The sequence below is a fragment of the Phodopus roborovskii genome, unplaced genomic scaffold (assembly GCF_943737965.1).
Source record: "Phodopus roborovskii unplaced genomic scaffold, PHOROB, whole genome shotgun sequence".
Classification (NCBI taxonomy): Eukaryota; Metazoa; Chordata; class Mammalia; order Rodentia; family Cricetidae; genus Phodopus; species Phodopus roborovskii.
In genome coordinates, this window is record NW_026126469.1 from 8,765,777 (window position 1) to 8,904,682 (window position 138,906).

The 138,906-nt window shown below is 43.6% G+C and overlaps 3 protein-coding genes across 4 annotated transcripts; 1 reads left to right on the forward strand and 2 right to left on the reverse strand.

Annotated features, from left to right (window-relative positions):
• Positions 1–50,161: 50,161 nt before the first annotated feature.
• Positions 50,162–51,454, reverse strand: Crygs (crystallin gamma S; the record flags this gene model as incomplete). Its single annotated transcript, XM_051191545.1, has 2 exons — positions 50,162–50,510; positions 51,152–51,454. Coding segments are annotated over 2 exons (576 nt in total), but the record flags the coding sequence as incomplete, so codon positions are not given.
• Positions 51,455–57,160: 5,706 nt separating this feature from the next.
• On the reverse strand, positions 57,161–104,279 carry Tbccd1 (TBCC domain containing 1). Of its 2 annotated transcripts, none has more exons than XM_051191212.1 (7): positions 104,162–104,279; positions 86,310–86,688; positions 74,907–75,062; positions 68,745–69,111; positions 67,348–67,534; positions 66,746–67,240; positions 57,161–57,786 (listed from the first exon to the last, which is right to left on the reverse strand). In XM_051191212.1, the coding sequence occupies exons 2-7, from the start codon at positions 86,643–86,645 to the stop codon at positions 57,744–57,746; spliced, it is 1,584 nt and encodes a 527-aa protein (XP_051047169.1). In that variant the 5' UTR covers positions 86,646–86,688; positions 104,162–104,279; the 3' UTR covers positions 57,161–57,743. The 2 variants fall into 2 exon arrangements, with proteins under 2 accessions (XP_051047169.1, XP_051047168.1); XM_051191211.1 differs by lacking the exon at positions 57,161–57,786 and adding an exon at positions 62,863–63,035 and having other exon boundaries at positions 104,162–104,278.
• A 411-nt stretch (positions 104,280–104,690) lies between these two features.
• Dnajb11 (DnaJ heat shock protein family (Hsp40) member B11) lies at positions 104,691–120,436 on the forward strand. Its single transcript, XM_051191213.1, has 10 exons — positions 104,691–104,915; positions 110,116–110,272; positions 112,878–112,975; positions 114,505–114,637; positions 116,837–116,979; positions 117,314–117,396; positions 117,607–117,664; positions 118,828–118,939; positions 119,212–119,371; positions 119,984–120,436. Exons 1-10 carry the CDS (start codon positions 104,848–104,850, stop codon positions 120,046–120,048), a joined length of 1,077 nt encoding a protein of 358 aa, XP_051047170.1. The 5' UTR covers positions 104,691–104,847; the 3' UTR covers positions 120,049–120,436.
• The last annotated feature ends 18,470 nt before the right edge of the window (positions 120,437–138,906 follow it).

A 138,906-nucleotide genomic window follows, 5' to 3' on the forward strand; every position in this document is an offset into this window, starting at 1 on the left:
GCTTGAGAGCACTCTCAGTGGTTAAGAGTGTGTACTGCTCTTGCAGAGGACCCAGTTTGACTTCCCAGCAATTACACTGGGTGGCTTAGAATGGCTTGTAACTCCAGTTCCAAGGGATCTAATGTCCTCTTCTGGCCTCTGCACCTGCAAATACGTGACTCACACCAAACATACACACACATATACACATAACACACATGGACAAACAACGTCGCTCTCACACACATATACATATACAATATACATACAAGCAAACACACATGCATGCACATTAACACACCCAACACATACAAATATACAACACACTCATTTGCTCATACACACAACACATATTAACACACAACACACATTCACACACATATACACACAATAAGCACTCACACATACCACACATAAATACACATGCACACAACACACACACACACACACACACACACACACACACCACTCATTCTGAAATCCTCCAAGGGGCTTAGAGTTACAATACTCAGGACATCTTCTAGATAGCACCCTGCTGTCATTGGAGATTCAAAGCTTTTCTGTTTGAATTGTCACTCCCACGTAGTGAATAAAAATTCTCTTTGTTTGTTCAACTCTCTCATCTGCCCTTTCAATCTTGTGGGTAGGGAGTAGAATAAGATAAGACTATGACAGGAGATTCAGCTTACAGGGTTTGCAGCCTTATAAATGAGTGAGGAGGGGTCACTTCCTGGTCATGAAATAGAATCATTGGAGAACCACAGGAGGAGTAAAATCTTAGGATGATTGCCTAGCCTTTTAAAAATCTAATCTCAGGTGCTAGAGAGAAGCTCAGTCGTTAAGAACACTGGCTGCTCTTGTGGAGGACCCAGGTTCAATGCCCAGCACCCACATGGCAGCTCACGATTGTCCATTCTAGGGAATCTGACACCCTCTTCTGGACACCACAGGCACTAGACACACATGTATTACACAGACATGCAGGCAGGAAAAATTAAAAATTAAAAAAATTCTCTATCAAGATTCCTTAGGAACACTTCCAACAAAGACAACTCTAAAAGCTTTATGTGAGTGGTTATTCTTGCTGCACTTACCTAAATAATCAAAAGAAATCTGATAACACCAGGAACTCGAGGTCGGTCTCTAAGACCCATTCTATCTCACGCCATGTCCTGACACCCTATGGAGCCTGATCCAGAGCTCCAGATGGGGACCCAGAACCAGCCCACCACCTACCTACCAAGATGCCTGTATCCTGTACCATTGACCACAGATAGGAAACTCCCATCTGGCCTTCACCCTACCCATCTCCATCTTAGGACTATATGACATCCCTCCTCTGCACCCCCACAGAGCACTGCTCATTCCCACCATGACCCCAGCTCCTGCTACCCAAGGGCCACTTGTGAAGAGATCTTTCCACAAATTTCTGAAAATTAGCAGCAAGATTGTTTTAAGCCTACAGAAGGTTTACTCTTAGGATCGGGTGTTGCACCTATCTCTAGCTGCAATGAGACCACTTCTGATGCCCTATTCACACCTCAACACAAAGTGCTCCCAAGACCAAACACCAAGCACCATTCACCTGGTCCACAGCTGGACAAACTGGAGTAACAGCAAATGAAGATCTGAAGTCCATTCGACTAAAGTGGGTGAGGCCACATATCAACACCAGGAAAAACTACAAATGACCTACCTCCACACGCATAAGTCTCATCACAAAAAAAAGAAAAAAAAAACACAAACAACATGAATAACTAAGATGGCATTAGCACCCTCTTTGTGATGTTCCCTGAGGAAATCAACTTAGCTAGTACTTAAGACAGTGATTTCAAAGTAACAATTATAAATGTGTTCAGAACACAATGTGGTGGGGGATGGAACAAATAAATGCCTGAATGGGGGCTGCTGAAACACAAACAGTTGAATGAAATAATAAAAACAATTCAAACTTCCAGGAAGAGAATGCATGGAGAATCTGGGACACTATAAAAAGAAGACCAAATCTACAAGTCATAGAAATAGAGCAAGGAGGGGAAACCTGGGTGAAGTGCTGAGTCAGGCAGACCACAGAATGAGAAAAACAAAAACAAACAAACAAACCCACCTTTATCAGCTACAGATCTGACAGAAAGTTGGTGTGGTGTGGTGTGGTGTTTTCAAGAACAATGGCCCCCAAAGTCTCGAGTATTGGAATGTTTGATCACCAGGGAGTGTTATTGGAAAAGAATAGGAGGTCTGGCATTGTTGGAGGGAGTCTGTCACTAGAGGTGGGCATGGCGGTTTTCAAATGTCCAAACCTTCTCTCTCTCTCTCTCTCTCTCTCTCTCTCTCTCTCTCTCTCTCTCTCTCTCTTCCTCTCCCTCTCTCTCCTTCTCCAGGACCATGTCTACCTGTGTGTTGCCATGCTCCCCACCATAATGATGATGGACTGAACCTATGAAACTATAAGCCAGCCCCAATTAAATGCTTTAAGAATTGCCATGGTCGTGATGTCTCTTCACAACAGTAGAACACTGACTAAGACAATCAGTGTCCAGAATATACAAAGAACTCAAAAGCTAAATGTCATGAAAACAAACAACCTGATATAAAAATTGGATGTAGAACTAAACCGAGATTTCTGAAAAGATGAAATATTAATGGCTGAGAAACATTTTTTTAAATGTTCAATGTCACCAAGAAAATTCAAATTAAAACTAAATTGAGATTTCATCTAACTTCAATCAGAATGGCCAAGACTGAAAAAAAAAAAAAACATGACAGTAGATGACAGTGTGGCCATGGGGAAAGGGTGACACTACTGTGGAAATCAGTATGCAGGCTCCTCAAAAACCTGAAAGTAGTCTAACACATGATCCAGTTATGCAGGGGTGTATACAAATTGACCCATAGCCTACTACAGACATGTGTGTCCATCCATGTTCACTGCTATTTTATTTACAATAGCTAGGAAATTAGATTGGCCTGGTTGTTGTTCATCAGCTGATTAATGAATGATGAACACGTGGTTCACATACACCATGGAATTTTTGGTCACCTGAGAAAGAAAGAAAGAAGAAGGAGAAGAAGAAGAAGAAGAAGAAGAAGGTGATGAGTGGAATTATATGATGTTTACAGGTAGATGGAGAGGGTTTATATATTGAGTTAGGTAATCTAGACCCAGAAAGACAAACATTGCATGTTGTATCTTGTGTATGGATCTTAGGTTTGACTCTTTAGATTTGTATGTATAATCTGGAGAACCCATAAAAGTTAGAGAACTAGAAAGGAGCCACTACAGGGAAGAAACAGAAAGCCTTAAAGGAGGGTTACAGTAGAACACGGTTATGTGAAGGTAAGATAGTGGGGGAAAGGGTCAAGCAGGGACATCAGTGGCGAGACTGACACAGGACAAGAAGGGGTGAGAAATGGATAATTAACACTAAGGATTTCTGAAAAAGCTATATGGAGACCTATTATTTATAAATTTATTCAAAACACAATGTTTTTATAACTTTGAATGGAAGACTCGTACGGGGTGGGGGTTGGGGATAATGCTCCTCCCAGAAGCCTTAGATTATTAGAAAAATCCCAGTGCTAGGTGTGGAATTCTTTACCATTAGTGTTTGGTCATAGAGGTCCCAGAGACCCCCAAAGCATCACATGCTATTCTATTTATTCTTGATTTCCCATCAGAATTTGGTGTTAACATCATATTGCTGAAGATATCACATGTTTTGGTCACAGGACATGGAAGCTTTTTCCTGATGGCTAGTGTTCATCGTACCAGAAGGTGCTATGCAAGCTACTAAGGGAGAAATGTCATCAGTTTTAGCCAGCTGTGAACCCTGTGAGCCAGACAAGAAGTTCCCATTATTACAATAGTGACATGAATGTTATGGAGGTAACCAATCATTTTGTGCTTGGATTTAAATCCTACTCCACAAATGGGAATCAATATCAGATACTGTAACCTAGCCAACAACATCTGGCTGGGAAGTCCCAGGCTCTAGGAGAGAAGCTACTGCAGTTGTTTTACTAAGGGGCATGTTATTAAATTTCCTTCTAAATACGTATTCTTAAGTCCACCTCAGCCTTCAGAGAGACTCTTTCTGAAGCTACAAGAGTTGATTTGGAGACTCACAATTGATCAAAGGACAGAGGATAAGTTACTATGGAGTTCTGGGTCCTAAATGGGACATCTATATTACCTACCTCCCCCAAACCCAAGAAACACTGTAGAAGAGAGAGCTTGAAGAGCCATAGGTGAGGCAGAGTGATGTGAAACTCTTTATTGGAAATGACACATCTGATACGCTCTGAATTCACTGTAACTGTCATACAGAGAGAGAGAGAGGGAGGGAGGGAGAGAGGGGGGGGGATTGGAATCTCCTAAGGTTCCAGTATAATTTTAAGTGGTGAGGCAATATTATTTTGTTGTTGTTGTTCTTGTTGTTATTTTGGATTTGGTTTGTTTGTTTTTGAGACAGAATCTTGCTATGCAGCTCAGGCTGGCTTCAACTTGCAATTCCCATGCCTTGGTTTCCTGAACATACATTAGAACACTCACCTGAAGAAGGCAAATTCTCAAAGCTATCAAAGCCATCCAGGCAACAATCATGAAGCACTTAAACTTGCTGTACTAGATAGATACTATATTAGGCTCTAAATATGCCCATAACTTGTCCTGAGGTCCTTTGTAAGGTGACTAGATATTTTCGAAATTTATCTGAAAATGACTAAAATAACTGAACTATTATTTCATAGGCCAAGCAATACCTGGAATCACAATGAGATGACACAGAGACAATTAAGGGGCTGTCATAAAAACAAAATCAACCAACAAAACAAAACAAAAATGATAGTATAGAATAAGAAACACAGAGACCTGAGAGCTTTGAACAAGGAAGCTCTGCTAAGAAGGAGGGGTTTCCTTTGTTTATCATCCAATATGATGTGTTGGAACCCAGGTACACTCTGCATCACACACAGCCAGGAAACCAGTGAGTGTATCTATTCCTGTTAAACACTGATTCACAGTTTGGGGACTGCCAATCAACTGATAGTTCTATGCATGGTGTGCAGGGCTTCCCACAGGAGGACAGTTTCCAAAATAAGAGAGAGAAAATATTCAGAAGGAAAAACGATTAGAGGAAAAAAAACAGTATAGGAAGCATAAGAAATCATATTGCTTCATAACACAGGAGCATGGTATTTTGAGACGAAGCAATAATAAAGAATTAGCAAGAAAAAAATAAATGTGGTTAACCATGTGAAAAATCTAATTGATTAGAATAAGTTAGAGATGATGGGTGGAATGTGAGGAGTAGAGGAAGCCTTGAGTGAGTGAACTTCTGAATAAATCTGTGTTGTTGGCCTGGGCATGGCCATGTCAAGGATCCCAGTGCCTTAGCCCATGACAGTGACAAAGCTTTCTCTTTTACCATTGGAAAGATGGCAAAGCCTTCCTCAGGCCCAAGTATACATATTGATCGTGTGTGAAGACAACATCCACTGTAGCTTTTGTAGGGTATAGGGGCCTTCCAAAGAAATATACCCTGACCCTGAAACCAGAGCCAAAGAAACACACTCTACCCATGACCAACTGAGCATAAAACCAACCAATCCTGAGTACGAAACTAGCTAATCTCTGAGCTTGTCCAAGCTCAGGGATTGAAATCCAACCAATTCCCACCCTGAAAATCTTCTTCCTGGAAAAAGTCCACCCCTAAGAAGCCCTGTGCCTGTTCAGTTGGGAACTGTCTTTCCCACCCTGGCAGAGGCAGCCGTCCTCTAGGATTCCTCCCTCCCAATAAATTCCTTGAATGAGTTTTAGTTGAAGACCTTCTTTCACCACAGTGGAGCAGAGGAGCAATGCACACCTCTTTGGGGAAACTCCCTTAGCAGAGCAGAGACGAGCAGAGCAGTAACAACTTTTGCTGGAGAAGGAATAGATTGCTACATTTCTGCAGGGGTTTCCCCCTCAGTAGGGTGAAGCAAAGAAGAAACAACTCCCACCAGAGCAGGGAGGCAGGCAACCCACATCTTTGCTGGGAAACTTTCTTAGCAAAGTGGAGCAGAGCTGCCCTGTAATACCTCTCTTGGAGGGGAGCAGGATTGCCACATCCTGTAGGGAGATCATCCCCCAGCCAAACACAGCTACAGATATAGCCTGATTTCCCTGCAGTCAGGTTACCTTTCTCTTCACAGCTGTAGGTATAGCCCGACTTCCAACAGTCAGGGTATGTTTCTCTTCAGAGCTGTAACACTCACAGCTTTTTCTACTCAGACATTTACATCCTGAAGACTGCTCCCTCAAAGACTGCTTCTACTGAGGTAACAGTTACCTAAGCCAGTCTCCTGTTCCATTGTATGCAATAGCCCATCCTCCTGTTCAGCTGTATGTGAGAGCCACCTCCTTGTACTAACCCAGCCTCCTGCTCAGCTGTATTTAATAAACATGCTGAGCTTCTGGGATGACTAGTCAGTCTTCTCCGCCTAAGAGCCCAGACTACCCAGCCCCAGATTTTCCATGCTTGTCTTTTTTTTTTTTTATTCCCTCACCATCCCAGTCAAGCCAGTTCCTGGAGCCATGCAAAGATGAGGCAATGAAGCATTTGGGAAATAAAGTAGCAGAAAATATAAAAAGAAAAAAAATATAAACTCTTATAAAATCTAATGCTTATACACACATTGATACATAAGCTTAATTGAATGGTGAAAATGAAATACAAAATGAAATTCAGAGTGTTTATTTAGCCACATGTTGTGATATAACTCTGAGAGATGGAAGGAAAGAGGGAAGGGACTTTGATGTAGGAGTGTTAAACCCTCATCTACCACAGAGGAAATAAATAATGACTGAAAATAGCAGGTTGTCAAAAATTAGAAGAGCTGGGTAAAGACTGAAGGTCATTATCTCTAAGGAACAAGAGTAAACAAAGTCAGTAGAAGATGGATGTTTTCAACATGGGCATTTTAGGGCCATTTGGCTTTCAAGTTTGCATGTGTCATCTTGATTTTTCAAAAATTAATAATTTACAAAACTAATATCTTTGATAACTTTAATTGTCAACCTGACATACTGAGAAGGGAATTTCAAAGAATTTTCTGAAGCAGATTTCCTTATGGGCATGCCTTGGTGTTTAATTGATGTAGAAGGACCCAGCCCACCATGGGCAGCAACATTCCTGGGCAGATGGTCCTGGAGTGTAAAAGAAAGCCAGCTAAGCATGATCTCAGAGGGATTCAACAAGCATGCCTCCATGGTTTCTGTTCCAACTTCTTTTTGGAGTTCCTGCCCTAATTTCTCTTAACAATGGTTTAGAACCCAGAAGTGTAAGCCAAATAAATCCATTCCTCACCTAAACTGCTTTTTATCAAAGCACTTTATCACAGTACCAGAAAGAAAACTACCACAAATACTATGAGACTGACTTGCTGGAAACCCATGACAAAAAAAAAAAAACAAAAAACAAAAAACATAGGCTTCTTACAGCATACAAGCAACCATCCAAAACATGTCTGAATGTAGTTTTACTGTTCTAGTAAGCAGAGAATCCAGCAGACTTTGCAAGATTGCTGCCTGCCCAGAGTTGGCCTCTGTCTACAACTGGCCAGGATTTCTCATGTGTCAGCTACAATATTTAGATTTGGCTTGAAAGTGGGACACTCCAGGTTGGCTGAAGTGAATAAGGGCTATGTAGTGACCCTTTGGCTGTCAACTGCTGCAGCTTTTAAATGAAACCCTATTACATGTCTCACTCACAAGCCCCTCTCCCTGGAATATGTGTGATGGACACAAGAGCCAGGAGAATTTATTGGTTGATATATATGCAATAATATTCATGGCAATTCGTTGGCCAAACACACAATAATATCTGAAAATGGACTGGACAGATGGTTTGGTGGTTAAGAGCACTGGCTGCTATTGAAGACAACCTGGGTTTAATTCCTAAGACCCATGTGGTGGCTCTCAATCATCTGTAACTCCAGCTCCAGGGAATCTGATGCTATCTTCTGGACTCCACAGGCATCAGTGCACATATGTGTATAGAGGCAAAAATGCTCATACATATAAAATAAAAAACAAAACTAAAATCTTCTTTAAAAATCTGGGGAAATGGACATCAAATAAGCACAATGTAACAAATCATCAGGGGTTAAATTAATAAAAGAAATTAGATTTGTAGCAAAAGACTGAAGATATTTCTAGAATATGCTTTTTAAATTATTGTCTTTTCCTGCTTCCCTTCTTTCTAGGCAAGGTGGTGGAGACACGGTGGTTATCAGGGATTGCAGAGAACCAGGAGAGTGGAAACAGAGAGCTAAGATAGCAAGCACTGCCTTTAAAAATTAGCCCTGCAGTAGTGGCTCATGCCTTTAATCCAATCACTCAGGAGGCTAAAGCAGGACAGTCTCTGTGTTTGAGGCCAGCCTGATCTACAGAGTGAGTTCTACAGCCAGGGCTACACAAAGAAACCCTGTCTCCCTATATCCCCATCCTCCATGCCCATCAAGAGCAGCCCTCAAAGCTGAGTCTGGTGATTTAGGGCCTGTCATCCTAGCTACTCAGGAGGCTGAGACAGGAGGATCACAAGCTAAAGGCCTATGTAGTCCAGCCTGGCAACTTTATGAGACCCTGTCTTAAGATAAAAAAGCAAGATGTGGTGGGACCGGAAGTCTCTAGCATGGTGGTAGAACTACACTCTGAGCCCTCCATCCTTCATTTCTAGATCTGAACTCATTTCCCAGATCTGGTTATTGTCTGCCTGCCATTTGTGCTGTCCCCTCCATCAGGAACTGAGAAGTGCTGAAGCTCTAGCCCTCCTCACATGATTGACAGACCTCTCAGCCCAGCCCAGGGACTGTGTAGATAAATGGGAACCAACAGGGCCCTTCCTCTTTCCAGCCTATTTGCATCTTGGTAGGGCCAGCTTTGTCACAAGGGGCCCTGGGTGAGGAGAACACTGTTACTCCCTCCTGGGAGCCCAGGGAAAGCTTTCTAGAGCAATGATGCTCACTGCTTCCCAGTCCTGTCATCACCTAGCCTGCCTGCACCTTCTGTGAAACTACTTCGTCAGATGCTCCAGGCCAGACCAATTCCCACAGCGGAAAAGTAAGCCCAAGTCTTGGCACAGATGTTCTAGAGGCCATCGGGGCAGCAGAGCGGTGACCCTGTTCTCCAGGGTGCATCCTGCCCCACACTGGGCTCATGGGATAACAAAATTAGACTTGGAACCAAGTCTTTTCTTAAATTTAGTTTTTAACTTGGCCCATAATAACTGTACATACTCATGGGGCAAGGCTGATATTTTGATTCATGTAACCATGTGTGGTGATTTAGTCAAAGAGGGCAGAGTTATCAAATATGTATCATTCCCTTATATTGGTAACATCCAAAAACCCCCTCTTCCAGCTGCTTTGGAATGCACACTAAATTTTTTTAAATCTTTACACTTATTCATTGTGTTTGTGAGCACTGAGTGGGAGTGGGGGTTGTTACATGTGTGCTTCAGCATGTGTGTGGAGGTCAGAGGACACAAGTCAGAGCTCTTTTTCCACCAAGTAGGTTCCAGGGATTGAACTCGGGCCCTCAAGCTTGGCAGCAAGCGCCTTTACCCACTGAGCCATCTTGTCCAGCCCCCTACAATAAATTCTTTCTACCTACAGACAAGTTCTTAGCAGAACACTAGGCTTTATTTAACATCACTGTTTGACTTAACTTCACATCTAGGTCACTGCTGCTATCCCCATTCCAGTCTCTTTCCTGTTGCTGTGACAAATCCTTTGACACAAAAGTAACTCAGGTGAGAAAGGATATGGCTGACTTATAATTCCATGCTAGAGCCACTGTTATGAAGCAGCACATCCATGGTCAAGAGAGAGACTAGATGCGCGGATGTTTGCTTGCTCCTCTTCTACACTGTTCTGGATCCTCTGCCTGAAATGAGGCAACTCATGATTGGCTAGGCCAAATAACCACCAAGACCACCCCCACAGACATGTCCACAGATCACCATGACCTGGATAGTTCTCAGTCAAAGTCCTCTTCCCAGGTGAATCTAAGTTATGACATTTAAAGTGAGCCATTACACTCAGTGTCTTCCTGTGTCGTCGACGCTCTTGTGACTACCATTCTACTTTGGAGCAGGGACCAGGGAGCCTTACAGTCTCCATGTTGATTGCTACTTCAGAGAATGTCGCTGAGGCTCTGTCTTCCCACTTGAGGAATGGCACTTTCTCCTGCAGCAATGATGTACCCCTGCCAACCTGTTGATGTGTGTGAAGCCAGCTGTTCTGTGGCTTTACTTCCAAACTTCAAAGGATGCAAGGGTGTGTCTCTTTTTGAGCATTACTTTCCCTACGGATCCTGGAAGTTTCTAGCAGTTTTTGGACTCTCTGAAAGCTTCATCATTTTCTAAGGAAGTTTTGAAGGATCAAGAGAAGGAGGAAGAGGAAGAAAGCAAGGAGGAGAAAGAGAACCTTGGAACTATGGACGCCTTTGCACTGGTCTGAAGGACCAGTCTCACAGACAGTCTCTGAGAGAAACAAGAGAAAACGGGACATTCTATCTTTCACAACTATGGACTATTATGGTTGGTATTTTTGCCTCCTCACATTTTTTGGCTCTTATATCTAAAACAAATAAATAAAAACAGCCTGTTCTGTGAACTCTATAGAATGTGAGCTAATTTGGTCCTGTCCTTTCTCCATCCATTTGTAGGCTCTGTCCGCAGCCCACGAACATTAGAAAATAACTTATCACCCACTCAACTCCATGTCTTATTCTTAAAAGAAAATATTTATATTATGCCACTGAAAGGGTTTCCATAGCAGTGGTGACTACAACACTATCGCCTTAGCAACCAGCTGAATCTCTCTTGAATGAGTTGAAATCCCCTTCACAGACAAATAAGGAAAATCTGTCAAAAGTGCTGTGGTGTCGGGGAAGCCTTGAAAGATGTTTCTTCACCAACTGCTGGGTCCCCTCCAGCTCCTCCTCCTCTGGCACAGTCCCTCCTGCTCTTCCAAATCCCTCTTCATGGCCCTTTTTATAGGTTCCAAGATTCAAATCCTCAGGGGAGAAAGCAAAGGGTTAAGGATTGGCATTCAAAATCATGCCAAAGATAGCAGGAGGCAGGAGAAAGACACACTGTCCCTTCTACAGAGGCCTGCAACTCAGCCCGAGACCAATGCATGCTTTTTCATTCTCAGATCAAAACAATTTTTGAGCAATAAGTTTTACCAGACCAGTGTGCCCTGAGGTGGCAGATTGCCACGGCATGTTGGCAAGTCTTCTCTTGTGGGCCTTGGTTTCCTCATCTATGGAGGAATTTTTTCTATGAACAAGATATATCACTATCTTTCCCAAAGCCACCAGGGAGTTCCCTTCGCTTCCCTACAGGACCTGCACAAAGAGCACTGGCAGAGGAGCCAATGTTTCTTGAGCATCTTTTCAGTTGTAAGCTACACACACATCCTCGTCAAGGTTGCAATCGGTGTAGTGAGCACCAGACTTCAGGGAGTATCTTCTGCTAAAGGGGACCCAGTGGGCTGGTTACAAAACCAAACAAACAAACAAATAAATAAGCACAGATTCCGTGTGATGGGACCGGTGGAAACATCACGGTTTAGTTCAGAGACATCTCTGAAAGTTTCCTTCCCCCGTCATTCACAGAAATGCAGCTTGGAAAGCTAGAAGAACCAGCTCATTTTCTTTCATATTTCTCCCATGTCTGACACAAAGGAAGCATTTTCTTCAGGGAGGGAGAATGCAGTTTCAATTGTTATACTAGTAGGCTAGGGAAACACTTGGTAAATGTTAGGAAAATCCATTTGGTGTGGAGACTAGGAGAAATACAGCAAATTATAGAGCGGGAGGATAAAAAAAAAAATTGGTGTCTCCCTTTCCAGGCTAACTGGGCTTACAGAAGTCAAGATGCATGTCATATCCATGGAGTAATATATATCAGCCGAGTTCCAAAACACAGCCCCAATTCCTGCACCATCCTGCCATGTAGGTCAAAGGACAGTTCAAAACATGCTAGTATTGCTTCTGTTGTGATGGTTATTACTGGTCACTATTATGCAGATCTATGAAAAATAGCAAGCTGAGAAATGAAAAACACAAAATGTACAGTTTGAGAGGAAAAGGAGCTGATAGAGTATATTAGACCTAAGCCCAGTGCTGAACAAGATAAAAAGTTTAAAGAAAAGCCTGATGCCAAAGGAAATAAAGGGAGTGATGACCTCAGGGAAAGACCCCACCCAGCTAAGCTTCCAACTTGCGAAAAGAGATGAAAGAAAAGCTCAGGTACTGAAGGAAACAACCAACAATGGAAAGTGATGAAAATGTAATTCGATGAGGAGGCCATGTTCCTGACCTAGAAAGAAGCAGAACATGGCAGCTTTGGCCACATGGTTTGGGCTTTAGAATCAAGGAAGGGGTTGTGTAATCTCCCTCCATGGCTAAGAAAAGCTGCTGAGGCCACACTCTTGTTAGGGGTGTCCTTGAATGGAAACCCAGGAAGGTCATTGTGTGAATCTGTGAAGGTGACGCCTGGATTGTGAGACCCTAAGATGTTGGAGATGCTAGAGCTGTGGGACACCTACCCAAGAGAGCTGAAGACTGGGTGTGATCTAATCTTTTCATTATAGACCTGCATAAGAGGGGCCACTAATAACTATGCAACACAGTCAATACTAGCCCAAAAGACAGAACTGTGTCACAGTCATCAAAGCTGAAAGGAGTTGGAGATCTGAAGAGCATTTTGACATCAAACACTGAGATGCAGAATTTGGAGTTTCCCTTGCTGGTTTTCTGTCTTGCTTCGGCTCAGTATTTCCTCACTATACTCCCTCTCCTCCCTTTGGAATGGTAAATTCTGTGCCATTATATGTTAGAAGTATTTATCATTTTGATTTCACTGGGGGTTACAGTTAAGAGTATGAGTCTCAGAACAGATTTTGAACTTCGGAGTTTACAGTGTTGAGACTGTGATAGACTAAATGCATTTTTGTATTATTACATGGCTAAAAGCCTATGTGGACCAGAGAATGGAATGTGGTGGTTTGAGTAAGAACGGCCCTCATAGGCTAATATATTGGGACGCTTAGTCATCAGAGAGTTAGTTGCATTACTTGAGAAGGATTAGTTGGTGTGTCTTTATTAGAGTGATTGTGGCCTTGCTAGAGGAAATGTGTCGCTGCGGGTGGGCTTGGAAGTTTCAAAAGTCCAGGCAGGCCCAGTTTCTCTCTTTCCCAGCTACTTCTCCAGCACCATGTCTGCCTGTGCTGCCATGTCCACATCATAATGACAATGGACTAAACCTCTGAAGCTTTAAGAAAGCTCCAATTAAATGCTTTATTTTATGAGTTGCAGTGCCATGTTGTCTTTTTACAGCAAGAGAAACAGTGACTGAGACAGCACTGATGACAGGAGACCCAAACGGGTTACTGGGTAAAACAGTCCTGAAGCTTTTTATGGAGTTGTGCCCAAAGACTGAGATCATGATATTGTTTGGCCAAATAGAAGACCTCATTGTAAGGATTCAGGCATTACACTGGTCTGCCCCTGTCACCTGGCAGAATGCACTCAGGCAGTACTCTAGTCAGCCCAGTGATCATGAGTACTAGTCTGCAGGCAGGTGTAAATGACCCCTTTAAAAAGTCAGACCCCTCCCACTTACGCTCTCTTTTGCTCTCTCTCTCTCTCTCTCTCTCTCTCTCTCTCTCCTCTTCTGTTCCTGGTGCTTCTATGTCTCTTCCCTTCCCCCTCACTCCCCTTTCTAAATAAACCCCTCATTTAAGCCCTATCTGCCTGGTGGTTATTCCCTCCGCCTCAGTCACCGTATCCTGCTATAGAACCTGTTATGCTCTCCCACGTGGTCCCTTATCTCGGGATCCACACGTGGGACCACACCACCACCCCTTTCTCCAGCTCTATTCCTATAACTTTAACAAAAGAACACCACTCATATCGCTTGCTCTCTTATTCTGGTACTAGGGTTTGGAGGTGAGAAGTCATTGTCTAGGGGATTTGCCAAGTTCATTTTATGTGATATGAACTAAGGATTGGACAGCAGAAGACCAAAACACAAGAGGAGCAACAACCATGGACACCAAGAAAGCAAAAAGGGCAGAAGAGCTTAAGAGGCCACAGATCTTAGGACCACCAAAACACTGCCCTCAGAAAGTGAAAGTGATAGGTGAAGACCCAGAAAAGAGAGTAGGGAAGCAGCAGCCACATCCACAGAAAAGGAACAAACCCAACAAGCGCTATTAGAACAAACAGCACCCATCAGGCCAATGAGAGGGGTCCAAGTGGTGGGAGCCACCTTGGAGTCTGGGGTCCCAGGCCCCTCCCCACTCCTTCTCTATGACCGACCCTTGCCAGGGCAGCTCCCTTGAGTAGGGTCTTTTCTTCCTACTAGCTGTTAGCAATGTATAATGCCACGGGAGACAATTTTAGCAGTGTATAACACCACCAGAGAGGGCTGTGCTCTGTTCATATGTTACCCATCTGGTCAGCAAGGATGGATAGAGCCCCATTTCATCCATCTCTGACTTCAGCATTGTCAAGTTGCTGACAAGGACCAGTGTGCTAGTGCCATGAGTCACTACTTCCTGTTGCTACCTCTGCCCCTTAAGCTCTCAGTTCTCACAGTTAGCAAGAAGAAACTGCAATATTCTGTGGGGTGGTCTGTCATCTCTTTCCTGAAATGAGGCAAGCTTGTTAGAAGAGATGGGACAGCCTTACTTACAACTCAGTCTGTTATAATTATGTACACTAAAACCAAAAATGTGTAAAAAGCCATATACCTAACATATATTTCCCAGGGATGGAGTAGCTTATAGAAACTTCCCAAGCTAGCCCGCCAACACTGATCTTACTTCTCAGAGACATTCTGTCTGCAAGCACCTTTGCCTCTCACACTTAGTGAACTGGCTTCACTCTTTAACCCTGTTACCTCCCATTGGAATACAATGCATTCCCATTGGAATACAAACTGTATTTTTCATCATGGTTCTGTTTCTCCTGCCTTCTGTTGTGATCTAGCTCATGCCTCAGCACCAGGCTGGCCTCCAGGAATTCAGTATTCAGGACTGCCCATGAAAATACAGACTCCAGGACCCTCCTAGCAAGATACTAACTCCTGTAGATTTAGGTTCAAGGTCCAGCCCAGAACGGAGGCAAGCCTGTGCATATCCAAGCTTCAGGTTATCTTCTCACCTACCTGATGCCAAGTTCTGCCTCGGGAATACAGAGCAAATCTACCAAGAGCTCATGGAAGACATCCTGCCCAAAATCCCAGCATGGGCAGACTGGCTGTTTTAGTTTCTTTCTCTGTTGCTAATGATAAAATACCCTGAAAGAAAACTGTAACTTTCTAGGGGAGGCCTGACCCTCTCTAAGGAGCAGATGGGAAGTGTCAGGGCTGGGGAGGTGCAGGGGAGGGGGAGGAGGAGAGGAGGGAACTAGGATTGGAGTGTAAAAAATAAATTTTAAAAACACACAAAAAATAGAAACAACTCAAGAGAGAAAGGGTTTATTGCAGTTCATAGTTCAAGGGCATAGAATCTCACTGAGACAGCAGAGCCTAAGCAGACAATTATATCACATTCACCATCAGAAGCAGAAGATGTCTGCACTCAGCTAACTTTCTCCTTTTTATATGGTCCAGGATCAAGTCCAGGAAATAGTGCTACCTGATTTTAGTGTGAGCTTTTCCACCTCAAACTAACCAACATAATCCTCTTAGGCATTCCCAGAAGTTAACCTCTCCCAGATACAGGCTTATTTCCTGTGTGATTCCAGCAGTCATGCTGCTGAAATTTTCTCAGGGGAAGTCAATCTGTAAAGACTGGATTAAGTCCTTACTGCAAGTTGGTGCAGTCAGCAAATGACAGCTACAAAAGTCAAAAACAATTACCAGAATATCATCACCAAAAGAAGCCCCAGTGACCTAAAGAAGTAGAGATGTGTGAACTGCCTGACAAAGAATTTCTCAAGAAATAATCACTTTAAAGAGGCTTATCAAACTGCAAGAAAATATAGACAACTCAAAGAAATCATGAAAACAATAAGTGATCAAAACATCATTTAACAGAAGGATTAAATTATACCTGCTGGTGCAACCGAGATGTGTATAACACTGACCCACAGTCTGGGCCTGGAGATGAGACACACTTTGAAAATGAGGAAAGCCTCAGGATCCTCAGATTTAAAATCAGTATCTGAGGTAAAAGCCGTGGTTACCTGAGAAAGTAGTAAAACAGGATTGTTTTCCATGATTAGATACACATAATCATCCTCACCAGGTACCTCGTTGTACTTCTGTCATTTGAAAATTAATTTTAATGATTCATAGTTTTGTAATCCAAAATAATGTTACTTCCAAGGCAGATAGGAGAAAGCCCCCCCCAATTTTTTTTAAGTAAACAGTAATGCAGCTGTGTAAATGTAAAACTGTTGTAGGCTATTACTTTAACTATGTAAAGATGAGTTACATTTGTTTATGCTATATTTAATTATGGAAAGATGTGTTGCCTGCCTAAGGTAACTAATTCATCTAATAAAAAGATGAATGGCCAATAGCTAGGCAGGAGAGGGATAGGCAGGGCTGGCAGGCAGAGAGAATAAGGAGAAGAAATCTAGGCTCAAGAAGAGAGAATGATAAGAAGAGAAAGAAGGACAAAGAGAAGGTGACACTTGGGGCCAGCCAGCCAGGTAGCCGCCAGACAGACAGACACAGAGTAGGACATATGGAATGAAAGAAAGGTAAAAAACCAGGAGGCAAAACATAGATGAAGAGAAACATGTTAATTTAAGTTATACGAGCTAATGGGTCATGCATAAGATAAGGCTGAACACTCATAATAATATGTCTGTGTCATGATATGGGAACTGGTTGGTGGCCTAAAAGAAAGTCTGCTACATAGAACACCATGTAGCACTGGGCTCTTTGTGGGCACTTCTCAAATCAGACTGGGAGCTACAGATTTAGATACATAAGGAGCTCAGCCTTAGGTAAAAGTGCATGTGAGTCTTTCCCCTGTAATGTCACCTGTATACATCACTGGCTCCCATTAACCTGTGGACACCCACTAACATTGTTCATGCCACCCTCTCCTAAGCTCTGTGGTCACAGCCCCCATTCCTTATGATGGTGACAACCTTGTCTTAGAAAACCAAAGAACTAGCTCATCATGCAGGAAGGTACGGTACTGCCTTAAAGCAAGCATGTTCTTTCTGGAAGCCATCATTACATCCTGGAAAAGGAAGCTTTGATTAATTTCTTCCATGTTGTTTTTATATAATAAACTCCCAAATTCAAGGACTTTTCAAATCAGAATGCCTCCATTGTGTGTCTAAATTCAGCCCAATTCTGAGGCAGGTTCATTTCCTGCCTACCAGGCCACTTGTGTCTCTTCCCACATTCTCCTGGAGTGGTCTCAGGACTTCCCACTGTCTTTTCCCTCTACACAGCCTGAGCATTTCTAAACCAGGGTTCTGATTTGGCCTCTGTTCACATAAGAAAGGGTGAGGAGACCGAGTTAGCCTCATTTCTGTTGCTGTGATAAAACACTCTGACTAAAGAAACTTAGGGTAGGGTTTATTTTGACCCACAATTCCACCGGGAGCACAGTCCATCTTAGATTGGAAGATGTGGCAGTAGAGAGGAAATGGGAAGTGGGGTCATGCTCTCCCCAGTGACATATTTCTTCCATCAAGGTTCCACCACCCAAACGTTCCATAGCCTTCCTAAAGCCACCAGCTAAGAGCCAAGCATTTAAACACACAAGCCTATGCATTTGACATTTGTCATTCAAACCACTACAGACACACTACTTTAAATAAGCCACTCATGAGTAATAGCCCTCACAAGTGAACAATGACAAGTTACAGATTCTCTAGCTATCACATGTCTCACCCATACCCACCTGTCCAGGTCTCTGGACAGTGGATCATCAAAGCCTGGGATTTACAGCCCATCACTCCCCATCCCAACTATAGGGTGTCTTTTATCACCCTACCTGGTGTCTGCTTCTGTGATTTTGGCAGGCATACACCTTAGGCTGGGTCACATTGTATGGAAGTTCAGGACCCCATTATAATGTATGACAGTGATGGGGTAATTCTCCTATAAGTGTTTTCTGAAGGATGATTCATCTCAGCTCCCTTTCTATAAACCTGTAGCATCTTTTATGTCTCTCTCTCTCTCTCTCTCACACACACACACACACACACACACACACTTTTTCTCTCTCTTTCCTATATGCCCTGAGTCTATTTTGCTTATACCTCCATATCAATTTTTTCTGAGTCAATCTCTACTAAACAGCTGTCATGAACCTTGTTCTGTATGGAAGATGCTATCAGCTGATTAACTCAGTGTCCATTGTGCAAGAGTAATGGGTCCAGAATGAGTGGGCCAGGAAGGGTGAAGAACCATAAAGTCTGTTCTTTCATTATTGCTCCAGGGTTCCACTGTTAGTCAGACCAAGACCTGGGGCCCAGCTCTTCTGTGCTTATGGTGTTCCATCATGAAGAGGACTTAGGTTTTAGAGATAAGCTTCAGGTCTTCAGGCAGGTGACGTAGAACAACACAGTTCTGCGTTGAGTGTTGAGTCTCAACATAAAGACAGAGAATGTGGATAAAGTCAAGCATCTTCTCTCTGTGTAGTTACACTCTTGAGGATTGTCCAGTGTTATTTACATGACTTAACCAGTAGGCTCAACCTCAGTGGGAATAAGAATTGTCTGGGAAACTGGGTGATGGTGGCATATACTTTTAATCCTAGCACTCGGGAGTCAAGAGGGAGGTGGATCTCTGTAAGTTTGAGGCCAGCCTTGTCTACAGAGTGAATTTCAGAAAAGCCATGGCTGATACATAAAGAAACCCTGTCTCAAAAGACGACAACAAAACAAATTGTCTGGGAAATAAAACAAATAGGGATTTGTGGGTCTGCTCTGAAAGGAAGCCTGACATAACTAACTTGCCATCTAGAAAGGAAAGATAGGGAAGAGTTGAGCACCAGGCTGGTTCCTAATACTTGATACGTGAGATTTGGAACTGGCTAGGTGAGCCCACTATGACACGTGGCTAGAACTTTATTTCCCCGTGTAACCTAAGGGAGTGGTATGAGATAATGCCAGTGGACCCTCCAGTTCTGACATCCCAGAGACTGTGTCACTTGACAATTGCCATACATTCAAATCTTTTGAATTCTTGGGTGAGCAGAAGAATATAGAGGTGGTTCTCTGGGCAATACTCTTCTAAAAATCCTTGGCCCAGGCAGAGCACATCATGCAGTTCCTGCTTCCCGTCAGCTGCAAATGTTGATAACTGAACCCCACCAGTCTACTTGGGCGGGTTGTGTATTCCCATCACAACTATTTGGATTATTCTTCTTCCCATTGACATGTCTGGTCTCTGAACATGTTCCTTTACATACTAGGAGAAAGATCACATCACAGCCATAAAACACATGACCATTCAAGGGCTGAGAGAAGAAGGGGGAACCAGCTGGAGAGATGAAGCAGAGTGGCCTTCCCTCTTGGAGACGGAGGACAACCCAGAAGAGGCAGTCGTTGGGACTGGACTTGAGGCCTAGATTCAGCTCTGCCACTTACTAGCCTGGGAAGTCCAGACTTAACTTCTTGGAGCCTCTTTGGAGTTTCTTAGTCTGAAAAGACAAAGAAGAATAATGATGCTTACCTATAGGGCTACTACTGCCTTAGTTAGGGTTTCCACTATTGTGAAAAGACACCATGAACATAGCATCCCTTACAAAAGAAAACATTTAATTGGGGGCTCACCTATGGTTCAGAAGTTTAGTCCATTATCATCATGGTGGACACCAGCAGCTTGCAGGTAGACATGATGCTAGAGCTGAAAGTCCTTACATCTTGATCCAAAGGTAACAGGAAGTGGTCTGTCTCTCGGAGCATGATTTGAGTGTTTATGAAACCTCAAGGCCCGCCTCCACAGTGACACACTTCCTCCAACAAGACCACACCTACTCGAATGATGCCACACCTCCTAATAGTTCACTCCCTTTGGGGGTCATTTTATTTCAAACCACCACAGCTACCATGAGAATTAAAACAGATTACATGCATGAAAGGTTAGGCACTTAGAAAGGGGTTGGAATCCTTGCCCTTCCCTTCACCTCCATCCCTTTGCTGTTTTGGGGAACGTGTAGCTACAGTCTCTCCAGCCTTAGGAAACATCCAACTAGAAGAAGCGAATTGCTCTTTTAAGTGTTATTGAAAATTACATAAAAGAAACATTTATATCAAAAGTAACTCTGAGGAAACAAAGGGAAGTAACCAAAGAAAAATAAATCAATCCTTAAAATGAATTGCAAATTACAACTCCTGCATGAACCTTTGACAAACATCTCACAGTTTTCAGGGACAATGGTGCCAATTAGAGCTTGGGAGCTGTCCTCAGTGGAAGATGGAAGCCCTGTCCCTCCTGCAGGCTTCTGGCCTGTTCTCTCAGCCTGAGGATTGTGGGAGCTCACCAGCTGAAGACACAAAGCACTCTAACTCAATGATCAGCTTTGTAACTCCCCTAGGGCTCTCATCTAGTGCCCACTTACCCCTTTCTTCCTACATGCCCAGCCATGAATGGGTCCCTGCAAAAAAAAAAAAAAAAAAAAAAAAAAAAAAGCACAGTACTGAAACCTTTCCCATGAGGGCTGTACAAGCTGTTATGTGACTCAGGGCCTATAAGAGACTGACCACTAAGGTGGGTACTGAACAAACAGAGGAGGCTAACTACATCTGAGCCTGATACTACTGTGAGGGTAGGGAGTGGGTGATGGGGGGGGAGCTCTTGAAAGGGCAGAGAACAAAAACAGTGGGAATCCTGGAACTTTACAGATCACCACCACTACCCATACTCAGCCCTGCAGGGTTGGGACCTTTTAAGACAGGCCTTGTATAGCAGCCACCTTGAGGATAGAGCTGGGTAAAACAGGTCTTGCTCTAATTTCAAACAAGCTATAGAGAGCTTTTTAAAGCCACAGCACTCTAGGACTAAAGAAAGTGCAATGTTCTCAACTGTCAAAAGCTTTCAGGTGAGCCAGACAATGGTAAAATCAAACTACAGACTGCCTTTGCCAGCACAGCTTTGAGGCTGATGAGGAAGGCCAAGATCTGTTCAGAGAGCTAGAAACCCTGTCAGAGAGGTGAGTTAAAGTAGGGTTCCAAGCTGTCTTTGAACTTGTAAACTCTTCTGAATTCTGGTGCTATGGGTGTGCAGCATGCCTCCTAACCCCAGTGGTGATTTAAGAAGCTGAAGGTATTTAGCAGGGGTAAAGAGGCATTGGAAACACCTGGATTGTACTTGTGTAGGCCCATTTGCAGGTTAGCAATTTGTCCTAATTCAGGAAAAACTAGAGCCAGAATGCAGAAAGTGCAAGTAGGCAGGAGTTTATGTCCCTTCCAAAAAAAAAAAAAAATTATCAAGAAGAGTTGTCATGAGCCAGACTCAAAGGAAACAACATGGGAAGTTCATAGATAAGACAAACGAGCCTTGGGACAGCATGTAGATTAGTAGAAATGGGTTAATTTGAGTTGTAAGAGCTGGATGGAGATAAGCCTAAGCTATCAGCCCAGCATTTATAAATAATATTAAATCTCTGTGTGGCTATTTGGAAGTGACTGCCAAGACACAGAAAAACTCTGCCCACAAATAGGACTCCATGTTAGATGCCATATATAGGCAGAAGTTTCTGTCCCATCCACCAGTTCTCAAATAACCAATATGGAGACTAATATTAATTATAAATGCTCATCCAACAACTCAGACTTGTTGTTAGCCAACTCTTACACTTTAAATTAACCCATATTTCTTATCTATGCTTTCCATTGTGGCTTGGTACTTTCTCTAAGTATGAAGTATGGGATACTCATCTTGCTTTTCTATCTGCTGACTACTCTTCTGATTCTACTATTCTTCTCCTCCTCCTCCTTCTTCTCCTTCTTCTCCTACTCCTACTCCTTCTCCTTCTTCTCCCCACCATTCTCAGTTTGGCTTTCCTGCCTAACTTCATCCTGTTTACCTATTGGCCAATCAGCTTCTTTATTAAACTAGTCACAATGACATATATTCACACAGTGTAAAGGAATATTCTTCAGCACATAGAAAATTTCTGTTGCTCAAAATGGCTAGCTCAGAGCAAGCATTGTGTTGAAGATTTGGAGGAATGACTGCTTGTCATTTCACAAAGCAGTGTCCCAAGTATGATATGTTAATGAACATCACACCAGTCAGGGAGTGATAAATGGTCTCATGAGTTGCTTCCAAAGGTGAGGTGGCAGCAGGTAGACTTCCATCCAGAAGGAACATGACCAGTCCTGAACTTTCACTCTTTGTTCTGAGTGGGTCGACCTGCCTCTCAGCTTCTAACTTCCTGCTTACAGTTAATAGCTGGTCAGGTGCTCTCCATGGACTCTCTGTGGATAGGGACTGCTGGTGGGTAACACTGAGTGCAGCCGTGTCTGAATGATAGACAGGCTTATTCATTTTTGTATTAGGTCCTGGCCCAGTGAGGCCTGCCACTCACCTCACCCACACTCGTCTTGCCTGGATATGCATTATGTATGGGATCACTGCTAGAAAAACCTAACTGTATATAATGAGTCCTATGAGGGGACCACTCTAAATGGCTACTGCTACAGACTCTCTGGGGGACATCCTTGCTTTTCCTTGGTTCTTAATGGAGACTCTCCATCTTACACCCTAGAAAACTGGCTCCAAGCACAACCCTCCTGTGCTGCCATAACTGTCCATTATCACCGACAAGAATATCTCCTGCATTTTAGAGCAGACATGGGGAAACCATTCAGTTTCTAAGTTGGAAACACAACAACTAATAAGGACAACCAAATATTACTTGTGCTGAGCATACCATATCTTTCTGTCCTCACCAAAGTGCTATTATGGGCTTTATGGCCGTGGCAATTGGGATCATGGCAATTTGGATCAAGCAGCTGGAACAGAATGTAAACCTTGAATTTGTTTTGCTAAGACAGCTCAGTTTGTTTGGGCCCTTTCTTGACTATGCTGGAGGGTATCATCAAGTTTTCCCCAAGATAAGAATCAAACATCTGCCTGGAGATCAGATGGTTTTATTCTCTGAATATCAACTCTTCCTTCAATGAATGGTCTCCCTTTCTTTCTTCCTTCCTTCTTTCCTTCCTCCTTCCCTCCCTTTCTTTTTTCTTTCTTTCTTTTTCTTCCTTTCTTCCTCTCCTCCCCTTCCTCTGCTCTTCCTTTAGACAAGATCTTGCTTGTAGCTCAAGCTGGCCTTGAACTCACAATCCTTCTCCAGTCTTCCAGGTGATGGGATTACAAGCATGCACCATGCATGACTTTTTTACTACTTATTTGAGCTCCAGCATTATTTTCCTGCCTAAAAACATCACTTGGGGTGAATCTGTCAGTCTTCCATTGTAACTGAATTGGTGTGTCTTGACCCTAAATATAGAAACTGAACAGTTTCTGGAGAGTCCCTTCACCAGATTCTTATTCTGTCACCCAATTATAGCCAGAAAGATGGGCAGGTGACCTATGCCAAACAATAAGAATCTCTTGTGGGATTTCATATTTTGAGTATAGTAACACAGAGCTGTCTAAATGGTAAAAGCAATCTCCTGTCAGTACTTCCTGTCTGGCTTCTGGCCTACATCCAAGATCTCATCTACACTTCTATCACTTCCATAAACTTCCTAAATTCTCAATTCTCTCTCTCTCTCTCTCTCTCTCTCTCTCTCTCTCTCTCTCTCTCTCTCTCTCTTTATTTCTGCTTAGATCATCTTTGAAGACTTATTCAAAACCCAAAGATGAGTTCCTTCCCTGGAATTATTTTTGATTTCCCAAAAAGAAACTAGGAGATAGAAAACTAGAAGATAAGCTATCAGGAAATCAAATAACTTTTCCATCTCCTTCATCTTCCCCCAAGACGTTGCTGCTTAGTGATTGGCTAAGAGAAGATCTGTTCCAATGGGCCACAGCGACATAAGAGCCAAGAAGACAGATCATATAGTTTGTACTCCATCCTCATCATTCCAGTGAGTGGCACCTTCATACCAGTTGCAGTGCGTTCAGCCTTGAGTTGATGGGGAGCTTCATTGTATTTGCCTGTGAACCACAGCTCTTGCCCAGGTTGTGTCTGTTCTCATTCAACCTCCTCCATGAGAAAACTCTTAGATGAAAACCAAAACAACTGGAGGAGCAGAAAGGATGGTGTCGAAGCCCATGCTCTGACTCACTGAGCCAACTTAAGAAGGGGAGTTGAGACACTGGGCATGCACCCCTTGCTTACAGCTGAATGCACAAATGCAGATTGGGTACCTCAGACTTGCCATGACCAGTTAGAGATGACCTGAGAGTGTAAGTGACTTAAGAACTATCAATGTCATGTGATTTCCAATGAGTTCACTCAAGCTAGAGATTCAGTCTAACATTGTCTAGACTATTGGAGATTGCTCTGCCCACCCACCCCCCACCCTGAGGCATATCACCATCAAAAGACAGAGGAAAATTGACATCTTAGAAAGAAGATTATTGTGGGGCAAAAGATGGGGGTGAGGGACAATTGGTGGGGACTGGAACTTTCCTGCCTCGGGAACACAACTAAAATCAATGCCTAGAAGCTCTAGCATAGCAGCTTTGGCTCACAATGAGAAAGATCATCTAATAAAAGAAATGCAGCAGAACATGAGCTGCTTACAAGAGGCTGACAGGATAAGGGACAAGAGCCTGGCCTTCGAAGGGTCGGTTGTCACAATGTGGCATGTCACAGAGCCTCTGTCTTCATTTGAAAGGAAAGAAAATGGTAGTTCCAACCTCCAGGGATTCCTAGGGACTAATGAGTTCATACTTTAACAGACATTAAGCAGTGTCCAGTGGGCACTGGATGTGTAGATGTTGGATGTTAGCTGGGGCTCTCTTTTTGAGTCAGTAGAGTCCCTAATGCTGGAAGAGACGGAAACTGGGTATGTGACAGGTGTCAGAGAAAGTACAAGCAATTCCTGTACTGTTTGTAAAATGGAACCAGACATCACTCTGGTGCACATGGCTCTGATTTTACATCACAGAGCTACCACAATGACCTTGAGCAAGGCATAACATCCCCAAGTCTCCAGATGAGTCTGCTTCATAAGAACTCCATAATTACATGCACAGATGCTGACTATATTATCTATCTGTGTTTCTGTGTTTTTGAAATCTCAAAAGGTAAGATCTAGCATCTGTGTACTGACTACCTACACATGATTCTTGGCTCATTAGGGGCCAGAGTGGGTGTATTCCTCCCCGTTCTCCTCCCTCGGTACCCTGCAACTCCCTGGATACCAGAGCTGAGCCTTGCAGCTTTCTGGCTGGTCTTTCTGTCCTTTCTTGATGAGTGCCAGCTCCTTTCTGGATGCTTTGTGTGACTCACCCTTCTTTGCAATTAACTGTGATGTTCTGCTGGAGGCTTCCATTATAAATGATGAGAATAGCCACTTTGGCCCAAGCAGGGTCTGGCAGGCTGGATTGTTTGACCTTGAGAGCTACTACCAAAGAGACAGAAAATGAGCCCCATGCACAGACCATGCCTGGCTGTCTTCCTCTCTGTGCCCAGCTTTGTCCCTGATTCTGCAAGGCATATTCTGTCCCACAGGGCTAGGCCTGTGCATTCACACCCACTCTCTGGCATCTGGGTGACTGACAGGAGCCAGGAAGCTAGGCTGGTGAGAGAGGCTGGCAAGAAAACATGCTGTTTCTTTTCTTGGAGTCCATCCTCCTTTTAATTCAGAATGCTTTAATTGTACACCTACTCTGTGCCAGGCACACTGGGGGATCAACTGAATTTGAAACAGCTCTTGTTCCTCAAGGGTGTAGAATTCAACAGCAAGTGCTGGGAGATCCCTGAACAGTCCCTGACTCCACTGTAGCCCTGAATGACAGTCATGGCAACATGAAGAAGAAGCAGTCCAACTAGACAGGGCCCAGGACAGGACAGCTTTTGCAGATGCCCTTAACTCAATCAGAGCTCCACAAGGTGTTCAATCATCATCCCTGCTTCAACGGATGAGGAAAGTGGGGATAATAATAATAAATAATAAAATAATAAATGAATAAGAAATGTATATTCATAATAATAATTCAACCTAAGTTCTGTTGACAGGAAGAGAGAGAGAATCCAAAACCAAGGTGTTTATGGGTCTTTCTCCCCAAGAAAGCCAGGCTCCCTGTTTCTTGGAGGAGGCTGAATTTAATTGGGATTGAATAAGGCAGTTCTGAGATGGAGGGCTTTGCTCCTTGCTTCTGAACAGCTACAAATTGCCTACTTCACAATGAAGCTAATGTCCTTCCCACTGTCTCCCTTGGAGCTGATGACATCTGACAGTAAGCTGGAAAGGGCCATCCATGTAGTTTGCTCTCCCACCTACAGCTCTGCTCCAACCCTAAAAAAAAGATAGCTCTGCTTTCAATCCAAATCATATTGCCTGTGCTTTGGAACAAACAACCCACATTCACTTAGCATTTGCTAGGGGACATTACTCAGTGATGCACCATTAAGAACCCATTCAGCTCTAATGAGCTGAGCGCAAGCTCAGCCCCATGTTTCATCAAGGCAAGTTTGCTCCCAGGCTGTAGGGCTTTGGATTATCAGTCCTGAAAGATGACCAAGTGCTGTGAGGTAACCAAGTTCAAGTACCTGTTCTCATAGACCTCACATACAGGTCAGAGAAGAGAAGGGCGTGACATTGGGAGTGTGGAGAAAAGACATTAGATGAGATTTTGTGTCCTCCATGCTTCCACAACTACCGGGAAGGCCAGACCAGATCTGCTGAGCATGACTCCTGTATTCATCTAGGTGTAGTGTCTTCTCACTCCTTCATCACTACTCCGACAAGGTGGTCCAGTGCCTCGTGTTCCATGAAGAACCTGGATAAAGTGAGGAGTCAGGGAAGGTGGCCAAGGTCCCAGAAGAAGCAAGATAAGAACCTGTAGCTCCCCATCTCTAAAATCCCACTCCAAAGCAGGAAGAAGCTGGTAGTTTCCTCTCACCCTCTCTATGGCTTACAAAATCCCCTTTGCTATGGACCGTGGACATCTAAGACTTGTGAGCTCACAGGGACTCAGTGTGGAACATTTCCAGAGGGATGTCCTGAAGCAGTGGGCAACTGCAGATAAGCACAGAGTGACACACAGAAAGCCAGGGAGAGGGCACTGGCAACCCTGGATTCACTTCTGGGTGACTCCTGCAATCCACAGAATAAAATTCATCTCTTTCAACCTCCAGAAAACCATATATTTCATATATATATAGATAGATAGATAGATAGATATATATATATATATATATATATATATATAGTCATCCTGCAGAAGTTTCTGGCTTATTCTGGTGACACAGGGCCATCCTGTGGCCATTTCTCTGGACAGTTCATAAAGCTGTCATTGGATCCCCAAGAATGAGAAGGCTCCTCAACGCTACAGAGTCCACTAAGACTTGTCCTCTAGTCCTACAAGTGATCCTTTATCTTCTTGTCTGCTCTAGACTAGCATTCCTTGTGTGATCATGAACCCTGGAAGCCACATCAACACAGCTCCGCATCCTTCAAGTAGCCAAGCTACACATCTCTCATGCTTCAGTTCTTCAGATCTGTGAGCATCCCTCACCTACTCTACATCCCAAACAACTATGTCCCCTCCTTGCTTTGTGGCCTCACTGTCTCCATGTGTATGCTATTTCCAATACAAGCACCAGTCAACATTTATCGTCATGTATATATCACTGAGCATGCGCCAAGCACCATTCTAAAACACACATGTGTGTATGTACACACGTGTACACACTTATCTGGTCCTCACTGTCCTCTGAAATGGAGTTGGTTTCATCTCTACAGGGGTGAGATAAGACATACGTGGTAGTGGAGTCACTTACCTAACATCACCTGACTTGTTAGTAGCACAACCAGAAGCTGAGTTTCCTAGTCAGTCATTCCACCCACCAGTCATGCCTCGTTTTCTCTGTCAGTCTCTCAGGCTTTTTCTCTGGTTCATAGGCTGCTTGAGCTTATGTCTTAGCTCTCTGGTATCTGTGCTTGGCCCAGAAGCCCATCCTTTGTAGGGTTTGGGAACAAACTGCTGAATGGGCATCCTCATGTCTGATATCACAGTGTGCCACACCATTCCCATAGCCCCCATGCATTGTCATGACATGTCCTAAGTCCTGTGACCCCACTTGGATTGTCTGCTTGGAACTTAGTGCTTCATCCTGTGAGACTCAAGGGGTACAATAAGTACAGACAAGCATGCACTCCACTTCTGAAGCAATTTTCCAGTGTCATTCAAAGGTGCTTGGGTATATGTGTATATGACACAAATGTTTGGGTGGCTATAGCAGATTAGGCACTGTCCCAGGGGCTGAAAGCAACAATAAATACAAGAGCAACTCTTCAACATCATGGCAAGTGTATTAGTTACTGTTTTGTGGCTGTGATAAAAACAGCATGACCAAGGCAGCTCATAGAAGCTCAGAGAAGATTAACTTATGATTCCAGAGGGATGAGTCCATGGGAGGCATGGAGACAGGACCAACAAGGTGAGAACATCCATCCCTAGCTGCAAGTACAAAGCAGAGACAGTAAGTTGGAAGCCTTTAACCCTCAAAGCCTGACCCTGGTGACATTATTTTTTCCAGCAAGGCTGGACTTCCCCATAAACTCTCCAAATAGCACTGTCAACTGGGAACCAAGTGTTCAAATGCATGGGTCTATGGAAGACATTGCTCTTTCAAACCACTACAGAAGTCATATTTAGGCATTGTGTGATCCTTTCCCTGGGGAGATGCTAACAAACATCTGTTCAGCCCAGATAAGCCCTCGATGCCAGACCAAAGTAGATGCCACTACAGTCCAACTCTATGAACCAATGAATTTTATTGGTGTGGCTTCCTAGAGTGTGAGTGAGGGGCTATAGAGAAATATAAATGACTCAGAGACAATTGTATCAGCAAACCCCACCCTGGCATGGGTGACAACTCATGAAAGCTAGAAGCCCAGAGCACGCATTGCACAACTGTCCTAGTTAGGGTTAATTGCTGTGGTGAACACCATGACCAAAGCAACTTGGGCAGGAAAGGGTTCATCTCAGCTTATACTTCCAAATATTAATTCATCACTGAGGGCAGTCAGGACAGGAACTCAAACAGGGCACGTAGCTGGAGGCAGGAGCTGATGCAGAGGCCATGGAGGAATGCTGCTTCCTGGCTTACTCCACATGGCTTGCTCAGTCTGCTTTCTTATAGAACCCAGGACCACCAACCCCAGGATGGCACCATCCACAAGGGGCTGGGCCCTCCCCCATCAGTCACTCACTCATTAAGAAAATGCCTACAGCCCAATCTTATGGAGATTTTCTTAAGTGAGGTTCCCTCCTTAGAGATGACTCCAGCTTATGCCAAGTTGACAACAACCTTTTAGGAAGCTCAAGCAGTCAGAATCTCTTGAAGGCAACTGGCTGGTCTGAGAGTATCTATCCAACAGTCTTTACTGCTTACATACACTTGGAAGAGAGAACCCTAATGCAACTGGTCAGTTTCAAGGACTTCCAGAAACTTCTGAGTGTTTTCTTCCTGTGTCTTAATGCACTTCCCAGCAGCATGGAATGTTTCCCTCTCTTTAGCATATCCTGAGCCTTAAGGCACTGCCCTATAGGGTGAAATGTTTCAGTGCAGAGGAAATTGCTGTGTACTGCCAGGCTAGGGAACAGGAGTTAGTAAATAAATAGTAGCTGAGTAGACACAATGGAGCCACTGGGATGGTCAGTTCAGGAAGAGGAAGATGGAGGACAGGAAGTGTGAGCTTACTATGGAAGGCTTTGTGGAGAATATGATATGTAGGCAGAGGCCTGATGAGGAGAAGGAGAGAGATGGGCTGCTGCCAGGAAAGAGGGCCCCAGGCAGAGCAATCAGCCATACTGAGGCTCTGCAGTGCACTCCTATAGAGGATGAAGAACAAGGATCCAGAAGGTAAGCAGGAGGGTAAGCTAGGGCAACACTAAAAACATGAATCAGATCCTCATGATCCATGGTGAGCATCTGGGGACTTATTCTAGGTGTGCTGAGAATGCTGCAGAGGGATTGTTCCTAAAATTGGCACAATGTGACCCATGTTTGAAAGCTTGAAAGCGTGCATTTGAGTGTGAAGTTTCCCTCACGTTCCAAGCTCAATAGCAGTGTTTTCAGTAAGTCCCTCCTGTCACTTCTGCCATGTCTCAAAATCTCCCCGTTTGCCAAAGCTCCTGTGGTGGTTTGAGTGGGTATGGCTCCTTCGATATTTGAATACTTGGTTCCCAGTTTGTGGAACTGTTGGGAAAGATTAGAAGGTGTAGCCATGTTGAAGGAGGCATGTCATTCAGGAGACGGCTCTGAGGTTTCAAAAGACTGGCATCATTCACAGCCCCATCACAACTCATTTTTGTTGGATGAATTATAAGGTATTCCTGCCACCATGCTCTTGCTCTGCCATCATGAACTGTATCTCCCTGGAACAGTGAGCTCGAATTAAATGCTTTCCCTAATAAGTTGCCTTGGCTGTGGTGTCTTATCACAACAAAAGTAGTTAAGACAGCCCTCACTGTATCCCTCATGATTTCAACTGGCTTCCACTAGAAGTTATAATCTAATTTGAGACAATTAAATGAACAGTTAAAGTGCTGATGGCATGAACTTTTGGTGCGGCAGCATAGAGATCCTGTGAGCCTCAAAAAAGGGCTGCTCACACAGGTATGGAAAGTTGGGCAGCTCTGAGGGGACATGGCACTGAACTCAAGACTTGACTGAGGGGCTGGAGATAGGGCTCAGCGGTTAAGAGCACTGGCTGCTCTTCCAGAGGTCTGAGTTCAATTCCCAACAACCATATGGTGGCTCACAATCATCTGTAATGAGATCTGGTGCCCTTTTCTGGCCTGCAGGCAGACGTGCAGGTAGAATACTGTATACATAATAAATAAAACTCTTTTTTAAAAAGATTTGAATGATAATGAGGGGTTGTCTAGGGACAGAGAAGCCATGCTCATGGCAAAGGAATTAGTCCAGTAGCCATCATGATTTCCTTACCCACCTGTCCTTCAGTACCTACCAGGCTAACTCCATTGCCAGCCAGACGAAGCAAAACAAAACCTATTTTTCCTGCTGAATACTGGTGCAAAACTCTGCCATCCTTGGCTCCAAAACAAAGCCACATTTTAATCTCAGCTGGGCCTTTAACCACACAGTACTTCCTCTTTCCTTGATAATTAACACCACATTCCCCAAAGCACATTCTGCAGACTTCTGTGTTCTTTCTGAAACCTGACCTCATAATATAATGGGACTCCTAACTCCTTGTGTATCTCAAAGATTGCTTATTTCTGCAGCCATCTCCTCCACTGGTCTCGGGGGGGAGGGGGGAAGTACAATCCTTCTTGAATAAAATAACTCCTGGAGAGAGATTAGGCATCCATCCGGCCTTGTCTGGGTTGTACTGCTGAGTAACTTAATAGACTGGGCTGATAAAAGTTCTTTTTTATAGAAGGATTCTAGCTACAAATGTGAGTGGAATGCAGAATTAGAAAATCACTTCTGTTTTGTGCACTCTTTTTTGGTTTGAGTGAAAATCATGAGCAGATGAGACAGGGAGCTCACAGATTCACAGGGAGGTTCTCATAGAGAGTCCAGGGCGCTGTCACCAGAAAACACTACTTAGCCTCATCACAATCGCTAAGAATGGAGTGCAGTGGTAGGGACCTCCTAATGAGCTAAAATACACAGTAATTTTGCCTTCACCCTGGGGTCACTAGGAAACTTTACCAACTCCTGACATCTGGGATCCATCACACATTTTATTTTTAAGAGTCTGGGGCACAGTTTGGGCATAGAGCTAGTATAAAATATCCCTAAAGTGGAGGCCACTGCCACAAGGGATGCAAATCACCACATAAACTCATGCTAATCAAGCCTCTCAAGTTCATCTCCAGCTGAAAAAATTTCCATGGCTTGAACATTGCTTTACTCACCCTACAATTCTTCTGATGGACCAACATTCTTGGCTGTCTGAAAGAGTGGGCAAATCCAGACCTGCCCTGTGCTCTTTCTCCTTTTGGCCACAAGTTACCTTGTGAAACATGCGTTTGCTGATTGGACAAGAGGGACACCAAACAAGAGAGTCTTTAGTAAACTCAGACTTGGCCATATTCCATTAGTTCAATTGAGACTATCGATTTCCTGTCTAACAATGTGGTTAAGTATGTTGTGACAGCCCTTCCAACTGCAACAGAGAAAAGGCCATGCTAGCAAGGAGGCAGTCAGTTCCTCCTCCATGATTTCAGTAGCATAAATGCATTTTTAAAGCATAAAATGAAAGCAAGAAATGGTCACAGTATGTTATTATGTGATGTTCTGTTACAAAACTCTGTTAATCACACTTTTTACTTTTTTAATGGCAAAATAAAGCCCAATTACTTGAATGAATAGGAAAGGCTGACTTTAACATGGTCTCTGTCCCTCGGCTTCACATCGGGAGCTTGCAGAGGCTCTGAAAGTTGTGCCCAGGGGTGTGACAGTAGCACAGCTGTTAGGGGAGTGGCTGTTAATCCTGAAACTCACCAGAGAAAGGTGGAGTTTGGTCAGGACCATCACCTGGAAACTCAAGGTGACCTTGAGACACAAGCTGATGGGGCTTATATAGACAAAACCCATAGGCCACTGTACTTTCCCATGAGGCTTTGTTGTTATTTTTTAAGAACTACAATTCCCAGAATCCCAGGAAGTTATCGGGTCTTTGGGCAGGTCAGGCTAACATAACCAACCACTTTCTGTTTGGGTTTGAGCCCACTTCACAGAAGAAATTCATACCTGGTGCTGTAAACCTGGTCAAATGCCCTTGGCTAGGGAGGTTCCTAACAGGAAACCTACTATGATTGGTTTGGTAAAGGGAAATTATGCCAAACTGCTTCCTAAACATTTACAGATATGCCCGTAGATCAGTGCTGCTCTCAGCCGAGTTAGAGAAGCTCCTCTCTGCAATGGGCAATGGTTAATGAGAGAGGGGAAGATGGGCAAAGTGCTGAGGATAAGTGACTATAGAGTGCTTAGCCCTTCACAGCACATCTGTCTCTCCCCACCCCACCCCAAGGTTAAAAGTATACTTCTAGAAACAACAGAAACAGAATGTGAGCAGGAGGATGGGCCAGAGAGCTATGAAACTGTCCTCTGGGGAGACTTGGCTGCCATTCCCATGAACGCACAGCTGTGGTACTCCCATCATAGATGGGGAGGGGCTCATAAAGTCTCCTAACTAGATGGGGTACAGGCAGTTAACAATTGCTTGGGAAGTAGAGTCAAATTCCTTATCGGTTCAGTCACTGGAAGGTTGCTGGCACTCAAACTAAATACCCCCTCACCCAGACCAAATTCCTATAACCAATCATCATTAAATGCAATAGAAAACAAAACAAACCCCAAAGATTCAGGGATGAAAGACACAATACACAAACAACAGCAACAATAATATGTGAAAATAGGAGACTTACTCAGGAGGAATTCAGTGTAGGGGACGGCTAATGGGGGTGTCATCAAAATACATTGTATGTGTGTGTGTGTTGGTATGTGTGCATGTATGTGGTGTGTGTGTGTGTGTCTTGTGTGTGCATGCTTTAAAATTTTTATCCAAGTAGCTGGAACTCAGAATCCTAACTTGTGTAAGCTTCAGACATTGACACACACATACTCACACACACACACACACACACACACACACACACCCTTGTCCCCATTCCTAGAAATACCAGGTTCGAACCAAGGGCCTCACACTTGTTCGGAAAGCAATCTACCCCTGAGCTTTCCCCAGACCCAGCTCTACGCTGGCCCCCTGTGCTGATACCCAGGACTGTGTCACTCAGCACTCAGATCTTGCCAGGGTAGAGTTGTTCCAGGAGCAAGGAGGTCTGCCTTTGCTACAGCATGGCCCCGGGCCAGTAATGCTGTGTCCTGTTCCCCAAGCCAAGTGCTCGGGCGCTCAGTCCTGCGGAAGGAGGACCTGCGGACAGTCTGCCTGTTGCTGGCGCTGGCTCGTGGGCGGTGGGCGGAGGCTCTTGTTGGAAGGCTCCAGGGAACAGATGGGGTTTGATGGTGGCAGCTTGATGTGTAGTAACTGACAAACTATTCATCGCGAGGGGTGGTCCGGAAGGAGGCTTGCAGTTGAGTGGGCGATGGGGATCACACAGAGGGAAGTTGGCAAGCTGGAAGCCTCCATGTGGGTGGAGTGGGAGCTGCGGGGCAGCCTGCTCCTGAGTGAGGGGCCAGGCACCTCCGGCTAAGCACCATTTGCTCCAGTCTCTCAGAAACTTCCCAGAGTCTCTCAGAAGCTTCCCAAGAGCCCAGAGTCGGTGTTATGCTGTGAGAGGCACTTTCTCTTCTTTTTAAAAATGAAATAAAAGGCAGGAGAAAAATCTCAGACAGTGGAAAGCAACAGGTAACAAACTATTAAATGAAAAAGCATGGTTGGGGGGGGGGGGACACACGTGAGAGGGGGAAGGAGGCAGGCACACACCAAAAAAGTTTCCCACAAAGTGGAAAAGAGATTCTGAAACAGACATCATATCCCCCTGGGAGGGCCTGGGTCTTTTAAGTGATTTGTAGTGGTACAGGGTGGCCCCCTGCCCCAGTTTAGTTAACTTTAATAAAAGTGGCACTGATAGGGTCATAACTTCATATAAGCTGAAACATGTTTAACACATGCCTTGAACACGTCTGACCGTCCTGTACCAACCAGCCCAAAGGGAGACCCTGCTGGTGAGAGAAAAAACCCAAAGGCCTTTGTCTCAGGTCAGGGAGTGAGGAAGAAGCTGATGTTTTCAGACTTCATTATTTTTCTGCCAATCAGGGATCAACATCCACTGGAAGTGTTCCTAATTTTGTGGAGAATATACAGACCTGCTGAGTCCAGATTTATGTTGTTACCTTTGATAGGGATAGGAAGAGAGGGAGTCAGTGTCCTGGTCACAAACCAGCTACCTGGCTTCCTCCTAGGAAAGGCCCCAGAGGGACACTGTTCCATTGTATCCCCTTCTAGGCAGTGACTAGGGATCCAGAGGCAAGAGAAGTTGATCTATTTGTCACTCAGCATGGCTGGGCCCACAGTTTGAGGCCACATGGGGCACAGGGCTGTGACTACACAGCTCACTCCTGCGAGCTGTGGAGGACCACAGCTAGAATGCCACAGTATATGATGTGACAGAAAGGACAAGGGTTGAGAGCCTGGCTATGGGGACAGGCAGCCATCCCCTTTAGCCAGAACCCTGCAGGGTTAATCTGCTCTGGCCCAGGTATAAGAATGGCAACCCTGGAGGGTTTGCTTTATGGAAATAAACATTGCACAGCCCATTTGCTTTGATCACTGGAGCAACAGGGTTTTCCTGTGACAGCTCTCCACATTCTGTCAACCATGTGGGAAGTCATTCCTGCCTGCCCATTGTACTCGTGTTTATACTGTTGCTAACACCCTTGGAAATGATGGGCAGCCTTGAAAAAGAAAGGCTTTTTACACTTAATCTGAACCTATCCCTGTTATGAAAACATTATTTCCAATGTCCAATTTCAAAGCTCCCTTCAAAAGTAGGGGTGGGGTGGGGCGGGACAAATAGCTAGGGGTGAAACTCGGTGCTCTAGCACCTGCTTACTGCACGATGCAAGGGCCTGGGCTCCACACCCAGTGCTGGAGGCTGAGCTACAGAATCTGGAGCTGAGGCCAACTCACACTGATGGAGAGACCATCAGGAAGGTGAGAAGAGAATCTGGTGCTCAGCTAAGCAAGATGAGAGGCAGGGATACCACCAGATTTGTCTTTATAGAGCAGTGGCCCTCAACCTGTGGGTCACAACCCCTTTGGGGTAAGCACCCTTTTCACAGGAGTTGTTTAAGACCATCAGAAAATACAGATATTTACATTTCGATTCATAACAGTAGCAAAATTACAGACATGAGGCATCAACAAAAATAATTTTATGCTTTGGGGGTCATCACAACATGCGGAACTGTATTAAAGGGCTGCAGCATTAGGAAGGTTGAGAACCACTGGCCTAGAGACTTTACAGCCCTTTCCACCTCACTTTCTTACATTTGCACATTTGCATTGAACAAAATTTCCACACGTGGTCTCATTTAATCCTCAGAGCCTTGGTATCCATGAATTCCTCTAAGTTGCCATCTTACAGAGTCACCATGGTTTAGGAGGATACACTTGTCTGCCAGTGGAGAGTCCTGTCTGCCCTCCATGGCCAGGCTTGCATCCTCTCCTCTCAGGTTTCCTTAGCTGCAAGTGTAGCTGACCAGATGGATTCCCATGCCCAGCAGTTCAATCACCATCCAATCCCAGCAAGCCTACTGGAGGCCAGGAGGCTAGTTGCAGGGGATGGTAACTCAGCAGGGCCTGCTGGGACATCTGTTCATGTGCTGTGGTTCACACCTCTGTCTCTACAGTTACATAGTTGCAGTTTCTTAATCATACTGATAAGACTTCCAGAGTTCCATTAACACTCCCATAGGACAGAACATGCCAAATTGCTAATAGCACCCTGGGGAGTTACACCTCATGCTGTCATCTGCTGTTCGTGAGATTTTTTTTAACTTATTAAAATGTTGACTATTGGTTTAAAACCAGGAAACTCTAGACCAGTACCCACGCAAAGTGGAAAAGGTGTCTGTGCACCATTTGCTACTGTGAAGGGAACAGCCTAGGGACTGGGAGCTGCCCAGTTAGTTGCCTTTGGTAAGCTTCCATTTCCTGGTACAATGGGGAGTTAAAGCATCAGCTGGGGGCAGATGTGAGCTAATCCAGGCTCTCCCTCCCCTCAGCCCGCCCAACATTTGTTTCATCACCCTTAAGAGGAATGTCTTCGATTTAATTTACATCCAAAGACAAGGATTTGAGTATAAGGAAAATATTTAGGAAATGATCCCAGGAAGCCCTGGTAAGACAGTAGGGAAAAGGGAAGACAGTAGGGGAAATCTATCACTAAGCAGGTCACCACACCATGCTGTGGGAACCCAGTCCTGTTGCTGTGAAAATGGGTACAATGTCCACTAACTTGCATTGTCATTGGTGGGGCTCTTCCTGGGGGCAATAATGACTTAGCATTGCTGAACACTGTCGTGCACAAGCTGAGAATTTGCTAGGGGACCTGAATGGGTGTCGGGATTTTAAGAAAATAATTTGTTTTCCTATTACCCTTTCAAGGACCAGAAAGAGTAACTTGCTTAGGTTATACAGCTGGTAAGTGGTAAAACCAGGCTTGTATCTGAGTTGTCTGGGCATGAGTAACAATTATACAAGAATAGTTTCCTGAAAAAAATAAAAAGAAGAGGAAAAAGAAAAAGGAAGAAGGGGGAGGAAAAGGAAGAAGAGGGGGAAGGAAGAAGAGAGGAGGAGGAAGCAGTAGCAGCTGTCATCTGTGGCTGATTTCCTGAAGCCTGTCTTTCAGTGTTGTGGTCATAGTCTCAGGGAGCTCAAATAAGCAAGTCTTCCTAGAAACATGGACTCTGGAGGCACAAATCAGAGGGCTCATCCAGGAGTTCAAACCCAGCTGCAGGAGGTAGCAGCAGGCTAATGAATCTGGAGATAGGAGCTAACACTTCCCTTTCTCCAGCCAGCATTTAGTCAAATTCCCACACCCACTCAAATTTGTGCCTGGAACCCACCTTTCCCAGACCCCATGGCTAAGCAAGCTGCTCTTGTTTGTTAATGTCCTTTCTACAGGAGTGTTCTGCTCTCAGTGAGGATGCAGAGAAACTGGGAGGACAAAGGCTCTTTCTTTCTCCCTAGGATGACCTGGGACTCTACTCCAAACCTTGACAAGGAGCTCAGGTCAACAGGAAGCTTAATGCATCAAGACTGGCAGCTTGCAGAGATAGCATGTAATAGGTTCAAGATGAATGTCCATGTCACAAGTCTACCCTGTAATGGAAATGACTCAGTCCTTGACTTCCACAAGCTCATGTTCTGAGGAAAAACGAGAAATGTAGATGGATAGTTGTGACTCTGGGCAAAAAAGACAGATGTGAAAGTGAAGAATAGTGTGTAACAGGGGTTCCTGTGGGGACATTCGAGTGGTTGCGAACCAGAAGAGTCACGAGCAAAAAGGTAGGGAGGGTATCCACCACAGGAAACAGCGTGACTCTGTTGTGAATACGGGAAATGGCAAAAGCTTTCTCACTTCAGATGTGTGTGACCCAGGGCCTTAGGATGCCTAATGCTTAATGGTCATCAAAAATCAGACTGAAACCATGTATGCTGGCCACTTTTATGTCAGCTTGACACAAGCTAGTCATTTTTCACAGACAGACCTCAATTGAGAAAAATGTTCCTACAAGATTGGCCTGTAGGCAAACTTGTGATGCATTTTCTTGATTGGTGATTAATGTGGGACTGCCAAGCTCACTGTGGGAGGTGCTGCCCCTGGGCTGGTAATCCTGGGTACTATAAGAAAGCTGGCTGAGCAAACCATGGGGAGCAAGGCAGTAAGCAATATTTCTCCATGCTCTCTGCTTAGGTTCCTGTTTCTAGGTTTCTGCTTGAGTTCCTGCCCTGTCTCCACTGAGTGATGGAGTGTGACCTGAGAGTTGTAAGCTGAAATAAACCCTTTCCCACCCAAGTTACTTTGAGTCATGATATTTTATCATAGCAATAGAAACCCCAGATAAGACATTATCTCATTGCAGTGATGATTAAAGATGTGAACACATTGGGGTAAGCAAACTAAAGTAGGCTTTATGGAAAAAATGAAGGAACAAGACAGTAGGTGGGCTCCTGCGAGGGTTGCCATGGTGGGAAGGGGCCTTGTATAGTGTTTTAAAAACTTTTAAAACTATGTATTTATGAATGCATGCATGGAGGTCAGGAGATAACCTATAGGAATTATCTTTTTCCACTGTGTGAGCTCTGAATCAGACTCAAGTCATCAGGCTTGGTGACAACTGCCTTTTCTTGCTAAGACATCTTGCTAGCCCCGTGGAGAATTTTTACACGAATTTTGGTGGGGATTGAACAAAAACTGAGGAAATTTCTATGAGATTTGTCGGTTTTCTGAACATATCGTTGGTAAAAGCCACTCAAACTGTACCCAAGTCTGCATGTTCTTCTGTCCCAACCAGAGAGATGTCACATGTTGTTCACCGGTAAGGGTGGTTGAAATGTGCCTCTGTCCTTCTCTGATTTCTGCTTTGATGCTTCTGACTTTGGTCCTCTCCTGGCCACTAACTGGCTAATGGCTGACTCTGGGTATCGCTATCTTTGACCTTGGTTATTGCTTTACTGCCTATTAAACTGATTTCCTCGTTCTTCATGTTTGCATGGCTAGCTTTGCCCTTACTACCTGTGGAAGGCTAGTCCCTACCACAACTCTCTTGAAAAATCACCAACAGTTCCCTGAGTGTAGGACATTGGAGGTAGCGGTGAGGGTGCTGTATGAGATGAGTCCCTGGACCAATTAGAGTGAAGGTGTGCCCGTGGGAGCTGAGCTTTCTGAAGCCCCTGGTAGTGCTCTCTTTGGTTGAATTAATCTGTGTTCATGCTGTGATCTGTGGCACTCATACAGTGTCTTACACTGTGATGGTTAAAGAAACTTCATTTTGTGCAAGACATCCATCTTGGTACCTATTAGCCATTTGTTTCTGACTCAAGTTCCTGGAAGATAAGTCCCAGCAACCCTGATTCCTTGACCCTTACCCAGAGATGTGCAGCCATAACCATCTATCTGCTCGTTATCTTATGACTGACTGCTGATTTTTGGCTTATTTGCTTATACAGACCCTCAAGGACTGTTTTGAGTTCGCCTTGACCATCTAATCTTGGCAGAGCAGAACAGCTCTTGCTACCTTTGGTTGCACATCTCTGATTTGGGTTAGAGACTGGGTCCCTGCTAGCTGCTTTAATAATTTGCTCAATTATAATCTGAACTGAATCTGGGGATCTTTTCCTGGTGGTCTCTAATTCTGTAACAACATCGCGAAGGACATACATGATGGCTCTGAGCGTTTCAGTTCTTTCCTGCACATATATGAGCCCAAAAAGTCAGAAGGCTTTACCAAGGAGATGACACAGAGCATGCTTTCGGAGGATCACTTGAGTCTGACAGATTAGTGACACATGAAAGAGCAGCCTGAGACACTACATCCAGGTCTGCAGCAGATGCCCCAGTCAGGGAAGTGGGGGACAAAGAAAAGAAAAGATTGATTTGAGACATCCTTGCAGGATGACAATGTGATGGCTGCATGCTAATGCCAGGAGGAGAGAGGGGAAGGGGAGAGGGAAAGAGGAGGAGGATGGAGGAGGGAGAGACCAGCCCTGTCACCTATACCCCTGGGGGAGTGCTCAGATCATCCAGGACTGGATGGGGAGGAGAAGAAGGGAGAGGGGAAAGAGAGGAGGGGAGGGAAAGGAAGAGAGAGGACAGGAAAGTGGGGGAGACTGGGAGAGTTTGGCGTAATAGAGGTTAGCCCAGGGAGAACGGACTATGAAAAGGACCCAGAATAAAATGCCAGTGAACTCTGATGCCTTTGAGACAGGCATGGGGAGGAAGCTGTGCTAACAAATACTGCCCTCTGTCTTTTCTGTTAAATATGAGGTGTCTGTAGAGACCAGGTCCTGTTATGGAGGAAACCAGGTCCTGAGGAGGAAACAGTTGCTTTCGGGAGGAGTTGACTGGGGACACAGAGAAGGACTGCCAAGCACATATTGTCTTCTCCTGCACTGACAGCTGTCGTCAGTCAGGGGACCAGATGGAGAGATGAGGTAAGACTTCCCCAGCACAGAAGCGACACCCCATTAGTGAAGCAGGTACCTCTAGGTACAGAATTATCCTCCTGAACCAGCAGAGGGCCATTGGTGCTGATGGAGTGATTTGTTCATGTGTGCACGAAAAGAAACTTGGATGCCTTCCCCAGAGACATCCAAGACAAGCCTCTTTATAATTGTGGACCTGGGGAAAGAGTAAAAATGGAGGTCCATATATCAGATGTCTGAATATTTGCACACTATAAATTAAGATGCTTTCACTGCCAGCCTGTATTTCCACCTGTGTAGTGAGATAGTCACCTTGTCCACACCTGTGGCATAGACCATACCCATTGGGGGTGGAGACAGGGCCAGACATGTCCAGATGTGACCTGGGGGAACTAAGTCTGAGGAGGGAGCTCCGAGAGCTCTCTTGCTTGCAGCACGGGGACAGGAGTACATCCGGGGGGCATCCTTGGGACCAGGGGCCTGCTGGTGTTCATCTGTCTCTGATGGAAGTTATTTCTCCCTGAATAAACATCTATTCGGCCTATTTGTTTCTCCTGATCCTTATTAAACATCAATACACCTGGTTCCTACTGTCCACAGGATCCTACCATTCCACAGGATCACCTCACAACCTAGGGCTCAAGGAGCTAATCTGTCTATCTCCCTTTCTCTCTCTCTCTCTCTCCCTCCCTCCCTTCCTCACCCTCCCTCTCTTTCCTTCCTCCACTCCCTGCCATTCTCTCTCCCTCACTTTCTCCTCTCCCTCCCTCTATCCCCCCTCCTTTCTTCCCCCCTCCCTCCCTTCTCTCCTTCCTCTCCTTCTTCTCCCTCCCCAGCCTGTGCCCCTAGGAGTGTTCAGATCTGCTGGAACAAGATAGGGAGAGAGGCTAGATCTAGGCTAGCAGAGATACAGGTAGCAAGCTCTTTATGAAACAAGGCAGGAGGATATGGGTGTGTCAATTTACCAACTCAAGATCTCTGGACATGTCTGAGCACAACAGCCTGAAAGAGAGAAGGGAAAAGCAGAGTTATTTTGTAGAAATTAGATTGGCTAGACACATGGTTCTGGAGACTTTCAAGACACTATAAAGAAAGCAGTGTCTGGAAACAAGCCCATTTCCTTTGCTCCTGAATTATTAAAAATAAGAAGAGCACATCTATAAAATAGATTGTCCCTAATAGAAAAGAACTACTGACGCATGCTACAACACAGATGCATCCCCAAGCATCATCTGTGTGGAAGAAGCTGGCACAAACTACCACACTGCTCAGTCCTACCCAGGACATTGGGAGAAGGTGGACAAGGGAGAGACAGGGGCTCCAAGCTCAGAGGGGTGCACTGGGATAGGCTTCAAGAAGAGACACCTAAGACACAGAGGAATTTGACTGGGGATGACAGTGCTTAGTCCTGATTTTGTTGGTGTTTACCCAACTGTTTGTTTGAAAAAAAGCCATCATACCAAACACTTTAAATGTGGGTTTTATGATGATTGAAGATGTCTCAATGGGCTTACCCCCCAAAGCAATTAGTCAGAACTTCCTCAGTCAGGACTTTCTCCCTGACCCCATCTTCCCACATTAACTTCTCCGGGGGTTTTCCTGCACCAGCTGCCGTATGGGAGACCAAGTGGTCTCGCATACCGAACCAATATATGTTTTTAGAAGGCCTGGTACCAACAAAGAAAGGAACGGTTTTTTAATAACTGACCAGGTGTTCCTGATACCTCTCCCCCCCCAAGAGAAACTTGGAATAGAAGGTGAAATAGTGGGTCTGACACTCAAGCAGACAGATTGCAGAGTCCCTGTTGCCTGGGGGACCTCATGTGGCTGAGGCAACACTTACCAGGCACACCCTTCCTAACTTCTGGACTCCATCTCTTTAAGTCCTATATGTCAACTACTTCCCACTTTGAGCCAAGTAATCCTGTGGCTTAGGCATGGTTTGAAGTGTGCATCCTTTTCCTATTACCTGTCTCCAGTAAACTTACTTCATAGACTAAAATTATCAAATCTTCAGAGGGAAAGGGTAAGTTTAAATTATGATAAATCCTCTCTACTTCCTCTTCAGTCAGTTGATCACTGCATGGGGTGAGGGTGCTTTCCTGCTGTGACTCATGCTGACACAGGACACCTTAGAAGCAAAGGGCTCTTCTTCCCAGGACCTGAGCATGAGAAGGTCACAGCAGCGATCTGATTTGAGCCCACTCTCTCACACGCTGGGACTGTTCTCTCACCACTACAGCTCCTTGATTAGGAGAGTTTCAGGAATGTTGTATTCCTGTTGCCTTCTAAGAGCTCCATAATCATTTCAAAGCGAATATTTTCTCCTACTCTTCTCATTTTCCAATTTTGAAATATGTTTGCATAGATTAGATTTTTCTGAGAAGTGGATACACCCCAAAGCCTCCTTCTTTGTTGGGCAGATCTACTGTGTCTCTTTTCATTGTGGAAGAACAGGACTAGAAGCCAAAGAGGAGGGCAGAGGGCAGGAGGAGATATAATACAGCTAGCAATGCCTTACCTTGTCTGTTCAGCGCATGCTCATTCTCCAAATTCCCTCTAAGACCAGCATGCCAATTCCCACTTATATTCACTTACATCTTAAGGATCATCAACACTGAACCCGTAGTTATGATTATAAGAAACATGAGGATAACAGTCTAAAATTCTCATACACAGGGAAATAGTTGGCATGAGACACTGGTCTCATCAAAGGGCTCCTCTTGATTCTGGGGCCTAGGAAGTCTGTTTCTGTGACTCGAGCTATTCACACGGCAAGCGTAGCTGTGTCCTGTCCTCACATGATCATGGGTGAGAGCCAAAGTCCCACATGTCAGGAGCATCAATGTGACAGTGTAAACGTGACAGTTGCCAAGGAGCTGTGGGACACTGAGTATTGGGGAACATTGTGATGCTCACAACCGCAGGGGCACCTGGCCTTGGAGGAGTCTTCAGTGATTCTGGTTCATAATCCCCTCACAGGCATCACCCCTCCTGCCTTCTTTTTGTCCACCCCTGCTCATGGGAACATGAAGATCTACCTTTCTGTACTTAGCACCGGGCCCTGTAGTGCCAGGATCACCAGGCATACTATGAACTTGGGCAAACCGGCCAGTGTATATTAGAAAACCATCCTGGTCAGCATTACCGTCGGGACCCACCATTGTTCTGGCCCCATGGTTCAGTGCGCAGACTGATGTGGCTGTCCGCTGAACAATGGGGACAAATCCCTGCCTGATGTGCACTTTGCTCCCAAGAGGCAAATGCTGGCAGGATTCCCCCAGAAAGCTAATCACTCCACAGTCACACAACTGTATTATGGCTGATGACCCACAAAGGGGATCACAGGTACTGGGAAGATGGAACTAAAGCAGAAGGAACTAAGATGAGGTCAAGGGAGTGCTTCCCTTGGAGCCTGTCAGGAAAAACATGAGGGAGATTAACTTCCCCTTTCTGAGCCTCAAGCCACCCCCATCATGTGCCCAGAATATTCCAAACTCCCCTCTATTGCCCTGGCTCCTCCTTCCCACCAAGCTCCTCCCTTTTCCCTTCTTGTCTCCTCCCCTCCACCTACACTCCTCAGGCTGGTATTACAGAACTCCTCCTGTGACTGCCCTTTAGGGCCCTCATATTTGGGAGGTTTGGGGTTTAGGGTAGCTGACTTTATTCGGCATGTGCCCCTTTGAATTACAGACAGCCAGGCTCTTCTCCTTACTGTCTCATCTAATATCAGCACAACTGCTTGTGTGGCGTTGACTATGAGGGGGGAAGTACAGGTTTGGAATCCTCTGACCTGCGTGAGCTCTAGACAACCTTGTTGGCTTTGCAAGCTTCAGGGAGCCAAAACCAGGGAAGAGATGAATGAGATGGCCAAGAGAAGGCCAGGCTCCTGTGTCAGCGAGGTGTGGCTTTTTTCAAGGTCATGGAAAGGGTTAGATGATGCTGTCATATTTCACCCCGGTTATGAAGCATCTGCCAAAATCACAGACATTGATTGTGGAGATGGCTGGGTGGGTAAAGTGATGCTGTGCAGGCATGGGGACCAGAGTTTGGGTTCCAGAACCCATGTAGTCAGGTGTTTGGGGCAGCGTACCTATGATCTCAGCACTCAAGGGGCAGAGATGGGTTCTATGGGGGAAGGTGACTAGCTAGATAAATGGTGAACAAAAGGCCCTGTTTCAATATCTATAAGGTGGAGAGGGAATCGAGAATGATACTTGACATCAACCTAGAGCCTCCATAAGCATGAACATAAATGTATAGTGCAACTTCATATATGAACACACATGTACCCATACCACATATAAGCCACATGAACATTACTGAGAAAATAAATATGGGTATAAAGCTGGATAACCATGTATAAGACTGTGAAAGAAATCCAGACAACCTGGCAATACATGTATAGTCTAGAAAATAATGGAAACAGTATTCACTGCAGTCCAGTGGAACCTCACTATGTCAGAGTCTGCACTGGCAAATGCTAACTCCCAGTTGCTTTGTCATCATCTGCCATTAATCACTGTGGTTTTGAGGCTACTCATGGATGTGAGCAAAGAGGAGCCAAGTTGGGGGACCCAATGCATGTGATCCCAGCTGGAGTGGAGCGGACTCTTTGACTTTTTGTCTCTGCTCTCACACATTGATCCAGGCCCACCTAATGTCCTGTTCTTGGTAATCTTGTTTTTTTGTTGATTATTTCACTGTTTTCAACATGTCATGTAGTGGCTAAAGCACGAGAAGGTTTCGACAGACCTTCACAAAGCAAGTGTGTGCTAGATAATCATCCATCCAGTGTGAGTTCCAGTGCCCCTGGCTGTGAGTTCCATATGTTGCTGAATCAACAATATGCTTAAAGTGTCTGGAAACAGAAGCACCCAAGAGAAGAGGTTTCCCACTGCTCGGTGACAAAGATACTTGTGACAGAGGCTCAGAGGAACCTGATCTTACATATCCCCTCAGAGCAATAATTTAGCTCTTGCTATTCAGTGTTTGTGGTATCTCTATAACTACTGGAGATGATGATAACCAGGTGTGCATGTTTTTATATATTTTTGCCCTATGGGTAAGAGTTAAAGTTATTCCTGTTAGATTATGTGACTCAGAACTGGTGGGTGTCAGTTGTCATGATTTGAGTCCACTCCCAGAGAGGCGCAGGACTCTGTAGCTTTTGTTCCAGAAAACACAGATGACTCCATAGCAGAACTAGTAGACGATTAGGAAACATCATTAAGTCTTATGGATGGAGACCTAGGTGGATCTGAGGCTAAGACAGCAGACTAGAAGCTAGAGGGGCAGATGCTGCTTTATGTGAGAGAGACTGTGGTATTCAGATCTGTCTGACAGGAGAGGCAGGCTTAGTGTGATGGTTGGAAGGATAACTGTCCCTCATAGGCTCAGGTATTTGAACACTTGGTCTCCAGTTGGTGGCACTGTTTGGGTAGACTTGGGAGGTGTGGAGACTTGCTGGAGGAGGCATGTGACTGGCAGCAGACTTCAAGAGTTTAAAGAGTCTGACATTTCTGGTTTTTTCTCTCTGCTTTGTGATTGTGGTTTAAGGGCTGATTTTTTAGCTTCCCTCCCCACTCCCCATGCCTTTACCATCATGGACTCTAACCCTCTGGAGCCAGAAGCCCAAATAAACCCTTCCTTTTATAAATTTTCTTAATCGTGGTGTTTTGTCACAGCAACAGAAAAATAACTAAGACACTTAATCAAAAAAAAACATATACAACCCCTCCCACCACACACACCAAACTCAAACCCAAAGTCAGAGGAAGCAAACAAAAACAAAACAGTGATCCAGAAGTGGTTTGCACAGGTCAGGCCACAGAGAAGACACGAGGAAGAGACAAATTGCATTTGGCACACAACAAGAGAATAGTGGGTGGGGGGGGGGAAGGAGCTGAAGAATGTGGAGACAATAGTGTGAATGGAAAAACAGAGGCACCTTTAAGTCTTGTGGATGGAGACCCAGATGGATCTGAGCCCAGACTGCAGATTGGAAACTAGAGGGGTACATGCTAGGTCTGTACACGCTAGGTTTGTAAAGGGAGATTTTGTGGTATTCAGAGCTCTCTGACAGCCAAGACTGGAAGCTAGTGGTCCATGGGTTCATCCTTTGGATACACACATTTACTATGCTTTCTTAAAACAACGCATCTAAATGTCCTTTTTGGGGCCTGCACCCGTGTTTCCGAAGCCTGCAGCAACCCTTGTGATTTAAGCCCCACATGATTTGTTATGACTTGCCTTACTCTTGGAATAGAGTATAGCATATACCCTATTAATATTAATACACCCTATCAATATGCCCTACTAGTCTTGTGATAGGACATAGCAAATGCCGATAAGGATGAAGTCACAATTTCAGACAAATGATAAGTTCTAGCATGTCCCATACAGAACTTAGGTCATGTTTATGTTTATATCCCAGCATTGGTGTTTACCAATACTGTTCTGCATTTCACCTGACAGACTCACCCCAGAGGCTTTATGTGGAGCCCTAGACATTGCCTGTGGAGGAAATGGGCTCCGTATCTGGGAATCCTCAGTTTTGTCTCAGAGGAATATTTGCGATAGAAAGGGGCTAACATGGTTCTAGCACACCTTGGCCTTTGCTTTCCTGAGATGCTGTTGCAGAGAAAACAATGAAGAATAGAGGTAGTAAACTCAGGATAATAACCTTGCTGCTTGGAGTATAGCTAATAGATGGGATACCAGCCCTTGGCTCTAACAGCAGAGAGGTCTTTTCATTCCCACAAGTCTGGGGTTTGTAAGTAGAGGGCAGGATAGTGTCTGACCTTCAGTATCCGATGCTTCTGAAACTCTTTCTAAGCAGTAAAGGGATGCTCCTGTAGCTTGGGGAGTGGCGATGGCCTTTCTGAACCAGGGCCGGCCTGTTGTTTCACAGGCATTGTCTGCTTCTCTCAGACAATGCGTAGCCATCCTGACACTGCTCACCTGTGTTGCTGCCAGAGTTGCCTTTCTGGTGGCTTTGAACACATTGCAATGAATGCCTAAGGAACAAAGCAGCAGTTGCTATGAGAGGAGAGGCTGTCACTAACTCACTGTGAACACAGCCTCAGTGTGCCCAGTGGGACGTGACTGGTAAGATCTCTGAGGTCGTGTCAAGAAAGTGCACTTTTAAAAGCCACATCAGTCATCTTGGTTATTGGTTACTTTTTCAGCATCCTTTCTGGCCCCTGGAGGATTCTAATGTGATAGATGGAGAGAGAGCACTTGGTTTGGGGCTCTTATATTGGAGATGAGGCAAGTTAGCTTCTTGGCAGGGTGGCAAGGCCCAGAACTAACAGTGAAATCAACTCATGGGCCAGGGCCCTCTGCAGCTCGGTGTGCAGCATCCCATCCTTTGTCCTCAGGGTGTGCCTGCCTGACTTTCTACCACTTCTCTCAAAGTCCTCACTGACAAACTGGGAGAAAAGGAAAATAGAAACATTGATTATAGGTGTGTAGTATGCATTGGAATTTAGTGTTCCCATGTGTCATCTTGGGGAAAGACCCTAGGAGACATGAACTTTGCCACTAAATGGATTACCTTTCTTGTTTATTAATTATAAAACTTGAGTACAAATAAAAGATAAGAACCTGAGACAGTTACCATGGCAGTGATGCACCCACCACACCACCTTCTGCTCCCCAAAAGAACCAGACAACTTTCTAGCCCTGCCTATTCGACTTGGCCACTCATTCCCTTGTCCTCTCGTCCTGTGTCCTTCAAGGACTTGTTGATCCACTCTGACCAGCTGAATATGACTCTGCCCCTTGAACCAAATGCCCTATTCAATCGGATAATGAACCAAGACAATAACAGGATTCCTGTAACATTCCATCTCCTTTTTTTTTTTTTTTTTTTTTTTTTTTTTTTTGGACATTCATTTTTCCTTTAATAGTTTTGCCACACACATACAAAAAAAAATACCAATTCTGGGGGGGGGGATTTTTGTATGGTAATATTTTTATTTAAATTTGAAATAAGTTTGTTTTACATGTCAATCCCAATTTCTTCACCCTCCTCTCCTGTTCCCCCAACCCCATCCATCCCCTTTCTGCTCCCCATAGAGTTTGAGGCCTTCCATGGGGAATCTTCAAAGTCTGTCATAGCATTTGAAGCCTAGGCCCTCCCTCGTGTGTCTAGGCTGAGGGAGTATCCTTATGTGGAATGGGCTCCCAAAGCCCATTCTTATACTAGGGATAAATACTGATCCCCTACCAGAGACCCCATAGACTGCCCAGTCTTCCTAAATAACACCCACGTTCAGGGGTTCTGGTTCAGTCCTATGCTGGTTTCCCAGTTATCAGACTGGGGTCCATGAGCTCCCCCTTGTTCAGGTCAGCAGTTTCTGTGGATTTCCCCAGCATGGTTTTGAACCCTTTGCTCATCACTCCTCCCTCTCTGCAATTGGATTCCAGGAGTTCGGCTCAGTGTTTAGGTGTGGGTGTCTTCACCCATCAGCTACTGGATGAAGGCTCTAGGATGGCATTTAAGGTAGTCCTCAATCTCATTATTGGGGAACACATGCCATCTCTTTTAAAGACAGGTGCTTTCAGCATTTCCCCAAAGTCTCAGTGATGCTGTATCTTCATCAGGATGACCTAAGTGAAGCCTTAGGAGCTACTCAGAGCATCAGACTCTTCAACTCCCTTTCAAATACCTTCATAGAGTAGGAAGAAACTGCAACATGTCCTTTTTATTGCAAAACTAGACATCTGGATCTTAAGTGAGGGACATTAGGCTATGGGTAGCTTGGCTATTTGCAAGTAATCGTCCTGGATTCATTCTTGTTCTCAACAGGTATCCTGTCTCCTGAGAGAACTTGCAATGGAATGTTACTTCTTCCACTTGTTGCAACTTTCAGGGTCCTGTACTCACACTGCACAGATCTCTGGCTATCATCAGTTGAATGGATGAGCTGGAAATTAAACAATGGCTTCAGAAGCATAAATGTCCTCAAAAAATTCTACTTCTATTTGTCACCTGGTGAACGTGGTCCATTTAAAATTTTTTCTTATATGTAAGTTTTCTTACTTGTAAAGTGTAGACAGGCCACTACTCTTATAGAGTGGCTGGGAAGAAACAGATTATTAGTATATGAACTCTGTAAGTGGCAGCTCTAATTATTATTTTGTTGAATTAATCCAAAACACAAGCAGAAAGAGCAGAAGTGTGATTCCCCAAACTTCAATGCACTCTTACCCAGTTTTACACAAAGGTCTAGACTAGATATCACGTAGATGAACTGCTTTGTGTATCTGCCCACTGTAGCAGGTTTTAGATTGCTGGTCCCTAAAAGCAATTAAGAGGCACTATAGTCAGCAGTGGGATGCATTCCAATTCTTTTATTTACGATGCCTATTTGGACAACAAGCCAGCCATCATTCAGCCCTGGGGGAGAATTCTATGGCCCCATTCATGCCATCACTCTACAATGCGGCGGAGTGACTGGACAGCAGGGGATGTTGCACCCCAATCGATGGGCTTCCGGTACTCCTTCTTGTCCAGAAGATACTGTCTGCCACGGTAGTTGGGTAGCTCATGGAAAATCCAGGCACCTTCTAGTACCTTACAGGAGTGGATCTCTCGCATGTGAAATTGTTCCATGGTGGAAGGGCAGTCTTCTGTGGTTTCATACATCTGGCCACTAAAATCACCCTTTTCAAAGATCTGAATCTTATATTGGCCTCCACTGGACTGAAAAAAAAAAAGCAACAAAAATGAATGGGCAGCCATTATTACAGAAATATTAGCAGTTCAGAAACTCAGAGCATGGTTTGCAGCCTATCATCGTGAAAGGGGTCATCAGAACTGCCTCTACATGAAAGGCTGACTTTTATTGAGGAAAGTATAATTTCCATAAATGTCTACGTGATAGAAAGGAAGTCCTAGAACAATTAGTATTTAGTCTGCCTAAAGGCTTGGAAGTAATGTCAATTAATCTAGTGAGAAGAAACTAAAATTTTATTTCAGAAAACAAATCCTAGCTACCGGTGAAGAGGTAGAAAGACGTAGGAAAAGGTGTGTGGGGAGAGGGGCTGGAGAGATGGCTCAGCTGTTAAGAGTGCTTGCTGCTCTAGCAAAGGGCCCGTGGTCAGTTCCCCAAACCTACATCAGGCCTCTTATAGCCACCTGTAACTCCAGCTCTCAGGAATCCAACACCCTCTTCTGGCCTCTGAGGGCACCTGTATGCAAATGCGTGTGTGGGCACGCACACACGCACGCACGCGCACACACACACACACACACACACACACACACACACACACACACACACAAATAAAACCTTAAAAAGAGAAAAGATGTGGTGTGGCCACACAGCAAGCTCCCACACTCACCAGATGAACAGCTCTGCAAGAGCCCAGGCGGTCATTGAGGCCCATCCAACGTTGGTACTCGGGGTACTCGCCCTGAGGTAGGATGTACATGTGCCCAGCGAAGTTGGGCCTCTCATACACGGCCCAGGTGCCTCCTTCTACTCGGATGGAGTTGCAGCGACTTAGGTAGGAGTAGAAGTCAGCACAGTCACAGTCGCAGTCATAGCGGCGGCCTTGGAAGTTTTTGTCTTCATAGAAACTAATCTGAAGCACAGAGCAGTTAGAGGAACAGGGCGGTCTTGCACACAGATGGAGGTGAAAAGATGGCCGTCACATTAGAACGGCTTTCCCCTCCACAGTGGAAAAAAAAACACACTTCTACTTTCCCTCACATTTGGCTTCGAGCAATTTTGTCAACAAATGGGTTCGGGACTTTCTTAAAATGGAGCACAATAAAAGGATGTTCTGATAGAAGCCAACACACACACACACACACACACACACACACACACACACACACACACACACACACACACACACACACACGAGGTCGGGAAACTGAGAGTCATGGTTGGAGAGGTTAATTCCTTGGCATTGTGCCGCCACCTTGTGGCTGATTAGATTTATTAATGTAACAGAAAAGCTCTGCATAAGGGAGTAGAGTGTGCAGTTTTCTAGAAGCACAGGAAAAGCGACAAGGCTGTCTAAATGAATAAACTCCGTGGAGAACACAGCCCGTATTGTAAACCGAGCGGAAGTCCCTTCCCTTGGAGACAATGCGGGGAGCTGCGATAGGAACGCACTCTAAAAGTCGGGGCTTGGTGACTCATAACGTGGACAGAATGGAGGAACACGAAGGATCCTTTCCCTTTTATCCCGTGTGATTCTTCCCCAGGTGACCCATCCTGTTACACCCCAGGTGACATTCCTCCTTCATCTTTTCTTTTCCTCTCCTGCCCCAATTTTCTATTCCCTGCTCCCTATTTTTTTTCCTTTCGCACTTAAAAAACAACAACAACAAAAAAAAAATCATGTATTTCATTTCTTCCTCTTCAAATTCGTTTTTCTGCCCCCTCTCTCGTTTTTAGCATAGCAGACTTGGAGGCATATGGTACCTGTTTGCAGATGAGAGGAAAGAAATCCAGCACAGTTTGCTAGAAACTATGTGACTTTGAGTGGAGAATTGAGCTTCTATCAGAGGTCAAGGTCAAAGTGTGTCTTACAGAGGGATGATATGACGGTGAAATGGAAATAATGGCAATCAAGCACAAAGTTTAATACTTGACTCAAAATTGCCAATGAAGGAGAAAGGGCTCGTGGGCCCTACCCCTGCCTGAGAGGCTATTACAATTAAAGATTGCTGGGAGAGCGTCACGTCCCTAGGTGGTGTGGACAGTGGAAGCCAGTCACTCTCAACCTTCCTAATGCTGCAACCCTTTAATACAGTTCATGCTGTGGTGACCCCAACCATAAAATTAGTTTGCTGCTACTTCATAACTGTAATTTTATTACTTTTATGAATCATAATGTAAATATCTCATATGCAACACACAATGGAGTTACAGACCTACAGGCCGAGAACCGTTGCTCTAAGCTGTCCTGCTCAAATAGCCCACACCCATGATCAGGCAAGCAACCCTAATTAAATACAGTGGAACAGACACACCACACCACAACACCTCACAGGGAACCAGCAAGGGAAGGGGTCTTGTGGGAGTGGAAGGAGAATGTGAGAATGGGGGATGGGTATGATCAAAGTACATTATACACATGTGCCAAACTGTATTGCACATTTTAAAACTGGCTCAGTCTGTATGATACTCGTGTTCAGAGCTGACCATCTGATACAGAGTAGCCAATTGATGTGCTCATCCCTGGGGAAGACTATTGCTCCCGGTCTTCAGCATTCTTTAGCTGCCTGTAGTTCTCTGTGTAAGGCTGAACTCTCATGAGCTCTCACCTTTACATGTCCGTTATTGTCATCCTTGTGCAGATTAGGCAACCAAAGATAAATGTTTAAAAAGACAGGAAGCTGTTTTTGTTGTTATGGACAAAGATGACCTCCAAAGATCACTAGCTATTCCAGAATAGCTAAAGCCCATGGGCTGCAGTGCGGACCTCTTGCTTTTCCTGTGGGCCATTTTCTTTCCCTTCCATCTTCCTACCCCACATGGCAGCATTTACACTCTAAACACTCAGCAAGATAGACCCTGCACCCCAGAGCCTTTTCTATTGCGACCTATGATGAAATCTTCAGGAAAACCGAGTAACAGGTTCTACACACTTTCATTCATATGCTGAATTTACTTTTGAGTTCTAACTTACGAAAAATGATTTGTGGGGGTTATGCTATGGGAAATACAGCTATAGTAATATTTTATTCACTGGTTCTCACACTTACTATCCTCTGCACATTTGCCTTATAGCAGTATCTGAGAAGTACATATATACATAGGGTGATAGGGTCACCATGCTGTCCACCCTGAGGCCAGCCAGTCATCCTGCCCACCAAAGCAAGTGCGCATCAGTGTTTTACAGACCTCCAGCCCAAGCTCTCTGTGAAGGTTGTCCACTCTGTTACTAATAGAGAGACTGTGGCCTTTGGACATAAAACTTGTAGAACAGTGCTGATGTGCCTAGAAATTTGTACAAAATTCCTGTCACATTTGAGTTTATTTTTTTACAAAATAGCCTATGCCTACCAATCCAAGCAGATAAAAGGTTTCTGGATTATCCCTGAGGTTAATGAAAACACACTTAATAAAATCTGTTGCTCTTGCTGAGCCAATACACCTGAGTCTGAAGATGGTGAGACAAGGACAATAGAAAGAATAGGCATTTCTTCACACGATGTTCATGTAATAGCTTCCCTCAAGGCTCTTCAGATTTTTCAGTGGAATCTAGGTGATGTATTTTACACTAGACAGTCTTTCCCCTGCAGCATCCGGATGGTTGTTAGTTCTACTTGTCAAAGAGGGAAAAGTCCGCCAGGCCCTAACCAATCACAGAACAAGTTAACAACTATCTCCAGATAACATGCACGGGTAAGCATACAATATTGTCTGCTTAACTTCTTGCTAGTCTCAGTCTAAAGATGAGGAAACTGTGATATGAATCTAGATGGAGTTTCTCCAATATACTTGGCCTGAGCTTTGAAACTATCTCAATTAAAAAAAACAAACAAAAAAAACAAAAACAAAAACTGAAGGGGCTGCTCTATAGGCAGAGAGAGAGAGAGAGAGAGAGAGAGAGAGAGAGAGAGAGAGAGAGAGAGAGAGAGAGAACTATTGTATCGTGTGACATTAGCATGCCCTATAGTGTGTCTGGGGTCAACTGGAGAAATTCAGTATGGTCTGAATGTTGGGTATTAGATTTAGGATACTTCTTGGGGGTATGTTTATTCAAGGTAAAAGAAAAACTGTGTTTAGGGACTACATATCCAAATACCCCAGTCAACAATGCAATGGAGTTAGGTACTCTTCAAATGGCATAATAAAGAGCAAATCTAGTCACATTAACCCCTGGAGTACCAGTGAAACACAAGTATTCTCTGCACATGTATTATCCTTTCAAGATTAGTAAGTCTGAAAGTTTCAAAGCAGAGTTGGAAGGAGGAGGGATCAGGCACCACACACTGACTCTGCCCTTTAGTCCCACTGATTACTACAAATGCTAACCAGAAATCCCTTCCTTCCCAAAGCCTTGCCTGAGCATTCACCTCCACACATGCAGTGGAGTCAAACATTGGTGAAAGCCCTGCCTGGAAACAAGAACTGCTTGAATGAAGAATCGTCAGTTAGTTCACTGGACTGGCCTGTCCACTGCTCTTTTGGAACAGTAACGGCTGAGGCTAAATTACACATAACAGAATGTTGAATACTTTTCTATTTACAGTCATGTCCTGTGCCCGTTAGATTTAAATCATCTGTTGCTGGAAGGCAGCCATCATGTTGGTTTTAGTATTGTTTACTCATATAGTACTTAGCACAGCACTATCATTAAAGGTAAATCTTTAACATTGATAGGTGATTCTGTTAGACTAGAAAACAAGCCCTTCTCCATCTTCTCTCCCCATCTTTGTCCTTCAAGCACTAGCTTATTCATCTCTAGGCAAAGAAGCAAGTCTTTTCTGCACTCTGCTTTCAAGAGATCATTAGACCAAAAGCAGATGAGCTATGAAGTCTACGTGGTGTTTACTTACCTTGGCTCCAGTTTTAGACATTGTAAGTGCAGAGGCTGAGTCCACACTACTGAAAGAAATCCAGAGTAGCTCCAGAGCTACAGGCTCAGGGACATTTATACCAGGCTGATTTCACATTAAACATTTGCTTAGTCATGAGAATTGGATCCAAAATTTGACTCAGTCATTTACAGTCTATTGATGTTTGCTAGAAAAGCAATTGGGATTATGAAAGAAAGGAAGTCTCCATTGCCTGTCTAATGCTCACCCACCCGGCTGCATTGTAGACTTTGCTGAATCAAGGCACCAAAACCCAGCCAAAGTTTTAAAAATTCAAAACAAGTTTTTCTCTGTGCAGTTTTTTTCCCCCCAGCCAATGACCTGTTGGACATTCCCAATGTCCATTTAGTCTCTAACAGAGAGCATACAGGAGAATCCAAAGATGACTCTACTTCAGGGAAAGTGAGATTTGGAGGGCAAACAATCTTGCACCTACAAGTCATGAATGCTCTCGACTTTGGGGGGCTGGGAGTCACTACAAAAAAAAATTGACAATCTAAAAGCTTTTAATATGGACCATATGTTAAGCATATCAATGTTTGGCTCTTGAATTTGATTACTGCCCTATAACTAGGTAGAAGAATGTCTTTGATTTTGTGTAAATGTATGCTAATGTGTTAGGGGTAAAATGGTGTCTGCAATCTACTTACAAGCTTTATAATTAATGAGAATAGACTAGTCAATGTGGCAAAATGTTAACATTTGGATAGTCTAGTAAGAGTACATAGGATCCAGTGATCTGTTTTGTTTTGAAGAGTCTTATTACTTTATGTAAATCTCTGGCTGGCCTAGAAATCACTGGGTAGTGAAGGTTGGCTTTAAGGTCATGGCAATCCTCCTATTTCCCCAAGTTCAGGAATTACAGGCTTGCCACACCAAGGTCAGATCACCTAGTCTTGCAAATGTCTTTCAAGTTTATTTTTTCTCCCCCCAGACACAAATTAGAAAGAACTGTGACTCACAAGGGGGTGTTAAGTACATAGGGACAAAAAGCTGCCTTGAATCTCCAGAACTTTCCTAACTAGATACTCTGCCCTTTACACTGAGATCGGTCTCTAACTTTAGGAATGGTATTAATACTTTATACAAACTCAGACAAGCAATAAGCCAACCCTTCTCCTTTTGATTTTCCCAGCTGAGCCCAATTTCACATTTCTACCTTTCTACTAATAAATGTTCAACAAACACCTTTATAAATCGGCCACACACAAGAGCATTCAATTTAAAAGGGCAAATGTGGGGTGGAGAACTCACAACTGCAGCTCTAGGGGACCGGACTCATCTGGCCTCTTCCCACTCACATATACACAAACACATTGATAATAGTAACAATAAAGCTTTGAAACCATGCAAATGTGGCTCGACATGCGTGTTACCAAGAAGCAAATAACAAACCACAGAATGTATTTGCTTCCTCAATTTTATATATTTTAAAGGATTGGACTAACTCACAGAATCCAGCAATGTCACAATGATCCTTCATTTGGTCATTTTTTTACTTACTTGAATTCCATGTCAAGTACAAACTATCAAGGCTTTGAAGACTTAGGAAACATTAAGAGAGCTAATTTTACTAGAGAACTCTAAGAGTGGCTCTCTGTGGTGGTAGCTATTAATTAAATAACCTGTTAGTGATTAGAATCGTTTCATTCACATGTCTTAAAGAACAGGGCTTCCCAGCCACAAACAGACTCAACTTTGTAACAGAATAACAACAAAAACTTTTTATTAAAAGTAAAACTTACATTTTTAACAAAAGAAAATTACTTTTAGAGTTTGTTTATTGAAATTTGAAGTAGGAAATAATAATAAAAAATTTACACAATTTCATGTGTTTTATACTTTAAGGCTTAAAATACCATTTTATAAAACTATCTCTGCTATATTTACACACCAACTGACCATAATGTCATTCTTTTTCAAAAGAAAGTAGCAATTTCCTTTTAAATAGTCACAAAGAACCATACAACTCTTGTTTTTTCAGACACAGGGTCCTCTCAATGTAGACCAGGCTGGCCTGGAACTCACAGAGATCTGTCTGACTCTGCCTCCTGAGGGCCGAGTTCAGGCATGTGCCACCACACCTGGCTAACCTTTCCAGCTAGGACAATCCCTTTCACTATACAAACAAGCTTGTGAGCCTACACTTGGTCACTTAGGCACTAATGTACATAGAAATCTGCCTGGGCCAGTGTTCCATTTCAGCATGACACATGTGCGTCTTATAGCCTCCCATAGGTTAAGAAGTTCCTATGAAAGTCAGAAGCTAAATTTAACCTAAGTGAGTGCAGAACAGGAACCAACAAAAGGAGTTTGACAGACAGAAAAGCCTGAGGTCTCGAAGGCAACAAGGATGCCTTTCCAATGCAGTCTTCAGTGGGCACCTTCCTCTACTACTCCTCGTGTTTCCAGAGCCCTGCAGAGGAGCAAAGAGAATTTAATGTATATAAATTAATTTTCGTGCTCCATGCAAACATGAAAACCACTTTCATTTATAAACTCACATAAAATAGGGAGATCAGGACAATTTAGGGTATTAACATAAGCTTTATATTCCTTTATGGCATTAGTTACTATATAACAGAAAGAAATTACTATGAACTCAAAATTTGTAGGCTGGAGGTAAACAAACTTCAAATCCCATGACTTACAGTTCTGACTGGAGAGTAACAGAACTTTAATACCTACTCCTTACAGATATTTTTCTTTGTACAATCTCCACATTTCCAATCCCAACCCAGCATTGACTACATATTGTGAAATTATAGTTGTTTTAAAAAGACTTATTTTTTAGCACTTGGCTATGTTTTCTGTACGTATATATGTGAACCCACATGCACACAGTTGCCTTTGGAGGCCAGAAGAGTGTCAGATCCTAAGAGTGTCAGATCCTTTGGATCTGGAGTTACAATTATGAGCTGCCCTGTAGGTGCTGGGAACTGAACCTGGGTCCTCTAAAAGAGAAGCAGGTGCTCTTAACCACTGAGCCATCTCTCCAGCCCCCAAAATCATGTTTCTTAAAAAGAATATTGTAGGTGAATATGGCAGCACATACCTACTATCCCAGCACCTGGGATGCCAAGGCAGGAGAAATGCTGTATGTTCAAAGCTAAGTCTGGACTACTTAGGAAGACAGTGTCAGGAACAAACAAAACCAAGGAATACACACTTTAGAAAGGCAATCATTTTTGTTAGCAGCTTTGCTTTGGAAAACTGTAGTCCACTAAATAGGTAAGCATATGTCAGTGCAGCCCACTCCTAGGTATGCGTGAGAGGAAAGAAAGTGCATGGTGTGCAGAATCCTGTTATAAACATGAAGCAGTGCAAAGTGGAAGGAATCCAAAAGTCCACCGATGATCACAGATGAGTGAGTAGTCCTCTCAACGGACTGCAACCCTACTGAAGAAGGAACACTCTTCCTGTAGCAGGGATGAACCTTGACAAGCTGAGTGCTCAAAGAAACCTGTCTGCTTCCATTTATAAGAACGTCCCAGAATAAACAAGGTAAGTGCTGGGGCCTGGAGCTAAGAGAAGCAGAGGGGGCTAAAGGCATAGGAAATGACTACTAATGGGGGGAGGGTACTTTAACTAGGTGCTATGATGTTTTTTTTAAGGGTGGCAGTTGCATAAATTTGTGAATATAGTAAAGTACAATGAATTCTTCACCTCAGAAAGGTGAGTTGCTGGGCTTGATGGTAGACACCTATATTCAGCTCCTGGGGAAGGTAAGGGAAGAGAATTGCAAACTCAAGGTCTGCTTAAATTATAGGGCAAGTTCAAGGCCAACCTAAGCAATTTAGCAAGATCTGGTCTCACAAACAGCAAGTACAAAGAGGGCTGTAGATACAGCTCAATGGTGGAATGATTACTACTGTATAAGGCCCTGGGTTCCAAAAGAAGGAGAAAAAAAAGAGAAAATAAGGCCCTAAACAAACAGAAGAAGAATTTCATCATTTTGTCTCTAAAACTAAGCTTTCTCTTACCTTGGATCCCTAGTTTCACCTCTGAAAGACAATGCTGTTTATATTTTTATACTCTTTCAGAAATTCTTCAAGTATATAATCAGTGTGAATACAAAAATCTCACTGTGCTGCTTGGGTTCCCAATGGGAATGACTATTTAAAATGGCAGCCAATGCCAATTTTACCCACTTATTTTCCAGTCACTGCACTATGCAGGAGAGGTCTTGTTCTGCAGCAGGGAAGGTTACTAACTGGCACAAAGGCAGCTAACCAAGAGCTGGGCCACTGAAGAAAATGTCACCCTCCCCCAGCAATCGTTAACTGCCCACAGACCAGCAGGAAGGGAGAGGCAAGGCATCTTTGTTATTATCATCCATGGGTTCACAATGTGTGTTTGAGTGCACTCACACCCACGCCACACAGAGGACAACTCTGCGGAGCTACTTCTACCCTTTCATCTTTACGTGGGTCCTAGGGATCAAACTCAGGTCACCAGGATAGTGAGCCCTTTCCCCTCTGAATCAGTTCACCACCCATGTTTCTTTATTTTTAAGTATTTCCATTTCTATATTTTTACCATGAACATATCTTATGTCTATTTTTCTACTTTTAGTCTTTAAAAACTTGAAGGTAGCAAGTTAATTTCTATTTTAAAATAGTTTGTGGGCTGGAGAGAAGTTTAGCAGTTAAGAGCACATGTTGCTCTTGTAGAGGGTCAAGGTTCGAGTCCCATCACCCACATGGTAGATCAAAACAGTCTGTTACTTCAGTCCAGGAGATCTGATGCCCTCTTCTGCTCTCTGGGCTCACATGTGGTCCATAGATGTATATGAAAGTAAAACACTCATACACATAATAAATTTTTTAAAAAGTCTAAAAGGAGCCCTGGCCCACGAAGCCTCCAGAAACAGTTGCATCCCATGCCATGTGGCTGGGGTAGGTGGAACCCAATCACACACAGCCTGGGCTTCTAGCTCTGGCTCACAAGAAGACTCCAGCAAGAGCTCTGCACTAACCAGGGACTGTTACGATCTCTTTGTGATGAAGTATGGTCCTGCCAGAGCCATGATGAACTGAGCAGGACAAGGAGACCCACTTACAGGCCTGGGCAGTCTACTCTGGGCTCCAAGGAGAATACACAGTATGGTGAGCAGATGTATGGTGTGGTATGGGAGAGACAGACAGAATGGTTCGTGTCCTACGGACAGAGGCATATCTAAAGAGGTGAAAGACATGAGGAGTGGCTGAGATGGGTAGCTTCATTGCCACCCAGGGCCATGGTGATGTCTGGGCTTGGCCTGCTCCTGGGGACCATGTCTGGGTGCACGGCTCTCATGTAGCCATGGTCTCTTTGATGACCATGGCTCCTGATACCACTGTAGGCCAAGAGGATGGGTCTGTACAGAGTGGGCCCCATCCTCTCTGTCCAAAATACTAGGTCCTGCCCCTCACCAGCTGAAGCTTGCAGGACAGAGGGTCCCACATTTCATCCGGCAGCACAACAGAGCTGACACCATTCCCAGGGACATGGCTGGGCTGGCCCTGAGAGCATGAGAATGGGAGGGCAGGTTGTGCCCTTCTCATATGCCATGTGGTCACATGGGTGAGGGAAAGGAGCCTTCCTCCCCTCTCTCCAAGCCCTGCAGCAGGTGGGGAACCTGGCCCAACACCCTCCCCCTACCCAGCAGGCCCTAGGCCTCATTTGGGCAGCATAGTAGAGATGACCCTGTAGATGGGCTTGGGTGAGCCAGTCTTGAGGGTGTATGAGAGGCATAGCTGCTTGGCCTTCCTGGGATGTGGTGGTGGGAGCAAGGGAAAGAAAGATACCTGCCCCTTTGCCCCTTCCACCTCCAGCTGGAAAGGGAGCTGACTCTCTCCTTTACCGGCTACAACATGGAAAGTGAGTCCTGCACCTCTCCTGGGCAGCACAGCAGAGCTGATCCTGTTTACTGGGTTGTGGATGAGCTGCCCCAAGAATGGGAGCATGACAGATCTGGCTCTGCCCCTCATCCGCCATATGGCAGCATGGACAGGGAAGAGATGTCTTCCCCCCAACCAGCCTTCTATGCCTGGGTAGGAAAACGGTCTCTGCCCCTCACCGGCTGCAGCACTCAGGAGTGGCCTCTGTACCTCACCTGGGCAACAGAGTAGAGCTGGCCCTGTTGGTCCAGGTGTGAGAAAGCCAACCCTGAAGACATGAAAGCAGAAGGGCCACGCCCCTTGCTCATTGCTGCAAGGGGTGAACTAGCCAGACCAATGCCGGAGATCTCATACTGGTGGGGAGGATGGGGGTGGGTAGAGCTGGCAGGCTGACAGACCCTACAACTCTCCAGGTCCAGAGCCAGCGCTATGAGTTGGTTCGCCCCAACAACCACCCCCTAAGATCTGCTGAAGCACATGAAGGGACTGGTCCTGCAGACCCAAAGCTGCAGGATCTCCATGCACAAGGCAGCAACAGATACTCAAGAGGAGTTGCAGGGAGGGCCCAGCATCAATAGTGTAGCAGAATCCAGACGCCTGAAACCAGACCAATGACTCTGCAATGAACACTTGCAAGATACATGGACAAAAGGGTTTACTGCGTGACTCACTGTGTCACTCTACAGATTCCATGACAAGATTTTTTCTTCCTTCTTTCTTTCTTTTTTTCTTTGTTTCCTCTTTAATTTTATTTTGGGGGGAGACTGCAAGGGCAGAGGGCAGATACAAAGGGACGGTGAAAGGAATGTTATCAAGGTGCATGATGTAAAAGACACAAAGAATAAATTTTAAAACAAAGCTTTTAAAATGCTGAAAAAACAGCATTTGGAAAACTAAATCTTATTTCTACCTATATTCTTATCTACATACTTAATTCATAACTCTACTGTTCAGTAATAAAATATTTATTTGGATTCATTCTAACTAACCTATTAATAATGCCTTGTGTGTGATTATTAAAGACCAGTTTTATTAAATAGTTTGGGGGATAGAGAAAAGATATGTTAGAGAGGAGGAATAAAACTTAATGCCTGGGTTGTGAGAGACAGCTCAGCTTGTAAAACCAACCTCAGTCAGCTCACAACCACCTGTGACCATGCCTCCATGGGATCTGACACCTTTGACCTTCTCTGGGCATCCTCACTCACCCACACACAGACATACACACATACCCATACTTAAGAATAAAACAAACATTTAAAAAAGGCAAAACAGAAAAAATAATGCTATTAATGGAAAAAAATAGTATTTTTGGTGCTACAAAAATTGCAAAATAAATAAATATATATATACACACACACACACATATATATATATGTACTTACGTACGTACGTACATACATACATACATATATATATATAACTTGGCTATATTTGCCCAAATTTCTCTAGGCACCACTTGAATGTTTCTGTTTTCTCATCAAAAAGTATGTGGGTATGTGTCTACACATGGCTGGGGTAGAAGAGAATACTGGCAAGGAAAACGTAATCTAAAGCCCTTGCTTTTCTGCTTTGCACTTGATAGAGGATTTCCCAAGAGTTCCTTAAATGTTCTGTGTTCTATATCCCTACCACATGGTTCCACATGGGGTCCTATTCAGGCCCTTGTTTGGAGGCTGCTGTGTGTAGAACGAGGCTGTCCAGCTGTTGCCGATGTCCTGTATTAATCAACCATTCATAGAACTTGTTCTCCACAAGGACCTGGAACTGCTTCCTCTGCTCCCTGAAGATGTGATTGAGAGCAAAAGCATTTAAGAAGACAAACTCAACAGGTGTACTCCCATGATTATCTAGGAGCTCAACACTACTGAATTACTGTCTCTCGTTATCCTTCAGTTCTCACCGTTCTGAGCACAGCAAGAGATCATGTCTAAAGGTTTGTTTGTTGTCAGATTGCTGTGAACAAAATGAGTGAAGCAGTAGTCTAACTGATGGAATAAATTTAAAAAAAAAAAAAAAAAAGAGCCTGGGCTGGGTGGTGATGGCGCACACCTTTAGCCCCAGCACTGGGGAGGCAGAGGCAGAAGCAGGTGGATCTCTATGAGTTCAAGAACAGCCTGGTCTACAAGAACTAGTTCCAGGACAGCCTCCAAAGCCACAGAGAAACCCTGTCTCAAAAAACCAAAATAATAACAACAACAACAACTATAAATAAATAAATACATACATACATAAATAAGTAAAACAAAAAAAGAGACTGCTGTCCAGCCTGGCACACTGTGATCTCTGTGTATGTGTCCTTGTCAACTGTATAATCTTGTAGGAACTACGGGAAAAAAAGCAAGATAAATATGTAGCATGAAATTAAGTACTTATAAGAAAACTACTTTTGGAGAGCAGGTGACAATGCAGAGTGCTATTGTAGAAAGAGGGTGGACAGAAGATGTTTCTCTAATATGATATTGGAACAGAAGTCTACATGATGACAGAAGCCAAATGGCTATGTGGAATGGACTACCAGGCAGAAGAAACAGGTGATAAAGGCCCTAATGTGACAGCCTGATGAAGGTTAAGAAAGAGAAGAGCATCCCCACAGCTGCGGACAGCTCTCATAGCAGCTTGGCTGTGCTGGGTTTCTGCAGGACACAATTCCACAGGATCCACAGGATGCCAACAGCAGACAGGGCAGGGCACTCTGGAATGACTACTGCCCAAAGCAAGAACAAGATACTCCACCACCCAAATTCCACAACCCCACTCAAGTCCAAAGGGAAAATAAATGTGTTGAGACCATAAAAATGACCCCTCCTCTCTTGGACGAGTGGCTGCTGCCATTTTATCATTTCAAATACATTTCATCCCAACTGTCTTACAGATAAAATCACTAGGCTGCAACCACTTCCCCTTGCAGATGGAGTTCAACACAGCTCTCCACAAATCACACAATGTGAGCCAGGACTGAGCTGGCAGTGTGTCTTCAATCTGCTATCTGCCTTTCTGCTCAGAAGGTTCTTAACTCAAGACTTACCCTAATGATTTAACTTTATGACAGGATAATAGCAATGTATTTACTCAACAGGAACTCTACTTCAAATGTACTTTCTCAGGCTGGTAATGTGCAATATGACACCGTTGGGCAGTGGCCATGAAGTGCAGCCCTGCAAACCAACAGAGGTTGGAGAGTGGATGCTCTACACTGTGCATCAGTTCAGTAGCTTAGGAACAGTAAGTGAGCTCTTGGCTTACAAGTTCTGCTCTGGATATAAACCTCAGCTAAGCCACGGTGCACCTTCATCCCCAAAGTTACACTGGCTACTTTGTCACTGTTTTTAGCCCCACTAGGAATTGTACTATAGGTGCTCACCACATTCCAGATTCCACAAATCTCCATAAGCTTTTCACAGGTATAAGAGAGTCCTGGCATTTAAATGGTAGCCACATTTAAAGATTCTAAAGGGATTTTTTTCAATGAAGATGTTTTTATACACTATAGTTTTATTATTGTACTATGACATAATAATAATTGAAAGAATAATAAAGACACTAGAAGCATAAAACAAGGCCAACAGTATGGCCCCTGAATCCTTTGTGCCTGAGTAAGGTACTTAACCTTAGTTCTCCATTTCTCCATCTACACTTGGGTATGGCTATTTAAAAAAAAACAAAACAAAACAAAACAAAAAACAGCGAGTTAGCATACAATTGTTCTGATTGGTGCTTGGAACATCCCGAGAACATCACCACCATCCCTGATATACTAAAATAAGGACTCTACTCAGAAGGTTCTCAGTACAATGGGATGACCACTCTGGTAACATGATCCATGAGGTAAGAGCCAAGCCAAGTAACTGTAGTATTATAACACAAATTCCCAATTAAACCATAAGCTGTGATTACTATTGATCATACATACATATATATATATATGTGTGTGTGTATATATATATATGTGTGTGTGTGTGTGTGTGTGTGTATGTATATATACACACACAAACAGACAAGGCATAGATTGAGACTTATAGAAAGATTTTGGACCCTGTGCTCAAATGGAGAGATAAAGAAGCTATCCCCACCATGTTTTGGTACTATAGTATTTCCTTTCATTCCCCCCTCCCCTGCATCTCTAACAAGTAAAATTTGTCTACCAACATACTTGTAAAAATGATTACTTACTCTGAGCACTTGGTAATTTTTAGTCATATACAGTAAATAGTCTGCTGAGAAGAAAATTGATTAATAAAACTTGACTAAGTTGAGGCTCAATTTTTAGAATCATTTTTTAGTTTCTTGTCTTCACAAAAAGACTCACTGAGTCCTGCCTCATGCCTGAATATGTCTGTCCTCCAACCTCATTCTTTCCAATCATGCCACTAAATACCTCTCTGGACTCTATTCCACGGCCGACATACAGCATATACCAAAAGACTTCTACTTCGTAATTCTAGTGGAATGTCCGTGGCCTGATTGTCAGACGTGGCCTAATCTGCCTTAGCTCACTTATCAAGTTTAAACACCACTGTATCAAACCCAGAATCCAGCCTTAGCTTCTGCTCCTCAGACATCTGTTCCTCCAGTACTTCAGAGAGACTCAGACTAGCCCTCACCTAATTCTTTGTCCTCGATAAGCCTCCCTTATTAACTGGTCACACTGGTATTATATGACTCTCTGTAAACTGCATGTCATAGCCTTGGCTTCTGCAATTCAAAGGCCAATATCCCTTAAGTAAAATCTGGACATAACATAATATTTTATATTATCTACTATCCTATACATGTAATTTAAAAATAAGCTATTTCAGTGTCTCCTAAGTAGAATGAAATACAGTATTTTATACTGCAAATCTAGCTTTAAAAAAACAAAAACCACTTTAGTTATTTCTCTCACTTTTGCATGGATTAAGATAAACTGACAAGAACTAGCAACAGTCCATGGGATGGGTCATCCTTGGAAAGAAGCCCTTCAAGAATGTGACTTGTTAAGTCTTCGGTGTGGTGGGAACCATGAAAATCTGTATTTTTAATAAGGTACTTGGAGGATTCTGATGCTAAGTCATTTAAGACTGAATCATGTACTATCTTCTTGACCAGAATGCTTCAATTCATGTAAATCTTAACCCCTGCCAAATAAATGTAAGCTTATTTTTATTTTGAGGCAAAGTCTTATCATGCAGATCCCACTGACCCTGAATTTGTGATCCTCCTGCCTCAAGCCTTGAGGTGCTGGGATTACAGGCTTGCGCCACAGAGTAATTTTCAACTTCTTCAAGGGAGGGAGCCTAATACCTCCAGGTATACAATGCCTAAAATACTAACCTGCCCGTTCCCACCCTCCAGTAACACAGTAGCTAGAATACTAAACTGGGATACAAGCTCTGAGAAAAGACACACGTGTCATTTATTTAGTGTGGCTGAATACTATAAAGTATCTAGATTAATTTGTCTTCCCATCAAGTTTCACATGAACAGAAAACACTGTCTCTAGAAAACACTTACTTTGTCAGCTGAGCCTCCTTGACAGTTTTCTGCCAGATCTGTATCTTCCGCTCTCTTTGAGCCAGTACTTTCTGGTAAGCAGAGGGGAGACCCCCAGGTATCTCTGTTGTGTCCCCTTCCATCTCAAAGGGAATAATAAATACGTAGAACTCACAAGGCGGCAAGAGCCGGAAGACTCCTGTATCACTTTCCCTGCACACAACCATTGGATTATCCCAGTAGTTAGGTACTGTAGCAAGACCAGTCCTGGCCATGTGGTCCTCAAGCATTGGATAATGGGTATGAAACGGGGCAAAAGTTACATTCTGGTTCCCAGAGAGAATGAGTGGGCGTGAAGGTGTCATAACGTGAAAGGTGCAGCCTGTTGTAGAAGAGATGGACAGTCGGTGGCAAACAGCAATGACTTTTAGATCCTCACAGTCTTGGAGGTGAAGGGCCGTCTCCACAGGACCCAACACAAAGGTGCTATTCCTGCATTTTTCAATTGTCACAGATCTGAAAGTTTTTAAATGAGTTAAATTCTTCTGAATGAATTACCCAGAATAAAATTCTGACTTAAAAAAAAAAACAATTCTGTCCAAAGAAAATATCAACATGCTTACCGCAAGGGAGAGAGCAGATATATGAAAGACTCATTGCAGCGATGAACCCTGATGTGTGCTCCCACTAGAGTGTCTGAGCTCTTGGCCAGCGTCTGCTTGTAAACCTGGCTCATCACCACCATTTGGTGCACCTGAGGGGCCAAGTGAGCATTGCAAGCAATCTTAGCTCTTCTGGTTGCACCTTCAACTATTTAAGGAAACGCATGAATAATAAGACAGTTGTAAATCAAAGAAAAACATGTGACCATAAGATTATACATGTCTACATGTACCCATGCCTAAACTCAAGTACATGTGAAGAAAATGACAGAGTAGTGTTTACTGTTCTTTTCTATATATCTGTAATTTTTCAAATATTAAAAATGTAAACCTATCAAACATTCAAGATTTCTGATAGAGCTGTGTTTTCTTGTTTACCTTTTCAATTATGTGCCCAAGGTCCTAAACTAGTGATATATCCTCCAAGATGCTTCGCCATGTCCTCCCAATCATAATGGAATAATAATTATCATTATCATAACATAATCAAACTGCCATAATATCAATTCTGCAGCCCTCTCAATGTACTAACAGCATCAGTCTACAAATTCTTCTTGAGTTCATGTCTTCACCCCAAGACCATCATCACTCAGGAGCACATCTTCCCATCACAGGGTCCCTTCCTACACCTCAGTATGAGATTTGCTTGCACTTTCCACAAGCTATGAAGTCAACCTATACTGGGCCAATGTGGAAGATACACAAATACGCTAAAATTCTTTTAAAAGGCTTAGTTTTTAATTTTACATATACCATATACATGACACATGGTTATGTAGAAAAATAGTAAAAAAAAAGTTTTTAAAATAATTTGTTATCCTACTATCTCTGTTATCATTTTAATATACTCTTTGTTATTACTGTTGTTTTGTTTTTTGTGTAGCTCTGGTTGTCTTTTTTTTTTTTTTTTTTTTCCTCTCAACAACTTGGCCTGGCACCTAGCTTCATGGTACAAGATATCTGCAGACTTATTTTCCTGATTTTTCTCAAGAGTCCACAACATGAGGACCTATCTGTTAGCCAGGGATAGACAGACATACATTGACAGAGCAAGTGCTGAACTCTTGCTATTGTTCACACAATTTCTATTTCAGAAATATATTCCTAGCCTATGTCTATGCAACTAAAAGCCCCTCGTCTCTCTATCAACTCAGAGGTGATAACTCTGAGGTGCTGCTAAATAGAAAATAAAAAAGCCTTGAACTTGTGACTCTTCTGCTCTATCTTCTAAATGCTAGATTATAGGTATGTGCTACTGCACCAGGCTAGCAGACATCTAGCCATTAATATACCAGAAAACAGTAGGTTTCCTTGTTGTCAAGTTAACATCAGGTAAAAATATATTTAAAAAAAAATACCTTGTTGAGCCCAAGCCAATTTCTTTCCAGACTTGAGGCAAGCAGATGGGCCAAATGGATTTGCAGTCAAACAGGCTCGCAACCAGGCTTCCAGCTTGTAGAAAGAGAACGTCTTAGAGATCTTTGAGAAGCCACTGTCTGCATGCAGCGGTTGCCACAGTGCAAGTTCATGAAGGGGATAGACCTTCCTGGTTCTGCTTACAGTGCCTTCGATGAGGAAACTGAGCGCCAGGATGGCTTCTCGAGAGAGTACACTACTGTGGGTTGAGTGGAAGGACACATTAAGTTGTCCTGGGTCTAGAAGCAGCTCGAGGAGATCTGACAGATGGTCACAGACAAAAGCCTGGTGACAGTAGTCATTCCAATTCTAAAACAAACAAAGAAAAACTGCTCAATCGAACATGGGTATTCTGTAAGATAAAAAATTTGCATTTAATTATATTGTGTTTATATGCCGTTTCATTCTCTCAAAAGAATGTGGGTAGCTAGGTAAAAGTGACCTTTGTGTATGTGGTATTTGTAAACTAACTCGAAAGCACAGCAGACTCAACACCTCTTATCAAATGTGTTGAGACCAGAACTGTTTCAGACTTTTTCAGACATTTTAACCTGAGGAGCTTTCTTGAGGCTGAGACCAAATCATCACACTTTACACATACAGCCCAAAGGTAGTTTTACACAACATTTTAGTATACGTGTCTGGCTGCAATCTAATTATGTATGAAAGTAAGCATGGCAGGCACCCCCCACACAAAGCACTGGGTTTCTCAATTTACAGTTACAGTTTTGGGGCACCTAGACTTAACAGAAATTACTACCTTGGGAATAAGGTTTGAGTTGGCGAGTGTCCCTGTTATTCACCTCATCTATGTGAATTATATTCGTCTAGCCTGGGTTGTGCTAGATGATGAATACGCAAACTGAGTAAAACAGTTCTGTCCTTCAGGAACTCAGGAGTCCATGGTGAGAAGACAATAGAGACATGGGAGGCATCGCGTAAGAGCTGGTACAGAATCTATCTGTAGGGGCATTCTACAAGCATGAGAAAAGCCCCTCATCTGAAGAAAAAACATCATGACAGAGTGTTATTTGACTAAATTCTTGACTGACATTGGTAGTGAAATGAACAACTATGAAAAAAGACATTCAAGTTACAGAGAACAACAAAGACTATAGCTCTGTCAAGAAAACTAAGTTCTGGGTGGGGTATGAGAAGCATACTGGGAATAGAAACTAAAATAGCAGGCAGGACTAGTCACAGCAGGCCTTGGTCAGCTAGGAAGTTCTTCAATCTAAAGGACTGATAGCTATAGGTCTTCACTTCAAACCATACCAAGAAAGCCAGGCCTGGATGTCCACACTATCGTTTCAATTTCTTGGGACACTCAGGCTGGAGAATCACATATACCCAGGAGTTTGGAATCAGCTTTGTTAATATAATGAGATTCTGTTTCAACAAGGCAATGGTAAAACATTGAATAAGGCACTCTACTCAAGAGTTCATTTCTTGATGTTCCTTGAGCCTTAGGTGTAGGACTGTGTTGTAGATGTACCATTTGGGGCTGGGTCCTCCACAAACACTTATGAATCTCTGCAATGGCCTGCACAAAGAATTTGCTGCACAAAGAAGCTGCCTTGATGAGAGGCAAGAGATATACTAATCTGTGACTATAAATATTAGTGCTTGAAACACAGTTAAACTATACTGATTTAGGATAATGGTAGTAGTAGGTTCTCCCCCAAGATCTATGGCTTCTCCAGCCATAGGAAGTCAGTTGCTAGGTTTATAGTACCAAGCATGAATTCTTTCCCTTAAATCCAATCAGACAGCTGTTGATTACCTCCAAGATTTAAGTGCCACTATTGCATCACTGGAGATATGCTGCCAGGCCAATCACTGTTGTGGTTTGTATACAAAATGGGCGCAATGCTCAAAATGAGAGGACCAGGATGCCTGCTGCAAGATATTACCTTCTAGACATAACAGAGAAGCTGAATCTATCAAATCTTGACAACATGGTTGCATTAAAAATAGACCTGCAGTAGGGTAGTGGTGGTACACACCTTTAATTCAGCACTCAGGAGGCAGAGGCAGGAGGATCTCTGTGAGTTGAATAGAAATTTTTTCAAATCATATGGCAATGACATACTATCATACATACGTGACAACATCTGGAATCAACTAAAACCTAAGCTGTTGGGCTGATCTCTAAGGGGTTTTCTTAATCTGTTTATTTCTGGTAGGAAGACCACCCTAAATCTGGGCCACTCCTTCTGGTGGCAGTGGACCTGGAGGAAGGAAGCTTTGCTCTGTGCCTGCTTGCCCTCACCCCTGATGGCAAGTTCATTTACCCTGGCTGAGGCTGGCATAACTTCTTCAGGATTGCAGCACTGACTGAAGACCAGCAGCTCTCCAGGAATCCTCCAGGGTACAGCACCAGATTGGGACTGCAGAGATAAGCAGCCTCATGGACTCCACAGCTCCCAGACCCTTGGCCTTTCTACCAGGAGAGAGCTATTGCTGGCTACTCAAAACACATCCAGTAAGCAGTCTAATAAACCTCTTTATTATTGATACTGTTCCTTGAGAACCCTAATACACACACTTTATGTTATAGGGGGAACCCAGTAACAACAGACGTCCTTGTACTGAATGGTCCTACCAGTGAGCTGCTCAACCTGGTACAAATTCAGAAATGGGTTTGTTCCCGTAAAGTGAAGTATTTTGGCCTTATGCACTGGAGGATGTAACCTACACTAAAAATGGGGAAAGTTACAGGTTTAAAATAGAGAATGATCTCTAGAGCTGGGCAGTGGTGGTGCATGCCTTTAATCCCAGCCTTCAGGAGGCAGAGGCAAGTGGATTTCTGTGAGTTCTAGGCCAGCCTGGTCTACAGTGTGAGTTCCAGGACAGCCAGAGATGTGACACAGAGAAACCCTGTCTCAGGAGAGAGAGAGAAAAAAAAAAAAAAAAAAAAGAGTGACCTTCAGAAAATATGTGAGGCGGAACCACCCTTCAATTAAGCCTAAGAATTCTAGGTATCCTGGATTGAACACATGCTGTAGGATAGCAGGGCCCCAAAAGTTGTGAGTGCCCAGAACCTTGGCAGGTCTATTTGGTGCAGTATGGCCTTGCCTACTGGTACTGCCCAGCTGGACTTCACAGAGAATACAAAGATGCTGTGATGCACTACTACGTTCACACGTGTTGATGATGCATACAATGGTGTGGCCCCTTGAGATGTGTTATGTGCTCACATGGCTGCTACATCTTCCTTAGAAGGATAACTTTAAAAATTCCAACTACATTAAGAAATCCCAAATTTAGATACAAAGAAAACATTACAGGTTTTATGGAGAAATGTTTTTTTGGGGGGGTGGGGAGGTGGGGTGCTTAAGCAAGATGGAATTGCTGAGTAAATAGAAACTGTAAAATTAATACTGAAAAAGATATCTTCATCAAAATTTAAGCAAGACTAAAAGTCATAGGAAGCAAGGGTGATGGCATTGGACTTTGTGATGTGGGAATGGAGGGTTGAAAGCAAAATCAGTACCAAGAAAGCAAAAGAAGAAAGCAGTGTCTAGTGCTGGAGATACAGCATGTTCCAACACAGAGGAAGCCACAGACAGACAGACAGACAGACAGACAGACTGACAATTGAATTCCACCTGGTATTTCTATAGTATTAAGAAAAAAGAACGAGGAAGTTCAGAAGGCAAATGCTAGGAACTGACTTCCTTCCTATTCATGACAATTTCCTTCTTTTCTATTGTTTTCAAGAGTTTCGTGGAACGAGAAGAGTAACAATAGCTTTGCGTGTGAAAAACTAAACTACTACACAATACTTTGTAGAGCCTACCAAAGGCTACCTGTAGTCTTCAGATCTCTGGGGTGTATACTGTGCCAGCCTAGCCCTTCTTCATTTGCCATGACATGGAAGGAAGTGACTAGTGGACACAGCTCTCTTCACTTCACATTTTCCTTCTTATCTTTTTTGTTTTTCGAGACAGGGTTTCTCTGTGTAGCTTTGTAGACCAGGCTGGCCTCCAACTCACAAAGACCCACCTGTTTCTGCCTCCCAAGTGCTGGGACAAAAGGGGGTACCACCACCGCCGAGCTTCACTTCACATTCTCAAGAGTAGAAGAAATATTTGACAAGGTCCTCACTTTTAAGGCACTGTCAAACTCAAAAATTAAGTTTGGCTTATGCAAACATACAACTTTTTGTGGAAAAAAAATGGGTTGACTTACACTGATAAAAAACTAAATTTTAAAACAATCTTTCAGAATAAATGTAATTTTACTATTTATTAAAGATTAAATTAAAGTTGCATACTATTCCCACAGCACAGGAAATAAGACCAACAATCAACAAACAGGACCCCAGGAAACTAAAAAGAGTCTGTCTAGCAAAGGAAAGTGTCAGGAAAACAAAGAGCTCCTGCTTTCAGAATGGGAGGAAGTCTTTGCCAGATACTTATCTGACAAAGGCTAAAGGTTGATGATATACTAAGAAATCAAAAAGGTAAATATTAAGAAAATAAAGAACCAAATTAAGAATGGGCAATGGGATTCAACAAAAACATTCCAAGGATATATGAGCATGGCCAGGATACAGTTTATAAAGTGCTCAACATACTCAGTCAAAAGGGAAGTGCAGATGAAAAACACACTATGATCCCATCTCACCTCAGTCAGAAGGGCACAAATGAGAACAAATGGTGGTGTAAGTGTGGCAACAGGAAGGTTCTTCCTTACACACTGTTGGTGCGAGTATGGACTTGCAAACTACTGGAGGTTTCTCAAAAAAACTAGAAAGAGGGCCAGCATGGCAGTGCACACCTTTAATCCCAGCACTTGAGAAGGAGAGCCAGGCAGATCCTGCTGAGTTGGAGGCAAGTCTGGTCTACATAGCAAATTCGAGGCCAGCCAGGACTACAAAGTAAAACCCTTCCTCAAAACAAACAAACTAAGATGCACCTTAGAAACAGATCTACAGTATGACCCAGGTACACTGCTCCTGGGCATATACCCAAAGGACTTCATATCCTATTACAGAGACATTTGCACATCCAGGTTCTTGGCTATCCTACTCACAATAGCCAGAAAAACGGATCAACCTAGATGCCCATCAACAGATGAATAGATAAGGAAAATGTAGTACACATATACAATGGAATTTTAGTCAGCTGTAAAAAAAAATGGAATAATGAAATCTGCAGATAAATGGATGGAACTGGAAAAATTATCCTGAGTGAGATAACCTAGGTCCAGAAAGACAAACACCGAAGGTCCTCTCTCAGTTGGATTCTAGCTTCAAATCTTTTGTTTTGGCACTTCAGTGGGAGCCAGCAAACTAGAGTTATAAGTCAGGGAGGCCTCAGAAGCCCTGCAAGCAACATAAGCTATTGCTGTTGCCCTTGGTTACTGACCATTAACTACATGGAAAGACCTTATTACTGAAAACACTAGACTTTGGCTAAGTGACTATAGAAATCCATCTCAAACTGACAGGGAAAAATGCCTGAAGGTGCTGAGCAGGCTGCTGGGAAAGAAAAGACTTCTGTGAACACAACCCTCAACACTGAAATACTAATTAGCCAGGCAAGATGTCCCTGGGGCCAGAAAGATGGCTCCACAGATAAAGGTGCTTACTGCCAAACTTCCTGACCCAAGTTCAGCCCCTGAGACCCACATGGTGAAAAGGGGGAACCATCCTTTGTAGGAGCCCTCTGACCTCCACATGCATGCTGTGGCATATCCACAAGTGTACACATCCACACTAAATAAGAATCTCTATGTGGTAATTTTTCAACACACCTCATATACAAAAAGGCAGATGAAAACACTTGTTTTTCTTTAGAAAAGAAAAAACAGTGAAGACCTTTCATAAGATTCATTATGTGTGACAATTATGTGAGATAGGTTGTTAAAACACGTAAAATTACTTAAATAGTTGAAGGGGTGAAAGGGGAGATTTTCTTTTCTGTTTTTTTGAGCTAGAGTCTCACTGAATGGGCCAAGCTGGCCTTGAACTCATAACCCTCCTGGCCCCGCCTCCCAGGAACTAGAGTTTTAGGCACACTCTACAATGCCTGGCTTGATTCCAGCACACTGTTTAGTGAAGGGGAAGCATTTCCTTTACAAGATCTGAGTGATACCTTGTTGTGACAACTGGGCCTTTCTGTGAGGCTAGGGGACTGAGGTCTGCTTCTGGGACTGGGCCACTCTTCCCCAATCAAGGATGTCCGCAGGGAGATCTTGTTTAACTGCTGGATGTACAAGAAGAGTAGAAACTGCAGGGTGTCCACTGAAAGCTGTGCAGGAAATAAAGGATGAACACACCTTAAAACCACCCATCACTAGTTTACAACTGAGTATACAGTAAACTAGGGTTACATTGTGTCTTGATCTTAAAAACATCATATCTAGAAATGGCTATCATTTGATGGCCAGAGGCATTTCTAGGTTGCGTAACTGGAGTCACTTCATAGAAAGCTACAGGAAGTCTTTCTGAAAACCAATGTCCTTTCCAAAAGTATTATAGGTGAAAAAGCAGCCTCAGTAATTCAGATAGTTAGTGAACAGGTGCGAGGAAGAAAAAAGAAGGAAGTCAACCAAAGCTGAAAGATTTGAGCTAGACTCACAGGTGGACCAGGACAATCTAGGACATCAGTCTGACAACTGAAGCTTCAGTGTAGCGATGGGAACTGCGCAGTTTCTTACACAAGTGCATTTCCAAGGGAATGGGCCTCAGGCTCATGCAAAATTCTTAAAATGCTGACTTAAAGAAAATGCTGGTCTGGTAACACATCTATAATCTCAGCACTCAGCAAGCTAAGGAGGAAAGATCATGAGTCTGAGTCCATCCTGGGCTGCACAGTGAGACCCTGCTTAAAACAAAACCACACACAACCAAAACCAAAATCCACTATTGTTCTGCTGCCACCATCTTATCTGAGGATGGGTGTGGTTTGAAGCTCATGATTTTCATATTCCCATCCCGTGATGGGATGGGAATATGAAACAATGAAACAGTAACTTGATGTATCTGAGTCTACGTTACTTCTTGTCAATTTGGCACTAGCTAGAGTACCCTGAGAACAGGGACCCTGAACTGAGGAACTGCCTCTGTCAGAGTGACCTATGGCCATGTCTATGAGACATCTTCTTGACTGATGATTGATATAAGAGAGCCCAGCTCACCCTGGGTGGTGCCAGCCCTCGGAAGGTGGTTCTGGGTTGTATAAGAAAGCACACTTTGAGCAAGCTAGAGCAAACACTCCTCTCAGTCTCTACTTCAGTTCCTGCCTCTAGGAACGCTACTTGAGTTCCTGCCCTGATTTCCCTAGATGGACTGTAACCTCTAAGCAAATAAACCCTTCCCTTTCTGAGTTGGTTTTGGCCAGAGTTTTAGCACAGCAACAGAAAGCAAACCATACCCAAGAAGCTGAGACACACAGATTCCCAGGATCACCCAAATCCAGTCAACCAAGTGTCAGCTGTGAATTCATACATTTTAAAACATTGGACAGGGTTTTAATGTAGCCCAGAGTGACCTCTAATTTGCTATGTAGCGAAGGACGACCTTGAACCTGTCCCCACCTCCTTGGAGCTGGGGTTACAGGCATGGACTACCATGTCCAGTGTATTCAGTATCAGGGAAGGAACCCAGGGATTTGGCAGTGTGAGCAAGCACTCTGCCCACTAAACTACGCCTTTCTTTACTTTCTTAAACTTTTTGCAGAGATGTAAGAAATAATGTAGGTCCTGCATATTCTTCCCCAGCTTCCTACCTTTAAAACTAGAACAGTACCACAGCTAGGGTTCCTACCTGAAACAGACCAGAAAGAGAACATTCCCATCAATAAGAGGACATTTCCTACCACTTTACCCTCCCTGGCTCTTGGCATTCACTTACCAATTCTTCATCGCAGTGTTCAAAGAACGTTACACACAAGGAACAAAGAACATTACACACAAGGAACCACACTGAGGCAAGCAAGCACAGGAGCTGGTATAGCCTAGGACCTCCATTATGTGATGCACACCCCCATTACGTAACAGTATACTCAGCAGCCTAGTTCCTTTACCTATACATATTCTGCATACAAAAGCTTCTCCAACGTACCTAGCAACCTCAGGACTCAACTCCCCACCTGTGCCAGGTTACTCACACTCCCATTATTTGAACAATACTGTATGTTTCCCTGCCCCTGGTAACAATGAAACGTATAGTCTCTATGCAAGCATGTCCCCAATGTATATAGGTATAAAGAAGAGAAGGCCCAATTCAGCCTGAACTGGGTTTGGATGCATGCAGAATAAGGAAAATTATGTTGTCTAGAAACCTTTTAGGAAAAATCCTCTATTTACCATCTTATGTCTATGCATAATTGGGGATGCACATGATTAAAATCAGATACACTGTGGGGAGGTGCATATGCAGTAGAAAAACATGATTACATGATCCAAGCTTTCAATCAAAATAGAGAACCACCTTATTTCCCTTAATAACCAGCTCTTCCTTCTATCATACTCCATAAAAAGACTCTAGACTCCAGTCCAGGGCCCCTCAGTGTCTTCACTCATGTGGCCTGCTGTCAGTTTTGACAGTGTAACCCTCCTAATCTGTACTACCGCTTTACTCCAAATAAAATTACCTTGCTTCTATTGTAAACTTGTGTGAGTCTACATTTTCAATTCTTGGATAAAGTAACACTTGAGCTGGGCCCTGATCACCAGTAACAATATGATAACTGACAATTATAGATTTTATACATCTAGTTTAACAATCGTTGCTGCTTCAAGCAGTCTTCCCATAAGATAGGAAAGAGTCTTTCTTTTTCTATTTTAATAGCAACTACCTATTTAATAGTAACTAGCTAAAACTATGGTACATAATAAACATTCAAAAAACATGAACATTTTATTCATCTTCATGTCTAGGCACCTAGCATCTAATACTGGAAGAAACATGTGACTAATGACTAACTCCAGTACCCTCCACCTAGTGGTTGTGGGACAAAGTTCCAACGCCTTCTTTAGCTATTAGCCCTATGCTGCAGACACTGCATAGGTGCTGAATCCTTCTCTTCTTTCAGGGTATACATCCAGGTGGCTTTCATTTCCCAGTCTCAGCTGCAGTTAATATTGAGCTACTATGAGTTACAGTCAATGGAATGTAGATGAATTCATATTTATCACTTTCAAGACTGGCCCACAAAAACTGAACAAACAGAAACCAAAGACTCAGGTCCCATTGTCAGAGCTGGGGAAACAGTACTTTCTGTATCTGTTTTGATTCTCATCTTTCCAGACACCTATATAGCCCTACCCACAGACTGAAAGAAAACACACACAAAGTAAGTCAGACACAGAAAGGTAACTATGGCTTCCTTTATATGTTGTATTCATCTACCTTTTGTTACAGTATAATAGACTATGCATGGCAGGCTACTTTGTAAAAAGAAATTATTTTGGCTCACAGTTCTGGAGATGCAAGGCATCCATCCATTTGGTAGTGGCCTTCTTCAGCTAAAGTCACAAGATGGCCTGGGGGTATCAGATGCCAAGAATGGGAGTGACATATTACCTGTTCTCTCTCCTACAAATCCATCAATGTTAAGTCTACTCTAATGACCTTATCTAGTCCTGATCACTAAACACTGTAGTTAGATTAGGTTCTGGAGTGTGATTTTAAATTTAATTAGCTTTGTTAGGACATTATCCTACACATAAACCATGCATATTAGTTATAGATTATATACTTCCATTCTTTTACAGTTGAAGAAGCTTACATTAGGCATATATACATTTTCTTTATTCGCTTATCTGTTGATGGACAACTAGACTGATTCTGTATTTGGGTACAGTGTAGTGTAGCAGTAAACATGGACGTCAACTATCTCCTTGGTATGCTCACTGAAGACTCTTGGGCGTACCTTCATGCTGATTTCCATGGTAGCTGCACTGGCTGACATTCCCATCAGCAGTATGTGAGGGTTCCACTTTCCCCACATCCTCATCAGTATTCCTTGTCATTTGTCTTCTACAACAGCCATTGTGCCTGTGTGAGCTGGATTCTCAAAGCACTCTCAACTTGCATTTCCTTAATGGCTAAAGACACTTAACATTTTTCTCATATATTTATTGCCACTTAGATTTTTTTTGAGACTTGTTATCCAAATCATTTACCCATTTATTGGCTGTATTTTTCAGTTTGCTTAATTTCCTTAGTTCTTTATAGTCTAGTTATCAACCCATTAGATGTACAGTGTGCATTTTCTCTCATTCTGTGACGGTCTCCTCACTCTTCTGAATGTTTCCTTTGCCGTGAAGCTTTAAATCACACGCAATCCCCAGTATCACTTCTTGAGTTGGTGTCCTGTGCTCTCAGAGTTCTTCTCAGCAAGCCCTGCCTATGTCTGCACTGTATGCTGCTCTCCTCTAGAGCCTCAGGTATTTGATGCATTTTTCATTGGTTTTATTCAGAAAAGAGGGTCTAATTTCATTTTCCTACACATGGATATCCGGTTTTCCCAGTACCACTTACTGAAGACAACATCACTTCTCCCTGTGTTTGTTTTTCATGTCTCTGTTGAAAATCAGGCTGTAGCTGTGCTCGTTTTTCTCTGAGTCCTCTATTATTCTACATGTTTGTTTTTGTTACTGTGGTTCCTTATTTGAGATCAGGTATAATGACATCTCCAGCCCTGCTCTTTCACCATAGAACTGTTTCAGCTATTCAGGGTTTTTGTGCTTCTACATGAATTCTAAGATTGCTTTTCCTAGTATTGTAAAGAATGTCATCAAAATTTTGAGTTGTAAAGAACCTGTAGATCACGTTTGGCAATACTGCCCCCCCAATATCATTCCTGTTAATCTATGATCATTGCTGTCCTTTCTATTTTCTGGGTCATCTTAAATTTCCTTCTCTGGTGTTAAAAGTGTTCCCTGTGGGTCTTTAACCTCCTCTAATAAGTTTATTCCAAGGTTGTTTGTTTGTCGTTCCTCCCCCCCCCCATTTCTTCCTCAGCAAGTTCATCCTTACTATATAGAAAATGTACTGATTTTTATACATTGGTCTTACATTTTGCTGCTTTTCTGAAAATGTTTGTCTGGTGGAGTCATTAGGATCTTTTTATACATAGTATGTATGTATTCTATTTATTTTTTATTTTGAGACTAAGTTGCCCAGGCGAGACTTAAACTCACTCTGCAGCTCAGGCTGCCCTGAACCTGTGATTCTCCTGTCTGTTTAACAGCTGGGATAAGAGGCCTGTGCCATCAGATCTTGTTCAGACTAAGCCTGTACCCTCTTACTCTCTCATGAGGAGCATTAAAATTCAACATGGGACACCACAGAAGACACTCCAACCATACTCAAACCACAGTACATCCAAATTCTAAGAGTTACATCCACAGTACAGTAGAACAGTGACTGTCGAATGCTGGAAGAAGAGGGAAATAGGCAGGTGTCAAAAGCTAACAAAGCCTCAATTACACAAAATAATTTAGTTCTTCAGGTCTGTGATACAGTACCATGCCTCTAGCTAACAATACTGCCATATATATATATATATATATATATATATATATATATGTATGTATGTATATATATATATGATGTATGTATATGTATATGTATAAAGAAAGTTTTCTTAAATGTTACGAACTTATGTGTGCCTAACACATGAACTAGTAAAATAATAGTAATGGACGTGGAAGAAATTTAGGAAGGTGACAGATAGTCTGGGCCTTCACAGTAAAGACCTATCCTCTGGCTCATCGTGAGGACTAAGGCATCCATTTCCTCCTACTCTGTTGCTCTTCCCATCTGTGTAAAAACAGGCATGTTCTACAAGGAATCAATTCCTTCTCTCTGCTAACCACAACCTAGAAGAGAGCCACAGCTCATGTGGCCTCTGTGAAAATAAGCAGAAAATCAGCTGTTGCATTTCATTCTTATTTCATCCCCTTTACCCTCCTACCCCCTGTAGAGCCATTAACACTAAGTAGCTCCAAAATACAGAAACATGGCTTCTTGAGTCACTACTTGGACAAAAGCCCAGAGATTGATCCCATCAAGTGCAGCTGTTTAGGATTGTTGGACAAATGAGAAATAAGATGTTACTGGCCCAAGCTGATGCTGCTATAATTAAACTACTGTATATAATTAATATACTCTGTGAAGTCATTCTGACTAGAAGAATGAATCACTCTCAAGTCTGTTTCTGAACTTCAATGTGTGACCTTTTCACTTGCTTATGGAGTCCCTGGTAGCAGAGATGCTGTCTGCTATGGTTTGGATGTAGTTTGTCCTCAAGTGATCATGCATTGAAGCTGGACCCCCGGGGTGGGAATATGGGGAGATGGTAGGACCTGTACAAGGTAAGATCTAGTAGGAGATCTCTAGGTCTTGCTAAGAACACTGTCCTCAGAGGAGATAACACTCTCCCAGGACTCTTGAGCTAGCTCTTGCAAGAGAGCTTTGCCCTCATCCACCTAGAGACTTATGGAAGGCAGAATTTACAGTGATGAACTAGAGTGCCAGGCAGAAGAAAAACTCAAACAACAAAGCAGTCAAGCTGTTCCCAGGTTACCTTTTAACTTCATGAAGAAGAGTGTAGAGAAAAAAGAAAACAGAAGTAGAAGCACCATCTAAGAACAGAATGCTTAATTTAAAAGGAAACAAAGCAAAAGGATTTGAAAGATTTGCAGGTCATCTAGCAAAGAAGCAAAGAATAATCATGTAGAGGTGCATCCAGTAACCTTGCCAAAGAAATCAGCATGGGTGAAATGAGGCCACAAGTATCAGGACAGCAGGAAAGAGACCTGGAGGGCACCTCAGAAGTCTGTGTTTCAGAGTGCCCAGAATGCTCTCCATAAGTCTTCACCTTCTCCTTCCTGCTTTCCAGAAGCACACTCTGCACTCTCTGACCACTAAGGAGCAATTGTCAGCTTTTAGTGTAGCATATACTGTAGGTACGCACAATGCAAGAGCTACAGAAGTATGGCAGCTTCCACCCCAATTTCAAAGCAAAACTTGAGGCCACACAGATTTAGGTAGGGGTCCTGCTAGAGAGGGTCAATGCCTAATGAAATCATAAGAATGGGACTACAACCAGGACTCTGCAACTGGGAACTGCCAGTCTACAATGCCAACCTGGGAAAGCCACAGTCATACGATTCTGAACTGAAAGCTGAAGTATGGGTTGAGCCTAGCAAAGACATAGAGGAAGAACTACATAAAGCTTTAGGGGTACAACCCGAACCCAAGACAAGAGAATTTGGAGGCTCAACCACTTGTGTCTGCTCTGATGGCATCTGGATGTGCTCTGGGTACTACTTTCTTTTCTTTTCCTTTTGTGCTTTTTGAAACAGGGTTTCTCTGTGCAGCCCTGGCTGTCCTGGAACTAGCTTTGTAGACCAGGCTGGCCTCAGACTCACAGAGATCCACCTGCCTCCCAAGTGCTAGGATTAAAGGTGTGTGCCACTATATATTCTGAGTAGATAACTTTTGTTTACAGTCTAACAACTGAAGAGCTTGCCTTGAATCTCAAGTGAGACACTAGAGTTTGTAACTGAGGCTGAAATAAGTTAAGACTTTGGGATTATTTACAGATTCTATCTGTGAGCATGAGCTGTGTGGAGCAAGAGACAGAAGCAGAATGCTATGGCTTTGATATGATTTATCCATTTTGAAAATTCATGTTTGATGGGAGATGCCATTATGTATATATGTTTCTCATACTGGTTAATAATAAAGCACTGTCGGCCAATAGGAAAGGAAGATAGGAGGGACTAGGAGACAAGGAGGAAATAGGAAGTAGGAAGGAGGAGCCAAGATGGAGAGTCTGGAGCAAGCAGTATGCCGCCGGCTCCCTGGTAAGAGAAATACATAGATCAGCAGAAATGGGCTAATAATTAAGGCAGAGCTAGCCGATAAGAAACTAGTAACTGGCCAACAGTATAATATCTAATACAGATTCTCTGTGTATTATTTGGGGCTGTCGGGGCAGCCGGACAAGACTGGTGGCGGGTGGAAAAACCGTACTCGTTACAAATGGCGCCCACGTGGCTATTAAGAACTTCCACTTAAAATTTAAGAAAAGTTAAAAAAGGGTTTTAGAAACAAAAGAACAGAGACAAGCAAGGTTTCTTGGTAGCAGCATTTTTCTCAGTTGAACTCTGCTTTGCTAGAGACAAGCAGATATTTGCGCAGCTCCTTTAAGGGAAGATTCCTGACTCAGCATAAAAGGCAAAAAACCGCACAGCTTTTAAATAACTCTGCTAACAATTTATTGGTGTGTATCAGAGCTGGCAATGGCAGTGCTCACATCTCCAAGCCGGCAGCATGCAGACCAAGGCAGTGAGCACAGCTTTCACTGCTGGCGGTAAAATAGTCGCCGCCATCTTTGGCAAACCTTGACAGAAACAACTATGACTTTCATTTCAGCAATGTTGTTGTTTACCAGATAAAAGACTCGTGGACAGAAAAAGATAAAGATTTACAGTAAGACAGATTCATATTAAGAAAAAACCTCTAAAGGTTTACAGTGTGTTTTAAAATATACGTAGACATGAAAAATAAAATGGTTTTAAATAGACAAAGAGGAACTGGGTGTGGTGGCACACACCTTTAATCCCAGCAATTGGGAGACAGAGGCAAGCAGATCTCTGTGATTTGCAAAGTAAACCTGGTATGCAGAGTAAATTCCAGGACAGATAAGAGTTACACAGTGAAACCCTATGTCAAAAAATAAAAAAATAAAAGTAAAATAAACAGAGTAATAATAAAGACACGTAAAGATGAAAAGCTCAGAGAGAATCTGGTTACTGTATGCTATTGTGTTGTCTCTACATTGTTTGACTGCTGAGAAAATAACAACAACTGATAAAGGAAATGCTGCTGGATTAATTCAATTTATGTATTTTAAAAATGCTTTGACTCAAAAATTTAAGTTCAAGGACAAGTTACTGGGGAAAAGGATTTCTATTTTTGTTTCCACAGAAATTGAAAAGCTGTGGATTCTTTCCAGACTAATGTGGTTTGAGCAAGCCAGACCGCCTGAAACAGTACCAGGTGATCCTACATTCAAAACAGCTGAACAAAGCAGCCTTGCAGACTACAGCCATCTTCTTAGGATCCCCACGACAGCGCCCCCTATCAGCAGGAAGTAGTTTGGAAAGAACGACGCCCAAATTCCCAAATATTGTTTATAAATGTTTGTTTTCATTTAAATGGACTTGGTTATAAATGGGTAATGATCACAGCCAATTATTTTTAAAGGTAAAAAGGGAATTATGGTATTGATATAATTACTTTGTTTTGGAATGGATTTTCATTTATTGATACAATTTAATGTCAATTTTGTGAGATGTGTATTTCTCCTCTTGTTTAGGTATTGTGTTTATATAGAAATATAATGTAGTACAGATTATAGATAATTACCTATGATAGTCAAAGCTTAGAGTTAAGTTAGTTAGGTTTTCAAGATACACAGAGATGTATTTGAGATAGATAGAAATTCTTCAAACCTTTCAAAGACCTACAGAATATGGCATTTAAAATGGTTTAGGGTTTTTCTTGACAAAGAGGCACCAATGCTCCTGGCAACACCACCTGCGTCAGAAAGGAAGATAGACATTAAAAAAACACGTTATGGAGTTTACTTCCAATATGGCAAGACTAGCCATTTGGACAAGATACTGCTCTTGTCTGGACTGTTTGACTTTATGCTGTATATACTGGACATGCAGGACCCACAAAAAAGTGACTGCTAATTCAAGATGGACATTGCTACAGAGTTCCTGCTTCATGGAAGAGTCTGCGAGACAGTCTGCAGGACACAGAGAAAAGTGACTGACAAACTGCCAATACAAGAAGACAGTTTAAAGTTTCCTGCTTTGCTGAAGAGTCTGCCAGACACACTATGGCCTATGGGCTGAAGATGGAAGATTACAATAGAACTTCAGGTGACTGACAAAGCAAGATGTCTCTGTCATATCTAGAGTTTATATACTATCCTTCTGTGGTCTTTGAAGGAGTTGAAGACAGATAGTTATGGTTATAGTTTTCCTTAGTCAGGATTAAAGATAAGTTACATATAGAACTTTAGACTCACAAAGATAAAATAGATGATGGAATAGTTTCTTAAATCTTGATAAATGTTAATGGACTAAATAGTGTTAACTGTGATTCTTATTTGATAACTGTTATGTGATATATTTTGCTATGTTAAGGTTAAAACCCTTCTTTTTATTTAAACAGAAAAGAGGAGATGATGGGAGATGCCATTATGTATATATGTTTCTCATACTGGTTAATAATAAAGCACTGTCGGCCAATAGGAAAGGAAGATAGGAGGGACTAGGAGACAAGGAGGAAATAGGAAGTAGGAAGGAGGAGCCAAGATGGAGAGTCTGGAGCAAGCAGTATGCCGCCGGCTCCCTGGTAAGAGAAATACATAGATCAGCAGAAATGGGCTAATAATTAAGGCAGAGCTAGCCGATAAGAAACTAGTAACTGGCCAACAGTATAATATCTAATACAGATTCTCTGTGTATTATTTGGGGCTGTCGGGGCAGCCGGACAAGACTGGTGGCGGGTGGAAAAACCGTACTCGTTACACATGTTGAAATTTACTCCTCATGGTGAGGGACTAAGAGGGTAGAAACAATATGACTATAGTGTTGGGTGGGACTTAGGAAGTGATGAAGATCAAACAAAGACATCAGATCAGAGCCCTGAGATTCAATACTGGTAGCTTTGTAAAGAGAAGAGAAACTATTGTACAAACACAGGAGAACAGTATCTCACCACGTGATGCCCTCCTGTACTCCTTCAGATCTCTACCAGCAAGAGTGCTATAGCCCAATGGTTCTCAACCTTCCTAATGTGACCCTTTAATGCAGTTCCTCATGTTGTGGGGACTCCCGAACATTATTTTTGTCGTTACTTCATAACTGTAATTTTGCTACTGTCTGTGTTTCCCAATGGTCTTAGGTGACTACTGTGAAAGGGTTATCTGACTCCAAAGGGGTTGAGATCCCCAGGCTGAGAACCACTGCTACAGCTATATATGTGGCCTCTGATCGTATGAGCCATAATAAAACTCTTTAAAAATAGCCCTTAGCAACAGAATAGTGACGAATTAATACACAGTCATGGTAATTATTTAATTCTATTATACAGTAGATGTTATTTTTAAACAGTCAAGATAGAATGAGATGGTTGAGAAGGTGCAGGCAATAGACTTCTATAGAATCAGGCACCTCTGCCTATAACATCAGCAGTTCACTTGCTCCAAAATATTTTAAAAGTCAATGGAAGAGTTGTCAATTCATGGTTCCTTCAGGAGTGGAGAAATATGGGCTAGTAAGTAAAAAGACTAATTAACTGATCACATGTATCAAAACACTTCCAAGCTCAAATACTAACATTCAAATGGTACCTTAAAAATCACAAGGGCCAATAACATAAAACCTCAAACTATACTGTTAGTACACAAGTTAAGAATTAATTATTTCTCAAAATAGCTATATACATCAGCCAATACCTGATTTCTTTGCTTTTCAACTTCATCTTCGGTCATGCAGTTGGACAAAATTTCAGACCATTCCAGGCGCTCCTCTGGTGTCCTCAAAGAAAGATTATCAAATATTTCAAAGTAAAGCCATGCTAGGTCCTTGGCCAGCTGCAGCTTTCCACACGCAATGTGTCTCCATGTAGACCAATAGAGGCGCGGGAAGGCACCTTCTGTGGCCCGTGTCCGCACATAGTTGGCTATCTTCCTGAGGTAGTGAAGACTGAATTTGGGTGGAGGTGGCACTTGCAAGGCACCCACTATAAAAGGTTCTGCCTTTACCCAGAGGAGAACTCTGGACTGATCCATAGTATCTCTGAAGTCATCAGGACAAAGAGGTTTCTTTGCATACCTAGGAAACAAAGTTTATTTTCAGACATGAAACAAATTTCACCTACACCTTTTCTTTGAAAGTGATCCCCCCCCCCCCTTAACTATTTTTAAATGTATCATGCCCTCAGTAACAGCAGCTCTGGCCCTCACCAAAAGCAAAATGGACTTTTGGCCAAATTCCATTGCAATCTATTTGGAAAAAAAAAAAAAAAAACAAAAGAAGCAATTATGGGTTCATCATCTTATTTAAATTGTTTGGAATGGTTGTTTTAGAAACGTATGTAAATGCATAAGGTCTAGGTTATACTCCTGCCTAGAGAAGGAAGAAAAGGAATAGTGTGTATGTGGGGAGTACCATCCTGTTATGGGATACTATGCTGTATCCTGCTGGGAAATACTGGTAGAAATAAGTGGAATATTTTTACAGCAATATCAATTACACCTAGGAGACAGTTGGTTAATAATGATTTGGATATACAGGGCCAGCAAGACAGCTCAGGGATAAAGGCTCTTGCCACCAAGCCTGATGACCTGAGTTCAGCCTCCAGGACTAACATGCTGAAAAGGAACACCCAATTCTGAAGTCTATCTTCTAACCCTCACAGCTCCCCACATCCCCAACTAAATAAATAAAAGTAATTAAAATTAAAAATCATTCTTAGAGATCTGAATGTGAAAACTGACCATAAGGCTCAACACTAAGCATTAATACCACGTGGCAGGCAAGAATGCAAGCATGGATGGAAGAAAAAGAAAGTATAAATGAACAAATTCTCTGTAGCAGTGAAAGGGCTCTGATATACTGATGTGCTCAGTCTAGGTACAGCGCTTCCAGAGTTGCTAGACACAGTAGTAATACAACACGAGTGGGGGCCACTCATAGTCCCCTGAAGTGTTTCCACAGTTGCTAAACACAGTAATACAAAACCAGTGGGGGTCACTCATATCTCCCCCAACACACTAAAAGGAATTTAGCTATTGTCTTATGACACTTCCTTGCCTTTTTTCTAGATTGGAGGCTACTTTGATTCTGAATGTTGGTAGTTCTGGTACATATATACAATTATGTATTATTTTTGAGGTATCTCAGCATTCCAAATGTACTCCAGCTTAATCTTCAACACTTAACAACGGTTCCCATTTTTCATAAAAGCAAGATTGGCAAAATACTGATGACTGTTGATAGTGACAGACAGAAAGGCCTACCTCTCATTCTCCTTTATCTTTAAAATTTCCATTTTAAGCCCAACATTTTGGGAGGCAGGGGTAGGTGGATCTATGTGAGTTTGAGGCCAACCTGATCTATAGAGTGAGTGCCAGGACAGGCTCCAAAGCTACACAGAGAAACTCTGTCTCGGGAAAAAACAAAACAAAACAAACAAACCCTCCCATTTTATAAAGTTTAAACATTTCAACTATTACATATGTTTTGATTATCATCTTTCTGCATTTATGCACTATGAATTGCTTCCCAAAGATTTTTAGATGTGCATTAAAAATAATGGAATTTCTGGGACTCCTTACTTATAGCCCTTCTCAAAGCAACTACCATATAGCATCATCGTCTAACCAAACATCCACTCACTGAGCACTCATCATCAACATCATTTGAAAAGGACATTCGGTAGGAGCAATTAAAAATGGTGTGTTATTGCTTTTTGAAAATAAACAATTGGGCGGCAGAGATGGCTCAGTGGTTGAGAGCACTGACTCCTCCAAAAGGACCTGGGTTCAGTTCCCAGCACCCACATGGTGGCTCACAACCATCTGTAACTCCAGTCCTAGAGGATCCAACACCCTCCACTGTGGGCACTGCATTCACATGGTGCAGTCATACAGGCAGACATCCATACACATAAAAACAAATACAGTTTATAATTGACAGAGAGTGTATCCCTCACTTCAGACAAGAAGCTCTGAGAAGTTCTGGGACTTGTCTGCAATGTTTAGTTAGCACACTGTGGTTTACGGTTCTGGTCTGCTTTGAGAATGTCATGGCTACAACTTTGGGAAGTCGTGCAAGGAGAAATTCTAAAAATGAGTGGGTCTAGAAGAGAATGACAACCCTTAGACTCGAGGCCTTTAAACACCAGATGGGAGGCCACAGAGGTAAACATCTCTGGCCGTCCAGTCCAATCCAGGAAAGACTGAGTAGCTGAGGGAACCCTTGGTTTTCTCTAAAATGGAAACAGGGCAACTGGCACCCCCTGTGCTGTGACTGGGCTCCACAGAGCCAGTTAGTTGGAAGGCACAAACCCGGGGATGGGGGGGCTGCTACCTGGGTGGAGTTGGCTCGGGCGGGCTGGGCACGGGCCGGGACACTCCCTGGGGTCTGCTGTCCGCGCCCAAGGGCAGCGGAAGTCCCTCCCTCCTCGGAGCCGCTGAACAGCTCCAGTGCAGCACTCAACACCACCCCTCTCCGCAACTCCAGCCAGAGCGCGGCCCTCGCCCGCCGCCGCCGCTCAGTACGCAGGCGCCAGGCCTCCCACCACAGAGCCCCGGCGGACCGCGGCTAGAGAGGCCGGCGACTTTCCAGCCCGTAGCAAACTGCTTCCCGGGACTGGGAACTTTCTGGCGCTGTGCCCTTCGGAGTGGGACGTTTCCTATGGCCACAGAGACCTGTGGTCCTCCCACGCAGCTGGCGAAGTCAGCACGTCGTGATGGCTAATTACAGCGCTGGCGGCAGTGAAGAGCTACTGGGGGGGAGGGGGCGAGCACGTTTCTTCTCAGGTGCTAAACCAAACTCGGCAGTCCTAAGGTCTTACTTACACAGCAAGAAGCTGAAGTTCCAGCCAAGCTATAGCCTTCAAGGAGCTTTTTAGATTCCACCCAGAAGATGGGCAGGGAAGAAAAGTTATTCTTGTTTTCAATATTCCTAGTTTTTTGTTGTTGTTTGGTTGGTTGGGTTTTATTTTTCGTGACAGGGAAGTCATGGATTTCTTTTCCCCATGAGTTTCAGAGAGCACCTGAGTCCAAGCGCGATCTCTCTCTCTCTGTGTGTGTGTGTGTGTGTGTGTGAGAGAGAGAGAGAGAGAGAGAGACAGAGACAGAGAGAGAGACCTGGGTTGTGATGGAGTACTCCAAGATGTTTGAGATACCACCATGGTGGGATTTCTGCCAAGGACTGCATACTGAGTGGAGCCAGTCCAAGAGAAATGCATGTTGCAGGCAGCAAAGCTAGGATGGCAGGGTTGAGCCTTGGAAACTGAAGTTCTGGGTATTAGAAATGGTTCTAAAGGATTTGCTATTTGCTCTGATGGATTTCAGTAATGTTTTGGCCTGGTCATTCATCACTGTCTCCCATTTCTCCCTTATGGAGTAGGAACGTTTACTCAACCCCATTGTACATTGGGAAGTATGTAATCTGTCTTTTGTTGTTCAGTGTGTTACAAAGTTCAAAGATTGTCTTGAGTCTCAGAAGAGACTCTGGACTTAACAGCAATGTTGACATTCATAAAAAGACTATGGGAACTCTGAAAGTTGAACTAAGTGCTTTTCTCATAATGAGATGACCACGAGCCTAAGGGGATCAAGGGTGCAATGCTATGATTGGAATATGAATGGCTACATGAGCTCATAGGTTTAAACATCTGGTTATCAGCTGGCAGAGCGGTCTAGGAAAGTTATGGACCCTTCAGGATATGGAGCCTTGCTGGAGGAAAAACATCACTAGGGGCAGACCTTTGGGTTATAGGCCAGCCCCATTGCTGTTTCTCCCACTTTCTGAGCACAGATGCCTGTTTTGTTCTCCTGATACCAAGCTTTCTCTGCCTGTTGCCACATCTTCCTTACCACAATGGGCTCTATCCTTCTGGGACTTGTGTTCAAAATAAACCTTTTCCCCCTTAAGTTGCTTCTTGTCAGAGTATTTTATCACAATGCCCAGTTCACAGAACTAGGCAGAACTGTGTTCACAATGGAGTTAAGGCTGACTCAGCTGGACCACACAATAAGACATGCTCTGTACAATGGAAGAGAGCCACCAACAGATCTGAATTATTTAGACTAATGTATAAATTAAGTTTGTAAAAAGCTAAAACAATCAAAAAGGGACAAAAGAAAGTAGACAATAGATCCTGTCTGGCTGTACTGGTTGGTCTTACTCAGCATAGCACAAACCTACACATAGCTGGGAAAAAAGACTTTCAATCAAGGAACTGCCTCCATCAGGCTGGCCTGTAGGCAAGTCTATGGGTGCATTGTCTGGATTGATGATTGATGTGTGAAGATCCAGCTCTCTGTGGACTATGCCACTTCAGGCAGGTAGTGCTGAGTTGCATAAGAAAGCAGGCTGAGCAAGCCAATAAGCAGTATTCCTCCATGGTCTCTGATTCAGTTCCTGCCTGAGTTATCCCTTGGCTTCCCTCCAGAATGGAATGTTACCTGTAGGTCAAAAAAGCCCTTTGCTCCTCAGGTTGCTTTTAGTCATGGTGTTCATTATAGCAACAGAAAACAAACTAAGACACTAGACAATTCAAAAGAAAATCTGTGTTTGTGTTGACCTAGAGTGTCAAGGACAAAATTGCCAAATCCAGTGTTTGTTGAGCCTCTGGAAGGCTTTAAACATTCCCAGAACAAAATTTTGTTTTGTTTTTTCAAGACAGGGTTTCTCTGTATTGCTTTGGAGCCTGTCCTGGAACTAGCTCTGTACACCAGGCTGGCCTTGAACTCAAAGAGAACCACCTCCCTCTGCTTCCTGAGTGCTGGGATTAAAGGTGTGCACCACCAATACCCAGCTCCCAGAACAAAATTTTAACAAAGCGTGTAAATGCTAGAACAGTACAGATGAAAAGGTTAACCTTGTCCCAGGATGTCAGTCCCTACCTCATCCCCATCCCCATCACCTGTAATCAGTATATATTTCTCTACTATAGCAAGTATCCTAAGGACAGAAGTTGTTCATCTAGCCCAAGTTCCTTTCACCAACCATTACATAGCCAACAGAAAAGAAGCAGTAAGCCATACCTAGAGCCCAGAGAAATTAGGGTTCTCTAAAGAAATGGAACTTGGGGGTGGGGGGGTTATCAGGGTGGCTGACAGACTGTGGTCCAGCTAGTTCAACAATGGCTATCTCCTGGCTGAAAGTCTAAGAATCCAAAAGTTATTCATCCAGTGATGTCTCAGCTGGTCTTCAGTATTTGTCAGAATCTCAAAAAAAAAAAAAAAAAAAAAAAAAAAAAAAGGCTCCAATGCAATGGTCCTCAACCTTCCTAATGCTGCGACCCTTTAATACAGTTCCTCATGCTGTGGTGACCCCCCCCCCAACCATAAAATTATTTTGTTGTTACTTCATAAACTATAATTTTGCTGCTGTCTTGAATCATAATGCAAATATCTGCTAAGCAGAACATCTGACCAAAGATCCCCAGGGGTTGAGCCCCCATGTTGAAAACCACTGCTTTAAGGCCATGAAGGAATGCCTCAGCAGGTCATAGGAACTTGCCAGTGAGAATGGGGCAAGCAGGCAAAAGGCAACAGCTTCTTTCCATATCTTTTCTATAGGCCAATTTCAGACTGGGTTACATACCTCAAATGATCTAGTCAAAAAGAAAAATCTCTCACTAGTGCCCAGCTGCTTGGGTATGAAGTTAATTCCAGACATAGTCAAGTTGACAACAAAGAATTGTCATCATACCAAGAGGGACACAGCAGATGAGATTATAGCCATTTCCTCCTTGGCCTTTGAGCCAGTCTGAGCCCCTCTGTGCCTGCCGGAGGTAGGCAGATGCATGGTGGCCCTAAGACAGTGCCCCAGGATGAGGAGGGCGGGCTCACGGAGTATGAATGAGAATTGTGGAAGATAAACTAAAGTAGTATTTCCCATCCATACTACTACTGTACCCAATATTTTGAGGAAAGAATTAATATAAACACTGAACTATTTTCATATTGTATTGGACCTTGCTTACATTTTTTCTCTAGTGTTCCCCTTAGCTACTGACACCCAAAATCAACAGGCATTTTCTTAGATCATGGGTGGTGGTAGGCCTTCAGTGGTCCTGGCTACATTATGTTATGGGTAACATAATAGTAGCCTGTGAGTGTTTTACCAACCTAGAAAAGAACCTGAAAGAAATGACCCACTAAGAAGATGGGGGTAGGAAATGAGTTCACGTAGGATGCCAGGCTAGACATACAGGAACTTTACAACTGGATAAAGTTACAGATGACACACAAGTGAATGAGCAAACTCTCCAACAAGCCTATACTTTGTTAAAGCAATAGTCTGAATAAAGTGCCCTGTATTGACAGGAAAAGATACCACCAGATGCCATAAGGACATTAATGAAACTCTAAAACCAGGGACAGACCACCTCCCTAAGAGAAGTTGACCAAGAAAGCCCCGAGGCCCCCCAAACAATATAAGATATCACCACTGCTATTGTTCACCTACAGACCCTATTGTTAGAGACATTACACACTTTGGTTGCTGATGTTTTGGGTTTGGGGTTGGTTTGTTTGTTTGTTTTAACTTAGAGAAAACAAGCTGGGATTAGGCTGGAAGCATCCTCCTTGCTGGCTAGTTTTCAGTGTTGAAAAGCACTGTGTTAAGCTGAAAATTGTCAGCAATAGTCTTACCTATCACCATGCCTTCTGGTACAGTAGTAAGTAGTATGACTGCTGTAGGTAAAACCAACCATTTTTTAATTGGACTTAAGGCCCGCTCACAGAAAGAAATGGAAGAAATTCATGTCTGGTGCTATAAATCCAGTACTCAATTAAACTCAGTAAAAAGCTTGTGGCCAAGAGATGATGGACCCTAGCAGGGGAACCATTGGGTTTGGTTTACTAAATGAACATGATGTGCTAGTCAAACTGTCTTTCACACATTTTTGTTTAGGCCCAGATTATTGTTGTTGTCAATCTTTAAATCACAAAGCTTCTTTTTGCCATGGGCAAAAGTTCTGTAGAAACTTAAAAATGGCCAAAGTAGAAAAGTGTGCCTGTTGAACGCTGAGCCCTAAATGGACCATCTCTAGCGCCTATATCTATATCCTCTATTCTGGGATCATCTATATCACCTACTCATTCACCTAAGGCTCCGAGAATGCAGAAGAGGAAGAAGACTGGAAGAAAGGGCCATTATGTTCTGGAATGCTGTCTTCTGAGCATGGCATGGCCATTAAGTTCTGAACAACTATGATTACACACCTTGTGATAATCTGTCACAGACTTGCCCATTATCCTTCAGCTATGGAGCAGGGACTCAGGAGGCTGCCCCTCTGAGGGTGTGCAGGCAGTGGAGGGGCTCACAAGGCTGTGGGCCTCCCAGAGGACCTTTAGGCAATTAATAGCTGCTTCAAGAAACTTTACTTTAGTGGTGCAGTTGCTAAATTGTGCCTGTAAGTAATTCTAATTAAAAGCTAAACTTGGATAGAATTGATTCTTTGGTGGGGTGAAAAGCCCCCCAGGTAAAATTAATACAAACTTAATCTTACTCTGCTTTTTTTCCTTTCCATTCATACTCACAGAAAATACACCTTAGTGAACAGTGTTCCTTGGCACCCAGAATGACTGGGTTTTGTTTTTTACTATTACTGTATTTTCATAGTGGACCTACACTTTAATAATGACTGTTTTTACAGACACCACTCTATTCTCAGAGGAGTTTGGGTATTGTACCTAGTATCCCAAACACATGGGCCAAGGGTCTAACTTCCGATGTAGAACACCAGTATGGCAGAGAAAAGTAACACCTTAACCCTACTACAACCTTGTCCCTCTGGAACAGTGCAAATGCTTCTACTGACTGAGCAGGGGAGGGAGTGCAAGCTATGAACCTAACTCCAATACCAAGTCCCAATGCAAAAACACAAGAAAACAGTGAACATAATTCCTCCAAAAATAATTCATCTAATAATAGGGTCTCCAATAAGAGTGAGTTGAATGAAACACCAGATATTCAAAGTATGTTCAAAGAAATCAAAGAGAAAACAAAACTCCTGAATTACAAGAGGACACAAATAGCTGTGCAATATGACAGAAGGATACGAAAGTAAAATTCAATGAGGAGAAATACTGAAGAAATGAAAACCTCAGTAAAGCAAATAAAATGCCCCATAACTATCAGGACTCTAAGACAGGGTAGAAGAAATGGAATATTCAGGCAACTGACATGGATGAGTTAATAAGGTACAACAGCACTGGCAATCTAAAGGGCACTATGAAAAGATGAATCTATAGATTATGAACACTAAAGAAGAAGAATTTCATGCTAAAGACACAGAAAATCTATTCTAATCTGGGGAAAGAATTGTCTATCCAGGTGGCATTTAGAAAAAAAAAAAAACACAAAAGCATATCCATGGCTGGAGAAGTCATAGACCTTCAATGAGAACCTACTACTACTAATTTCTAAACCAATATAATTTCTAACTGTGTTCTAAATATTTATATTTATATGTTTATTTAGACTGTGTTCTAAATATTTATATTTCGATCTACAGATTAAGTGTAGCACTCAGCCTTTAATCAAAGAAACTTTGCAACAGATAGAGACTATGTACAGAGATCTACAACTAGTCAAAGCACAGAGAAGACAGAACGGGATGCCCAACCCTAACTGATGTATCTACAACAAAACCTTTACACCTAGGGCTCAGGGAAAACAGCAGAAAAGTGATTGGAATGACTGTAGGAGCCAGAGGCCCGGGACATCTGTTGCTAGACAGTGTCCCTAGGCAGGAAAGGGAAAATGCACCCGTGAAATCAATATGATTAACTGAACAAGAGCACCATAATAACACCAGCTGACAAGCCAATGTAGATGAAGTTCCACAAGGTCCCACCCCTAGAAAAAAGAGCTACTGGTGGTCAATGGTCACTGAGAGGAGAGTCAGTTTCCTTAGGAATGAGTGCCTGCATAGGATATCCACTCCCAATGGTTAGTCCTGAACAAAACTATGTATGACCAACTCTAAACGGACTCAGTGGGATGTACTTTACATGCACACACAGTATGTTAACAATAAAAGATCTTAATGGGAGGGAGGGGTTGGGACATAGTCAAGGAATGGAGTTGTGTGAGAATTCTGAGTATTTGTGAGAACACTCCAAGAAAACAAGACAAGAATTTTGTGACCACAATTTTTCAGAACACAGAATTGTTCCCAGAATGTGTTTTCATGCTCCCTCGAGGTGTAGAGGATAGGAGGTTACTTCAGATTATCCATTACAACTAGCTATAGTTACTTGTTTATATTCCTCTATGGAAAAACATGGTTTTGGCACATATGGCTTGTCCTTGTGATTGGACACTTTACTCATGTGATTCTTCTTAACCCTCAGAGTATAAACTGTCTGATGCACTGAATAAAGCTGGTTATTGCATGAGACTTTAGCCTGCCTCGTTTTTAGGTTCCATTCTCCCAGGTCCCACAACTTCTAGAGTGGTAAATGGAGGTCAAGGAAGGAGTCTTGGGGGGGGGGGGGAGTAGAAGTGATACAGATATAATGTTCATGAATGAAGTTCTCCCAAAATTTTAATTATAAACAAAGACTAGAAAAGAACTCAAGATTGTTGGGAGCTGTGCAGTCTAGTTTCCGACCAGTATAAGTGCTTATCCAATGCATCTCCAGATGAGACAAAACCCACAGGAACAATTTCACTTGGCAAGAACCAGTAGACTTCGGGACAGCCAGAATACTGCTGGGACCTGCAAACTCTCTTATAGTATTGATGATTTTCTTGGCAGTCTTAGTATCATTTTGTCAATCATGAATGGGACAGATGTGATTACTCGTGAAAACCCCATTTTTTCTCAAGTACTTTCCCCTAAAATTCTTTGGGAACTGATGCTTCTCAGGTTTCTTGTCTGGGGATGCCAGCTGTCACTCCAGATCCCAGGAGCTGTTTTTATTCAGTGCAGACCATTCTATAAATATGCTTTGAATGAGATTGTTGTTCTTGAAAATATGTGCCTATGTTTAACACCTTCTAGTTTTGTAAAGACAGGATGTACCTGGCTCGATATTTGGCCAAGCTAGCTAGCAAAATGGTAAGTGTTGTTTTTGGCTTAAAGATATTTTGATGTAACCCCCCTTACATATTTGACATACTTGTTTTTGCCAGAAGTTAACGTTGGAGGGTAAGAAAAACATGTTTGTTAGTATGGGAAAACATGCTTGTTTTTGAAGAATAAATAAAGATGGCTCGAGGGCCACTTGTGTGAAACTCATCAGGTGATTGAACACTACTTCATTTATTTGTGCCAGCACCCTTTCCCCAACTCAGGACTTGAACCTGACCTGCAGCCATGGCACATGATATTACAGTTAAAGCACTAAATATACAAAACAAAGAAAGTACATTGGAAGTCGCAAAGAGAACAAGTTGCATGTAAAGGCAGGCCATCTAAATAAAAACAAATTCCTGAACATACGCTTCAAAGGCCAAGAAGGCTTAGAACCATATTAAGCTCTGAAAGATAACAACTTCCGGCCAACATTATCATAGCCAAGCTATTGATCATAACTGAAGGAGAAAAGAAGGAAGAAAAAGACTAATGGCATCTCTGACCAATAGTCTAGTTCTGCAGAAGATATTCGAAAGATAAACATAACCAAAAGGCCAAAGGAAAGAATAACCACAAAGGAACAGAAACTACATAAGCAAAAACAAGAAAGTGCCTAACACTACAAAACAACAAACTGATGGGAACTACTTTTTAATCATAATTGAATCTTCATAGACCAGGCTGGTCTCCAACACAGGGATCCACCTGCCTCTGCCTCCTGAGTGCTGGGATTAAAGGTGTGTGCCACCATGCCCTGCTCCAGATCAAATCTTAATTACCTTGATTCCACAATCAAAAGACACAGACTAGCAAAAGGAAAAAAAAAAAAGGATCTACCTTTTTTTATTGCCTCCAAGAAGGCAACATCAAGGCACCATCAAGGGCAGATACTAACTACCTTGGGGTGAAAGAATGGAAAAGGGCATGGGTTTGCCAAGAAAATGAGCATAAGAAACAAATATTGCTGTTCTAGTATCTGACAAACTATACTTCAAACTAAATCTGTTCAGAAAAGACAAGGTCATTTCACATTAAGGGACATTTATATTCCAAATCAATATATTCCCCAAACACAAGTGCACCAAATTATATATAACAGATACCACTAGAAATAGACACAGACACAGGTTAGCTCTACACAATAATGGGTAACTTCCATACCTACTCTCAGCAATACACAGGCTATCCTCACAACAAATAAACACCTGAATTAAACAGCATCCTAGATCAAATAGTCCTAACAGATATCTACAAAGCATCTCATCCAAACACAGTCTTTTCAACATCCCATAGCACTTTCTCCAAAATACATACATAAGAGGACACAAAGCAAGTCTTAACAAATACGGGGAAACTGAAATAATCCCATGTGTGTATGTTATCTGTCATCAAAGGAATAAAACTACAGAACATACACTAACTCAAGGAGGCTGACAACATGGGGAGGAGGCAGTCCTGGAGCTGTGGCTCAGCTGATAAAAGCACTTACTGCACTTTCAGAGCACCGAGCTTGCTTCTTAGCACCCATGTGGGGTTGCTTACAACACCCCAGCTCTGGGAGATCCAACAGCCTCTTCTGAACTCTGAGGGTCCTTGTACCCACATATTCACATGGCCATACAAAGTCACATACATACACACATAACTTAAAAATAATAAACCTAAACCAACTTTATAATTACTAGGCTAGAATATAAATACAACATATCACAACCTATGACACACAATGAAAGCATACTGTCAAGGTAGGGCTGGGTGCAGAATAACCTTCAGGAATCCGTATTGTCTTTCCACCTTGCTGAGGTAGGGTCTCTCTTACTGTTTCAATGTTTTGAATTAACATTATTTAGTGTGTGTGTTGTGTATGCACAGGCCACATGCACGTTGAAGCCAGAGGACGTGAGGGAGTCAGTTCGCTCTTTCCACCGTTTGGGTGCCAAAGATTGAATATGGATAATTAAGCTTACTTACTGGGTCGCCTCACCAATCCTCTCCTATTGCCTGTGTCAGTTTTGTGCTACACGCTACCTGGTCTTCAAGCTTTTGCCTGATTCCCTCTCTCTGCCTCCCATCTTCAAGTAGGAATGCTAAGGTTACAGATGTGAGCTACCACATCTAGCTTTTTACACGGGTTTCAAGAATTGAACTCAGGTCATTAGGTTTGCATGATAAGTGCTTTACCCCACTGAGTCAACTCCATATAACTATGATCAGTTTTAAGAGGTAACTGCCTACCTATGTTTTAAAAAAATCAAAGACATCACACATCATTTTAAAATTCACCTTAGGGTCTTGGGAAAACAAGAATAAGACAAACCTGAAATCAGTGGGTAGAAAGCAAGTGACTGAACAAGGGCATTGACCAAAAGATGGCTACAATGGTTAGTTTTTAATTGCCAACTTGCCAAAACCCAGAATCCTCTGAGAAGAAAGTTTCAATTGAGGAATTAACTAGATCAGGTTGGCCTGTGGGCATGATGGAGAGGATTGTCTTGATTATTAACTGACCCATTCCCTGGACTGGGCACTGACCTATATATAAGTAAAGAGGTTAGAAGATCTATGAGCAAGCAGACAATGTGAGTCAGCCAAAGAAACACACCCTGGCCCTGAAACCAGAGCCAAAAAGTTACAAAGGGCCAGTGAAGGAAACATACTGTGGCCCTGAAACCAGAACTAAAGAAACACCCTCTGTCCCTGGCCAACTCAGCACGAAAACCAACCAATCACTAAGCACAAAAACCAACCAATTCCTGAGCATGGAATCTAGCCAATGTCTGAGCTTGTCCTAGCTCAGGGATTGAAATCTGACCAATTCCCACCCTGAAAATCCTCGCCCTACAAAAACTTCACTCCTAAGAAACCCTATGTAAGCCCTGTGCCTGTTTAGTTGTGAGCTGCCTTTTTCTATCCTGGCAGAGGCAGCCACCTCCTGGATTCCTCCCTCTGAACAAATCTCTTGAATGGGGTGTGGGTGAAGACCTTCTTTCCCAGAGTGGAGCAGCGCTCAGAAAAGTAACAACTTTCACTGGAACAGGAACAAACTGCTACACTCTGCTGGGGTTTCCCCTTTGCAGAGTGAAGCAAAGAAGAAACTTGATGGAGCAGAGTAGAGAAGCAATGGACACAGAGCTCTGCAGGGAAACTCTCTTAGCAGAGTGGAGGAGGGGAGCTATTACTGCTCCGAAAGGAGCAGGATTGCTACATTCCCGTGGGGAAGCCATCCCACCAGAACAGAGCTACAGATACAGCCTGGCTTCTGATAGCCAGGATACCTTTCCCTTCAGAACTGTAAACATTTGTTTTCTGCTAACTGTGGATGTGGTGTGACCAGCTATTGCAAATTCCTGCCCTGAGACTTCTCTGCAATTATAGGACCTTTTATGTAACCTGGAATTGTAAGGCAAAGAAACATTTTACTCCCCCATGTCACCTTTTTTCAGGTTATTTTTATCACAGCAACAGAAATGAAATTAGGACACAGCTCAGCAGGTAAAGGCACTTGCCACCAAGTTTGACCACATAAAACCAAGACTTAGGGCTGGCATGGGTGTAGAACAGACTCCAGCAAGTTTGTCCTGTGACCTCCATGTGCACACACACAAAATAGATAAAATATGAAATGGAAGGGTCACAGAAATGAACAAAATTGACATGAAAAAATATGTAGAATCCATGAAATGACAGGAGCAGCAAATCCTTACCCAAGCTAACCAACACTGAGAGAAGCCCTAAATCAACAGAATCAGAGATAAAACGGGAACCACTGCAAGATACCAATGAAATCCCCATCCCCAGGACAACCTAAAAGAAATGGACAAGGATACAACCTGCCAGTTACATAAGGAAGACAAATTATTTAAACAACCATATAACAAGCATCAATACAAAGAGATAAAAACAACAAAAAAATTAAAACAACATAAAAATCTTCCAACTAAAGAGTTCTGTGGTGACTTTTTTTTTTTCTTTTTTTTTAATAAAGATGCCTTCCACAGGCTCATATATTTGAATGCTTAGTCACCAGGGAATGGCACTCTTTGAAAGGATTAGAAGGGTTAAGTGTGATCTTGTTGGAGGAAGAGTGTCACTAGGGAGTGGACTTTGAGGTTTCAAAAGCCCATGCCTGTTGGGAACTGAGGCTGGGTCTGTGATCAGTTATGGAACGAACCTTGGCTGAACTCTGGCTGTTTCTCTTGGCTGTACATTTAGAGCCTTCAGTTATACCATAAAGGTTTGATGATTCAGTAACTAACCCTGTTTAGTAAGATCAGCCACTAGCCCCATTACCCTATATAGTAACCTTTCTTGTTCTCATAACTGATCTTTCCATCATGCCAACATCCATTCTTTGTGATTTTCTATATTCTGCTTGCAAGAACACCTGCTCCCCAACTATTCTTCTTACCTCCCCTGCCCTCTCCCCTATATCCTGCTCTGCCAGCCTATATAATCTCCAGGTAGAAAAATAAAATTTGCCACTTGATCAGAATCCTGTCTGTGGTCAATCTCTGAGTCTCTTGTTCCCATCTCCCTCCCTTGGGTCTTTGGGTTATAGGTTGAAGTCTCAAGGGTCCAGCAGGCACATGCCAGGCCTAGGCACTCTCTCTCTCCTCTCTGTCTGTCTGTCTCTCTCTCTGCTTGTGGATCTTAGCTACTGCTCCCACATCTGCCTGCATGTCACCACACTCTCTGCCATTATGGTAATGACCTAAGCCTCTGAAACTGTAAGCAAGCCCCAATTAAGTGCTTTATTTTGTAAGAGTTACCTTGGTCATGCTGTCTCTTCACAGCAATAGAACAGTGACTAAGACAAACCCAAACCTTTAGGAAAAACAGTATTTCTCAAAGGTATTATATAAAACAACTTAAACAATAAAGCCAGTTTGCCCTACCACTAGCATCAGATAAAGATACTACAAAGAGGCCTTGTCCACCGCTGCTGCCTCCTACTGCCGCTGCTGGTGCTGCTGTGTGCTCCTTCAAGGCGGACCTGGTGCCTCTTTTGTAAAGCGGCAGCTGAGGAGACTCCGGCGCTCACCATGGCCAACGAGAAACCCAAGGAAGGAGTCAAAACCAAGAACAACGATCATATTAATTTGAAGGTGGCGGGGCAGGATGGTTCTGACATGCAGTTTAAGATTAAGAGGCATACACCACTTAGTAAACTAATGAAAGCCTATTGTGAACGACAGGGATTGTCAGTGAGACAGATCACAGATTCCTGTTTGATGGACAACCAATCAATAAAACAGACACACCTGCACAGTTGGAAATGGAGGATGAAGATACGATTGATGTGTTCCAGCAGCAGACAGGTGTCTACTAAAAAGGAAACCTGCTACTTTACTCCAAGAATATATTCACAGTTAAAAAGCCGCAATTTGGTTCTGCCACATCCTGACTACTATAACATAGCTTTCTCTGTTCTTTCATTTTCCTGTCCCCATTTCTTTATTGTACATAAAGTAACTGGTGTATGTGCACAAGCACATTGTGCTTTTTTTTTCTTAAACTGAATGGCCACTGTTGTGTTTTGACTGACATCAGATGGAGATGGTGGGGGGAGGGGTACTAGTTCTGTGAGAATATCCCCCTTTCTCCATCAGTGGCAAGCTCATTCAGCTCTTTATATTCCAGTAAGTTATCTTGCTCACAATGTTTTAACAAAAGAACCCAACAACAAAATCCTTGCATACCTTGTTCGATTGGAGAATTTTAATGTTTTTCATTTATCATTGTAAAACCAAGGACAATTTTATAACTTTTTGTACGTAGCTGTTACATGTAGGGCAATCTGTCTTTACGTAGGGGTAAATTACTCTTGAACAAAATGATCCTAGATAGTTTTCCCTTCAAGTCAAGCGTATTGTTGTTAAAATAAACTTCTTGTAAAAGAATATATATATGTGTGTGTGTGTGTGTGTGTGTGTGTGTGTGTGTATTACAAAGAAAGGAAAATTATAGCTCTATCTCTCTAATGAACACAGATTTAAAAATTCTCAATGCAACACTTGCAAGCCAGGCTGGAGAGATGGCTCAGAGGTTAAGAAATTTACTGTTCTTCTAGAGGACCTGCATTTGATTTCTAGCACCAAAATGGCTGTTCACATCCATCTGCAACTCCAGTTCCAGGGGACCCTCCAACCTCTTTTGGCATCCTTGAGCAACAGGCATGCACTGGCTTACATACAGGCAAAGCACCCATGCACATAAAAATAAGCCTTTTATTATTAATGCAGAAAAGGGTTTTGATAAAACATCAACATTTGTTCCAGAATTATTCACAATAGCTAAGTTACAGAACTAACCTAGTTTAGTTTATGTACACAATGATTTTTTTCCTAACCATAAAGAATGCAGTTATGCTGTCTACAGGAAATTGAATACAGATGGAGATACTCACCTTAAGGGAAATAAGTCAGTCTCAGAGAGACAAATACAAGTTTTCCCTCGTTTATGGTTCCTAGATTTTATATAGGCACTTAAAATTACACACATATATATGGCATGGAAGTAGAGGCAGAACTGTCTAGAGAAACAAAGGGAATAACAGGACACAGAGAAAAAGAAAGGTGTGAGGGCATATGGTAAGAGGGAGAATATGTTCCATGTACATTGTGTACTTGTATAATTATTTGCTGATATAAGAAAGTACCATATACAATGAATATTGTCCTGAAGCATTTTAAGATATTTAATAGGTGAGGATACTGATCTTTAAACTAGACAGCTTTGTAAAGTTGGCGTTTTCCTTTTAGGGCAACGAAAAGCCATTCGAGGCTTTTAAGCAGGAGAGTGGCTTGTTTTGACATACTTTTTTTAAAAAATGACGAGGGCGCTGGGAAAATAGTTCAATCCGTAAAGCTTGCCACTTACTTGCTGTATAAACAGGAGGCCTTGAATTCCACCCATGGTAGCAACTGAAGCAACAACTGCCTGAAATCCCAGGGCTGGGGAGACAGAAATGAGACCTCGGACTCCCAGGTCCGCCAGCCTAGTCTAATCTGTGGTCTCCAGGTCCCTAGTGCGCTCACGCATGCACACAATCATGGTGTGGAGAGCTGAAGTACTTTAAAATACTGTATGGGGTGGAGATAGAAGATCGGTTAAGAAACCTTTGCAAGCAAGAGATAACTGTGACTTGGGCAAGAGATGGAACTGTAGTGGACATAATCAAGATACTGTTAACTGGTAAAGAGCTGGATAGCTTATGCAGGAAGCAAAGTTAAGCGGAGAGGCTTTGCTAAACAACTAGTTTTCTGTGGTAAACAAAACTGGAGAAAAGAACATCCAACGAACAAGCTCTACTCCGAACTATAATAATGGCTTTTATTGATTGAATGCTTACTATGTGCAACTCTGCTGGGAAACTTACAAAAAATATTTTTTTTCAATTAAAAATTCCCAACACTACCAAAATTAGTTTTGTCGAAAACAGGTTCGGAAATGGGGTGGGGGGTGGGGTTGTCTCACCGCTGCGAAGTGCTGGAAGCCGAATCTGAACTTAAGTCGGTCTCTGCGGCGGCTTCTCTATAAGGTACCAGGCCTCTTTCCTACGAGATCGAGATTATTTGAAATAAGTTTGTTCTCTGAGTTCGTACCCCTAGGCAAGGCGCCCTCACGTACTTGGGCACCAAGTAATCGCCCACCCTCCTGGGGTTGCACCTCAGCGAAGGAGCACGTCCCGAGCACACACGGCGTTGTTTCCAGACTGGCAGCCGAGTTAAGACCTCTTGCAAACAATTGGTCAGAGCTGGGAAGGAGTCTCCCGATTGGTGGACACTCGGGTTTCCTCGCAGAGCGCTCCCCTCCGTCTGAGATTTTTCTCCTATTCGCAGGCACTTCCGGGCGTCGCGGACCTCTGACGTTTCCTCTTCCCATTGGCCGGCAGCCGCGGCAGCAGGTCCGTTGTCTGACTGGCTGCCCGCGCCGCCTCGGAGGTGAAGTGTACCGCGCTGATTGGCTGCAGAGTGGCGGCCGCGTGTGATGTCCTCGGCGGCGATTGGCCCACGCCTGGCTGCTCGCCGGCTCTGGGGCTCCCGGAAAGTGGCAGCTGAGGAGGGGGCGCGCTAGCTGTCTGGGCGGCCCGGCAGGAGACCCGGGCGTGAGACGGCCTCTCAGCGGCACGGGAGGCTGAGAGTGCGGGACCAGGCGACACCATGGCCCCGCAGAACCTGAGCACCTTCTGCCTGTTGCTGCTGTACCTCATCGGGGCTGTGATGGCCGGGTGAGGAAGGGGCTCCGCGCGGCACAGGGCCCGAGGGGCGGCCTTTGCTGAGAAGGATGCGGGTGGCATCGAGGAGGGGGCAGTGAGGGAGCGGCACTGGCGACCCGAGGGACGGAGGGGCAGTGAGGGCCAGGCTGACCCTGCGGAGTTGGTTGCAGTGCCAAATACTACGTTTGTGCATTGGAAGGAGTTAAGTGGCTGTGAACAGGAGTAGAGTCACGGAACTCCGAGGAAGGGAAGGCTCCCGATGGAAATGAAGGTAGTGAATGCCAGGCTGGGGTTGAAGTTGTGGACACGTCTTTGCTGAACTGGAGGGAGGGTGGGGCGGTGGGATACCTGGCTTGCAACAAGCCTCCGAGGGGCTGACACTAAAGTGGGTGGGCCATGATGCTCTAAGTCAGATGCAGGTAAGAAAGCCAAGCTCAGACTGGAGGGAACTGGCTTGCTTGAGGAAGCAACAAGATCCCTTAGAGAATCTTCGTACTTCCCACCTTCTTGAGCTAGCAAGCCTGAACTGTCTGTCATCTTACCTCGCTGTCTGTCTCCATGGTTCCTTGAGCTGGATGGTATGAATAGGAAGAGCACTTTACTAACGGGTGATAAAAACTAGGATTCTAGCCATTTGCGAATCATACAAGTTTGAAGGAATTTTACCGATGTTCTGAAACCAAGGGGAAACATTGTGCCTTCAGGGAGAAAGAGCAGACTTTGAGATTCTCCCGGCATTTAAAATGCACGACCCTATAGTTCCCATGGCTCAGGATACTGTGTAGCAGACTTGTGTTCTTGAGTGCTGTCAACCTTCATCCCAGCTTTTGGCGGGTGAAAACAGGTGGATCCGAATTCAAGGTGATCTTCAGCTCCAGAGGGAGTTTTGGACTTGCCAGGCCTATATCATCCCCTATCTCAAATAAATAAGTGACCACAAAAATAAAAACATACCAAAAACTAGTGGATGTCAGAGTAGATGACAATCTGTAGGTTGCTACATTCCCTCGAATAGCTTTTAAAGTTGTTTCCTTTATACTTTTTGCTCTTTGCCTGTGTGCTTAAATTTTGTCATTTTTTTTCCTTACAAAATACTTTAAATTTCTAAAAGTTCACATTTCTTACATATGTTTTATTGTCTCCCCCTTAGTTTGATTAAGCATGAGTACCCAAAGTATTTAACAAAACATGAACATAAAATTTTGGAGTTGGAAGTTGAGGTATTCTTGGTCTCCAACTCAGGATGTAGCTGGGGCAACCTTGAGCTCATTCATGCTCCTTTAGTCACCAATTCCCACAAGCTAGGATTGCGGGCATGAGGGACCACTCCCACAAATACTAATAGTTTTTAATGCTATTGCTTTAAACTTCAGTCACTCATAAAGTAGACACTGAGCTATAACAGCCATTTTTCAGAGCTGTCATTTAAACTTTTTCCCCTTTAAAAACAATATTTTGCTTATTCTCTGACAATTTCATATACATACAATATAACCATACTTACACACACACACTCCCCCTGAGGAGCACACACATGCTCCTTCTCACTTCTTATAACTCACTCAGTCCAGTCAGTTGGTGTGATTGCTGGAGTGCTGACTGATGGCTTGCTCTTTGTGAAGGTCTTGTTCAGGTAGCCAAGACTTGAGTGAATTTGTGAGTCCATTTCCAGAAGACAGAATCTGACAACACTCCTCCCCTTCCCCTGCTTTTACAGTCTTTCTGCCCAACCTCCCAGAGTGTTCCCTGAACCTTGGGGACTTGGAGAGAGGCGGGGAAGGTTGAAATAGATGTTCTGTTTAAGGCTGAGCACGCAACAGTTACCTATTCTCCACACTTTGGCCAATTATGTTGATGCATTTACTACCACCTGTAGAAAGAAGTCTCTATGACCAAGGCTGAGTGTGTGTGAATCTGTAGATATAACCTAAATATTACACCACAAAACAATAGTAATAGGTCTCCCAGTCCCCAGGGCCTGTGACCTCCCGAGCCATGGGTTTTCAGATCTACAGTGCCAGATAGGGATTCCCTTCTGTGGAGCAGGCCTCAAGGCCAGTCAAAAAGCAGTGGGTTAACCCCACATTCTTCGCTATTGTACTGGATGTGGGTACATGTTGCTTTTTTTGGTCAATAGTAGTAATTTTTTTCCTCATACAACCTACATAAACTTCTGGTGCTGTGAAAGCTGGCCAGGAGGCAGGCAGTTTGAATGTCACCTCCAGCTTGATTTCTGTATGTCCAGTAATCAGAGTGTGTGTCATCATCAGTGGGGTCTTCCGTCTACTTATGATGGGCAATGGTGGAGCCTCTTGTTTGGGGGCCTCCCTGACTCCTAACTCATAGGGAGTTTTCCCATACCTGGCACTGAGATTTTCACTTCATAATCTAGTTCTAAGGGAAACATTGTCCACTCAGGCAGGGTACCTATGTTCAGAATCTCCCATCTTTCTGTGTTTGTGTATCTGTCTCTCTCTCTAAGATTTTATTTTTAAGTACATGTACATGTGTGTCTGTGTGTAGGTGTGAAAATGTAAGTGTGGGTGCCCATGGAAGGAAGAAAAGAGTGTTGAATTCCCTGGAGCTAGAGTTAAAGATAGGTGTATATCACCCATCATGGGTGCTGAAAACAAAATGCAGCTCCTCTGTCAGAGTAATACAACTGTAAGATATGGTTGGGGCCACTTTATATATTTTTTGAGTTAGTTACCAAAGTAGTGACTTTGCATGGGTTTTGTTGTTTGTTTGTTTTAATTTTTAGTTTTGTTTAATCAACCCCTCTCCAAAAGCATTACTTAAGTAAGTCTCATTACATAATTGGCCTATTCATTATTAAACAGCTGGTTCCTTTCTCATGAGATGTTAAGACTTTACAGATTAGATAGGAACTTCCTGTGGGTGATAAGTTTTAAAAATGGTATAGTTCAGCTGGGCCTGGTTGCACACACCTTTATCCCAGCACTTGGGAGGCAGAGTCAGGCAGGTGTCTGTGAGTTTGAGGCCACCCTGCTCTACAGAGTGAGTTCCAGGACAGCCAAAGCTACAGGGAAACCTTTTCTCAAAAACCAAAATTATATAGTTGAGCAGGACATGGTTCATAAACCTATAAATTCAGCATTTACGAGGTAGAGGCAAAAGGTCAGGAGTTCAAAGCAACATAAAACCCTGTCTATAAAAACCAACCCAAAACCCTGACAAAATGATTAAAATAACTAAATTACTTTTCAAACAGTGTGACTGGGCTATAGGTGTGTGCCATCATGAATTCAAGGCTTCATGAGTTAGAGGCAAGCACTTTACTGACTGAGCCACATGCCAGGCCATAAAATACATTTTTTTAGTATTCTCTAATGTCTTGGTTCCCCAGTTCATTTTCCCCATACATTTTAAGATTACCATCCATACTATGTTAGTGTCTATTATGTGACTTTTCTAGCCCCAATATTGAGATAATGTTTCCAGAATAAATTCCAGTAGCTAAAATTCTGACAACAAGAGTAGATGCTGTGAGCATTCGTGTGTGTTCAGCTTATTCAGGAGAATTTACTGGTCTCTTCAATGAGCTGGAGGTGGCCTTTCTCTGGAATGTCTTTTATAGTCTTATTTTAGCTTTCCATTAACACTTCCTGCAGAGAACCCTTTTATGACTGATCCCAGCGTAGTCCCTGCCCTTGTTCTCTATTTTATGTCCCAGTTTATATCATATGCATATTATCAACCACCAGACTATAGAGGCTCCTGTATGTGAACTTTAGAGCCTGCCTATCTATCATAAAGACTCAATTTTGGCAAGTTAGTGTAGTTACTGGCGGTGAGTATATGAAATGTACTTTTTTCCATCCAAATACACTATAATCCTTACATACAGATGAATGTTGTTCTTCCTTTAGAGTTATTATGTAGACTTTGCTTAACCTTTATTTTAACTCCTTAAGTCAGTCCATATTTAATGTTCCCAAAGTGCTACTGTTAGGACATTTATGTGAAATAATCTTTGTGAATAAAGATAACTCTTGAAATTATTTGACCTTTGGAGAAGTCACTGGGGTGGGGCTGGAGAGATGGCTGGCCAGTTAAGGGCACTTGCTGCTCCTGCAGAGGTCCCACGTGGTGGCTCACACCCACCTGAAATGTCAGGTCCAGGGGATCCAGCTTTTCTCAACTCCCAGGGTACCTGCACTCAACCCACACATCAACACACATATGTGCTCATAATTAAAAATAAAATTATTTTTAAAAAGCATTTGGAGCCAGCATAGGGAGTAAAGAGAGAATTAATTAGATTTTTGGTTTTTAGCTGGAAGTAACATAGAGCCTTAAAGCACAAAAATAGTCTCTCTGCTGAAGGTAACTCCAAAAGGAGAATGCCGCCAGTGCTTTTGCCTGTTTTCGAGTTGCCTCCAGACCACAGGCTCTCATTATGACTACTTCAGTGTCTGAGACTATAAACTCTAGCGTACTCCTTTTTACTCATTCTTTTTATATATGTGCACATATCACATATACCTTCACCTTTATATTTACCTGCTTCTATAAGTAGACCTAACTGTAAAGGGAGAAAAAAATACTTTCCAATTTTAAAACTGTTACACATCCTGGGGCTAGAAAGATAATTCAGTGATTAAGAGCACTTGCTGTCCTTACAGAGGGTCAGGGTGCAGTTCCCAGCACCCACATCAGGCAACTCACAACTGGGAAGGTTCTGCATTCTACAGGCAACTGCATGTGGTACACATACAGATAGACTGGTACACATATACACATAAGTTTTATTGTAGTATATAGCTAGAGAGATAGCTCAGACAAACACATAAATTTAAAAACAAAAAATGTTATTCACCCATTCCTCCCCAAGGAAAGAGCTATTGACCATCAATAGTTGCTGGATGAGGGGGCAGTCATTTTTACATGGGGATGCAGGCGCTGCTAAGTTGCCCAGGCTCCAGTAAATACCTCCCTGCCCACACTTACGTAAGTCTCCCTGACAAAACTCAGTGGGACACAAACAAAACAATAAAATATATGAAAGTAGAAAAGGTGGACTTACTAGGAAGAAGGAAGGTTTCGGTGTGAGGGGTGTGAGAGAAGGTAAGGATTGGGTGAGAATGTCAGAGAACATTATGTGCATGCATAACATGGTCAAAGAATAAAGAAGTAAACTTAAAATGTAATGCCAAACTCTCTGATGAAGTCTTACCTACCATCCTCTCAGGCGAGATTTCTATAAGATCTTGGGAGTGCCTCGGAGTGCCTCTGTAAAGGACATCAAAAAGGCCTACAGGAAACTGGCCCTGCAGCTTCATCCTGACCGGAACCCTGACGATCCCCAAGCCCAGGAGAAATTCCAGGATCTGGGTGCTGCTTATGAGGTGAATCATGGAAACAAACGTAGGAACAACAGAATCTGTGGATGGGGGAAAGCCCAGAATGCATAGAAACCTCCCTCAGATAGAACATAAAGGTGAAAATAGTCTGTGTTCCCAGATTGTACCGTCATTAACCATAGATTGAATTTCCTGCCTTTTAAAGATTGGTTTTTATTTATGTGTATATAGCAGATATGTGTGAGTGTCCACAGAGACTAGAAGATGTATCAGATCTCTTGAACCTGGAGTTACAGGTGATTGTGAGCTGCCTAACATGGGTGCTGGGAACCAAATCAAACTCAGATCCCCTGCAAGAACTGCAAGGGTTCTTAATGGCTGAACCATCTTGCCAGCCCCTTTGACAGAAATTCATAGCCTGGGCCCATGTCTAAGTCTGAGAGGGTTGCTGGCCCCTAAAATGACATGTAACATTTTGTTTCTTGTGAGATATAGATTTTATATTTTGTACTGTCTTCCAGGAATAGTGTCATTATTTGCTAGGAACCCAATACTCAACAATGCTTCCTAGGAAAGAATGATTTACACCATTTGTTGTTGTTGTTCAGTGCTTTATAATGCTCATGTGTTTCCCCCACCCCACCCCTCAAGCTCTCACTACTAACTCTGGCTATCCTGGAACTAACTATGTAGACCAGGCTGGCCTCACCATGCCTGGCTTCGCGTGCTGCTCTTGATAATGACTCCACAGTGCTCTATCCATGACCTGAGCAGGCTATACATATCTCACTTGTGAAATTAAGGTGTATTTGGCCCTAACCACCTTTGTGGCATTATTGCAGATTTCCTTTTTTCTTTGTGTCATTCATAGCTGTTTGCTTCTCTCCCAGGTAAATTAGCGTGCACAAATCTGAACATTCATACAATTCAAAGACTCTTTAGCAAACAAAAGGAGTTTTTCCCTGTGCTGAGCTAAGATTGATTAGTGTTAACATGTTGTGAGATTAGTAAGAGTCTGCATGTTAGTTGACTAATCATCTACTCCTGGCAGGCCCACCCCTTCTCACCCCTTGAAGTAGGCAGTGTATAGTTGAGCTCCTGTGACTCTAGCTACTGAGAAACTGAACTCAATGTATCACTTGAACTCAGAGTTAAACCCAGCCTGAGCAACAAAATGACGAGTTGACACATATCCAAAGGAAGATTGAAAGCTCTTTCATTTTCACAAGTATGTGTGCATATGCTTCAGGTTTCTAAAATAAAAGAACTTTTTGTATTCTATTTTCAACCTTTATTTTTATTGTTTGTACATGTGTATGTTCCTGTGAGTACAGGAGGTACCCCCAGGGGCCAGAGGCTTCAGATGTGCCTGTGGCTGTGGTTACAGGTGGTTGTGAGCCACCCAGCATGGCTGCTAGCAATCAAACTCTGAAAAAGCAGCATGTGCTCTTAACCACAGAGCCCTCTCTATTCTGTACCCCCTCTTTTTTCTTTTCTAAATTAATATGCTTTTTTTTTTTTTTTAATTAAGCAGGTGAATGTATTGCCTGCTTGTCTGTAGGTACACTTTGTGTATGCCTGTTTTCCATGGAAATCAGAAGAGGGCATTAAATCCCCTGGAACTGGAGTTATGGATGGTTGTAAGCCACCATGTGGGTGCTAGGGACCAAATCCAGGTCCTCTACAAGAGCAACAGATGCTATTAACTGCTGAGCCATCTTTCCAGCCCTTTTTAACAACTAATTTTTAACCAAAAAAAAAAAAAAAAAAAAAAAGAATTAAAGCTAGGGAGTGGTGGTACATGCCTTTAATCCCGGCACTAGGAAAGCAGAGGCAGGCGGGTTTCTGTGAGTTCGAGGCCAGCCTGGTCTACAAGAGCTAGTTCCAGGACAACTAGGGCTACACAGAGAAACCCTGTCTCAAAAAAACAAAACAAAAAAAGTACGAAAATGTAGCTGTGGATTTTACTTCGGAGCCCGTGACCCTGTTTTCTTGGCATGCCGGTCTTCTAATGTATAGTGTGTGCTGCAGGAGTGGGTAGTGTTTTTAAGACTACTAATTTAGTGATAATCTTTCATACATAATTATATTCTAGTTTACAGTTTAATGACATAATATAGCACAGAGCTTCCGGTATTAAATTTGGAATTAAATTGCCTAGAAAATTAACCTGAGCAGTCCATCTCCCTTTCTTCCTGGTCCCTTCTCAACCTTCACAGTCACTTTTCTTACATATACTTTTTAAGGTACTAAATCAGATTTAATAATGTGAAGTTAAAAGCATGCACTTAGCAATGTGGACTAGACCATGCTCTGAACTCTTCAGTCTGTTGAAGCAGCTTGCCAGTTGTGGTGTTCCATGTCTACAGTCCTGGTCAGGAATCTAGGGCAGGACAAGCATGAGTTTGAGACCAGCCTGGGCTGCATTTGGAAGTCTAGGCCAGCCTGAGCCATGTAGCAAGACCTTATCTCAAAACTCCAAAACAAACAAAAGATAACAACTTTAAATATGCCCAATACCATACGTAATGAAAATCACACTCTGGTAAGATTTAGAATCTCAGGGTCAGAATAGAAAAGAGCTATAAACATGAATGTACCTTAACTGACTTACAAAGTATGACCCTTTCCCCACTGGCCTTGATCCCAGGTTCTGTCAGACAGTGAGAAACGGAAACAATATGATACTTACGGTGAAGAAGGTTTGAAAGATGGTCATCAGAGCTCCCATGGGGACATTTTTTCACAGTAAGTTATTTGCCCATTTGCTAAGTATTACATCCTAAAACTAGACCACTTAGACACTAAATGAATTATTCTCAGAAGAAAAGGGCGGAGTTAGTTGCCTCTGTTTCATTCTGTGAACAACAAAGGGATGGCTATGATAGTCACTGTCAGGGAAGGAATTCATAGAGTCTTTTGACCTCCTATTGCACTTGGCTTTCTGGGAATTCAGGGTAGCTAGAATGCTAACAAATACTTCTCACTTTGAACCTCTCCTTGTTGACATTTGACTCTCCATACATCATGATGTTTTATGCTGAAAGATCTAATCCAGAGTTCAGCTCTGTAATTATAAAAAGAAAAATGTTTGAGTCTGCACTTGTATTGAGTGAACATTCATTTCTTTAGATTCTCAAAGGCTTCTATGAACCTGCCCCTCAAGTAAGAATAGGTACATTTGGTAGCGTTGTCTGTTGAGCCTGTCAGGAAAGTACCTCTTCCCCCTGGCCACTGAAGTGATGCTGAAGATATCAGAAAGAGAAACTTCCTCTCCAAACTGTCCTTCCTCTTAGCTGAAGGTTTAAGTCTGTGTATTGTAATTCAAAAAAGCAGCTGGAGAGAGGAGGGCTGCATGGGACAGATCTTGGATGAAGGGGAAAGGGAAGACCAGCCTCTGGGGACAGGAGTAGCAGAAGAGAAGAAAGAGGTTGGGGTGGGGGAACAGAGGCAGGCAGAGAAGGAAAGAGAGGGAGAGGCGTGAATATGCACAGGTGGTGCTCTTAGTGACTGCAGCTGAGGACATACCCTGTCAGAACCACAAGGACAGGCCAGTACAGATGCCTGAATGCTAACAGTGGGCACCTGTACAACTCAAAAACACTTTTTATCCAACTTAAAGTAGTTCTTCTGTTATCTCCAAACACTGATTTTTACTTTGTACAGGCCAGGACTTTTTGTACAGGTTGGTAGCTTCTTTGTCAAGGTTAATTTCTTAAGAGCACATGGAGTGAACACAGGCAATATGCTCAAAGTGTTCAGGATTAACCTTAAAGAATTCCTTAAATTAGGCCGGGTATAGTGTGGGCACCTTTTATGCCAAGCAGAGGCAGGCAGCTCTCTGGCCTACAAAGTGAGTTCCAGGACATCCAAGGTTACACAAAGAAATCCTGTCTTTTAAAAAAAAGAGTTTCTTAAGTTAAGCAGAAAGTTTAAATTGCACAGGAGTATGTATATTATACCTTTTTTCAATAAGTCTGTCATGTCTGGATTTTCCTCAGTATTGAAATGGATTATTTCATTGATTGAGTTCAATATTGAATCCATTGTGTGCTCCTATGTGGCTGTTATGTATGGGATCATATTGTTTTAAAGAGTAAGTGTATTTTTATAGTGGGAGGTAACCTGATACTATGTAAATTAAAATTTTGTAATATTTGGCTTCAGTATATTAAAAAAATGTCTGTTTTATACAGTGTGCTGGTAGGAAGCAATATTTTATTAATGTGAAGAAAATAAATAATTGTGAGATATAAGATTCAAGTTCTTTTCTACAGCTTCTTTGGAGATTTTGGCTTCATGTTTGGAGGAACCCCTCGTCAGCAGGACAGAAATATTCCAAGAGGAAGTGATATCATCGTAGATCTAGAAGTTACTTTAGAAGAAGTATATGCAGGAAATTTTGTGGAAGTAAGTTCACACAATACACCAACTTATACTGACATACAGAACTTGTACTTCTGACCAAAAATCAGGGACTTTAGTGTACTTTTGTCTTCCCACAGACAAGCAGGAGTGACTGACACACAATTGAATTACTCATAATCCTTAATTTATAACAGTCACAAACTGAACTCACTACCTACCCCAAGAACAATACCCTGCTTTTACCTGCCTGTGTGTATCCCATCCCTTACCTCACTACAGAGATAACTTCACCATTACTCTGCTGGTTTACTGCACATACATGAACCTAAAACAATGCATTTTTATTGTCTTTGAGTCTGTCTCATTTTTGAGACAGATTGTCACTATTAGTCATCCTTGTTGCTTACAGCTGTCAGTCTGCTGAAAAAAAAAAAAAATCTCTTGTAACCATCAATAGGGATGTTTGGTTTTGTTGGGTTTTTAATCCCAAAGAACATTCCTGTACATATTCTAGTTCCATATAAGCAAGGATGTCACTTACATGGGTAAGCATAAGAGTAGAGTAGCTGGGTTGTGTTAGCACATGTTCGTGCCTTACAAGAAAATGCCAGAGGATGTTTGAAATTGTCTGTGTCAACACTCAACATGCCTTGGCAATTTATGAGGCTCAATAGATTTGCTCTGCTGCCCCCAGTTCTGGAGCTGTGGGAATTGAAGCTAAGGCTACATACATGCTAGGCAGTTAACTCTGCCCATATGGGATATTCCCTGCTCCCTTTCTAGCATTCCGGATTATTAGAATAGGGATGGGATGTTATCTCACTGTGGTCTTGGTTTGTGCATCTTGGTTATCAGCTAGGATAAGCATCTCCTTTGCCCTATGCCCTGCTTTGTCTTTCTCTGGTTGATTTGTAATGTAAGACTGCTTCATTTTTACTACTGTTTTTGTTAGCCATAATACAGATATGTCTGCCCATTTATAACATAACTTGTCTTTATACGGTATTTAAGATTTATTTTAATTCAAGTGTTCATTTTAATGTTAAAAAGAAATCTGATCTTCACTAGTTTTTGAGTCTTCTCTTTTAAAAATCTGCTCTAAAGTGAGAAAGCTGTTCTATGTTCTCTAGTAAAAGTCTGCAATCTTTAATTTGAGGTTGTCTTTCTTTAAGTCTGGAATAGACTATACATCTAGACTGCATACTTTCAAACCCTGTCATTTTATTTAACCATATGTGCTGCTGTCTCGTCACAGTACATGAGAAGAGTAAGAGCTACCTGGGGAGCTATGGCGATTAGATGAATGTGAATGTGTCTAGAGGTGTTTACAGCACTGTTGCAGGGGAGTTTTTTCCAAACATTTGTATCATTTCACTACATGAGCACAAGTGTGCGATTACACAAATACAAGAATGTGGGGCTTTTTTTTTTTTTTTTTTTTTTTTTTTTTTAGTTTATTTTTAATTTTGTATATGTCTGTGTGGGGCTCTGTGTACACAAGTATTGGTGTTCAAGGCATCAGATATAGATGCTGGAACTCAAACTCAAACCTACAAAAACTCAAACCCTACAAAAGCAATATGTGCTTTTAACCACTGAACCATCTCTACAGCTCCAAATATGTTCCTTTTGGTTTTGTTCTGGGGCATGAAGTATCACACAGGCCAGGCTGGCCACAAGGCCACAAACTCACTGTGTAGTTGAGGAAATTAGACAGACAGATCATGTACTGAGAGGGATTGGATCTTTGAAAACAGCTACACAGAGATGCTTCTCACCTCTTCAATGTGTCTGAATGGTGTCAGCACTGGAATTAGTCTGGACTGGGTTGCGTGAAACAGAGGTAGTTTGGGGAGATTAATCATGGGACTGAGTGATAGCCACACATCAGTTTTTGCACACTGTGATGGTTCTATAGGGGCTATGCTTTACACAACTCAGTTTTCCCAATAACATAGTGATCCTATGAGCTGTTTTATTCCGTAGCCCGAGGTGTGTCTTGGAAATGCTGGATCTCCACCATGTTTTGGAGTCTTATTCCCCTCTGTCTCTACTCAGCTTTGGGCTTCGATTAGAGTAATTTAAGTGTATTTGCTTCTTTCTTGTGTAGGGGTTGATTTGTACCCCCCCCCCCAGAGTTCTGCAAACTTTCAGTTTCTGTGAGAGATAGCTTTCACAGAAGGCATATGTGCAAAGTGCTGCTCCACTGAGGAAACTAAAAGCTGTTTTATGCATTCTTAGGTAGTTAGAAACAAGCCTGTAGCCAGGCAGGCTCCTGGCAAACGGAAATGCAACTGTCGGCAGGAGATGCGAACCACACAACTGGGCCCAGGCCGCTTCCAGATGACCCAGGAGGTGGTTTGTGACGAGTGCCCTAATGTCAAGTAAGTGAATATTCTGATTGTCTGTACCTGGCTGTCCCCTCCCCCACCACGTTCCACCAAGAAAGAGAGCAGTGCATGTCTCTAAGCTACAAGGTAGCACCTCTCATTTCTGTGGCAGATGTTTGTTTCCCTCCAGCTCTGGCTGTGAAAGCAAACCCCGATGTTTGTGTGATGCAGAGTCTCTATGCTCTGAGTGTTGGCATGTGGAAGCCCTAAAAAGGCCCAGATATCTTTGGCAAACAGTTCAGTGTGGCTGTCCAAGAAAAGACTCCCAGCACAGTGGTAAAGCTGATTATAAGTTGGGGTTTCATTACTGTTTCCTTTGTTGCCTCAGACTAGTGAATGAAGAACGAACACTAGAAGTAGAAATAGAACCTGGCGTGAGAGATGGCATGGAGTACCCCTTTATTGGAGAAGGTGAGATACTGGTGTTTATTATCATAACTCACTTCTGCCTTATCCCATATCTTAATGGCTACCTAGTATGTGGGAGGAGTGGAAACCTTGCCTTCTCAGACTCGACAGAGGCATTGCCCGAGGCAGTGGATTAAAACTTACTTGGAAGTGCCATATAAATACATGTTCAGCTTATTCAACTTGTGGTATTCTTTGAACTGTTCTGACCAGGTGAGCCACATGTGGATGGAGAACCCGGAGACTTGCGATTCCGGATCAAAGTTGTCAAGTAGGTATCAGCTGGGAGAGGCATCTCTCAGCCCTGCATCTCAATTGAGTGATTATGGAGATGATGCATGTGTACTTTTTCTTCTGTTCTATGCCTACTGTACCATAAGTAATTATTTCTAACTCTGCAACCATACTGAAAATAGGAGGTGAAGTCCTGACCTTGAGCCCCAGTTACTTACTTAGGAAACTCAAAAGATGCTGGAAGGGAGGTAGGAATTGAAAAGAGAGGTGGGCATTGATTGGTAGAGTACTGCCTAGCATGCACAAAGCCTGAATTTGGGCCCTGGCACTGTATAAACCAGGCTGGGTGGCACATGTCTGTTACGCCAATGTTCAGGTGGTAGAGACAGGCAGATCAGGAGTTCAAGGTCATCCAGCCTGGGGTACATGAGATCTTATCTCAAAACAAACAAAAAATCAAGAAATGAAAAGAGAGGCCATCTGCAGTAGGAATCGAGTGCTGCAATTGTTTTCCATAAAAAGGCCATTCAGTCATATTAACATCCAGCTTTCCCTTTTATAGGCTTCTCTCTGGTGTAGAATGCTGCTTAAACAGTAGTTTTGCATGGGATTCAGGCTTTCTTATTTGTTGTTCTCTTATTAACTAGTTGGAAACCAGTGATAGGTCTATGATTAGGCATGACTAAAACATTGTTCCCAGTGGATTATACAGAGATGGTCCTCGCTATCTGGATTCCCCCTCTCTGCACTCTGTGCTGGCTGATCTTTCCCTTGGCTTTTCTTGCAGACCTTGTCCCCTCACAACTTCTCTGAGAGACTAAGACAGTTGCTGTTAACCCTCAGTAACCCTAACCCCTTTGGTAAGGTGTGGGTGGGGGACTTGAGAGGTAGGATGTCATTCTGTGGCCCAGGCTGTCCTTTAACTTGGTGATCTTACCTGTCCCTCTCCTCACCTTATCTGCTGGACTAAGGAAAGCACAGAAAATTCTGCCAAATATTGTCTTTTCTGTAACCTAATTGTTGATGGTTTTCCTTGCCTTGGTGTACTTCTGATTGTACTTTACACAAATCTGCAATCTCAGATAATGTCATATGCAAAGGCATGTCAAATGCTTCCTGTTTGAAAGAGTGGTGTTCATCTTTTCCCAAGACTTTTCTAGCACTTTAAACTTTGGCGGTTTTTACCTTTTTCTGTTTCAGGCACCGCATATTTGAGAGGAGAGGGGATGATTTGTACACAAATGTGACCATCTCACTAGTTGAGGCTCTGGTTGGTTTTGAGATGGACATAACTCACTTGGATGGTCACAAGGTAAACATGCCAGCCTTCCAGCTTTGAGGTCATGTGGTGGGTTCAGTCCTCTGGAAGCAGAGGCTCCTTTCCAGTGTTTCCTCTGCTGCAAACATCCAGCAGTAACATCTCTGTTTTTAAGCCTGCCTGTGTCTGCTGGTGTGAGGCCCCCTGCTCCCCCTCCCCCCACGCTGAGCTGTGGCATTAGCTTTGTCGCCTGTGCTCACTAAAAGTTGTATGATGGACTCAGGGTGTGCCAGTGCTGCTCCACTTGGTTCCTTTTGGCTTTCCAGGTACATATTTCCCGAGACAAGATTACCAGGCCAGGAGCCAAGCTGTGGAAGAAAGGGGAAGGACTTCCTAACTTTGACAACAATAACATCAAGGGCTCTTTGATAATCACTTTTGATGTGGATTTTCCAAAAGAACAGCTAACAGAGGAAGCAAAAGAAGGTAGTGTGTGTGTGTGTGTGCGTGCGCGCATTCAGTGTTTGTACAAATGCATTTGGGTTGACTATATGAAAGCAAAATAGCAAAACCCCTTGGAGGCATTAGACATGGATGTAGGCCTTTCTTTGTAAAGGCAACAAATCCTGCTATCGCTGTGTTCACTAAAGGCTATGTACTTATGGAGTAACAAGGAAGTGAAAAACCTAGACTAAAGTAAAAGGGAAGATGAAATTTAGGAGAATTGGAGGCCAGGGGTGAACTTCTCTGTGCTTAATGAAAACAGTACCTGGTGGAAGTGTTTGAAAATACTAAGGAAATGGGTAAAGGGGGTGAAAATGACAGAAGAGCAAGAAACAAGGAACAAAAGGTTCCTTAGCTGACGTGATTTCACTTCTTTGTTCTACCTGTTCTCCTTTCCTAGAGCTTCATGGGATTTGGGGGTGGGGCTTGAGAGAAAGAAAGAAGTGATCACATGTGAACACGTGTGTACGTTTGAGGTGTGCACATGCGAAGTTGGAAACTGGTTGTTATCCAGCCGTTTGGCCTCTCCATGACACTTCTACAAACCCTGGGCGGTCACATTTTTGTTAATGTAGTCACTCATTCTTTCTGCAGGTGTGAAGCAGCTACTCAAACAAGGATCGGTGCAGAAGGTATACAATGGACTGCAGGGCTACTAGGACTGAGAGAAATTGGACTTTGGTTGGAATAGGTGGATCAGAGATATTTATTGTCTGCAAGGGTTTTTCTGCGTGTTTCATTATTTTCAATATGCAAGTTTGGCTTAATCTTTTTTTTTCCCCTGATGATCGTCATGTCATGAATAAGAGGTTTAAGAATCTGTCTATTGCATTCAGACAAGAATGACCAGCAAAAGGTTAACTAATACCTCTCCCTCTGGGGCTACAATGTCTGGTGCTGCCATCCGAGGTCCAAGGAGTAACGTCTCAGAGGACGCCAGAGCAGAGGAAACCAGATGAGGGGTTAGAGATAATTGTTAGCTGTTTCACGATGCCAACTGGAGAAGTCTGTTTTTAAATACATCTCGTTGTTATTTTTTTCCCTTGACTCCTGTTTCTTTTTCCTGTGAGTGGATGGGTGTTCTTCCCATCAGGCAAGATGGACACACAGCATGCAAAGGAACGATGAGGGTCCAGCCCCCAGACCTCACTAAACACACACTGTCTCATAGCAACGAGCTTGAAGAAACCTAATAGATCAGAGACTGAGCTACAGGAATTAAAGTTACACAAAGACCTCGTTGTCTCTGAGAGAACACATTTTCTCTTTGATAATAATAAAATCTGCTGTGAGTATTTTGCTGTTTAGAAAGTACTTTTTGTATATCTATCCCAGTTGGCCTTATAATCAGAGACCTGTTAGTTTAGGAACTAAGGTGGCCAGCTCTAGAAAATAAATATTAGAAGAATTGCAAGTGGTGTTCTTTTCTTCCAGTGGCACCAGATTCAGATGCTAGCTGGCTTGAGCACACTTGGCTTTTGAATTGCCTTTGTTTCTCCAGTACTTAGGACTTCTTGCCACAGCCACTCAGTGTTTCAGTACTGTTGAGCAGTTACTGTTGCAATGTGTGGAAGCTGATTTTGAACCACGGGTGAAGTCCATCTCACTGCCCTCAGTTCTGCAGCAGCTGGCGCTATTTGGGACTCCAGGAATCCAGCAAACCACAGAGATGTACATGGATTCATCCGGCTTTCTGTACATCATATGTACACCCTCCTGTTCAGTATGCTTTTTTACATTTGTCAACACATGCTCAGGTTCAGTGGGCTTTCATAGTTTACACACGTGCACGTTTGCTAGGGTATTCCATTTTCTGATGAAGGCTGCCTATGGAGAACCCTGATCATTATTTATACTTGCTAATGAACTTTCTCCAGGAGTCAGTCCACCCACAGCTGAGGCTACTGGTTTCAGCTAAAAGATCCCACACAGCTCTTGCTCTCACTGTGAAGGAATGTTGCTGGGGGTCTTTGTCACTTTTTATTCTTTTCCTAGACTTGCGATTTAGGGAGTTCCTTCCATCATTGGGTTCTGAGCTTTAGTTTGCTTTAAGTGCATTGGGAAGGTTTATGTCAAAGGTCCATAAACTTTATATTAAACTGCAGTGGCATGTCATGGTGGGAATGGTGGATAAGCTCATAGAGCCAGGCTCCAGAGCTCATGATTTTTGCACAAGAAGTAAGTGCTCTCCAAAGGCATTGTGGTCTCTGAGGCAGCAAGCTCCCACCATGTGCTGTAGACACCATCTACTCAAGATTTTATAGGGTATTTCCAGGCCCAGGAGATTATAGTAGTTGAAGGAACTCTAGCCAACCCAAGCATGGCAAACATGACTCAGGCAGGCCTTGCCCTTCTCCCTCATTCTCTCTGCTTTGCTAAAAAAAAAAAAAAAAAGGTTAGATTACATTCCTAAAACTAGCCCATATGGCCTATTCCCTCCTGAGGCTGAAGGTCTAGCTATCAAAGTATTGAAGTCCAACAATCAGAAGCCCCCATTGGCTCACCTAATTAACATGTCCAATTAGAATTAAACAACTCATTCTAACATGAAGTTTACCCTTTTACCCTTATAAACTACCATTTCCCTATGGACAATGTCTATCTCCTCTCTCCAGAGGCTGTCCTTGTCCTCCCCACTCCCCCCCACAGGACAGTTACCCCTCCTCTCCCTGTTCCCTTCTCCCTCCACTATCTCCTGCTGTCTTTGTCTCTTTCTCCCTGCTCTTTGTCCCTGTGGGGCAAATACATCTCCTTTGTGCTGAGAACTTGGTCTTGGGTTCTGAGCTAATATCCACCCTTTCAGTAGTCATCACAGAAATTCCCAGGTGCTCCTGAGCGAGATCTCTCCTTTGGAGACCAGCACATGACTACTCACCTCACCGAGAGCACAGTCTAAAATAATGATTGCACCAGAAGTCAGCTTGATGAACCCCTTGAATTCTTACCAGGGTTGTTAAGGGATTTGGCCGAGGAAGTACAGCAGCAGGGGTGACTCAAAAAGGCAGCTGCATCACCAAAGCCCACTCCAGGAAAGCTGGATTGTGCAACCTGCAGACAGTTGGACCTAGGAAGAACACTGAGGCTGTCTGCCCTCACCACCACCCAGCAGCTGTTTACTCCTCAGGCCTGGAAGGGGAGCTTGCAAGTTCCCACTTCTCCAGATGCTGCCTTTTGCTTATCTCCACAGTCCCAGATTCTGGAGGATATTCAAGTCCGGCAGGCTACAGACTAAGAACAGTGAAAACTTGTTCTGTTCATTGACACCGACAGAAAGGCTTGTAGGGCTAGGTTGTGTTCAAGTACCTTACATGGATAGACTCACTTTAAATCAGAACCAGAATTTGAACCTAGGCGATTTGCTCCTGAAAATGAAATAGTACAGTGACTATGTGAGTTCAGGAATATTGTTAGAAAGCAGGTAGTAGAGGCCAGAGAGTCAGCTCAGTGGATAAAGGCACCACCAAGCCCACGACCTGAATTCAATCCCTGGGACCCATATGGTGGAAGATAGAACAGACTTGTGCAGGTTGTCTACTGACCTCCACATGACTGTCATGTTGCATGTGTGCATGCACACAGACAGTAAATAAATAATAATAAATGCAAAAGGGAAATGCATGCTAGGGAAAGAGGGTGGGGGAACTACTGTCTCCAGATCTGCAAGGGAAAGCTGCACACGGGAGCTCAGGAGGGCAGAACAGATCTACCCTTGAATGCTGGAAGCCTGTAACCCATTGAACCTTGTTGTCTGTAAAATGAAGGGGAAGATGGGTGAGGTGTTTTTGTTTTTCGAGACAGGGTTTCTCTGTGTAGTCCTGGCTGTCCTGAAACTTGTGTAAACCAAGGTGACCTCAAACTCAGAGATAGGCCAGCCTGTGTGTCCTGAGTGCTGGGATTAAAAGTGTGCGCCCAGCTAACCTGAGCGTTTGTGCATTTCTTAGCATCTAGTTTGGCTATTCAGACACTATTTTTTTTTTCCTGGTCCTCTATTATTGGATAAGCTGCTAGATTCCCAGCGTGTATGGGTGTTAGTGCTGAGAAGTCATGGAGTGAGGAGCTTGCCCCACAAACCTGACCGGAGCCAGAAGGATAGCTCCATGGGCAATGGGCACCCTACTACCTGTTCTGACAACTGGAGTTTGGTCCCTGAGATCCACACCATGGAAGGAAAGAACCAATCCCTCCAAGTCATCTTCTGACCACAAGAGAGCTTTGCATACCCCTTTCCCCCGCAACATAAGCAAATAAACGTAATAAAAAAGTGTAAACCCTAGACCACAGAAAGACAAAGCAGGCTGCCTGAGAATGACGTAACTCTAAGTCTCACGGGAGGCCTGAGCCATGTGTGGTTCAAGAGGGACTATGAGAAGTACAAAATGTGAACTGCGTTTTTGTTGTTGTTTAGGAGTCTCATGTAGCCAAGCTGTCCTCAAACTCACTGTATAGCCCAGGCTGGCCTTGGACAAGAACCTCTGGTTTCCACCTTCCAAGTGTTAGGATTGCAGGCGTGTGCCACCATGCCCAGGTTACTAGTGCTGGCAGTCACCTGTGGGGTGGGGGTGTGCATGCTAGGCAAGCAGCTGAGCCACACCCCAATGATCCTTGGCACTGGAGTTTGAAGATTTAACTAAAATGTAAAATATCTCAAACTTTAATAATTTATAATAATAATTTAATAATACTACAATAATACTATTTTGAGTATATTAGGTAAGGTAAAATACAATATGAAAACAGATATTAAAATTGACCTAAAATTCTTTTCAAACTTTTCAAAATGTGATGATTAAAGTGCATTTGGAGTTCACATTCTATTTCTGTTGACAGTAGGTCTGTACCCAGGTTGTCCAGGTCAGCTTGGGAGGGAAGAACTGTATGTGCAGACTTAACTCTAGCATCTCCCCTTCCAGGCTGTTACACTGTGTTGGGGTCCTTCAACCGGGCAGCCCATCATTTTGTCTGCCTCTGAACTGTAATCTGAACACTGTATTGACTGAGGCACACGTTTCCACCGAACAAATTGCCACCAAAAAATGAAAGCAACTCATGGGTTTTGTTAGTGAAGTCCTCCAGATTGATAAGCACTAGAACGTTTCCATGAAAATGAGTCTTTTCCACCCAGCCTTATTTCTATCACAACTCTAGTAGTGTGGGGAGAAACTCATTTTGATTCAGTTAACAAGTCTATGGGGGATGAGCCTGGCTGAGCTTCTTAACTCTCCAGGAGCTTGTGTTGGGCCTTGGGGCCAGGACTTGACAGTTTCTGGTGACTGGGAGAGACTGGCCACCTGCAGACTTTCAGGACTCTCCACAATGTCTTCAAGCCACCAACAGGTTTAGTGAATTTCCCAATATGCTTTGTCGATGGCCACTCCACCCTGAACACAGAAGATCTCATCCGAAGACATGGTTTCTTCCAAGTGTTACTGCTGTCTTATCAATCACTGCCTCCCCGACAGTCTCCATTTCTCAGTACTGGTGTTCAGTGTGGGGAACCCCAGAGCAAAGTTAGCATCTTCACAGCCAATTTCCTACTACTGGTAACTTTCCATTCCCCTATGACCGTTCTCCTGTTAAGCATATGATGCAGCCTGACCCTGAAAGAGTTCCAGCTGCAGGCTTATCGCATGGCAACTTCTCTAATAGCAGAACACTGGCATCCTGCTTGGAAGGACATTCTGCCTCCCTCACATCCTCCCTTTGGCCCATTCCATCAGTTCTCTACTACTTAAACCCTGTGGTTATATTCATTAAACGAGACTTGATCAGAATACTGTCTTGTCTCCATCTCTCGTATCTCTTGTCCCCTCATTCTTGCTCCCTTCCCTCAGGGTCCCTGTTGACTGACCCTGCCTCCCCCCCCCCCCGGGCAGTTCAGTCTGTCTGCAGTGTTTGTAACATTGTTTTGACAGAAGGTGGAAGTAAATTGGGAAGTCTTCATGCCATAGTGGGAAAGTGTGCATCTAGACTCACATCCAGTGTGTTCATGTTCCAGTTTTATCTCCATTGTAGAGTGGCGGTTTCCATTTCATAGAATTATTGAACACTTAGACATTTGCAACTGGAAGACCTTTCTTGGGACAGACAGGAAAGAAGAAGTAAGGCTATCATTGTTTATCAAAGGTTTGGAAGTTTTAGTTAGGTTCCTCCACCACCCCCCCCCCCTTGAGTTTTTTGTTTTGTTTTTCCCCATTTTTCCCCACTGCAACATGCAATGTTTGTCCCTAGATGGCGCTAAAATCGTGGTGTGAATGTAAAATCAGCCCTGGGGCAATAGATTTTTAAAAAAATCATAATAATTTTCCCATGATTGTCAATGAAGATCAAGCTATTCAATAAAGCAAATAACAATCTAAATTCAAATTCAAACACATAATGCATCCTGACTTCTAGCCTTCCCCTTATCCTCCCTTAATGCTAACATAGAGAAGTTAGATCCCACATGGGTTGGGTTTTTATAGTCACATTTATTTACACATTTTTCTATGTGTGCATGCTGTGTGCACATGCAGGTGCCACAGTACATGTGGGAAGGTCAGAGGACAACCTGTGGGAGTCTGTCTGTTCTCTCCTTCTACAGTATGGATCCCAGGAATCAAGCAGGTCATCAGGCTTGGCAGCAAGCCCCTTTCACACGCTGAGCCATCTTACGGGCCCAAACATGGCTGGAGTTTCTATTTGGAGGTTGGTTCTGCCCAACATAAAAACAATAATATTAAAGGCAAAGAGAACTTTTGAAAACGGATAAATGACAGTCCTGGGGTTCACTAGACTGAGGTGTGTTGTCAAGAACAAGGTGTTATAAGTGTGAGGGGGACCTTGGTGGATTGCATGGCAGGTGAGGGTGACTGAGGCAGAGAGGCAAACATGCCAGCAGACAGAGCTTAAGTGAGAGGTTTTATTAGAAAGCAGAGGGGGAAAGGGATGAAAAGAGGTAAAGAGACACAGAGAGAGGACAGAAGAGAAACAGGAGACAGGAACAGTCCTGCCTGCCTCAGGGGAACAGCAGGAAAGAGAGCATAAGTGGGCAGGGTCTTTCCTTTAAAGAAGTCCTTTGCACTTGTGGAAACCTGGAACCCTGGGCTGACCAGGGCACTGCCTGAGTGCATTCTCCCATGTGACATGGGCAGGCCAGAATAGTGCCTGAATCTTTACACAAGGAAGGTAACTAGTTAAAGCTTTGGCCTCCTCTTTGAGCTAGCTCATTAAACTGGAAGAACAGGGAATGTGTGTAGCAGACAAGTTTCCTGTAACGTGTGTGAAGATCCATCCTGGTGTATTCTTTGGGAGACATATGGTTGTTAGTTACAGTGGCACCTGCTGTGGTAAGTGAGTGGCTCGGCCAATATGGAAGGCAGAGTCTGTGGCACAAAGAAACTGTGTTCTGACTTACTCGATATTTTTATTGGTGATGATATCTCAGCAGGAGAGCTTAAGTGCCAAATACCTACTGTGTGTTCGGGTTCTCATAACCCTTGTCAGTCCAAAGAGCTCCAGAAAAAAAAGAAAAAAAAAAAAAAGCAGAGCCCATTAACACCAACCAGGTAAGCTTGTTTGATGTTTCAGGACAGATAAACAACTTTGACAAGTGAAGGATCATGGCTTGACAATGCTGTCAGGTCTTCACCTGAATCCATGTCTGTTGACACACAGTCACAGGAGGGCTTGTCCTGCATGTGCGGGTAGAGTAACAAATGAGCCGAATTAATAAAGGGGGCTACAGGGAGCTGCAAGGCTTCACATTATAATATACTAAATCCGCCCATGTTTTGTGGTTTGGCGAAGGAATGTCAGCTGTTTGAAGCAGAGGGCTTCCTCTAACTCTGCTTGGCAGGGAGACAGATGACGTTCAGATGAAACTTTAAGGGTTGTGTCCCATTGCTTTTACTATGGAACCAATTATTCAACACGTGGCTCAAAATAGCAACTTTCCCCTTCTCATGCCCACGTTATAGCTGGGCTTGATGGAGACGGCCTTTTTCTATTTGGTGTTAGAGTGGCAGCTTGGGGACAAGGGACTAGAGTCATTTAAAGGCTCTTTCTCATATGTCTGAGAGCTGATTCTAGGACAGAGGTCCTGTGCACCAGTCTCAAGACACATGCCCCAAAAGGAAGAGAGACCAAGGTGGAGCCATTGTTCCTCTCCATAATTGGGCCTCACAACCCCACGGCACCTCAGCTGCTACATTTCTGCACACAGAGACTGCTGTGGGTCTCATCCATGGGAGAGAAATTTGACTTGATCCTTTGATCAAAACAAAACAAAACCTTTAAATCCTGAAAGAGGATGTGAGGTTGCAAGCATTTCTGTGGCCATCTTTGAAAAGAAAATTAATTCCCTGCACTCAACAGGAGGTGAGCACACAAGCAGAAGAGCTGTAGGACATCTGCACAGCAGTGGTAGAACCACTTAGCTCATAGCATAGGAAAATGGGCTGAGACTCGGGAGTGTGGAGCATCTCACTTTGTAGGCTGTGAAGACCAACCTCTGGAGAGCCGGGGCTGGGGGCAGGGTAAGGGGACAGGGGCTAACTTACTCTGCCAAACACAGTCACAGATAGAAACTTTCCTGTCTGGCTTTGAGTCTGTTCCCGTGTTTATTAAGTCAGTTCTGCTAGCCAGGTCTGTGTGTCCCTGCCTTCCTCTTGACTCCAGTAGGGTTCTCTGTTCTAGCAGATGAAAAGCCCATGGTCTCAGGCACAGAGAGAGAGAGTCAAAGCACATTAAGGCAAGTGTGTAGACTCTTGCAAGAGAATAGAAAAGGCTGAGAACACCTTTCTCGATGTGGAAATTGACATGAAAACCTTGCACTCTCGTGACCCACTGAGCACTTTGAACCGGCTGCTGGGTGAATCCCTGAGCGACGCCAAGGAGCCAAGGATGTCCAGAGGGCAGCCAGCAAGTGGTGGAGGCCACCTTATGCCACCATACCCTTCACAACTTCTCTCCAGACTCAGACACCTTCCCAGCCCAGAGCTCATGGAGTTGGAGGAGTCCAAGCCATGAGGCCACGCCGTCCAATTCTTGATGAAGATGGCTCTGGTCCCACCGCCCCACCGCCGGCATGCTGGGTCTGTTGTTAGGTCCTTTGTCCCGTCCAGTCGTTGCCCCCCACCCTCACCCCCACCCCCATCCCCAGTCTGGCTGCTAGCATTTCCTCCCTCCTCTCCTTCTTCCTCCTCCACACACATTCTTCTCTGGCAATGTCACCACCACCTCCTGTGGGCATATATAAGCCCCGAGCCAGATCCTGGCTCCTTCACTGGGGTCAGGAAAAGCAGGTCCTGTGCCAACTGGGCTGCTACCACATCACATGAGCTCTGAGAGATGGTTACCCCCACCCCATCTCCAATTATTCATTTATCAGAATAGAGAATATCAGATGGAGTCAGCTATAAAAAAACACTTATTAAGTAGTTACCAAATGCCTTTGTCTGTCTGTTTCCCTCCTCCACTTCCTCCCTTCCTCCTTCCCCCTCTCTGTCCCTCCTCCTCTATATATGTGTCTGTGTATCTGTGTCTGTCTTTCTCTCCCTCTTCCTCTCTTCCTCCTTCTCACTTTCTGTGCCCCCCTCCACCGTGTGTGTGTGTGTGTGTGTGTGTGTGTGTGTGTGTGTGTGTGTGTAGGGGCAGGGTCACTTAAAATGACTAAATCTAGACAAGTGCGGTGCAGAGCCTAGCATGGTGTATTTTGAATCTTCCTGTCTAGAGACCAAGCCCCACAGGAACCCTTCAACATGGGGCAGCTGGTGCATCCAGAGGTTTCAAAACTGTATGTTTGGTTCTGTGGCTCTGGGCTTGGCATCACACCTTCAGTAGGGCAGAACAAAGAGGCTTGCCCCTTTCCAGGGGTCCCAGGGGTCTGGGTGAGGGGTGTTCTCTCCCACAGTGAGTATAGATGCTCTCACCGAGGAGAGAGACTCGGAGCTCATCCGACACCACAGAAGCCAGCATAGGCTTGGAGATGCTGCTGAGTTATCTCTACCCTGACGTGGTGCAGGAGACGGAAATGGGTTAACAGCTGATGTGGCGAAGTGACATTTCATGTTGGACAGAGAATACATTACTCACTCACAGTAAAGGAAGAACATGCTGCCCTCTCCCCACCCACTCGTGGTCGGTCACCTGCTCCCGTTATTTCCTGCTGAGGCTCCCTTGTCAATAGCTTTTCCCTGGGCTTGTGTTTGAGGACACATGAATAACAAGCTGACTATGGACTTGCATTCCATTGCATCACAAAGTAAATTAGCCTTGAACTGTTAGTTTGGACTGTCTACAAGAGATAATGCAGCCATCCCCTTGCTACATGTAGTTTCTGGGTTTCAAATGTCCTCAGTAACCATTTCCTGTCCCTTCTGAAACGTGATGTTCCCAAAGTTCCTTAGGTAAATATCCTATAACCTGCTCATTTCTCAAAATGTGCCATACAGAAGCTATTTACATGAGCAGACGTTAATTAAGAGTGATCTAGGCATGCAGGGACCATTTGAATGCCATGCCCTTTTTCAAGGAATTGCTCTCTGTCTCTGGCCACCACAGCTTGTTGCTGGACCTTGCTACTTGTCCCTGCAGAGAGCTGTCCACCCTTCAGCTCTGTGTCCTTCTTCAAGATAGTTCTACCTAAGTCTGGAGTCTACTGCTGTTATGATAAAGCACACAAGGGGAACCTTGGCGGATTCCATGGCAGGCAAGGCAGAGGGACAAACATGCCAAGCTGACAGAGCTTAGTGAGAAGTTTTAGTAGAAAGGAGAGGAGGGGAAAAGAAAGAAAACAGAGGTAAAGAGACACCGAGACAGAGAGACAGAGAGGACGGAAGAGAAGGAGACAGGAAAACCCTGTCTGCCCCAGGGGAACTACAGGAAAGAGAGAGCAGAAAGAGAGCCTACGTGGGGGAGGTCTTTCTTTTAAAGTGGCCCTTTGCACGTGGGCTGACCAGGGCACTGCCCGAGTGCATTCTGCCAGGTGACAGGGGCAGGCCAGCATAGTGCCTGAATCCTTACAACTGCCTCTTCGTGGATATCACTGCTTATCTCGGGACACTTCTCAATCCCTTGGGTGCCACTTTCTGCACCCAGGACCTGATGTCGTTGGTGACTGCTGCCTGGCTTTAGGAACTACGCCTTGCTATAGGGGACCAAAGCATTCCCGTAGCCATGTCTGCCTGATTCTCGACACTTGGTTTTCCCGGCCCCATGCTTGTTCTCTTTAAACTACTTTGGTGTATGTCCAGGCATTGCTGCTGTCTCCTGGGAACGATAGCCTGCATGGATACCACTTTCTCTCGAGAAACACTTTCTACTTGAGTCCTGCTGCATGCTTGGCTGTGGGCGCTGTTTCCTGTAACTAGAAACTTCCCCACTTGATGGCACAGTTGCCTGCCTCTGGACACTGCTGCACACTGCTACCCTCAGCCCTGCTCTGCGGGCCTTTGCCCTGGGGCCTAGCCTGACTCTGCTCCAGTTCCAGTTGAGGTCTTGAACACCAGAGCCACACTTCAGTTCTTATGACAGAACTCAAATATTTGTGTCAGGGGACAAATCCAAGTGACGGCACTGTTGTGTTTTTCCGATTGTTCTCAGAGGCTCCAGTACCAGGCTAAGCTCGTTAGTCCAAGGAGATGTGTTGATGTGTTCTACCCAAGAAGGCAGCCTCCTGGAGAAGGAGCTGAGAGTTCTAGATCCGGCCAGATCCATGGGCAGCAGGAAGAGAGAGAGCCTCAAAGCACACCCCCAGTGACGCACATCCTCCAACAAGGCCACATCTACTCCAACAAGACCATACCTTCCAATCCTTCCCAAGTAGTACCACCCCGGGTGACCAAGCATTCAAACACATGAGCCTGTGGGCACCCTTCTTGTTCAAACTCCTCACCCCTTATGTTAGGTGGTCTGTCCCATTAGTCCCCAGAAAAGCAGCCATGCTGCCTGGGATGAGCATAAGATACACATATTGGCAAATTGTCACATACTGTTTGGTCTCACTGAAAAGCTGCATCTGGGAGCAGGGCTACACCACCACCACCACCACCACCACCACCACCACCATTTAAGAGCCAAGCGTATTTGTTTCAAAATGTCTATCAACACCCCTTGTCTGAGGGTAGGCTGATCCCTCTAATTCCTATAATGGACAGGAGAATACAGAAAAACAGCTATGCCCTTGAGAACTACTCCCAGCAGAAGCTACTAATGTTTATCCCATGCCATGAAAGCGCCTGCAGCCTGAGGAGACATTGAAAGCTCTGGCACGGCAATCTCAGCTGCAGGAGGCTCATCTGTGGAGAGAAAGCTCAACCAGGACTGCCAGATGACTCCCTGAACTTCACTGCTGTTTTCTGCTGGATGTTGGGAGCACCGGATTTGATGATGCTGTCTCTATCTGTTGCTATTTGCTCTTTCCCTTAGATGTCTTCGACCAAAAAGTTCTATCTGGGGCCTTCTGGCTATCAAAAGCTCTGGCTGGCACTGTGGCTCCCAAGGCTTCCCCAGTCCGTTTCTGCTGGTGTGAGGGTCTGATCTGGCACTCTGCTATGTTTTTGCTATTTGCTGTTTTATTCTTTTACACCTGCTTGCTGTATACTTAATAAACTTAATCCTATGAAACCAGAGATATGGATATCTAATATCTATAGAGAATAGACAGGGCAGAGGGCCAAGAGCCCAGAAAACATCCAGCTATCTGTGCCATTGTCCCATGAGGGAAGAAAGCTCAAATCTTCACAAGTCACAAACAAGAAAACCCACAAAGTTTGCTGAATAAGTGAAGTTGAATAATTGTGCAAACCAAATGGAAAGGACAAAGTACAAATGGCTTGTCACTTGTCACAAGTCGTAATACTAGAAACATTGGTGTTTGGGTTGGCTTACTAAAATCAGTATTGAGTTGCAAATATTAGGATAGAAGTGTTGAAAATAGGGATGGTGAGATTTTTCCTAAAGAAAAATGCCTTTCTGTTCTTTCTCATGGAGTGTGTAAGGATGGCTTCAAGCACCATGTAAGTGCTGACCCCTGCACTGGTGGCTGGGTCACTCCAGGCCTCTGTGTGGGAAAGGAGTCACCTTGGCAAGAAGTGGAGTTGTGTCAGTGTGGGTAGAGGCTGCAGACCTTGGTCAAAGTCCTGCCACTATCACTGGCTGCTGTGCCAGTGATGGCAAGAACCATTGTCACGAAAGAGGCTGAAACAGCATGGAGGCTCTTGCCTGTTGGTCTATGCATGATCCATTGTTTGACTTATGTATGTTTTATAGCATTGGGGAGGGGACTTAGTGCATCACACATGGTAAGCAACTCTACAACTGAGCTTTATTCCTAGCCCTTGTGTAATTATTTTTAATTTTTATTTCAGTAACCATATTTTTCATTAAGAATCTGTTGGTGGACCGGAGAGATGGCTCAGTGGTTCAGAGCACTTGCTGTTCTTCCAGAGGACCCGAGTTCAGTTCCCAGGATCCACATCAGGCGGCTCTCACCCACCTGCAACTCCAGCTCAAAGGGATCTAACATCTTTGGCCCCTGGAGATACACACGCTCATATAAACATACCCACATGCAGACACACACACATCTAAATATATTTTTTAAAAAATCTGGGTGGCAGTGCCACACACCTTTAATTCCAGCACTTGGGAGGCAGAGGCAGGTAGACATCTGTGAGTTTGAGGCCAGCCTTGCCTACAGAGCAAATTCTAAGACAGCTAGGGCTATTACAAAGAGAAACCCTGTCTCAAAGGGAAAAAAAGCAATAATAATAATAATAAAAGAATCCGCTGGTTTTTAAACTTCACTCATTTTGAAGGTGGCTTTGAATAATATGGTCACAATTGATTTATTAGTTGGGCAGGCAGCTGGCAGGTGGCATCTGGAGGACAGGACTAAGAAAGCCTTTGGGGGAAAAACTTACCTCTCAAAAGACCAGCTGAACATGGGAAACCCAAGCTGTGAGTAGGTCAGGCCTCTATTTGCCCAAATCCTGCTCCCTCATTCTCCTCCCTGCTCCTGCTCCTCTTTGCTAGAAAGGAGTCCAACCTGATCTGCAGATGCCTGCAGCACTCAGTTCCTTTTACCTCCTACTTGAGCCTGGCGGGGGTACTGCATGCTTTACATGGCCCATGAAAATGAAAAACCCAGGGTTTTTAAGTCTTGCATCTGAATATTCTCCAGCTGACTCCAGGCACCAGAGGGAATTCCTGGGTGGGCAGCTGTTCCGCAGCCCCTCCCTGATGGCTACCAGGCAGGTTGAGTGGTTACAAGATTGGATATGAGAGAGAACTCTGCCCACTCCAGGGCTGTGTTCTTCTGGGTTTCAGTCTGAGGGCAGGCACTTGTTCTCTGTGTGCTCACAACAGACAGCAGAGAGCCTTGCTGTCACATACATCAGGGAACAACGGGAAGAAAGGGCCACACCTTCCAGCTGTATTTCCTTGGCACACAGCACAACAGACAAATGCAAGGAAAAGTCTTGGAGTTAATGGGCATATGTCTGAAGAATAGCATCTACACATCAGCAAGCAGATGCACCGAATGTTAAGTATTGACTTACTGGTGAACAGACCCCCCTGCAGCCTCAGCAATCCACAAGATGGATCACTGAATGTGCTAACTTAAGGTGCCATGAGTTACTTGGCATCAATGGCCCCAGATAACCTTCAAGAGTGAGGCAAGTCTTCATGTCCAAACCATAGCACCATAGCAAACACATGATATGGCTCGTTCACACCTCTTTTCTATTGAAGAGTGACACTTACCTTGAGGATGGCAAAGGGTGATGGGGAAAGCCAGCAGGAGAGGTGGGCGTGATGCTTGTCAGTGACAAGAAATTTCCTGGAAAACATTTAACTAGAAATAGTGTAATCATTTACCTCTTATTTACCTTCTAAACCTGAAGTTGAGACAATGTCAATACCATCCAAGTCATTACTAAAGTTTATAGAGGCTTTTATTTTTTTAGGGAAAAAAATTATTTCTATTTTTTTTTCTGACTTAGATTATGTGGGCAAACTCAACCTCTTTCCACTGTTAACCAAACTCACTGAACTTTTATATTCCTTTAGCCTCCCCCATCCTTAAAGCCGTGCTAAGAAATTGCTAGCTGATCAGTAGTGACCAGGAGCCAAAGCTCCAGCTTCCATTGGGCTCTAGAGCCTTCTGTTTTAAGATTACTAGTAAGGCAACATGAGTGGGCTAAATCCAGGCTCTCCTTTTTTGATGTGTCAGCAAGATCAGGTTCTAGAACCTCCCTGAGCCTCTGCTTCTTCTGGTGTAAAGGGAGGGTAGAAACAGCACAACTCTCCTTTGTCTCCTAAATGAGGAAAGAGAGGATGCTGGCTGCCTGTGGCTGTGAGATGCCTTCCTCTGCAGCCTCACAGCTCATTTTTTGACCCTAAACTAACTGCCTGCCTGCCTCCCTTCTTTCCTTCTTTCCTTCCTTCCTTCCTTCTTTCCTTCCTTCCTTCCTTTCTTCCTTCCATTTTTCCTTCCTTCCTGCCTGCTTCCCTCCTTCCCTCCCTCCCTCCCTTCTTTCCTTCTTTCCTTCCTTTCTTCCTTCCTTCCTTCCTTCCTTCCTTCCATTCTTCCTGCCTGCCTGCCTGCCTCCCTCCCTCCCTCCCTTCTTTCCTTCCTTCCTTCCTTCCTTCCTTCCTTCCTTCCATTCTTCCTGCCTGCCTGCCTGCCTCCTTCCCTCCCTCCCTCCCTTCTTTCCTTCCTTCCTTCATTCCTTCCATTCTTCCTGCCTGCCTGCCTCCCTCCCTCCCTTCCTTCTTTCCTTCCTTCCTTCCTTCCTTGTGAGCTGGAGCATGTGCTAGGCATCAAGGCCACTCTGAGTAGAAAGCCTTCTTCCAAACAAAAGAGAATGGAGACTCCTGCCATTTCTTCTGGGGTCAGGTACAACCAGCTGCATGAATCATGGTGTTGCTGGGACCAGGCTCACCTGCTCACCAGCTACAGACAGCAGCAGTGGTGGTGACAATGACAGTGCCCCTTGGGAAAAAAGAAAGAAGGGAGAAATGAAGAAAGATCTGTTGAGATCCAGAGGGTGTTATGCTGCTCTGTATGCACACCCTGCCTCTTCACTAAGGCCAGAGAGGAAGGAAGAGCCTGTAGCTCAGAAGTGAAGGGGAGCAATCCCTGGGTAGCACCTCCTTAAACCTGGTACCTTCATGTCTCCCTTGCCTCCGTTCAGTCTGACGCTGCTCTCCTCACATGTCCTCATGCAGCCTTCTTTTCCATGCAGAGCTGCAGACCCAATGTGATCATTAGGGCCAGATCACTGGCTTTAAATACTTTGCCTCTGTGGTCAGGCCCGTGTATCCACCTGTGGCACGCCGGCATTGAATGTAAAGGGCTCTTCAGGTAACTGAGCAGTTTCTTCTGAAGCAACTGGTGCTGAATTACCTTCCCTAGATACCTGATGGACCCTGGGATAAAGGCTAACTGGCATCCTGTTGGTTGATGTTTTATGTCGGAGAACTAAAACCCACTCTCACTATGTATAATAATGCATGCACTAACAGCACAATGATTTTGTTCAATAACCTATGGTTTCTAGCAGATCAAATGTTGCTGAGCCCAGTACCATGGCAGAGAACATTCAGGATGCACAATGTCTTCTCCTCCCTCTGTGTCCAGGCACCTAACTTCATAGATAGTGTATGCCTTCTCAAAAATGTTTGTTCTTTGAACATAGGAGGGAAGAAATATCATGTTTATCAGAAGTTAAAGTGCTTCGTGGTGCTTTGGCCCTTTAGGAACCATAAAAGGCAAGACAAATGGCTGACCCATGATTAACCCAACACTGATTCCCCATGGCAGCTAATCAGTCTCCTGGCTTTTGCTGGCATACTCACATTCATGCTCTGGTTTGTGAGCTATATTTCTAACTATCCCCCTGCCTCACTTGGGTATTTCACCCCCTCCTAGAACTACCTTTCTATACTGAGGCCCCGGGCAGACCTCTGAAAACTCTAGCCCTGGATTTATACCAGGCCATATCTCACAGCTGTAAATATTGAATTCTCATCTATCCATCCTCTATATAGCTATCTAGCTCCTCATCTTCTCTCCTCTCCCTTTTATAACTAGGGATTGAACCCAGGATTTTGTTCCATGCTAAGCAAATGTTCTACCATTGAACTATGTGCCCAGCTCCTTCCTTTCTTTCTCCCCCAGAATCACATTAAGCCGAACAGTGTGACAATTAACTCACTCTGTAGCCCATGCTGGCCTTTAATGTGTAATCTTTCTGCCCTCGGCCTCCCTAGTAGCTAAGATTAGGATTAACAGAGTTCTGTCACCAGGCCTGGTTTAAATACTAAACTCTGTGTTGGAATGATTCAAGCATAGCACCTAGTTGAATGACTCCCTGGTGACACATAGAGGCCCTGATACCATCCCTAACTTCTGTCCTGAGGTCTGTGTCATCGTTAGCTCTGCCTACTACCCTGCTGACACCTTAGGAATCTCAATCCTGATGCTTAGAACCAGTTTCCCTCAGCAAGCTTTACCATGCTGCATTGTATTTAGTGTGAGCACAGAACACTGTTGCCTTATAGCAACATGAGTGCTCAGGGGGAAAAGTGCATAGAGCCATTAAAATAACACAGGGACACAACAGAACCACACGATGTCCTCACAAACATGCTTTTAAGTCTCTTTAATAGCGTGGAACAACATTCATGTTATAATGCAAATGGAAAAAAAATAAACAGCTGTACATTCAATTTGATCTAGGAAAATGAGGCACGTAGTTAAGAGCAATTTCTTCCTCTTCTTTCCCTGCATCCCTGGGTGATAGTCAACCGCTAGCTTATGCTACAAACAGTGTTACTGTTTGGTACGTTGCCACCTTGTCTTTTTCTTCATGCAAAATCATATTTTAGTAGACTTTAGATCTCTTCCCAGGCACACAGGTGCGCACTGGGAGATGCCCCTGAGTGGCAGGCTGTGACTTCAGGGTGCCCATGCAGGTGGGCATGAAAGCTGCTATTTAAAACTTCCCATTCTTCTTATGAACATAGAAGCCACATTGCTCTGGGTGTAAAGGAGGAGCTGAGGGAAGACCTGAAAGGCTCTAGTGGCTGGGATAGGGAGCTCCAGGTGGCTGGAGCTGACAGGTGGCTGTGTGTCATGGGTGAAAGCAGAGAGAAGGAGCATGCTGCTCACAGGTATAGAGCCTGCATTAAAGATGATGCAGGTTTACCTGGCAGAAAGCTCCAGGACAGGGTCTTACAGAGCAAGCAGAGGTGTACACACCTTCACCTCTGACTTACAAAATACTACCATAAATTATCCCTCTTCACTCCCCGCTTATTCTAACCCCAACAGGGAACAAATGACATTAAACAGGATAAGTTTCTATCCAAGGGTCTGAGAACTGGGTTGTGTGAAAGAGAATAGATTAGGTTTGCACAAAAGATGGTTCTAAATCAAAAACTCAATTGAGCTGTGGAGGCTAAAGTTGTGGTTTATATGCCCAAGCCTGTAACTTATTAATTACTCCTCGGTTTCCAAATCATCAGTAATGTTCAGACTAAGTATTTTTAAGGAAAAACCTAGCCCTCCCAAAGAGCTCCTATGTCATGTCCTTAATTAAGATCACACATAGTTAATGGGATGTTGGCTCTTCTAGATGAGTAGCTAGATGTCTCTGAGAGTTATGATCCCACCCCCAGAGGACCCAGAGTTCCCATTCAGTTCTGTACATGCTTGCATAGTTGAAAGCAAATGTAAAATGGGCCATCTCAGCCACTGCCTCTTCCCTATCACCCTCCCTCACCAACCACACACATTCTATCCCCTACAAGTTGATGCCTTTAAGATTTCCTACAGGGGTTTTCTCTTTTTCTTCTTCTGTAACAAGTTTTTCCCCTCGAGGCAACATCAAATCACAGGGCAAGCCCTCCCAAACAGGACACTGACTCTCAGCATTTGAAATGGCCTCTGTGGGAAGGTTTCTTTGCTCTGGGTCCTTGCATGGCATGTCTGAAACCTGTCACTGTCCTGCCCATACTCCCTGTGGGTCATGTCGTCTGGGGCTGTCAAAAGCCACAGATACACTATCAGCTTGTTCCAGCTGCAGAAAGGATAGTGCAATCGAGTGTATTCATAATTGATCTTGCAGTAGACAAGTGTGTTCATATTTGCCCTTGAAGTAGACAAGTGTGTTCATAACTGCCCTTGCCTGGAATACCAGGGTCCAACCCAGCCAGGGGCTCATAGTAGACCAGAATACTACTACACTGCATTTGTGATTTGTGCCCTGGCTGGCACCACAGTACTGTTGGTGCCAAACAGCTATCCAGAAGTCACAGGCAGGCCCTGGTGGTGACATCTGCAGGAAGTGGGGGAGGGGGATCCATACAGCTCTGCTGGTCATACCCGTCCCTGCCATAAGAACTCCGTTCTTCTTACCGAAGACCTGCCATCTCCCATGGCTCACTGTTTCTTCCTGAAAGGGATCTATCACCACCATTAAAAGATTTATCAGATTACTACATATTGCCCTTCCCATCATGGGTGCCAT

Excerpts from the sequence above, each read along its gene's own strand:
- Dnajb11 (XM_051191213.1), top strand. The coding sequence starts at position 104,848 with ATGGCCCCGCAGAACCTGAGCACCTTCTGCCTGTTGCTGCTGTACCTC. Across the intron at positions 116,980-117,313 it reads GACGAGTGCCCTAATGTCAA|ACTAGTGAATGAAGAACGAA; the intron begins GTAAGTGAATAT and ends TTGTTGCCTCAG. Across the intron at positions 117,665-118,827 it reads TTCCGGATCAAAGTTGTCAA|GCACCGCATATTTGAGAGGA; the intron begins GTAGGTATCAGC and ends TTTCTGTTTCAG.
- Tbccd1 (XM_051191211.1), bottom strand. The coding sequence starts at position 86,645 with ATGGATCAGTCCAGAGTTCTCCTCTGGGTAAAGGCAGAACCTTTTATA. Across the intron at positions 67,535-68,744 it reads ATTGGCTTGGGCTCAACAAG|TTGAAGGTGCAACCAGAAGA; the intron begins GTATTTTTTTTT and ends TTCCTTAAATAG. Across the intron at positions 67,241-67,347 it reads TATCTGCTCTCTCCCTTGCG|ATCTGTGACAATTGAAAAAT; the intron begins GTAAGCATGTTG and ends AAAAACTTTCAG.